Source organism: Anolis sagrei, chromosome 5, assembly GCF_037176765.1.
Source record: "Anolis sagrei isolate rAnoSag1 chromosome 5, rAnoSag1.mat, whole genome shotgun sequence".
Lineage (NCBI taxonomy): Eukaryota > Metazoa > Chordata > Lepidosauria > Squamata > Dactyloidae > Anolis > Anolis sagrei.
In genome coordinates, this window is record NC_090025.1 from 7,935,943 (window position 1) to 8,060,411 (window position 124,469).

Sequence of the window (124,469 nt, forward strand, 5' to 3'; positions counted from 1 at the left end):
CTTTCTCCTTTCAACTTTCACTTCCTCCCTTCCTTCTCTCTTTCCTTCCTCTTTCCCTTCCTCCCTTCCCTCCCCCTTTCTCCTTTCAACTTTCACTTCCTCCCTTCCTTCTCTCTTTCCTTCCTCTTTCCCTTCCTCCCTTCCCTCCCCCTTTCTCCTTTCAACTTTCACTTCCTCCCTTCCTTCTCTCTTTCCTTCCTCTTTCCCTTCCTCCCTTCCCTCCCCCTTTCTCCTTTCAACTTTCACTTCCTCCCTTCCTTCTCTCTTTCCTTCCTCTTTCCCTTCCTCCCTTCCCTCCCCCTTTCTCCTTTCAACTTTCATTTCCTCCCTTTCATCCTTCCTTCTATTTTCTTCCTCGTTACCGCTCTCCTTCTCTTCCTTACCTCCTTCTTTTTTCTTCCCCCCTTCCCCTCCTCTCTTTTTTCCATCTTTCTCTCTTTCCTTCTTCCCTCCCTTCCCTGCTTACCTTGTCTTTCTCCCTCCTTCCTGCCCTTCCACCCTTTTGTCCTTCCTTCCCTCTTTCCTCCTCCTTCCCCCTCTCCCTTGTTCTCCTTCCTTCCTTCCTACTTGTCTTTCCTTCCTTCTCTCTTTCCTCCCTCCCTTCCTCCCTCTTTCTCTCTCCCTACATTCCCTTCCATCTTTTCATCCTTCCTTCTCTCTTTCATTCCTCCTTCCCCTCCTTCCTTCCATCCCTTTCCTCCTCCCTCCCTTCTCTCATTCCTCACACATTCCCCTCCTTCCTTCCATCATTCACTTCCTCGTTTCCTTTCTTCCTCCCTTCCTTCTCTCTTTCCCTTCTCCTTCCCCTTTGTCCTTCCATCCTTCTCTTCCTCCCTTCCTCCCCCCTTCCTTCTCTCTTTCCTTCCTCCTTTTCCTCCTTCCTTCCATCATTCTTTTCCTCCCTTTCTTCCTTTCTTCCCTTTTTCCTTCCTCCTTCCATTCCACCCTTTCAGCCTACCTTCCTTCCCTTTTGTCTTTTCTTCCTTCTCTCTTTCCTTACCTCCCTCCTTCCCTTCATTACCTCTCTCTTTCTTTTTCCATCCTTCCCTTCCTCCCTTTCATCCTTCCTTCTCTCTTTCCTTCCTTCCTCCTTCCCTTCCATCCTTCCATCACAGGACAGCCAGTCCTCTTAACAGAGAGTACTAGCATGTTATAAAGTCTGCACATGTCCGGTGTAGATAGGACCAGGCAAAGTGCATGCAACTGGGATCACAGCATCCGGATATAATGGAAAAGACATGTTTTCCAGAATGGCTCATAACTGGACAGGTAGGAGAACATAAATCCAGAGGGCTAATAGTGAACAACATATCAGACAGCCTCCTTAAGGAAAGCCCCTTGGTGGAACTTTTCTCCTTAGGACCTCCAATTGCACCACCCAATATTTTCTGTCAAAGGCACTTCTTTTAATATATTGCTTTTAAATAGCGCCCACAATGAACTGGGTTATAATTACTGACAGCTTCTAATTCTGGGAAGCTGTTTAAATTCCCGGCGATCTTTGTGTTATTATTCCGGGAATCGTCTTTTATTACTCAGCCCCTGTAGCTTCTTCGGCTCTTGTAAAAAGAGGGGAAAGGAAGCAAGTTGAGAAGGGAAAGCTGCTGCAAGGGCTGAAACGTGGTTAGATTATGAAATGCAAAACCAAACCTTTATCAAGTCTTCAAAGCACATGTTTCAGTATCAATGGGAAAGATACACTGAGCTTTCAAGGAGTTGTTTCAGATGCTGGACCCATTTGGGTTTGAGATCCAGCACCTTGGAGAGCTCCTACAAGTTGGCTGTGAAACTTGGAGAAAATTAGACATCTCATCGACCTGAAAGACGGCCTGCTGGGTGAAATGTAAAGCAGGGCTTCTCTACGTTTTATGGAGGAGCCTCCAGTGGCGCAGTGGGTTAAACCCCTGTGCTGGCAGAACTGAAGACCAACAGGTCACAGGTTCAAATACGGGGAGAGGCGGATGAGCTCCCTCTATCAGCTCCAGCTCCTCATGCGGGGACATGAGAGAAGCCTCCCACAAGGATGATAAAACATCAAAAATCATCTGGACGTCCCCTGGGCAACGTCCTTGCAGACGGCCAATTCTCTCACACCAGAAGTGACTTGCAGTTTCTCAAGTCACTCCTGACACGACCCAAAAAAAAAAATACAGAGCAGGATTCCTATACCTTTAATATAGAGCAGGGCTCTTACATCTTTAACCCAGAGCATTGCACTTGTACCTTTCCTATAGAGTAAGGGCTCCGGTACCTTTACTATAGAGCAAGGAGCCACAGTGGTCCAATGGGTTAAACCCTTGTGCCGGCTGAACTGCTGACCTGAAGGTCGATGGTTTGAATACACAAGGCAGGGTGAGCTTCCATCTGTCAGCCCCATGTGAGAAGTTTTCCACAGAATGGTAACACATCCGGGCATCCCCTGGCCAATGTCTCTCACACCAGAAGCGACTTGCAGTTTCTCAAGTTACTTCTTGCATGATTAAAAAAAAACTATAGAGCAGGGCTTCTGTACCCTTAGTATAATATAGAGTATGGCCCCTGCACCTTTAATACAGATTAGGGTTCCTGGACCTTTAATATACCGTTTTATTTATTTATTTATTTATATCCTGCTTTTCTCCCACAGGTGGGACTGTACCATCAATAGCATGGGGCTCCTATGCCTTTAATATAGAATAGGGTTCCTGTACCTTTAATATACAGTAGAGCTCCTGTATCATCAATATAGAGCAGGGCTCTTGTACCTTTATTATAGAGTAAGGGCTCCTGTACGTTTAACATAGAGCAGGGCTCTTGTCCCCTTGATACAGAGCAGAACTCCTGTACCTTTAATACAGAGTAAGACTCCTGTGTCTTTAATATAAAGCAGGGCTCATGTACCATCAATATAGAGGAAGGACTCCTGTAGCTTTAGCACAGAGTAGGGCTTCTGCACATTTAATATAGAGCAGGGCTCCTGTAACCTTAATATAGAATCGAGCTCCTGTAGCTTTGATATAGAGTTAGGCTCTTGTTCCTTTAATATAGAATAGGGCTCCTGTACCTTTAATATACAGAAGAGCTCCTGTATCATCAATATAGAAGAGGGCTCTTGTACTTTTAATACAGAGTAAGGACTCCTGTACCTTTAATATACAGCAGGGCTCCTGTACCTTTAATACAAAGCAGGACTCTTGTAGTTTTAGTACAGAGCAGGGCTTCTGCACCTTTAATAAATAACAGGGCTCCTGTACCATCAATATAGAGTAGGTACTCCTGTACCTTTAACATAGAGAAGGGCTCTTGTCCTTTTAATAAAAAGCAAGATTCCTGGTACTTTTAATATAGAGTAGGACTTCTGTCCCTTTAATATAGAGCATTCCACTTGTACCTTCAATATAGAGTAGGGGCTCCTGTAACTTTAATATCGAATAGAGCTCCGGTAACTTTAATATAGAGTAAGGCACTTGTTCCTTTATTATAGAACAGGGCTCTTGCACTTTTAATATAGAGTAAGGACTCCTGTATGTTTAACATAGAGCAGGGCTCTTGTCCCTTTAATACAGAGTAGGACTCCTGTATCTTTAATATACAATAGGGCTCCTGTACCTTTAATACAGAGTAGGACTCCTGTAGCTTTAGTACAGAGCAGGGCTTCTGCACCTTTAATATAGAGCAGGGCTCGTGTCCCTTTAATAGAAAGCAAGGCTCCTGGTACTTTTAATAAGGAGTAGGGCTCCTGCCCCTTTAATATAGAGCTTTCCACTTGTACCTTTAATATAGAGTAGGGGCTCCTGTAGCTTTAATATAGAGTAAGGCTCTTGCTTCTTTACTGTAGAATAGGGCTCCTGTACCTTTAATATACAGTGGAGCTCCTGTATCATCACTATAGAAGAGGGCTCTTGTACGTTTAATACAGAGTAAGGACTCCTGTATGTTTAACATAGAGCAGGGCTCTTGTCCCTTTAATATAGAGTAGGACTCCTGTACCTTTAATACAGAGCAGGACTCTTGTAGTTTTAGTACACAGCAGAGCTTCTGCACCATATAGCAGGTTTCCTATACTATCAATATAGAGAAGGTATTCCTATACCTTTAACATAGAGCAGGGCTCTTGTCCCTTTAATAGAAAGCAAGGTTCCTGGTACTTTTAATATAGAGTAGGACTTCTGTCCCTTTAATATGGAGCATTTTACTTGTACCTTTAACATAGAGCAGGGCTCTTGTCCCTTTAATATAGATCAGGGCTCCTGTAACCTTAATCTAGAGCTCTTACCCATTTCATATAGAGTAGGGCTCTTGCACTTTTAACTCCTCATTTTGAAATATCCTTTTCTGAGGTGGAAAAGCCTTGTCCTGTAGGCTAATGGCCATGAATTTATTTAATTTATTTATTTATTTATTTATTAAAAAGTTTTGTATACCGGCCTTCTCACCTCTCTTGAGGGACTCAGACCAGTTTCTAACCATAATATACAGAGTAAGGACAATCAATAAAACATCATAATACATATTACAGTAAAACATTAAAACAGCAATTACAGTCAATAACTACAATGGTCAGTCGTCACACTAAAATCGTTGCTCATCATCCTCCATCCATATTTCACTCGTCGAATGTCTGTCTCCATAGCCACGTCTTCACCTGTTTCCTAAATGTCAGGATAGAAGGGGTGGTTCTGATCTCCAGAGGGAGAGAGTTCCAGAGTCGAGGGGCCACCACCGAGAAGGCCCTGTCCCTCCTCCCCACCAGACGCGCTTGCGAGGCCGGTGGGACCGAGAGCAGGGCCTCTCCAGACGATCTTAATAATCTTGATGGTTCATAGGGGAGAATACGTTCGGAGAGGAAAACAGGGCCGGAGTCGTTTAGGGCTTTATAGGTTAACACCAGCACTTTGAATTGTGCTCGGAAGCTAATTGGCAGCCAGTGGAGCTGGTGTAACAGCGGAGTGGTGTGCTCCCTGTACCCAGCACCCATTAGTAGTCTGGCTGCCGAGCGTTGGACTAGCTGCAGCTTCCGGGCAGTCTTCAGGGGCAACCCCACGTAGAGAGCGTTGCAGTAGTCTAAACAGGATGTAACCAAAGCATGGACCACCGTGGCCAAGTCAGACTTCCCATCCCATGATTTCCCTGGGAAGATACATTCACTTAAGCACTTAAGACACAACCAAACACAAATAAAATCCAATTACTTTGTGCTTGAAAGATTGGGTAGTTTCCCCACCGCTTTCTTTAAATGTTATCTTTCCTTGGGATAATAAAAAAGAAAAGCAAATACTGGGTGGGAAAGCATCTTGGAATCATAAAGAGAGGGCCAGTAGACTTTTTTGCTTCTCTGTTCCCCAAATCTGCACTATTCTCCGTATCCAAACTCTCTTAAAAAGCTCCAGATACTCAGCTTTACAGTGATGGATGGTGGAGGAGGCGGCAAGAATAACTTCGGCAAGAAGAGTTGCGTAGGAAACCAGTTTGCTTCAAAAGCGAGGTGGGCAGGAGCTGGAGGGTTTGTTCAGTAGCTGCGGGCAAAGAGGAACCAAGGAGGCGGCACAGGTGTGCATTGCCAAACTGCAGCAAATGCAAAACCAGAGCCTTTGGCTAGGATCAGACACATGGCTAGTTGGCACAACCGTCAACCCAAGCTGCCTCTTGGTTAAGGGCAACCCAATAGGTTTTTCCTTTGCAAGGAGTGCTTAAGTTTTGCCAGTCCTTGCCTCTAAAATATAGATCAACAACACCTGGTATTTGCTGGTGGCCTCCCATCCAAATGCCAACCAGGGCTGACCCTGCTTAGCACCTGACATCTTGGAAAATTTGCCTCTGAGATCTGTCGCTCATTCTTATTCAGATACTAGTGGTCCCCTGCCACGCGTTGCTGTGGCCCAGTCTGTTGATCTGGAAAATAAAGTAATGAGAAAGTGTTGGTTTCTAATATATGTAATGTCTTTCTGCTTGTGGGTCAACAGTATTTCTTGCTGTTTCTTTGCCAGTTTGGATGTGGAGAGTGTCTGGTTTGCCTACTCCGGGACATGTAACATATCATTGTCCTTCTTTAGGGGTCCCTTTGATGCTGCATCTGTCATATACATGTGTGTGTGTGTGTGTGTGTGAATGGCCGGATGGCCCTTTGTCAGGAGGGCTTTGATTATGTTTTCTGGTGAAGGGAGTTGGACCGGATGGCCTAAAGGCAGCATTTCTCAACCTGGGAAGTCAAGACCCTGGGGGGGGGGGGGGGGTCACCAGGGGGGAGTCAGAAAGGTCAACAAAGACCACCAGAAAACAATTTTCTGTTGGTCATGGGGGTTCTGTGTGGGATGTTTGGCCCAATTCCATCATTGGTGGGGTTTGGAATGCTCTGTGATTGTAGGTGAACTATACATCCTAGTAACTACAACTCCCAAATGTCAAGGTCTATTTCCTCCAAACTCCATCTGTGTTCATATTTGGGCATATTGAGTGTTCCTGACAAGTTTGGTCCAGGTCCATCATTGTTTGAGTCCACAGTGTTCTTTGGATGGATGTGAACTACAATTCCAAAATTCAAGGTCAATGCCCACCAAACCCTATCAGTATTTATTTTCTGTTGGTCATGGGAGTTTTGTGTGCCAAGTTTGGTTCAATTCCATCATTGGTGGAGTTCAGAATGCTCTTTGATTATAAGTGAACTATAAATTCCAGCAACTACAACTCCAAAATGACAACATCATAATTTTTGAGTGATGGTCACTCCTTGTGTTGTGAGACATTTTGTTGCCAAATTTGGTGTGATTTCGTTCATTGGTTCTGTTGTTTTGAAGGTACTCATTATGCACAGAGCATTTTTATATATATAGATTGGAATGGTCACATTATGATTCAAAGTTTGGAAAAGTGACCTTCTGGACTATTAACCTGCTGATGCCAGAACATAGCCCTGTTCTGTCCATTCCTATTCAGACAATGAAAAAGGAATCATTATTATTAGTAGTAGTAGTATTATACTATAGAAGAACGGCCTGCCTCAGAGGAGCGTGCTTGCTCCATCCATGTTCAACATCTACACAAATGACCAGCCACTGCCAGAAGGGACAGAGAGTTTCATCTATGCTGATGATCGTGCCATTACTGCTCAAGCAGGGAGCTTTGAGACGGTAGGACAGAAGCTCTCCGAAGCTCTAGGTGCTCTTACTGCCTATTACAGGGAAAACCAGCTGATCCCTAATCCATCTAAAACACAGACATGTGCTTTCCATCTTAAGAAGAAACAAGCATCCCGAGCTCTGTGGATTACCTGGGAAGGAATCCCACTGGAGCATTGCAGCACACCCAAATACCTGGGAGTCACTCTGGACTGTGCTCTGACCTACAAGAAGCACTGCCTGAACATCAAACAAAAAGTGGGCGCTAGAAACAACATCATACGAAAGCTGACTGGCGCAACCTGGGGATCACAACCAGACACAGTGAAGACATCTGCCCTTGCGCTATGCTACTCTGCTTCTGAGTATGCATGCCCAGTGTGGAACGCATCTCACCACGCTAAAACAGTGGATGTGGCTCTTAATGAGACATGCCGCATTATCACAGGGTGTCTGCACCCCACACCACAGGAGAAATTACACTGCTTAGCCGGTATTGCACCACCTGACATCTGCCGGGAAGTAGCAGCCAATAGTGAAAGGACCAAGGCAGAGACATCTCCAGCTCATCCCCTGTTTGGGTATCAGCCAGCACGTCAACGACTTAAATCAAGACATAGTTTTCTTAGATCTACAGAAACACTCGCTGGAACACCCCAGCAAGCGAGAGTCCAAAAGTGGCAGGCCCAAACCCAGCACCTCAATTCATGGGTGATACCAGATGAGAGACTCCCCCCTGGGCACTCAGAAGGCTGGACGACTTGGAAGGCGCTGAATAGACTGCACTCTGGCACCACGAGATGCAGAGCCAACCTTCAGAAATGGGGCCACAAAGTGGAATCCACGACATGCGAGTGCGGAGAAGAGCAAACCACTGACCACCTGCTGCAATGCACCCTGAGCCCTGCCACATGCACAATGGAGGACCTTCTTGCAGCAAGACCGGAAGCACTCCAAGTGGCCAGATACTGGTCAAAGGACATTTAATCAACTACCAAACTCACACATGTTGTATTTTGTCTGTTTGTTTGCTTTGTTCTGTTAGGAATGTAATATAATGGACTGGTTGCTCTGACACGACAAAATTACTTTATTTTCCAGATCCCCAGACTGGGCCACAACAACGTGCGGTGGGGGACAGCTAGTTATTTGATATACAACAAGATTAGTACACAGCAAACAAGATGACTATGCTGACTTTTGTATTGGGTCACAAGTCAGACACTTCCCAAGTGTCTAGGACTGTGTGATGTATGCATGCAGATCCGAATAGGGTGGCCTTCTGCCCCTAAAAGATGATAATTTTGCCAGCGCTGATTGTCTTTAAGTGCAGGCCAAGGTCTTTAGGCACTGCACCCAGTGTGCCAATCACCACTTGGACCACCTTTACTGGCTTGTACCAGAGTCTTTCCCTGGATTCCATATCATTGAGCCATGGCAGTTTAAATGGTGTCAAACTGCATTCCTTTGACAGTGTAGACACCCTCCTTGTTAGCATCACGGGCCAAACGTTAGCAACCGTATGGACAGGGTTAACTTGTATTAGTCAGTTTTTCTTAGATACTATTTTTACATGGGTTTGGCAGTGTGAAGCTGGAATGTGAAGGCTGGGAAGGGAATGGGGGAGTGAGCTCTGCTCTGTTGCTAAACTGCTTGCACAGTTTTCGTTGCTGTTGGGAGGGGAGATTGATCATATTTCCATACTTTGGTTTCCTTTGTTTGCTTCTACACTGCACAGGTCGACTCTCTCTTATCTAACCTGTGTTTTTCCCTCTAGCAGTGATTCTCAACCTGTGGGTCCCCAGATGTTTTGGTCCACAACAGTGTTTCTTAAACTGCGGGTTGGGACCACTGGGAGGGGGGTCGCAAGGGGGTGTGAGAGGGGTCACTAAAGACCATCAGAAAACACCACATTTTCTGTTCTGTGTGGGAAATTTGGCCCAATTCTGGTGAGGTTCAGGATGCTCTTTGATTGTAGGTGAGCTATAAATCCTAGTAACTTCAACTCCCAAATGCCAAGGTCTATTTTCCCCAAACTCCACCAGTGTTCACATTTGGGCATATGCAGAATATCTGCCAAGTTTGGTCCAGATATATCATTGCTTGAGTCCACAGTGTTTTCTGGATGCAGGTGAACTACAACTCCAAAACTCAAGGTCAAAGTCCACCAAACCATTCCAGTATTTTCTGTTGGTCAGGGGAGATCTGTGAGCCAAGTTTGGTTCAATTCCATCATTGGTGCGGTTCAGAATGCTCTTTGATTGTAAGTGAACTATAAATCCCAGCTACTACAACTCCCAAATATCAAGGTCTATTTCACCAAAACTCCACCAGTGTTAACATTTGGACATATTGAGGAGTCATGCCAAGTTTGGTCCAGATCTATCATTGTTTGAGTCCACAGTGCTGTCTGGATGCAAGTGAACTACAACTCCAAAACCCAATGTCAATGTCCACCAAACCATTCCAGTATTTTCTGTTGATCATGGGAGATCTGTGTGCCAAGTTTGGGTCAATTCCATCATTGGTGCGGTTCAGAATGCTCTTTGATTGTAGGTTAACTATAAATCCCAGAAAGTATAACTCCCAAATGTCAAGGTCTATTTCACCCAAACTCCACCAGTGTTAACATTTGGGCATATGGAGAATATCTGCCAAGTGTGGTCCAGATCTATCATTGCTTGAGTCCACAGTGCTCTCTGGATGTATGTGAACTACAACTCCAAAACCCAATGTCAATGTCCACCAAACCATTCCAGTATTTTCTGTTGGTCAGGGGAGATCTGTGTGCCAAGTTTGGTTCAATTCCACCATTGGTGCGGTTCAGAATGCTCTTTGATTGTAGGTGAACTATAAATCCCAGCTACTACAACTCCCAAATATCAAGGTCTATTTCACCAAAACTCCACCAGTGTTAACATTTGGACATATTGAGGAGTCATGCCAAGTTGGTCCAGAACCATCATTGTTTGAGTCCACAGGTGAACTGGATGCAGGTGAACTACAACTCCAAAACTCAAGGTCAATGCCCATCAAACCCTTTTTTCCTGTTAGTCATGGGAGTATCGTGTGCCAAGTTTGGGTCAATTCCATCATTGGTGCGGTTCAGAATGCTCTTTGATTGTAGGTTAACTATACATCCCAGAAACTATAACTCCCAAATGTCAAGGTCTATTTCACCCAAACTCCACCAGTGTTAACATTTGGGCATATGGAGAATATCTGCCAAGTTTGGTCCAGATCTATCATTGCTTGAGTCCACAGTGCTCTCTGGATGGAGGTGAACTACAACTCCAAAACTAAAGGTCAGTGCCCACCAAACCCCTTTTCCTGTTGGTCATGGGAGTATTGTGTGCCAAGTTTGGGTCAATTCCATCATTGGTGGGGTTCAGAATGCTCTTTGATTGTAGGTTAACTATAAATCCCAGCAGCTGCAACTCCCAAATGACAAAATCAGTCCCCCATCCCAACCCCATCAGTATTCACATGTGGGCGTATTGGGTATTTGTGCCAAATTGGTCCAGTGAATGAAAATACATCCTGCCTATCAGATATTTACATTACACTTCATAAAATTACAGTTATGAAGTAACAACGAAAATAATTTTATGGTTGGGGGTCACCACCACATGAGGAACTGTATGAAGGGGTCGCGGCCTTAGGAAGGCTGAGAAACACTGCCTTATATAATCTGTGCTTTGGAGAACAAGAGAGATGCGCCCACTCGCGCTGAGTAACCACTGTCAGGTTGGATCCTACCACATTGAGGCAATAAATAACATCTCTTTCCACCCAAGTTGCTATCAACTTCATCATGCGTTGTTCGAGTTCTTAATGTTCCTCCTTGCGTTTCCAAAATTCGGGACAATTTATCTTGGAAACAACCCAGTTTCATGTATTGTCGAAGTCTTTCATGGCCGGAATCACTGGGTTGTTGTAGGTTTTTTCAGGCTATAAGGCCATGTCCTAGAGCAGGGGTCTCCAAACTACGGCCCGCGGGCCACTTTTGGCCCGCCAAGGGCACGTATCCGGCCCGTGGAGGAGGAGCGCCCCCCCCCCCACAGTGCTCCTCCCTTGGCTGGCTCACGCTATACGTCAGGCCCGATGGGCAGCGTGAGCTAGCCAAGGGCAGCTGCTCCACGTGGCCTACTCGTGAGGTGCTTTACGTGCGAGTAGGCCGCTCCTCCCTTGGCAGGCTCACGCTGCCCGTCAGGCCCGATGGGCAGCGTGAGCCAGCCAAGGGAGGCTGCCCCGGCGCTCCATGCAGTCATGCTGGCCACATGACCTTGGAGGTGTCTATGGACAACACCGGCTCTTCGACTTAGAAATGCAGATGAGCACCACACCCCAGAGTCAGACACGACTGGACTTCATGTCAGAGAATGTTGGGGTTCAGCCTGAGTTTGAACTTGAACCTGATTCTCTGTTTGTTCCTCCTGATCCTAATGAAAATATATTTACTGATGCTAATGAAAATGTACTTCCTGATGCTAATGAAAATGTACTTCTTGATGTCAATGCTCCTGAAATTAGTGAGGAAGAAACTGCTGTAGGTTTGGAAAATGAAAGTACCAGTGTTCATGAGAATGTTTCAGAGGGAAGCCATGACCTTTCACTCCCTTCTGCACCTGGGAACATTAATGAGAATAGAAGGGGGCAGATCTGGCAAGACAGGAGTAAATCACTCAGCTTGCGAAGGTCTTCCAGATTAAAAGAAATACAAACAACGGCTTCAAAGCAGGGAGGCGTTTCACGAAACCAATTCCTCGGCTTTAAGTGCCTTCCGCCGGGCTGGCTTTCTCAGTTCAGGCATCGTTTTAGATTGATGAGTACCTTGGCAGTTCTCCCGGTTTCCTTGACCATCATCTTGAAAGATTTCTAGGACACCAAGTACGGTTAGTGGATTGCTAACAGGTTCCAGTATTTTACAGTGTGGCTTTGGGTTTTGATCTTGTTCATGGAAATTCATGTTTGCTGATTTTGCTGTGGCTTTTGACTTTGCATTTTTCCTTTATTTTGTAACCATTTTTCTTCAATAAAAAAGGATTGTTTTTTCACAGTCAAGTGTGGTGGATGCTTATCTTAGGGCCTCGTTTCCTGCTCTGGATTGCAACAGAGGAAAACCTTTAACTAGGAAAATTGTGGAAGATCCAGGGTGGGAGAAAGAACTCTTGTCTGTTGGAGACAGATATGAATGTTTCAATTGGCCACCTTGATTACCATTTCATAGCCTGACCGTCTTTAGGGAGAATCCTTTGTTGAGAGGTGATTAGCTGGTCCTGATTGTTTCTTGTCTGGAGTTCCCCTGTGTTTGAGTGTTGTTCTTTATTTACAGTTATAATTTTAGAGTTTTTTTTTTAATACTGGTAGCCAGATTTTGTTCAGACTAGAAATAGGAAAATTTCCCATTCTCTGCTCCTGGAATTACTGCCTAAAGAGGGGCAGAAAGAACCCCCTCTAAGGGCCCTTCCACACAGCAAAATAAGAGATGTGCAATGTGCATAGGAATTTTTTAATTGGTTTTTTTAGTCCGGCCCTCCAATGGTCTGATGGACAGTGAACTGGCCCCCAGTTTAAAAAGTTTAAAAAGTGGCTTTCCAATTTACAACCACAACTCCCCTTATCCCTTATATTATGAGCCATGCTGGACAGTATTTTTGGGGGACGGAAGTCACCAGCTGCCATTGCCTTAGTGTATGTCCATATAGGCATATGTACCCATTGTTCCATATTTAACATCCCACCAGGTCATAAAAAGCTAGAAGGCAAAATCGCGTCTCTGTTTTTGCTTAGCCGCACAGAACGGAATGACTCATGACACAATTAGGATTAATGCTTACATAATTTTGTTGGCTTCTTCTCTCTTAAAAGAAAAAAAAAAGATCTGTCACCGAAACAAATATATTACAATAACAGAAAACATCCTACTGTGTCCCCAACATAAAAAGAGTTTGCTTGGGAGTAATAACACTGAGCATTCGAGGACAAGGTCCTTAAAAGATCCTTGGTGCTTGAAGGTGCCATAGCACTCCGATGAGGTTTCACACACACATAAGTTGCCAAAGTATTCATCAGTGTTGTCGATGCACCCCGTGATTGTGGAAAGAGGAGGCACATTGTTGTTGTGGGGCTTCTAAGTCATTTTTTAACTATTGTCGAAGGCTTTCGTGGCCGGAATCACTGGGTTGTTGTAGGTTTTTTCGGGCTATATGGCCATGTTCTAGAGGCATTTTCTCCTGATGTTTTGCCTGCATCTATGGCAAGCATCCTCAGAGGTAGTGAGGTCTGTTGGAATTAGGACAATGGGTTTATATATCTGTGGAATGACTGGGTGGGGCAAAGGACTCTTGTCTACTGGAGCTAGGTGTTCCTTGTTCCACCCTGGTCTTTCCACAGATAGATAAACCCATTTTCCTAGTTCCAACAGACCTCACTACTCTGAGGATGCTTGCCATAGATGCAGGCGAAACGTCAGGAGAGAATGCCTCTAAAACATGGCCATATAGCCCGAAAAAACCCACAAGAACCCAAGGCAAATATCATTGTGTGTGCCTCATTGTATCTCATTGTGGGCTATGAGTTATCACTACATTTGGGTAAGTGGACAAAGAAGTTGAGATACAGTATGATGTGGTGATTTGTGGTTTGGACTAGGACACTAGGCTTCGAATTGCTGTTTTGTTATGTTAACTCAGAAGACAACTTGGGGTGAGTCGCATTCTCTCAGCCTTATGGAAAGACAATGGCAAATCCCCCTTTAACAAATTTAACCAATAATAGGTTCACCTTAGGGTTGCCATGACTCTGAAATGACATGAAGGCACACAACAACAACAACAACAAGTGCCTTTAAGTTGGAACTAGGTTTATATATCTGTGGAATGACCAGGGTGAGACAAAGGACTCTTCTCTGCTGGGGCTAGGTGTGAATGTTTCAACTGATCACCTTGATTAGCATACAATGGCCTGACTGTGCCTGGGGCAAACCTTTGTTGAGAGGTGATTAGATGTCTTTGTTTGTTTCCTCTCTGTTGTTTTGCTGTTGCAATTTTAGAGTTTTTTTTAAATCTGGTAGCCAGATTTTGTTCATTTTCATGGTTTCCTCCTTTCTGTTGAAATTGTCCACATGCTTGTGTATTTCAGTGGTTTCTCTGTGTAGTCTGACATGGTGGTTGTGAGAGTGGTTAGTTGAAACATTCACACCTAGCTCCAGTGGACAAGAGTTCTTTGTCCCACCCTGGTCATTCCACAGATATATAAACCCTTTTTCCTAGTTCCAACAGACCTCACTACCTCCGAGGATGCTTGCCATAGATGCAGGCGAAATGTCAGGAGAGAATGCCTCTAGAACATGGCCATATAGCCCAAAAAAACCTACAACAACCCATTTTTTAACTTATGGCAAACCTAAGGCAGACATATCTTGAGGTTTCCTTGGTAAGATTTGTTCAGAAGAGCTTTCAGCATTACCTTCCTCTGAGAGTCAGAGCCAAGAAGGTTGGAAGCCTTGCCCTGGAAACGTTGGAGGTCAACCCAAAAGTCCCAACCCCCTGAGGGGTCGGGATCCCGGGGGGGGGGGGGGGTCATAAGGAGGGTTTCAGAGGGGCGCCAAAGACCATCAGAAAACACATATTTATAATGGTCTTAGGAACCCCTTTAGCAGAGAAGGATGAAGATCTCTCCACCTGTCCTTCTCTTCCTTTTTGGAAACACCACAATTCTGGGCACCACCATTGACTCTAAGCTGGAATGTGTCCAGAAGAGGGCAACTAAAATGATCAAGGGTCTGGAGAACAAGCCCTATGAGGAGCGGCTTAAAGAGCTGGGCATGTTTAGCCTGAAGAAGAGAAGGCTGAGAGGAGACATGATAGCCATGTATAAATAGGTGAGAGGAAGTCATTATGGAGGAGGGAGCAAGCTTGTTTTCTGCTGTCCTAGAGACTAGGACGCAATGGAGCAATGGCTTCAAACTACAAGAAAGGAGATTCCACCTGAACGTTAGGAAGAACTTCCTGACTGTGAGAGTTGTTCACAAAATATGCGCTCTGAGACAACAAAAAAGTAACATATCTTGTTTAGTCACAAATATCTCAGAATCATAGCGTTGGAAGTGACCTTATGGGCCATCCAGTCCAACCCCATTCTGCCAAGAAGCAGGACAATTTCGCATTCAAAGCACCCCCAACAGATGGCCACCCACCCTCTGCTTAAAAGCCTCCAAAGAAGGAGCCTCCACCACACTCCAGGGCAGAGAATCCCACTGCTGAACAGCTCTCACAGTTAGGAAGTTCTTCCTAATGTTCAGGTGGACTCTCCTTTCCTGTAGTTTGAAGCTATTGTTCCATTGCGTCCTAGTCTCCAAGGCTGCAGAAAACAAGCTTGCTCCCTCCTGCGCAACTGAACTAAAACATAGATGAACAAATGAAGGGAATCTTTACTGACACTTTCTGAAGTAGTTCTGTGTTATAATGTATAGTGGATGAGTGGGGCATTTGCACCATTGGAGCACAGATTTGCAATCCCAATTTGAGATAGAAAACAGAACTTGGGAAAACCTCTTCTGTGCCTGGTTGCAAAGATGAACTTTTTCCATACGTGAGCCCATCATCTTCCGGGCTCTATAGATATCCCTGCGCTTGATGAAAACAGAGCCAATGCAAAAGCCACATTTGGCAAAATTGCACCAACAAGCAGATTCCCAGCCAGGGCATTGTTCCAAAAGGGTTGATGTTTCTAAAGAACCGCCGGGCCATGTGTTAAATCTGGCGCCGCTCTTGCTCTGGAGCAAGATGTTCTCGCTTTGGGGACACAAAGCATTGATCCTTCGGGATCTCCGGTTTCAGAGCATTGCGGCACACAAGAGATGGAGGGACCGCCGAAAGTGGACCCTGCCTATGTACAAGAGCTATAGCTAGCAATAGGTCTACCCATGGACAGCCTTCTGCACCAGAACACAATGGGTGCATCTACAATCATAGAATCAAAGAGTTGGAAGAGACCTCCTGGGCCATCCAGTCCAACCCCATTCTGCCAAGAAGCAGGAATATTGCATTCAAATCACCCCTGACAGATGGCCATCCAGCCTCTGTTTAAAAGCTTCCAAAGAAGGAGCCTCCACCACACTCCGGGGCAGAGAGTTCCACTGCTGAATGGCTCTCACAGTCAGGAAGTTCTTCCTCATGTTCAGATGGAATCTCCTCTCTTGTAGTTTGAAGCCATTGTTCCGCGTCCTAGTCTCCAAGGAAGCAGAAAACAAGCTTGCTCCCTCCTTCCTGTGGCTTCCTCTCACATATTTATACATGGCTAACATATCCCCTCTCAGCCTTCTCTTCTTCAGGCTAAACATGCCCAGCTCCTTAAGCCGCTCCTCATAGGGCTTGTTCTCCAGACCCTTGATCATTTTAGTTGCCCTCCTCTGGACACATTCCAGCTTAGAGTCAATATCTCTCTTGAATTGTGGTGCCCAGAATTGGACACAATATTCCAGGTGTGGTCTAACCAAGGCGGAATAGAGGGGTAGCATTACTTCCCTGGACCTAGACACTATGCTCCTATTGATGCAGGCCAAAATCCCATTGGCTTTTTTTGTCACCACATCACATTGTTGGCTCATGTTTAACTTGTTGTCCATGAGGACTCCAAGATCTTTTTCACACGTACTGCTCTCAAGCCAGGCATCCCCCATTCTGTATCTTTGCATTTTGTTTTTCCTGCCAAAGTGGAGTATTCGGAAGAGGAAGCGTTCATTTGGCAATTATGATCGTATCTCCATAGAATGGAGTGGGCCTTCGGAAAGCCACACTTTGTCCTAATCTGTCGCCCATTCAACTTTTCTTTCACTAGAGACTTTAGCCAAACTTCCCTCATTGTTCCCATATCTCAGCACTGGAAAAATCCGAATTATGGCAGGTTGCCAGACAATCAACGTTTATTGCAGCCATTCAAGGACAATAGGAATGGTTGGCTCGTAGGCCCTAAGACTCTCTAGCCACTTGGACATTTCCTACCTCCATAATCCTCTCAAGAATCCATTGTTTCTCTCTCGTCCCGCCTCCCTCTCTCCTTATTTGTCAGGATGCCGAGGCAGCAGAAGCCCAGCGATTGGCCCAGGTGCTCAGGAGGTGGCCAAGCCTTCTCCCAGCTGAAGAGCGCCAGCCAATCATCGTCGAACTGGCAGAGGGGCAGGGAATGGGAGATTCAAATCTGGCAACTTTGTTTCTGTATTAAAAAAACTTTTATTTGTACACATGTTATGCTCAGTTTGGCGAAATATTGCTGCTTTGCATCCTTTTCAACTGAATCGCAATAAAATCATCTTGGTGGTGCTTCCTTCAACTTTGGTGAGATTTCTTTTGGGAACTTAGGAAAAACCTTTTAAATTGAGCTTCTCTTTGCTCACCATTGTAGCGAGCCCTTTTTGGTGGGTCCGCAGGGTCTCTCCTTCAGGGCCAGACCCTTTTAAATTCCTCCATGATTTCACCATGGCAAAATGTTTTGGAAGCCTGGGAGTTGTCGTTTGGTGAGCCACTGGACCACTTTGGCAGAGAAGGCTAAAAATTAGTAAAACTACACCTGAAACACCAAGAAATTGGACAAAATCAATGACTATAAGAATCAACCGCACTGAAAACAGAAGCATGTCCTTGAAGTGCATGCAGACAAAACTATGTGATTCAAAACACTGGGTGACCATGGTGCATGCACATTCGATGGACACATTAGTCTGCTCCATCTTATAGTTTATTTTCAATCAACTAAGGGCGACTAAAATGATCAAGGGTCTGGAGAACAAGCCCTATGAGGAGCGGCTTAAGGAGCTGGGCATGTTTAGCTTGAAGAAGAGAAGGCTGAGAGGCGATATGATAGCCATGTATAAATATGTGAGAGGAAGCCACAGGGAGGAGGGAGCCAGCTTGTTTTCTGCTTCCTTGGAGACTAGGACGCAATGGAGCAATCAGGGCCGTAGCCAGAAAAAAATTTCGGGGAGGGTTGACAATTTGGGGGGGGGGGGGCGTTGAAAAATGGGGGGGGTTTGAAAATTTGGGGGGGGGGGTTGAAAATTTCGGGGAGGGTTGAAAATTTGGGGGGGGGGGGTTGAAGCCTGCCTCCTAGCTCACGCTGAAGCAAAGAGCACAGCAGGGGGCAGAGCAACCTTCCATAGCCTGCAGCTCCACCCCTGTCAACCACCTCCACCAAGTCTGGCCTCCTTAATGAGAGCATTCCACACACACACACCCAACTTGGTTGCTTCACTACGTCGGCTATTGCTGCAAGTATTGATATTGTTGATGTTTTTGATGATGATGTTTTTGGTTATTGCTAGATTGATATTTTAGATTGTGTCTTGAATTTTGAACCTTGTTCTTTCTATGTTGTACACCGCTGTGAGTCGCCCCCGGGCTGAGAACAGCAGTATATAAGCAAAGTAAATAAATAAATAAATAAATGACAGTGTGAATAAATTGTCAATATTTGCTTGAGATAGTGCTTACAGTTCTGGAGGGACTCTTAATTTTTTGCATCTCATAGACTTAGCATGGGATTTGGTTAACCAGTTAAAATTCATGATTAAACCAGGTTTTTTTAAAAAAAAATCTGAAACATTTCGGGCGGGGTTTGAACCCCTAAAACCACCCCCTTGCTACAGGCCTGGGAACAATGGCTTCAAACTACAAGAAAGGAGATTCCATCTGAACATGAGGAAGAACTTCCTGACTGTGAGAGCCGTTCAGCAGTGGAACTCTCTGCCCCGGAGTGTGGTGGAGGCTCCTTCTATAGAAGCTTTTAAGCAGAGGCTGGATGGCCATCTGTCAGGGGTGATTGGAATGCAATATTCCTGCTTCTTGGCAGAATGGGGTTGGACTGGATGGCCCATGAGGTCTCTTCCAACTCTTTGATTCTATGATTCTATGATTCTTCAATGTGGCATGCTTTCAAATATTGAAACATGCTTCTTGTATCGCCTCTTTTGCTTCTCTTTTCCAGGCAAAATTCTGCCTCTCATAAGGATTTATAGTTTCATCTAGATCAATGTTTCTCAAATTGGGGGTTGGGACCCCTGAGGGGGTTGTGGGGGTGGGGGTGGGGGGTGAGAGGGGTCGCCAAAGACCATAAGGAAAAAACAGTATTTTCCAATGGTCATGGGGGTTCTGTGTGGTAAGTTTCTATTATATCATTGGTGAGGTTCAGAATGCTCTTTGATTGGGTGAACTATATATCCCAGCAACTACATCTCCCAAATGGCAAGATCTATTTTGTCCAAACTCTACCAGTGTTCACATTTGGACATATTGAGTATATTAAGTTTGGTCCAAATCCATCATTGTTTGAGTCCTCAGTGCTCTCTGGATGTAAGTGAACTACAACTCCCAAAACTCAATGTCAATGCCCACCAAACTGTTCCAGTATTTTCTGTTGGACATGGGAGTTCTGTGTGCCAAGTTTGGTTCAGTTCAATCGTTGGTGGAGTTTAGAATGCTCTTTGATTGGGAGTAAACTATAATTCCCAGCAACTACAACTCCCAAATGACAAAATCAATCTCCCCCGCACACCACCAGTATTCAAATTGGGGCATATCGGGTATTTGTGCCAAATTTGGTCCAGTGAATGAAAATCCATCCTGCATATCAGATATTTACATTATGATTCATCACAGCAGCAAATTACAGTTTTGAAGTAGCAACGAAAATAATGTGATGATTGGGGGTCACCACCACATAAGGAACTGTAAAAAGGGGTCGCAGCATTGGGAAGGTTGAGAAACACTGTTGTAAAACTACAATTCCCAGAAGTCTATGGAATTTAAAGTGGTGCAAAACTGCATTCAGCCTTCAATGTAGATGTACCCCAAATATCTTTCAATGGCGGAGTCTCGAAAGGGAGCCAATTCTTGGCTCTTCAAAGAAGAAAAAGCAAAGATGGGGCTCTTTTCCTGACAGCATGGAAATGTCTAATTATTATCCTTCATATCACTTTGCCCTGCTTTGTGGGTTGCATTTCGTATTGGAAACCTGTCTCTATAGCAGCAACGGCATCGCATTATCCAAGGGAGATAGATGTGGAAGCAGTTAGTTGGAGGGAAGAGAAAAACCAAGACTAAGTGATTCATGCAGAAAGTGGCCATGCAAGGAAGCCAATGCGACCATGGCTCTTGGATATATTCCTGTGCAATGGAAGATGTAGTTTTGTTGTTGTTGACTACTTCAACCAGAGAAGTCAGCCATAGCAGAGCACCTGATGAACCAGCCTGGACACAGGATATTATTTGAGAACACAGAAATGCTGGACCACACCAACAACCACCATGTCAGACTACACAGAGAAGCCATTGAAATCCACAAGAAGCATGTGGACAATTTCAACAGAAAGGAAGAGACCATGGAAATGAACAAAATCTGGCTACCAGTATTAAAAACCTCTAAAATCACACCAGCAAAACAGCAGAGAGGAAACAACCAGGCACATCTTAACACCTCTCAACAAAAGGTTTTCCCAGGCTCAGGCAGGCCTTCAAATGCTAATGAAGGTGATCAGTTGAAACATTCACACCTAGCTCCAGCAGACAAAGAGTCCTTGGCCCCACCCTGGTCATTCCACAGATATATAAACTCATTTTCCTATTTCCAACAAACCTCACTACCTCTGAGGATGCTTGCCATAGATGCAGGCGAAACGTCAGGAGAAATGCCTCTAGAACATGGCCCTATAGCCCGGAAAAACCCACAAGAACCATTATTATTATTATTATTATTATTATTATTATTATTATCTGGTTTGTCATGCAATTATTATTATTATCTGGTTTGTCATGCAATTATTATTACTATTATTATTATCTAGTTTGTCATGCAATTATTATTATTATTATTATTATCTGGTTTGTCATGCAATTATTATTATTATTATTATCTGGTTTGTCATGCGATTATTATTATTATTATTATTATTATTACCTGGTTTGTCGTGCAATTATTATTATTATTATTATTACCTGGTTTGTCGTGCAATTATTATTATTATTATTATTATTATTATCTGGTTTGTCATGCGATTATGATTATTATTATTATTATTACCTGGTTTGTCGTGCAATTATTATTATTATTATTATTATTATTATTATCTGGTTTGTCATGCGATTATGATTATTATTATTATTATTACCTGGTTTGTCGTGCAATTATTATTATTATTATTATTATTATTATCTGGTTTGTCATGCGATTATTATTATTATTATTATTACCTGGTTTGTCGTGCAATTATTATTATTATTATTATTATTATTATTATCTGGTTTGTCATGCGATTATGATTATTATTATTATTATTACCTGGTTTGTCGTGCAATTATTATTATTATTATTATTATTATTATCTGGTTTGTCATGCGATTATGATTATTATTATTATTATTATCTGGTTTGTCGTGCAATTATTATTAGTATTATTATTATTATTATTATCTGGTTTGTCGTGCAATTATTATTATTATCTGGTTTGTCATGCAATTATTATTAGTATTATTATTATTATTATCTGGTTTGTCGTGCAATTTTTTAAATTATTACCTGGTTTGTCGTTCAATTATTATTATTATTATCTGGTTTGTCATGCAATTATTATTATTATTATTATTATTATCTGGTTTGTCATGTAATTATTATTATTATTATGATCTGGTTTGTCGTGCAATTATTATTATTATTATTATTATTATTATCTGGTTTGCTGTGCAATTATTATTACTATTATTATCTGGTTTGTCATGCAATTATTATTATTATTATCTGGTTTGTCGTGCAATTATTATTATTATTATTATTATCTGATTTGCCGTGCAGTTCTTATTATTATTATCTGGTTTGTTGTGCAATTATTATTATTACTATTATTATTATCTGGTTTGTCGTGCAATTATTATTATTACTATTATTATTATCTGGTTTGTCATGCAATTATTGTTATTATTATTATTATTATTATCTGGTTTGTCGTGCAATTATTATTATTACTATTATTATTATCTGGTTTGTCGTGCAATTATTATTATTACTATTATTATTATCTGGTTTGTCATGCAATTATTATTATTATTATTATTATCTGCTTTGTCATGCAATTATTATTATTATTATTATTATTACCTGCTTTGTCATGCAATTATTATTATTATTATCTGGTTTGTCTTGCAATCATTATTATTAAAATTATTACCTGGTTTGTCATGCAATTATTATTATTATTATTATTATTACCTGGTTTGTCATGCAATTATTATTATTAGTATTATTATTATTATCTGGTTTGTCTTGCAATCATTATTATTATAATTATTATCTGGTTTGTCGTGCAATTATTATTATTATTATTATTATTATTATTATCTGGTATGTCGTGCAATTATTATTATATTATTAATTGCACATCAGGGATGCTTTGAATGCAATTTCCCTGCTTCTTGGCACAATGGGGTTGGACTGGATGGCCCAGGAGGTCTCTTCCAACTCTATTATTCTATTATTTTATTAGACACATTCACATAGTATTATTATTATTATTATTATTATTATTATTATTATTTTACACACACACATTTATATATATATGTGTGTGTGTGTGTGTGTATACACACACACACACACACAGAGATATCTCTATATGCACACACACCCATACACACACACAAACACACACACACTCATATGTATATACACAAACAGAGACTAACAGTATTGCCAAGCCATTTGGTCCCATCTCCATCTGGAGGGTGGCGGGAAGCGAAGGGTTAACTGCAAAGTGGGCGTGGCTCCGCGCTACTCCTCTCCAGCCTCGCTCTCCGATTGGCCGGGGCTCTGACAGCGGGGCGTGGCCTCGCGCCTTTGCCGCAAGAAAAGGGACCAGACGCGTGTCGGCGGGGAGGGCGAACGTGTGAACGCGTGACGCCGGGGCCAGAGATGCGAGTCGACCGGGCGCCCAGCCCCGGATCCAGCTTTTGGCCTTTTTGCCTTGAGACATCCTCACCGAGACCCATTTGGTTTGATTTGAATGAGAGGATTGGGACGCCTTCCCAGCTGGAGAGAGAGCTGAGCCTGCAAACAGTAAGTGATGCCTTTGCAAAAAAATATTGGAATAATATGCAAATTGAGTGGGATTCCTGAAGGAAATGGGGAGGGAAGAGTGTGAGTGTGAGTGTGCAATTCAGGTGCAATGCACAGCATGGAGGGTGTGTGTGTGTGTGTGTGTGTGTGTGTGTGTGTGAGGGAGTGTGAAAGAGGCAGGCTGGCAGGGATGCTGCTCCTGGCCATCTTTGAAATATCTCTCTCTCTGTGTGTGTCTGCATGCACACACACACACACATTCACATATGCACACACAGACAGAGACACAAACACATTCACATATGCACTCACACAGATATGTATGTATGCACACACATATGCACACAAACCTATAGACACACATATACAGACACATACACACATTCATATATATATACACACACACAGAGAGACACACATACACAGAGAGAGAGAGAGAGATCTATATGTGCACACACACATGCGCAAATATGCACACACACACATATATACAGACACATACACACATTCATATATGCACACACACAAATATGTATGTATGCACACACACATATGCACAAATATGCACACACACACATATATGCAGACACATACACACATTCATACATATATATATATATATACATACATATATATATACATACATACATAGAGAGATCTATATGTGCGCGCACACATGTGCAAATATGCACACACACCCATAAACACACACATAAACACATACCCACAAATATATATACACACATAGACACATATGCACAAATATGCACACACACCCATACATACACATATATACAGACACATAAACACATTCATATATATATATATATATATACACACACACACACACATACATACACAGAGAGATCTATATGTGCACACACATGTGCAAATATGTACACACACCCATAGAGACACGTATATACAGTCACATACATTCATATATGCACACACAGATATGTATATATGCACACACATGTGCACAAATATACACCCACACACACACATATATACAGACACATGTGCACATTCATATATACACACACACATATTTATAGGTGCACACACACGTGCGCAAATATGCACATACACCCATAGACACACATATATATACAAACACATATACACATTCATATATATATATATATATATATATATATATATATATACACATTCACACACACACACATATATATATACAAACATACACATTCATATATATATATACACATACACACACACATATATATACACACACATACACATATGCACACACACACACACATATATATAGAAACATACAGACTCGCACACATATGCACACACAGATATCTGTATATACACACATTCATATATACACCTAGAGAGATATCTATGTATGCAAACACATATACACACATATATACACACATTAATATATACACACACATTATATATGCATACACACATTTATATATGGATGTATATATAGATATACACACACATATATATATCAATGCACACACACAAATATCTATATATATCAACAAAACACACACTTATATGTGCACATACACATATACACATACACATCTCTATGCATACAGACACACACATACACACATACAATATATATTTTTCACAAATTTACATATATATGTACTTGTCACATGCATATGACACTTTTAAAGTTGCTTCTTGTAATTTCAATATATATGTTTGAGTGCATGCACATAAATAGACACACGTTTATGCACACATACATGCATGTAGGTGCACACTCATTAGGCTTTTAAAGCTACTTCTTGCCATTTCAATATATACATGTACATGCATGTGAGACTTTTACATGCACACTATACATATATGCACACACCGATATATGCATACACATGTGAGACTTTTATTGCAGCTCCTTGCAATTTTTAATATATATTCACACACCCTGAAACATATATGCACCCAGACACGCATACATATATGCATACACATGTGAGATTTTTATTGCAGCTCCTTGCAATTTTTAATATATATGCACTTACACTGATATATGTATATGCACCCAGACACGCACACATACATGCATACACATGTGAGACTCCTTTCAATTTTTAATATATATGCACATACACTGATATATGTATATGCACCCAGGCACACATGTACCCAGACATGCACACACATATGCATTCATATGTGAGAATTTTATTGCTGCTCCTTGCAATTTTTAATATTTATTGCAGCTCCTTGCAATTTTTAATATATATATGCACACACTGTGATACATACATGCACCCAGACACGCATACACGGATATGTATGCATACACATGTGAGACTTTTATTGCAGCTCCTTGCAGTTTTTTTTATATATATATGCACACACTCTGATACAGATATGCACCCAGACATGCATACACATGTGAGACTTTTATTGCAGCTCCTTGCAATACATATATATACACACTTGTGCACACACATACACGCTATCATTTGAAGTTTGCCTCCCTTCGTATTGCATTTCCCATTTCCCCCTTTCTGCTTTGATTTTTCTATGCACATAATTCACACACACACACACACACACACCTTTGCAGACATGTGTGCTTCCATGCATTAGACAGACAGATCTGTGCACAAGTCGGAGCATCCTTCCATCCTAGGCTCTCCGTGGTGGGAACATGGTGAGGATATGATTTTTCTTTTCCGTGACTGGGGTGTTTTATTTGGGGAGGGGGCTGTTGTTGGGGATGATGTCATCAGTGGGGTGTCATCATCCAGGAGAGGTGACGCTGGCTGCATTGGGGTGATCGCTTGGATATGTATTGGTGGGGGGGGGGGGATGCACACACAACATGGCTGCAAATTATGTCATCTAGTTTTCGGAGAGGTTTCTGGCATCACTGACGGTTTGCCATTTCGTTGGGAAGCTGCAAGGAGAGACACCCCCCTTCTCCTCCTTTATAAGGGTTAGGTTCAGCAAAGATGTCCATATATGTCAGGCATATATCATGCTATATATATATATATATATATATATATATATATATATATGACATGACATGACTCCCATATGAGTGGGCACCCAACATCTCATCTCCGTCCCTATTATACCTCATCCAAAAAGAGATATGGTATCTTGCACATCAGGTCTGTGGCCGGGTCTCGTAAAGCATGAAACCTTATAATAAAATCCTATAGCCTCTCTATCTATCTATCTATCTATCTATCTATCTATCTATCTATCCATACATACATACATACATACATACACATGCACATAAATATATACATGGATCTATACATACATACATATATGAAACCTTACAATAAAATCCTATAGCCTCTCTATCTATCTATCTATCTATCTATCTATCTATCTATCTATCTATCCATCCATCCATACATACATACACATGCACATAAATATATACATGGATCTATACATACATACATATATGAAACCTTACAATAAAATCCTATAGCCTCTCTATCTATCTATCTATCTATCTATCTATCCATACATACATACATACACATGCACATAAATATATACATGGATCTATACATACATACATATATGAAACCTTACAATAAAATCCTATAGCCTCTCTATCTATCTATCTATCTATCTATCCATCTATCTATCCATCCATACATACATACGCATGCACATAAATATATACATGGATCTATATATACATACATATATGAAACCTTACAATAAAATCCTATAGCCTCTCTATCTATCTATCTATCTATCTATCTATCCATCCATCCATCCATCCATCCATCCATCCATCCATATACATGCACATACATATTTACATGGATCTATACATACATACATATATATGCACATGCATACATACATGGATCTATCTCATAGGCTCTCCCTTCTGCTGTGCTTTGCTCACCAGCTTCACTCCATATCCATCAATAATAATAATAATAATAATAATAATAATAATAATACTAATAATAGGCTCTCCCTTCTTTTGGCCTTTGCTCACCAGTTTCACTCCATATCAATAATAATACTACTACTAATAATAATAGGCTCTCCCTTCTGTTGTGCTTTGCTCACCAGCTTCACTCCATATCCATCAATAATAATAATAATAATAATAATAATAATAATAGGGAGATAGGGATGGAACACTATGTTCAGGGAAGAGGTATTATGATTATTATTATGATTATTATTATGAAATAAGAATGGAACCCTCTATGCTCAAGGGTAGAGGTATTATTGTTGTTGTTGTTGTTGTTGTTGTTAGATAAGGACAGAACCCTCTATGCTCAGGGGGAAAAGTATTACTCTTCTTCTTCTTCATTATTATGATTATGATTATTATTGGGAGATAGGGTTTATTATTAAACCCTATAGAGTACCCCTCTATTCTGCTTTGGTTAGACCACATCTGGAATATTGTGTCCAATTCTGGGCACCACAATTCAAGAGAGATATTGACAAGCTGGAATGTGTCCAGAGGAGGGCGACTAAAATGATCAAGGGTCTGGAGAACAAGCCCTATGAGGAGCGGCTTAGGGAAGTGGGCATGTTTAGCCTGAAGAAGAGAAGGCTGAGAGGAGATATGATAGCCATGTATAAATATGTGAGAGGAAGCCACAGGGAGGAGGGAGCAAGCTTGTTTTCTGCTTCCTTGCAGACTAGGACGCAATGGAACAATGGCTTCAAACTACAAGAGAGGAGATTCCCTCTGAACATGAGGAAGAACTTCCTGACTGTGAGAGCCGTTCAGCAGTGGAACTCTCTGCCCCGGAATGTGGTGGAGGCTCCTTCTTTGGAAGCTTTTAAGCAGAGGCTGGATGGCCATCTGTCAGGGGTGATTTGAATGCAATATTCCTGCTTCTTGGCAGAATGGGGTTGGACTGGATGGCCCATGAGGTCTCTTCCAACTCTTTGACTCTATGATTCTATGATTATTATTATTATTATTGGGAGATAGGCATGGGCTCCATATCCATCAATTATTATTATTATTATTATGACTACTACTACTACTACTACTACTATTAGGAGATAGGGATGGACTCTATTGTTATTGTTATTGTTATTATTATTATTATTATTATTATTATTGGGAAATAGGGATGGCTTCTATATCCATCAATTATTATTACTACTACTACTACTACTATTAGGAGATAGGGATGGACTCAATTATTATTATTATTATTGGGAGATAGGGATGGGCTCCATATCCATCAATTATTATTATTATTATTATTATTATTATTATTATTACTATTGGGAGATAGGTATGGGCTCCATATCCATCAATTATTATTATTATTATTATTATTATTATTATTATTATTACTATTGGGAGATAGGGATGGGCTCCACATCCATCAATAATAATAATAATAATAATAATAATAATAACAATTATTATTATTATTATTGGAAGATAGGCACGGGCTCCATATCCATCTATTATTATTATTATTATTATTATTATTATTATTATTATTGGGAGATATGGATGGAGCCCTCTATGGTTAGCAGGAGAGGTATTATACATTATTAATTATTATTGTTATTTTTATATATTGTTGAAGGCTATTATTATTATTATTATTATTATTATGAGAGAGGGATAGAACCCTCTATGCTCAGGTGGAGAGGTATTATTATTATTATTATTACTATTACTATTATTATTGGTATTTGAAACACAACAAGATGAGTCCACAGCAGACAAGATCACTCTGCTGGCTGTTTCATTGGATCACACGTTGAACACTTCCCAAGTATCTAGGACTGTGTGATGTATCGGCGAAGAATGTGTGCAGATCCCAGTAAGCTGGCCTTTTGCAGCTGGCAGATGGTAATTTTGTCAGCACCGATTGTGTTTAAGTGCAGGCCAAGGTCTTTCGGCACTGCACCCAGTGTGCCGATCACCACTGGGACCACCTTTACTGGTTTGTGCCAGAGTCTTTGCAGTTCGATCTTTCAATCCTCATATCGTGTCAACTTTTCCAGTTGTTTCTCTTCAATACTGCTGTCACCTGGGATTGCTACATCAACAATCCATACTTTGTTTTTTAACACGATTGTGAGGTAAGGAGTATTGTGCTCCAAAACTCTGTCTGTCTGAATTCGGAAGTCCCAAAGTAGTTTGGCGTGTACATTCTCTGTAACTTTTTCCGGCTTGTGATCCCACCAGTTCTTTGATGCAGGCAGATGGTATTTGTGGCACAAGTTCCAATGAATCATCTCAGCAATGGTGTTGTGCCTCTGCTTGGAGTCTGTCTGCGCCATCTTCTTGCAGCAGCTCAGGATGTGATCTATTGTTTCATCTGCTTATTATTATTATTATTATTATTATTATTATTTATATTAGGAGATAGGGATGAAACCCTCTATGCTCAACAGGAGATGTTGATGGTGATGGTGATGATGATGATGATTATTATTACTACTACTACTATTATTATTATTGGGTGATAGAGATGGAACCCTCTGATCAGGGAGAGAGGTGTTGTTGCTGTAGTTGGGAGATAGGAGTGGAACTCTCTATGCTGGGGGAGAGGTATTATTATTATTACTATTATTAGAAACACAACAAGATACTCTGCTGGCTGTTGAATTGGATCACACGTCGGACACTTCCCAAATGTCTAGGACTGTGTGATTTATCAGCGAATAATGCGTGCAGGTCCCAGTAAGGTGGCCTTCTGCAACTGGCAGATGATAATTTTGTCAGTGCTGATTGTGTTTAAGTGCAGGCCAAGGTCTTTAGGCACTGCACCCAGTGTGCCGATCACCACTGGGACCACCTTGACTAGCTTGTGCCAGTGTCTTTGCAGTTCGATCTTTAAATCCTCATATCGTGTCAGCTTTTCCAGTTGTTTCTCTGCAATCCTGCTGTTGCCTGGGACGACGATGATGATGATGATGATGATGATATTATTATTATTATTATTATTATTATTATTATTATTATATTAGGAGATAGGAGTGAAACCCTCTATGCTCAACAGGAGATGATGATGGTGATTATTATTTATTATTATTATTATTATTATTATTATTATTATTATTATTATTGGGTGATAGAGATGGAACCTCTGCTCAGGGAGAGAGATGTTGTAGTAGTTGGGAGATAGGAGTGGAACTCTCTATGCTGGAGGAGAGGTATTGTTGTTGTTGTTGTTGTTGTTATGTGATAGAGATGGAACCTCTGCTCAGGGAGAGAGATGTTGTAGTAGTTGGGAGATAGGAGTGGAACTCTCTATGCTGGAGGAGAGGTATTGTTGTTGTTGTTGTTGTTGTTGTTGTTATGTGATAGAGATGGAACCCTCTGCTCAGGGAGAGAGGTGTTGTTGTTGTAGTTGGGAGATAGGAGTGGAACTCTCTATGCTGGAGGAGAGGTATTGTTGTTGTTGTTGTTGTGTGATAGAGATGGAACCCTCTGCTCAGGGAGAGAGGTGTTGTTGTTGTAGTTGGGAGATAGGAGTGGAACTCTCTATGCTGGAGGAGAGGTATTGTTGTTGTTGTTGTTGTTGTTGTTGTTGTGTGATAGAGATGGAACCCTCTGCTCAGGGAGAGAGGTGTTGTTGTAGTAGTTGGGAGATAGGAGTGGAACTCTCTATGCTGGGGGAGAGGTATTATTGTTGTTGTTGTTGTTGTGTGATAGAGATGGAACCCTCTGCTCAGGGAGAGAGATGTTGTAGTAGTAGTTGGGAGATAGGAGTGGAACTCTCTATGCTGGGGGAGAGGTATTGTTGTTGTTGTTGTGTGATAGAGATGGAACCCTCTGCTCAGAGAGAGAGGTGTTGTTGTTGTAGTTGGGAGATAGGAGTGGAACTCTCTATGCTGGGGGAGAGGTATTATTGTTGTTGTTGTTGTTGTTGTTGTTGTTGTTGTGTGATAGAGATGGAACCCTCTGCTCAGGGAGAGAGATGTTGTAGTAGTAGTTGGGAGATAGGAGTGGAACTCTCTATGCTGGGGGAGAGGTATTGTTGTTGTTGTTGTGTGATAGAGATGGAACCCTCTGCTCAGAGAGAGAGGTGTTGTTGTCGTAGTTGGGAGATAGGAGTGGAACTCTCTATGCTGGGGGAGAGGTATTATTGTTGTTGTTGTTGTTGTTGTTGTTGTTGTGTGATAGAGATGGAACCCTCTGCTCAGGGAGAGAGATGTTGTAGTAGTAGTTGGGAGATAGGAGTGGAACTCTCTATGCTGGGGGAGAGGTATTGTTGTTGTTGTTGTGTGATAGAGATGGAACCCTCTGCTCAGGGAGAGAGATGTTGTAGTAGTAGTTGGGAGATAGGAGTGGAACTCTCTATGCTGGGGGAGAGGTATTGTTGTTGTTGTTGTGTGATAGAGATGGAACCCTCTGCTCAGGGAGAGAGGTGTTGTTGTTGTAGTTGGGAGATAGGAGTGGAACTCTCTATGCTGGGGGAGAGGTATTATTGTTGTTGTTGTTGTTGTTGTTGTTGTTGTGTGATAGAGATGGAACCCTCTGCTCAGGGAGAGAGATGTTGTAGTAGTAGTTGGGAGATAGGAGTGGAACTCTCTATGCTGGGGGAGAGGTATTGTTGTTGTTGTTGTGTGATAGAGATGGAACCCTCTGCTCAGAGAGAGAGGTGTTGTTGTCGTAGTTGGGAGATAGGAGTGGAACTCTCTATGCTGGGGAGAGGTATTATTATTATTATTATTATTATTATTATTATTTGAAACACAACAAGACACTCTGCTGGCTGTTGAATTGGATCACAAGTCGGACACTTCTGATCCACTTCTGAGTCGGACTATTATTATTATTATTATTATTATTTGAAACACAACAAGACACTCTGCTGGCTGTTGAATTGGATCACACATCGGACACTTCCTGTTATTATTATTATTATTATTATTATTATTATTATTATTATTTGAAACACAACAAGACACTCTGCTGGCTGTTGAATTGGATCACACATCGGACACTTCCTATTATTATTATTATTGTTGTTGTTATTATTATTATTATTTTGAAATGCAACAAGATGAGTTCATAGCAGACACTCTGCTGGCTGTTGCATTGGATCACACGTCGGACACTTCCTATTATTATTATTATTATTATTATTATTAGAAACACAACAAGATGAGTTCACAGCAGACACTCTGCTGGCTGTTGTATTGGATCACACGTCAGACACTTGTGTCTAGGACTGTGTGATGTATCGGCAAATGATGCGTGCAGATCCCAATAAGCTGGCCTTTTGCAGCTGGCAGATGGTAATTTTGTCAGCGCCGATTGTGTTTAAGTGCAGGCCAAGGTCTTTAGGCACTGCACCCAGTGTGCCGATCACCACTGGGACTACCTTTACTGGTTTATTATTATTATTATTGGGTTGTTGTAGGTTTTTCGGGCTATATGGCCATTGTCTAGAGGCATTCTCTCCTGACATTTCGCCTGCATCTATGGCAACCATCCTCAGAGGTAGTGAGGTCTGTTGGAACTAGGAAAAAGGGTTTATATATCTGTGGAATGACCAGGGTGGGACAAAGGCAATGTCAGGCCATCAAATGCTAATCAAGGTGGTCAGTTGAAACATTCACACCTAGCTCCAGCAGACAAGAGTCCTTTGTCTCACCCTGGTCATTCCACAGATATATAAACCCCTTTTCCTAGTTCCAACAGACCTCACTACCTCTGAGGATGCTTGCCATAGATGCAGGCGAAATGTCAGGAGAAATGCCTCTAGAACATGGCCATATAGCCTGAAAAACCTACAACAACCCAGTGATTCTGGCCATGAAAGCCTTCGACAATACATTATTATTATTGTCATTGTTATTATTATTATTAGACATTATATTCTATGTTCTCTCCATGCACTCCAGCTCCTTCTGCAATTGGCCTTTTCCTTTCCCATCTTCTTCCCATCCTCTAATAAAGCCTTATGCAAAATCCTTCTCCATTCTTGCCAAGATATTTTTATATATGGGTTGTTGTGGGTTTTTCCGGGCTATATGGCCATGTTCTAGAGGGATTTTCTCCTGACGTTTCGCCTGCATCTATGGCAAGCATCCTCAGAGGTAGTGAGGTCTGTTGGAACTAGGAAAAAGGGTTTATAATATTTTTACATATTTTATATATGTATTGTCGAAGGCTTTCATGGCTGGAATCACTAGGTTCTTGTGGGTTTTTTCGGGCTATAGGGCCATGTTCTAGAGACATTTCTCCTGACGTTTCACCTGCATCTATGGCAAGCATCCTCAGAGGTAGTGAGGTCTGTTGGAACTAGGAAAATGGGTTTATATATCTGTGGAATGACCAGGGTGAGAGAAAGGACTCTTGTCTGCTTGAGCTAGGTCTGAATGTTTCAACTGACCACCTTGATTAACATATAATGGCCTGACAGTGCCTGGAGCAAACTTTTGTTGAGAGGTGATTAGATGTCCTTGTTTCTTTCCTCTCTGTTGTTGTGCTGTTGTAATTTTAGAGATTTTTTTAAATACTGGTAGGCTTTCATAGCTGGAATCACTAGGTTCTTGTGGGTTTTTTCGGGCTATAGGGCCATGTTCTAGAGGCATTTCTCCTGACGTTTCGCCTGCATCTATGGCAAGCATCCTCAGAGGTAGTGAGGTCTGTTGGAAGTAGGAAAATGGGTTTATAATATTTTTACATATTTTATATATGTATTGTCGAAGGCTTTCATGGCTGGAATCACTCGGTTCTTGTGGGTTTTTTCGGGCTATAGGGCCATGTTCTAGAGGCATTTCTCCTGACGTTTCGCCTGCATCTATGGCAAGCATCCTCAGAGGTATATATGTTTGCATGTGGATTAGAATGAGATGGGGATGGAAGGACTGAAATGTCTGCCTCCAAGCATATATCCAGATATTTCTTTTTAAAATAAATATTAAAAATAGTATTAAGATGACGTTTTACTAAAGCACGATGGAGAGTTTGATTGCCCATGCTTGGAGAGCTCTCCAAGCGAGTAGTAGTGAAAGCCAAGTACGGCAAGGAGGGAGTGAGAACAGATTGGATCCTACGCTTTTGCTTGAAGCCGTGGCTTCGTGGTCGCCTTTGGGCTGGGCCCAGCGCATAATTAGGTCACCGTGCATGGAAAATACATGCATAGACATATGTGTGCATGTTGGGGTTTTTTTCCTGGAGAGAAATCTAAGCTGCTTTAGCAATGTGATTGTTGTTATTATTGCTTTTCTGACTCCCTCTTTCTCTCTGGAAAAGAGCAGGAAAAAGGCAGCAGATGAGCATAACTGCAGTGCAGCAAAGGCAGGAGGGCCGGCTGGCTCCCTTGCGCTCACTCCTGCGCCCTCCTCGCACATTGCACATCTCCGCCGCTTTCCTTCCTTTGCAATCCGGCACCAAGCACTTGTTTTCACTCCGCTGGGCATGATGTCAGCACAAGACAGTCAGTGACAAACACACACACGCATGCATACAACACATACAACACATCCCCCTTTGGCTTGCCAGAGAAAGCCATGCGCCAGGTTTGCAAGCTCTCATTCTCTTCCCATTTGGAGCTCATTTTATTTTATTTTTTACACTATAGAGGGAGAGTTGTCCTCCTTTTCCTGGAGTAAAACCGCTGTCAGAGATGCTCACGGCATCCCATTGGTTGAGGATGCTCTTCCCATTTGATGCGCTTTCTCGGGGAGGGATTCCTGCCGTCCATGCAAGGCGAGGCAGAGCTTTCCTTTGGGAGAAGCCTCTGAGCATGTCTGGAGTCATTCCACAGATATATAAACCCTTTTTCCTAGTTCCAACAGACCTCACTACCTCTGAGGATGCTTGCCATAGATACAGGCAAAACGTCAGGAGAGAATGCCTCTAGACCATGGCCATATAGCTCGAAACAACCTACAACAACCCATGTCTGGAGTGTTTTCCCACTTGCTGGCAGATGCCAACTTGCAGTCAGAGTGCATCTACACTGTCAAATTATTGCAATTTAAGATCGCTTTAAATGCACGGCTCAATGCTATGGAAACACATGGGAAGTGTAGTTTTGAAGGTAGTTAGCATTCTCTGCCAAATATTTCTGGCATCACACCAAGTTACAAATCTCATAATTCCATAGCACTGTCAAATTGCAATGATTCAATATTGTGGATTAGGCATCGGCAAACTTGGGCCCTCCAGGTGTTTTGGACTTCAACTCCCACAATTCCTAACAGCCAATTGGGAGTTGAAGTCCAAAACACCCAGAGGGCCCAAATTTGCCCATGCAACAATGCCTTCTAATCTTGTCTTGTGGAGTATTTAGCTACCTTCAGTTACCTTGTCAACCTATAGCATCCCTATGAATTCCATAAAAGGTGCAACATTAAGGTTGGTTGCCTTCTGGGATTTGGTTTTTGCAGATAGGGAATGTTTTCAAGTGGTGAATGGTTCCATCTATAGAAGCAGAATCTGTGGATACAGAGGGCCAGCTATAAGAGTCCCCTTTGGGGAGATGGTGGCAGGTGTAAATAAAGATTATTATTATTATTATTATTATTATTATTATTATTATTATTATTTGAAACACAACAAGATGAGTCCACAGCAGACAAGGTCGCTCTGCTGGCTGTTGTATTGGATCACACGCTAGACACTTCCCTATCTCTATCAATGTACATATATATACACGCACATGCATATATACATGGATCTATACATACATACATACATACATACATACATACATGGATCTATCTCATAGGCTCTCCCTTCTGTTGTGCTTTGCTCACCGGCTTCACTCCATATCCATCAATAATAATAATAATAATAATAATAATAATAATAATAATATAGGGATGGAAAACTCTATGTTCAGGGAAGAGGATTATTATAGTTATTATTATTATTATTATTATTATTATTATTATTATTACGAGATAAGAATGGAACCCTCTATGCTCAAGGGTAGAGGTATTATTATTATTATTGTCATTATTATTATTAGATAAGAACAGAACCCTCTGTGCTCAGGGGGAAAAGTATTCTTCTTATTCTTATTCTTCTTTGTTGTTGTTATTATTATTATTATTATTATTATTATTGAGAGATAGGGATGGGCTCCATATCCATCAATTATTATTATTATTTGAAACACAACAAGATGAATCCACAGCAGACACTCTGCTTGCTGTTGTTGTTGTTGTTGTTGTTATTATTATTATTATTATTGGGAGATAGGGATGGGCTCCATATCCATCAATTATTATTATTATTTGAAACACAACAAGATGAATCCACAGCAGACACTCTGCTTGCTGTTGTTGTTGTTGTTGTTGTTATTATTATTATTATTGTTATTGGGAGATAGAGATGGGCTCCACATCCATCAATAATAATAATAATAATAATAATAATTATTATTATTATTATTATAGGCATGGACTCCACATCCATCAATTATTATTATTATTATTATTATTATTGGGAGATATGGCTGGAACCCTTTATGGTTAGCAGGAGAGGTATTATGCATTATAATTATTATTGTTATTTTATATATATTGTCGAAGGCTATTATTATTGTTAATAATAATAACAACAACAACAATAATAATAGCCTTCGACTATATATAAAAATAACAATAATAATTAATAATGCATAATACCTCTCCTGCTAACCATAGAGGGTTCCAGCCATATCTCCCAATAATAATAATAATAATAATAATAATAATAATAATAATAATAGGGGAGAGGGATGGAACCCTCTATGCTCAAGCGGAGAGGCATTATTATTATTATTATTATTATTATTATTTGAAACACAAGATGAGTCCACAGCAGACAAGATCACTCGGCTGGCTGTTGTACTGGATCACACGTCGGACACTTCCCAAGTGTCTAGGACTGTGTGATGTATCGGCGAATAATGCGTGCAGATCCCAGTAAGGTGGCCTTCTGCAACTGGCAGATTATTATTATTATTATTATTATTATGCTGTGTAATTTCAAATCTGTGGTTGAATGTATCTGCAAATCTAGCAAGGGGTGCTTGACCCCTACAAAGCCCATATTCGTGCCAGGTCGAGATGTCCCTCTCCTTGTGGATATTTGATGTGATATGTTTGGTTGGTTTTTAAAAATTGGTATGATCCTAACTGATGTTGTTATGGTTTCTTGTTCTTGAAGGAGGGATGGCAATTGAGTTCTTCAGGTCACGGCGGTGGCCGGGAGAGCTTATGCACAATTAAAACTTGTGCACCAGTTGCGCCCATACCTTGGGAAGTCTGATCTGGCCACAGTGGTCCACGCTCTTGTTACATTCCGAATAGACTACTGTAACACACTCTACGTGGGGTTGCCCTTGAAGACTGTTCGGAAACTTCAATTGGTCCAGTGAGCAGCAGCCAGACTACTCACCAGAGCATCATACAGGGAGCACACCACCCCCCTGTTGTGCCAGCTCCACTGGCTGCCGGTTCAGTTCCGAGCACAATTCAAGGTGCTGGTTTTGACCTACAAAACCCTGTACGGTTCCGGTCCAGTGTATCTGTCTGAACGTATCTCCCTCTACGTCCCACCCCGGCATCTGAGATCATCTGGGGAGGCCCTGCTCTCGACCCCACTGCTATCACAAATGAGGTTGGTGGGGACGAGGAGCAGGACCTTCTCAGTGGTGGCCCCTCACCTGTGGAACTCACTCCGGGAGAAATTAGGGCATCAACATCCCTCCTCTCCTTCAGGAGGAAAATAAAGACGTGGCCGTTGGACAATCTGACAACTAGATAAGGACAATCAAACGACTAGGACTGACAGGACTGACAATGTGGAATTGGAATTTGGACTATGAGATAGCGAACGCTGACTGTCTATGAGGAGTAATTGGGTTTGTATTGTTTTATTGGTTTTATTGGTTTTAGGGTTGTAATGCAGGGATTGTTGTTTAACTGTTTAACTGTTTCAACTGTTTAATTGATGTTATTTTGTGTTACTACTGTTATGTGATGCTGGTATCGAATTGTGCCTTTGTAAGCTGCCCTGAGTCCCCTTCGGGGTGAGAAGGGCGGGGTAGAAGAAACCAAAATAAATAAATAAATAAATAAGATGGAGACAAGTTGGAACAGATTAAGTATGAAGGTGACAAGAAGCATGGAGGACAAAATGTATGAAGAAGAGTTGAAGGGGTTGATTATGTTTAACTTGGAGATGGGAGAGAGTAGACAGCAGAAGTCTTCTTGTTCTTGAAGGAGGGATGGGAATTGAGTTCTTCAATGTAGGAAGGATACGAATTGGAGCAGATCAAGAATGGAGGTGGTGAGAAGTATGGAGGACAGGAAGGGTTGAAGGGGTTGATTATGTTTAACTTGGAGATGAGAGAGAGGAGAAAGTAGAAGAGAAGACCAAGGACAATGGTTTGAAGGTATAGGAGGGTAGATTTCAACCAAATATTAGATGGAACGTCTTCTTGTGAAAGGAGGGAGGGGAATTGAGTTCTTCAATGTACGAAGGAGACAAGTTGGAGCATATGAGCTATGGAGGTGATGAGAAGTATGGAGAGGACAAAACTTATGAAGAAGGGTTGAAGGGGTTTAGTATGTTCAACTTGGAAATGAGAAAAAGGAGAAGATAGAAGGGAAGACCAAGTGCAATGGTTTGAAGGCCCAGGAGGAAAATTTTCAACCAGATATTAGAAGGAATGTCTTCTTGTTCTTGAAGGAGGGGTGGGAATTGAGTTCTTCAATGTAAGAAGGAGACAAGTTGGAGCATATGAGCTATGGAGGTGATGAGAAGTATGGAGAGGACAAAACATATAAAGAAGGATTGAAGAGGTTGGGTATGTTCAACTTGAAGATGAGAGAGAGGAGAGGGCAAAAGGTAGAACTGGCTGCAATGGTTTGAAAGTATAGGAGGGGAGATTTCAACCAAATAATAGAAGGAACATCTTCTTGTTCTTGAAGGAGGGATGGGAATTGAGTTCTGCGGTGTAAGAAGGATACAAGTTGGAGCAGGTCAAGTATGGAAGTGGTGAGAAGTATGGATGACAAAACATATGAAGAACAGTTGAAGGAGTTGAGTATGTTCAATTTGGAGACGAGAGAGAGGAAAAGGAAGAAATGAAGACCAAGTGCAATGTTTTGAAAGTATAGGAGGGTAAATTCCAACCAAACATTAGAAGAAATGTCTTCTTGTTATTGAAGGAAGGGTGGAAATTGAGTTCTTCTATGTAAGAAGGATACAAGTTGGAGCAGATCAGTTGGAGCAGATCAAGTATGGAGAGGACAAAACATATGAAGAACAGTTGAAGGAGTTGAGTATATTCAACTTGAAGACGAGAGAGAGGAAAAGGCAGAAAGGAAGACCAAGTGCCATGGTTTGAAAGTATAGGAGGGTAGATTCCAACCAAATATTAGAAGAAATGTCTTCTTGTTCTTGAAGGAGGGATGGAAATTGAGTTCATCAGTGTAAGAAGGAGACAAGTTGAAGCAGATCAAGTATGAAGGTGATGAGAAGTATGGAGAGGACAAAACATATGAAGAATGGTTGAAGGAGTTGAAGTATGTTAAACTTGGAGACGAGAGAGAGGAAAAGGCAGAAGGGAAGACCAAGTGCAATGGTTTGAAAGTATAGGAGGGTAGATTTCAACTGAATAATAGAAGGAACATCTTCTTGTTCTTGAAGGAGGGATGGAAATTGAGTTCTTCGGTGTAAGAAGGAGACAAATTGAAGCAAATCAAGTATGGAGATGGAGAGAAGTATGGAGAGGACAAAACATATGAAGAATGGTTGAAGGAGTATGTTCAACTTGGAGATGAGAGAGAGGAAAAGGCAGAAAAGAAGGCCAACTGCAATGGTTTGAAAGTATAGGAGGGTAGATTCCAATCAAACATTAGAAGAAATGTCTTCTTGTCCTTGGAGGAGGGCTGAAAAATTGAATTCTTTGGTGTAAGAAGGAGACAAGTTGAAGCAGGTGATGAGAAGTATGGAGAGGACAAAACAAATGAAGAAGGGTTGAAAGGGTTGAGTATGTTCAACTTGGAGATGAGACAGAGAGGAGAAGGCAGAAGGGAGGACCAAGTACAATGGTTTGAAGAATAGGAGGGTCCATTTCAACCCAATATTAGAAGGAACCAAGCATGGTTCAGCAATGGAACCAGTTGCATGGAGAGATGGTAAGGTCATCTTCAAAAACAAAGGCCATGAAAGCCTTTGACAGTACAACTCTTGTCTGCTTGACACAGGTATGAATTTGCAATTGGCAAGCTTGATTAGCATTGATTGGCTTTGCAGCTTCAGAGCCTGGGTGCTTCCTGCCTGGGGGGAATCCTTTGTTAGGAGGTGTTAACCGGCCCTGATTGTTTCCTGTCTGGAATTCAAGAGCATCCAACAAATGCTCCATTCAGCAAAGGAAAAGAGGGATCCTCTCACTTCTGCAGGAGTCTACCGTATACGATGCAGCTGTGGACAAGTCTCCATATTTATTTATTTATTTATTTATTTATTTACTATATTTGTATACCACTCTTCTCAGCCCTCGGGTGACTCAGAGCAGTTAACAATAGAAAAATTCAATGCTCAAAAACATCATAAAACAGTTAAAAACAATAGCATAATAAACAGTCAATATAAATCAATTAAACATCTCATTAGCGTCTCATGGTTCAAAACAAGATCCAATCGCATCATCCAATTGTTCCGTATTCCTGTGTTCGTTACACTGCCTATTCAAATGCCTGCTCGAACAACCAGGTCTTCCTCCAAAATGTCAACAGGGAGGGGGCCGATCTAATATCTGTAGGAAGGGTGTTCCACAGCCGAGGGGCCACCACTGAGAAGGCCCTGTCTATCGTCCCCGCCAAAATTACTCGTGACGCAGGCGGGATCGAGAGCAGGGCCTCCCCAGACGATCTTAACGTCCTAGCTGGTTCATAGGAGAAGATGTGTTTGGACAGGTAAGTTGGGCCAGAACCGTTTAGGGCTTTATAGACTAAAGCCAGCACTTTGAATTATACCCGGTTGTTCTGTCGCGCGATGGGCCTGTAATTAATTGACTTTAAAAACAGGACATGCAACCTTTGCCCAGTGGGAAGCCAGGGGCCCAAGGAGAAGTTCTCAGAGGTTTCCACCACAAAGAGTCTTCAGATGGCTTGAGAAGTACAACAAAGTCTTTTATTAATGAACAATCAAACAGGAACTTCTCTTGACTTCAGTAAAGTTAAGCAAATAATTCTAAGCTTTTAGGGAACTGGTGAATTCCTAAACTTGCCCACGAAGGACAGGCAACTATCTTCAATAACTTCTTCTTTAAAGGAAAATCCCCTTTTTAACTTCTCCCAGGCTGACTGAAATCCAACCCTCACTGATGTGGGCTCTGCTACCGGGCCGAACTGCTTCTTGAACGCTGAGTGGACCTACCAGCAAGGCATTGGATGTTCTCCAGCTGGAGTTCTTTAGTCTTTAAGGCTGTTTTCCTGGGAATTCTTAAAGCCGTGGGAATGCTTCCCTGGAGCTCTTAAAGCTGTGGAAATGCTTCCCTGGAGTTCTTAAAGGTTGAAACTTTTGTACACACATCCTATACATAAGCTAACCTGGCTGAGACTAACCAACAAAATGGCTCACTTCCCTTCCCAATTACTCTGAGCAAGGGGCAGGACCAAAACTTAACAATGATAGACAGGTGGCCTGCCCTATGACTGCAGCCAAAAGAAGCCACCTATCTGCAGAGTCCCTGAAACTTAGGACTACAAACAAACATTCAATGCAAAGCAAACAAAATTGGAGCTCCTGGCACAGCTGTTCCAGAACACCAGTAGCAAACTGGCAGCCAGTGGAGCTGGCGCAACAGAGGAGTTGTATGCTCTCTGAGCGCTGCTCCCGTTAGTAACCTGGCTGCTGACTGTTGGACCATTTGAAGCTTCCAGACAGTCTTCAAGGGCAACCCCACATAGAGAGCGTTGCAGTAGTCTATACGGGATGTAACCAGAGCAGGATGTAATCACATAGGGACCACCAAATGCAGCAGCATTGCCCAAACACAAATCAAGGAACATGAAAGGTGCTGTAGATTACTTCAACCAGAGAAGTCAGCCATAGTAGAACACCTGATGACCCAACCTGGACATACCATATTGTTTGGGAACACAGAAATGCTGGACCATTCTAATTACTACCATGACCGACCACACAGAGAAGTAGTTGAAATCCACAAGCATGTGGACTATTTCAACAGAAAGGAGGAAACCATGAAATGGAACACAAAAAACAACACGCAAACACAGTGGAACTCCAGACAAGAAATAATCGGGGACAGCTAATCACCCACCCCCACCCCCAACAAAACCATGAAAAGGAAGAAAATCAAGCTACCACTTTTTTAAAAAAAAAAAACTCTAAAATCAGGACAGTAAATAAAGAGCAATACTCAAAATGCAGGGGGATTCCAGAGAGGAAACAATCAGGGCCAGCTAACACCTTCCAACAAAGGATTCCCCCAGCAGGAAGCAGCTATTATCATTGGACTTATGCTCCAAAGTGTTTCCTTGAATTAAATTAGGGATATAGAAGAAAAGTCGTAACTGGAACACAGAAAAGTGGGGGGGAGAGACTTTCCTAAGCCTGCTTTTTTAATTCTGACCTTCCTTGATTGCACTGAGCTGGCTGGCTGCAAATATGTGTTGCTTTCGGAGTGGAATTTTAGCAGCAGATTAAAAGATTACTACGAAGCCAGCCTGGATTTGGTGCCATACTACCAGGCAAAAACTATTTAGAGAAGGGCTTTTTTTGGTCATTATGAGCTTTCTGGACTGACCTTAGTGGTTGCTTGAAAACGAACGTGACAACGAGAACCCAGAAAGTGCAGGAAGACACAATCCAAGCACTCCCGACAGATGGCCATCAAGATTTCAAATATTGAAACATGCTTCCTGTATCACCTCTTTTGCTTCTCTTTTCCAGGCAAAATTCTGCCTCTCATAGGGATTTATAGTTCCATCTAGACCAATGTTTCTGAACATGGGGGTCAGGACCCCTGAGGGTCCCGACCCCTTCAAGGAGTGTCAGAGGGGTCTCCAAAGACCAAAAGTATTTTCTGTTGGTCATGGGGGTTCTGTGTGGGAAGTTTGGCCCAATTCTGCCGTTGGTGGGGTTCAGAATGCTCTTCGATTGTAGGTGAACTATAAATCCCAGCTACTACAACTCCCAAATGTCAAGATCTATTTTCCCCAAACTCCACCAGTGTTGACATTTGGACATATTGAGTATTCGTGCCAACTTTGGTCCAGATCTATCATTGATTGAGTCCACAGTGCTCTATGGATGTAGGTGAACTACAACTCCAAAACCCAAGGTCAATGTCCATCAAACCCATCCAGTATTTTCTGTTAGCCATGGCAGTTCTGTGTGTCAAGTTTGTTTCAATTCCATCGTTGGTGGGGTTCAGAATGCTCTTTGATTGTAGGTGAACTATAAATCCCAGCAACTACAACTCCCAAATATGAAGGTCTATTTGCCCCAAACTCCACCAGTGTCCATATTTGGGGATATTGAGTATTCATGTCAAGTTCAGTTCAGATCCATCATTGTTTGAGTCCACAATGCTCTCTGGATGTAGGTGAACTGCAACTCCAAAACTCAACGTCAATGGCCACCAAGCACTTCCAGTATTTTCTATTGGTTCTGTGTGCCAAGTTTGGTTCAATTCCCTCGTTGGTGGAGATCAGAATGCTCTTTGATTGTAGGTGAACTATAAATCTCAGCAACTAGAATTCCCAAATGTCAAGGTCTATTTTCCCACCAGTTTTCACACTTGGGCATATGGAGTATTTATGCCAATTATTGTTTGAGTCCACAGTACTCTCTGGATGTAGGTGAACTACAACTCCCTAATGTCAAGGTCTATTTTCCCCAAGCTCCACCAGTGTTCACATTTGGGCATACTAAGTATTTGGGCCAAGTTTGTCCAAATCCATCATTGTTTAAGTCCACAGTGCTCTCTGGATGTAGGCGAACTACAACTCCAAAACTCAAAGTCAATGCCTACCAAACCCTTCCAGTATTTTCTGTTGGTCACGAGAGTTCTCTGTGCCAAGTTTGGTTCAATTCCATCATTGGTGGAGTTCAGAATGCTCTTTGATTGTAGGTGAACTATACATCCAAGCAACTACAACTCCCAATCGGATATTTGTGCCAAATTTGGTCCAGTGAATGAAAATAAATCCTGCATATCAGATATTTACATGACTATTCATAACAGTAGCAAAATTACAGTTGTGAAGTTGCAATGAAAATAATGTTATGGTTGGGGGTCACCACAACATGTGGAACTGAATTAAGGGGTCGCAGCATTGGGAAGGTTGAGAACCACTTATGTCCTTGGGCCACCTTCCAGCTTCTTGAATTGCTTTGATAGGAGAGGACACAGGGTTATTATTCCAGATGAAAAGGTCTGACCAAAGCAGAAGACCATGAGTTCCCTCAATGTAGACACTATTTTGATGCAACTTAGAATCACATTGACTTTTTTAGCTGCCTTATCACACTATTTTGAATGTATGGGAGCTGGTTTTACTCCTCAGATTGAAGCAAATGCTTCTAGTTTTGGGGACTGAAAGGGTTGCTCAGCGAAGGTTGGACATGTGGGTAAAAATCCTGGCGAATGAGGTATCTTTCCATGCCAGGTGTGCACCTGTGCTGCAGGTGATGCAAGGCATGGGGACACCTGTGCCGCATGGCAATGCCAACACCACCATCTGCAACCCCTTGGATCCTGTTTTCGCTCTGCAGGGACTTGGCAAAGAAGGGGGAAATCTGTTGCTCAGTCCTGTAACTTGGAGCTCCTTCACCTTTTTGGGAAGGAAGAGCATCAGAACAAAATAGTCTCCCGAAAAATCTCCATATTTCATATCCAGTATGAATCCATTTGGAAACTGAGCACTGAATCATGTTGGAAGACCTAAACATTCATAGAAATGGGTGCTCCTGGGTAGAAAAAAAATGCAATTTCATTATTATGGACCATTATTATGAACTAGCCATCCCCTGCCATGCATTGCTGTGGCCCAGTCTGTGTATATGTGTTTTGTGTGTGTACATATTTGGTTTTGTGTACGTATTGTAATGTGTGTGTGTGTGTGTTTTGCTTTTTAAGTCTTATCTGCTGTGTGTTTTTTGTTTTTGTTTTTATGAGTGATGGTCACTCGTTGGCCTGATAGGTGTCTTGTGTCCAAATTTGGTGTCAATTCGCCCAATAGTTTTTGAGTTATGTTAACCCCACAAACGAACATTACATTTTTATTTATATAGACTAGCCATCCCCTGCCACACGTTGCTGTGGCCCTCTCTGGTGGTCATGGGGGTTCTGTGGGGGAGGTTTGGCCCAATTCTATCGTTGGTGAGGTTCAGAATGCTCTGTGATTGTACGTGAACTGCAAATCCCAGCAACTACAACTCCCAAATGTCAAGATTCTATTTTCCCCAAACTCCACCAGTGTTCACATTTGGGCATATTGAGTATTCGTATGGAGTTTGGTCCAGATCCATCATTGTTTGAGTCCACAGTGATCTCTGGATGTAGGTGAACCACAACTCCAAAACCAAAGGACACTGCCCACCAAACCCTTCCAGTATTTTCTGTTGCTCATGGGAGAACTGTGTGCCATGTTTGGTTCAATTGCTCCATGGATGGAGAATGTGTGGACACACAGGTTCAACACACACACACACACACATATATATATATACATACATACATACATGCATGCATGCATACATAAATCCATACACACGTCCCCTGCCAAGCATTGCTGTGGCCCACATGGGGGTTCTGTGTGGGACGTTTGGCCCAATTCTATCATTGGTGGGGTTCAAAATGCTCTGTGATTGTAGGTGAACTATAAATCCCAGCAACGATAACTCCCAAATGTCAAGATTCTATTTTCCCGAAACTCCACCAGTGTTCACATTTGGGCATACTGAGTATTTGTATGGAGTTTGGTCCAGATCCATCATTGTTTGAGTGCACAGTGATCTCTGGATGTAGGTGAACTACAACTCCAAAACCAAAGGACACTGCCCACCAAAACCTTCCAGTATTTTCTGTTGCTCATGGGAGAACTGTGTGCCATGTTTGGTTCAATTGCATCGTTGGTGGGGTTCAGAATGCTCTTTGATTGTAGGTGAACTATAAATCCCAGCAAGTACAACTCCCAAATGACAAAATAATTTTTTTGAGTGAAGGGTATACATTGGGTTGTTAGGTGTCTTGTGTCCAAATTTGGTGTCAATTCGCCCAGTGGTTTTTGAGCTCTGTTATCCCACAAACGAACATTACATTTTATTTATATAGATGGATTGGAAAGGGCAATGATAAGCAAAATGCTCAAATCTTGATCAAACAGAGAATTAGCAAAATCACGTAACTTACAAAGAGGAACTAGACAAGGATGCCCACTTTCTCCATTGTTGTTTCTAATGGTGATAGAGCAGGCATGGGCAAACTTGGGCCCTCCAGGTGTTTTGGACTTCAAATCCCACAATTCCTGCCTTTCGTATTTCCTATTCTCAGACTGCAACTCCCAGCAATCCTCCAGATAGATTAGATAGAGATACATATGTAAGTAGATAGATTGATCAGGAGGACTGCTGGAAGTTGCAGTCCAAGAATAGGTAGAGAAGGAAGAACAAGGGAAGGAAGGGAAGAAGAAGAGAAGGAAGGAAGGAAAGAGAGAAGGAAAGAAAAAAAGGGAAGGAAGGAGGGACAGAAAGAAAGAAGGAGAGAAAGAGGAAGGGAAGGTTGGTCACAACAATGCGTGGCGCGTTCAGCTAATCTCACAATAAAAGTTAAAACCAGTTAAAATTATATAATCCATGTCTTCCACTTCAACCTTACTGATATCAAGATATACTACGTCCACCGCATTCCCTTCATCTACTAAAATAATTATCTGCTCCTATATAGGAGCCTTTTGGAGTTCTCGGTCTATCACAGGCATGGGCAAACTGTGGCCCTCCCTCCAGGTGTTTTGGACTTCAAATCCCACAATTCCTGCCTTTCGTATTTCCAGCAATCCTCCAGATAGGTAGATTAGATAGAGATAGGTAGGTAGGTAGGTAGATCAATCAGGAGGACTGCTGGAAGTTGCAGTCCAAGAATAGGTAGAGAAGGAAGATTGGAGAGAAAGAAGAAGGGAAGGAAAAGCGGGGGAAGGAAAGGAAGAAGAAGAGAAGGAAGGAAGGAGAGAAGAAAAATGGAAGTTGAGACAGAAAGAAAGAAGGAGAGAAAGAGGAAGGGAAGGCTGGTCACAGCAACACGTGGCGGGTACAGCTAGTCACACAATAAAAGTTCATATAAAACTAGTTAAAATTATATAGTCCATGTCTTCCAGTTCGACCTTGTCGAAGACCTTACTGATGTCAAGATATGCTACATCCACAGCATTCCCTTCATCTACTAAAATAATGATCTGCTCCTATATAGGAGCTTTTTGGAGTTCTTGGTCTATCACAGGCATGGGCAAACTGTGGCCCTCCCTCTAGATGTTTTGGACTTCAAATTCCACAATTCCTGTCTTTCGTATTTCCTATTCCCAGACTGCAACTCCCAGCAATCCAGATAGATAGATTCGATAGAGATAAGTAGGTAGGTAGGTAGGTAGGTAGGTAGATCAGGAGGACTGCTGGAAGTTGCAATAGGTAGAGAAGGAAGAATGGGGAGAAAAAAGAAGGGAAGGAAAAGTGGGGGAAGGAAGGGAAGAAGAAGAGATGGAAGGAAGGAGAGAAGAAAAAGGGAAGGAAGGAGAGATAGATAGAAAGAAAGAAAGAAAGAAAGAGAGAGAGAGAGAGAGAGGAAGGGAAGGCTGGTCACAGCAACACGTGGCGGGTACAGCTAGTCACACAATAAAAGTTCATATAAAACCAGTTAAAATTATATAGTCCATGCCTTCCAGTTCAACCTTGTCGAAGACCTTACTGATATCAAGATATGCTACATCCACAGCATTCCCTTCATCTACTAAAATAATGATCTGCTCCTATATAGGAGCCTTTTGGAGTTCTCGGTCTATCACAGGCATGGGCAAATTTTGGCCCTCCCTCCAGGTGTTTTGGACTTCAAATCCCACAATTGCTGCATTTCGTATTTCCTATTCCCAGACTGCAACTCCCAGCAATCCAGATAGATAGATTAGATAGAGATAAGTAGGTAGGTAGGTAGGTAGGTAGGTAGATCGATCAGGAGGACTGCTGGAAGTTGCAATAGGTAGAGAAGGAAGAATGGGGAGAAAAAAGAAGGGAAGGAAAAGCAGGGGAAGGAAGGGAAGAAGAAGAGATGGAAGGAAGGAGAGAAGAAAAAGGGAAGGAAGGAGAGATAGATAGAAAGAAAGAAAGAAAGAAAGAGAGAGAGAGAGAGAGAGGAAGGGAAGGCTGGTCACAGCAACACGTGGCGGGTACAGCTAGTCACACAATAAAAGTTCATATAAAACCAGTTAAAATTATATAGTCCATGCCTTCCAGTTCAACCTTGTCGAAGACCTTACTGATATCAAGATATGCTACATCCACAGCATTCCCTTCATCTACTAAAATAATGATCTGCTCCTATATAGGAGCCTTTTGGAGTTCTTGGTCTATCACAGGCATGGGCAAACTTTGGCCCTCCTTCTAGGTGTTTTGGACCTAGAAGAGAAGGAAGGAAGGAGAGAAGGGAAGGAAGTTGAGACATAAAGAAAGAAGGAGAGAAAGAGGAAGGGAAGGCTGGTCACAGTAACGCGTGGCGGGTACAGCTAGTCACACAATAAAAGTTCATATAAAACTAGTTAAAATTATATAGCTCATGTCTTCCAGTTCAACCTTGTCGAAGACCTTACTGATATCAAGATATACTACATTCACCGCATTCCCTTCATCTACTAAAATAATGATCTGCTCCTATATAGGAGCTTTTTGGAGTTCTCGGTCTATCACAGGCATGGGCAAATTTTGGCCCTCCCTCTAGGTGTTTTGGACTTCAACTCCCACAATTCCTAACAGCCAGTAGGCTGTTAGGAATTGTGGGAGATGAAGTCCAAAACACCTGGAGGAAGGACCAAAGTTTGCCCATGCCTGGTCTAGCATTTCTGGAGTGTTGTACCATAGAAAGTCTTTTCTGGATAGATCCACCTGTCTTTTTGTTATTTCTGTGTATCCTTGCTCGGCCTCCGCTCCCTGCTATCCTCATTTGCTCAGTTTCTCCCCCCTGCCTTTCAAGCTGCCTGAGGACTGACTGTGTTTGGAGGAATCTGGAGCAGAGGGGGGGACGCTGTGCAATGCGAGGGAGGAAGGGATGAGGTTAAAGCAACCTGACATCTTGGCGGCTGTGCCTTGGAAGCCTTGCCTTTGACACAGCTCTTGAGCTGGAGCTCTTGGCCTGGGAGAACGATATGTGTGCGAGTGCATGTGTGTGCGCACACGCATGGAGAAAAGGCCGTTTCCCCGAGATGTCGGCTCCTTCCATAGAAGAGCGCACTTTTGTGCAGCCAAATTGAGACGTCGGGCAGAGCGCCAGTTCGGCTGCCAACGGCAGCAAAGAGAGAGTTTCACTGTTTATGATTAGATTTCAATTACACTCTACTTAGAAAATACAGAAGGAGACGAGGAGGGATTCTGTGGTCTCCGCCTTGGCCTGACAGCTTCCATTGAGACCTTTGGCATGGAAAGCGTAACAGGCAGGTACAAAGGTATGTAGGATACCAGATCATCCATGAGAGAAAGATCCAATGCTGATGAATATATATGTGTGGGTTGAACATCCGTTACCCTACTCCAAAATTGTGTAACTGGGTGGTTGGGATAGCACCATACTTTGCTTTCTGATGCATATACAAAGATAATACAAGTTGAGCACCCCTTACCTTTACCCTGACTGGCACAACCTGGGGATCACAACCAGACACAGTGAAGCTATGCTTTGCAGCGCACCCAAATACCTGGGAGTCACTCTGGACCGTGCTCTGACCTACAAGAAGCACTGCCTGAACATCAAGCAAAAAGTGGGTGCTAGAAACAATATCATACGAAAGCTGACTGGCACAACCTGGGGATCACAACCAGACACAGTGAAGACATCTGCCCTTGCGCTATGCTACTCTGCTGCTGAGTACACATGCCCAGTGTGGAACACATGTCACCACACTAAAACAGTGGATGTGGATCTTAATGAGACATGCCGCATCATCACAGGATGCCTGTGTCCTACACCACTGGAGAAATTACACTGTTTAGCTGGTATTGCACCACCTGACATCCACCGGGAAGTAGCAACCAATAGTGAAAGGACCAAGGCAGTGGCATCTCCGGCCCACTCCCTGTTTGGGTATCAGCCAGCACGTCAACGACTTAAATCAAGAAATAGTTTTCTAAGATATACTGGAACACCTCAGCAAGCGAGAGTCCAAAAGTGGCAGGCTCAAACCCGGAACCTCAATCAATGGCTGATACCAAATGAGAGACTCTCCCCTGGGCACACAGAAGACTGGGCGACTTGGAAGGCGCTGAACAGACTGCGCTCTGGCACCACGAGATGCAGAGCCAACCTTCAGAAATGGGGCCACAAAGTGGAATCCACCACATGCGAGTGTGGAGGAGAGCAAACCACTGACCACCTGCTGCAATGCAACTTGAGCCCTGCCACATGCACAATGGAGGACCTTTGTATAGCAACACCAGAGGCACTCCAAGCAGCCAGATACTGGTCAAAGGACGTTTAATCAACTACCAAGTTTGCAAACTTTGTGTTTTGTTTGTTTGCTTGTTTGTTTTTTAATGCAATACAACTGTTTGGTTCGCTCCTGACATGATAAATAAATAAATAAACACGAAATTCCAAGATATTCCAAAATACAACATATTCCAAGATTGTGCACATTAGTGGCTGAGATAGCACCACTCTTTGCTTTTCTGATGGTTCTGTATATACAAAGATAATACAAGTTGAGCTTTCCTTTCCTGGAATTCCAAAATCCAACATATTCCAAAATTTGTGTTGTTGAAGGCTTTCATGACCACAATCACTGGGTTGCTGTGAGTCTTCCGGGCTGTCTAGCCATGTTCCAGAAGCATTCTCTTCTGATGTTTTGTCCACATCTATGGCAGGCATCATCAGAGGTTGTGAGCTCTGTTGGAAACTAGGCAAGTGAGATTTCTATATATCTGTGGAATAATGTCCAGGGTGAGAGAAAGAACTTTTGTCTATTTGAGGCAATTGTGAAGTTTGGGCTGCTTACCTCCAGCTTATCGTTGCCATGGACCTTTCTTTCCAAACTATAACTCCATCTCTTCTTCTCAACGTGTTGATTTTCAGCTTCTCTGCAGGCTGGGAATTGCTTTTCTGGGGTGCATTACAGGCCTGTGATGATTCCATGTTGTCCAACATTGCCGTCTGTTCTTCTGGAGCAGATTTCGAAGGGGGCGGCTTCACGGCACATGTTCAGCAGAGCTGCTCAGAATCAGGCCAACGCTTTCCGTTCCTTTACAACATTATTCCTTGGACCAGAGGCCTAAATCCATCTTATGTCGGGATCTCTCTTGCAAGAACAAGAGACTGCAAGATTTTCTTTCCTCGTCTTCTATGACAAGAGTTTGTTGTTCATTCGTTCAGTCGTCTCTGACTCTTCGTGACCTCATGGACCAGCCCACGCCATAGCTCCCTGTCGGCCGTCACCACCCCCAGCTCCTTCAAGGTCAGTCCAGTCACTTCAAGGATGCCATCCATCCATCTTGCCCTTGGTCGGCCCCTCTTCCTTTTACCTTCCACTTTCCCCAGCATAATTGTCTTCTCTAGGCTTTGCTGTCTCCTCATGATGTGGCCAAAGGAGTTCAACTTTGACAAGAGTATCAGACTCATTTTCATGGAGGGAAACATCTGCCTTATTATGGTTGCCTTCAAAGGGCAGTTGAATCCATGGATGGAGAATGTGTGGACACAGAGGTTCAACATATATATATACACACACACACACACACATATATACACACACACACATATACATACATACATCCATACACACTAGCCGTCCCCTGCCACACATTGCTGTGGCCCACATTGGGGGTCCTGTGCGGGAGGTTTGGCCCAATTCTATCATTGGTGCGGTTCAAAATGCTCTGTGATTGTAGGTGAACTATAAATCCCAGCAACTACAACTCCCAAATGTCGATTCTATTTTCCCCAAACTCCCCCAGTGTTCAGATTTGGGCATATTGTGTATTCATGTAGAGTTTGGTCCAGATCCATCATTGATTGAGTCCACAGTGATCTCTGGATGTAGGTGAACTACAACTCCAAAACCAAAGGATACTGCCCAACAAACCCTTCCAGTATTTTCCATTGGTCATGGGAGTCCTGTGTGCCAAGTTTGGTTCAATTCCATCGTTGGTAGGGTTCAGAGTGCTCTTTGATTGTAGATGAACCATAAATCCCAGTAACTACAACTCCCAAATGACAAAATCAATTTTTTTGAGTGAAGGACATACATTAGCTTGTCAGGTGTCTTGTGTCCAAATTTGGTGTCAATTCCTCCAGTCGTTTTTGAGTTCTGTTACTCCCACATACGAACATTACATTTTTATTTATATAGATACCCACATACATACACACACACACATACACATAGTAATCGATGCTCTTTAGTTTTGACCCAGTTTGGTCCCCAGATATTACTGAACAGCAACAAGTCCTGTTGGGTTGCAATTCCCACCAACTCCATTCGGAGTGGGGTTGATGGGAATTGCAACCCAACAGTACTTGTGGCTCTGAAGTTTGGGAAAGTTTAAATGACATATTAAAGTCAGATCTCTTATGCACAAGCCTTGTATCTCAATCCAAATACCACCTTTCTTACTAAATAAGAAACTGCAGCCTTCCAGATGTGCCTGTATCCTAACTCCCATCAATTCTAGTCATGATGTCTAATGATTTATTTATTTATCATATCAGTAGTGCACCAAGAATGCCCTTGCGATGTATTTAAATACACAGAGTTTAAGAACTTGGCATTACAGTATACTAAGTGTCTTTTGACCAGAAACTGACCACTTGGAGTGCCTCTGGTCTCGCTGTGAGAAGGCTCTCCACTGTGCATGTGACAGGGCTAAGGCTGCATTCTAGTAGGTGGTCTATGGTTTGCTCTTCTCTAGACTCGCATGTTGAGGACTCCACTTTGTGGCCCCATTTCTTAAGGTTGGCTCTTCATCTCGTGGTGCCAGAGTGCAGTCTGTTCAGCGCCTTCCAAGTTGGCCAGTCTTTTGTGTGCCTGGGAGGAGTCTCTCATTCTGTATTAGCCATGACTTGAGGTTCCGGGATTTAACCTGCCACTTTTGGACTCTCGCTTGCTGAAGTGTTCCTGTGCGCATCTCTGTAGATCTTAGAAAGCTATTTCTTGATTTAAGATGTTGGCATACTGGGTGATATCTGAACAGCGGATGGGCTGGAGATGTCACTGCCTTGGTCACTGCCTTGGCTGCTACTTCCCGGCAGATGTCAGGTGGTGAAATACTTGCTAAATAGTATAATTTATCCAGGGGTGTAGGGCATAGACATCCTGTGATAATGCAGTATGTCTCATTAAGAGCCACATCTACTGTTTTCGTGTGGTGAAATGTGTGAGATGTGTTCCGCACTAGGCATGCATACTCAGTAGCAGATTAGCAAAGCGCAAGGGCAGATGTCTTCACTGTGTCTGGTTGTGATCCCCAGGTTGTGCTAGTCAGCTTTCGTATAATATTGTTTCTAGCGCCCACTTTTTGCTTGGTATTCAGGCAAGGTCAGAGAATGGTCCAGGGTAACTCCCAGGTATTTGGCTGTGCTGCAATACTACGGTGGGATTCCTTCCCAGGTAATAGAAGCAACTTGCAGCAAGTCTAATGGTGAGGAACATAGTATTTGCAGCACAGCATCTAGATCAGACATGGACAAACTTGGACCCTCCAGGTGTTTTGGACTTCAACTCCCACAATTCCTAACAGCCTCAGGCCCTTTTCTTTTCCCCCTCACCTGCTTAAGCGACTGAAAAGGAAAGGGCCTGAGGCTGTTAGGAATTGTGGGAGTTGAAGTCCAGGGTCTCCTCCGTCACTCTGTTCCGCCGTTGCACTCTCTGGCTGTTGCTCCGAACCGCTCTTGAGTGCTGCCCGGTCTGTTGACAGAGTCACTTCATTGGAGTTGATCTTGTTTGCTCATTAGCTGATTGCAGTAATTTTCGAACGAATTACCCCAGGATGACAGAAAGTTCAAGCAAATCTCCGGCGGCCGGTGACTCATGTGAATGAGCGCAGAGGGAAATCCCTCTTTGTGTTTCCAGCTTGGGAGAAAGACACAAAAGAAACGAGAAAACGTTCTATGTATCATAAGAATCCCTGGTACTCTTGTGGAGAGGCATCCCCAGAAAACACATTTTGCAGAAAATAAACAATACAAAGAGATATCATGGTCCCATGGTGTCCATTCTGCTTTGTTCAGACCTCACCTGGAATAATAATCCTCTGTCCAGTTGTGGATGGCCATCTGTCTGGAGAGCTTTGATTGTATCTTCCTGCATGGCAAGGGATGGCTCTTGTGGTCTCTTCCAATGTTATGATTCTATGCTCAAGGCCCATTATATACAATGGTGTAGATAAATGAAGGGTCCAAGTTTGCCCATCTGAACATTAGGAAGAACTTCCTGACTGTGAGAGCCGTTAAGCAGTGGAACTCTCTGCCCCAGAGTGTGGTGGAGGCTCCTTCTTTGGAAGCTTTTAAACAGAGGCTGGATGGCCATCTGTCAGGGGTGCTTTGAATGCAATATTCCTGCTTCTTGGCAGGGGGTTGGACTGGATGGCCCATGAGGTCTCTTCCAACTCTAGGATTCTACGATGTCTCATGTTTTAGTGCAGCCTGAGACTGATGGGTTCACTGATGATTTAGAGGAGATTGTGAGATTTCCTATGAGAATTCCTTGGGCACAAAGTGGTGAAGATTCAAGTCAGGGACATGATGGTTCTCTCTGGGAGAAACCTGACTCAGAAAGTGCAGGGTTTCAAGGTCAGTCAGGGGAGCCAGAAACTGCAACATTAGATAAGAAGTTGGGCGAAGAGTTAAGTGATATGGAAAGCTCCCAGGGAAAAACACCTGGAGCTATGCAGATCAATAAAAGTCTTTGTTTACAAATTAGAGCAGAAAATAGGTAGCACTGGTCAGAGCGATTATGTGGGAAAGCTGGAGAGAAAATTCATGGGGAAAGGAATGACTTCATGGGTGCCTATTAATTAGCAAGTTTTTTTTTTTACCTAAGAGTTAGTTCAAACAATATAGTGTTCAAGTGAGAAGCTATGCCTGAGTTCTCGTTCTTGTTTCAAATCTAGCCTTGGGTTTGGACTTTAACTGCACTGAACTGCATTATAGAAGTCTACATTGACCATATAATGCAGATTCAAATTGCATTAGATGGCAATGTAGACCGGGCCTATGTTCCCAGCAACTTGGGTTGAGCTTTCAGTTTCCATAGACTTTGATAGATTTCTGCTGCCAACATTTTTAAAAATGTTTTTAGATAATTTTGCATGCATTTTAAGCTGCGAAATCACTGTTTCCCAAAGAACAGAAAACATGACTCATACAATTCTATAAATAATGCATATGCAAAAGGGTGCTTGGTCTATAGCAGGTATGGGCAAACCCAGGCCCGTGGGCTGGATGCGGCCCCTTGGGCTCTTTTCTCAGGTCCCTCTCGTTCTCACCTTCCTATCCTTCCTTCCTTCCTTCTCTCTTTCCTTCCTCCTTCCCTCCCTCCCTATTTCTCCTTCCCTTTCACCCTTTCGTCGTTCCTTCTTTCCGTCCTTCCTTATTTCTTTCTTTCCTCCTTCCCTCTCTCCTTCCCTTCCACTCTTTCATTTTTCCTTCCTTCCCTCTCTCCCTCTTTCTCTTTCCGTCCTTCTTTTCCTTTTGTCTTTCCTTCCTTCTCTCTTTCGTCCCTCCCTATCCTTCCTCTTTCTACCATTCCATCCTTCCTTCCTTCTCTCTTTCCTTTCGCCTTTCCTCCCTCCCTATTTCTCCTTTCCTTTCAACCTTTCGTCGTTCCTTCCTTCCGTCCTTCCTTATTTCTTTCTTTCCTCCTTCCCTCTCTCCTTCCCTTCCACTCTTTCATTTTTCCTTCCTTCCCTCTCTCCCTCTTTCTCTTTCCGTCCTTCTTTTCCTTTTGTCTTTCCTTCCTTCTCTCTTTCGTCCCTCCCTATCCTTCCTCTTTCTACCATTCCATCCTTCCTTCCTTCTCTCTTTCCTTTCGCCTTTCCTCCCTCCCTATTTCTCCTTTCCTTTCAACCTTTCGTCGTTCCTTCCTTCCGTCCTTCCTTATTTCTTTCTTTCCTCCTTCCCTCTCTCCTTCCCTTCCACTCTTTCATTTTTCCTTCCTTCCCTCTCTCCCTCTTTCTCTTTCCGTCCTTCTTTTCCTTTTGTCTTTCCTTCCTTCTCTCTTTCGTCCCTCCCTATCCTTCCTCTTTCTACCATTCCATCCTTCCTTCCTTCTCTCTTTCCTTTCGCCTTTCCTCCCTCCCTATTTCTCCTTTCCTTTCAACCTTTCGTCGTTCCTTCCTTCCGTCCTTCCTTATTTCTTTCTTTCCTCCTTCCCTCTCTCCTTCCCTTCCACTCTTTCATTTTTCCTTCCTTCCCTCTCTCCCTCTTTCTCTTTCCGTCCTTCTTTTCCTTTTGTCTTTCCTTCCTTCTCTCTTTCGTCCCTCCCTATCCTTCCTCTTTCTACCATTCCATCCTTCCTTCCTTCTCTCTTTCCTTTCGCCTTTCCTCCCTCCCTATTTCTCCTTTCCTTTCAACCTTTCGTCGTTCCTTCCTTCCGTCCTTCCTTATTTCTTTCTTTCCTCCTTCCCTCTCTCCTTCCCTTCCACTCTTTCATTTTTCCTTCCTTCCCTCTCTCCCTCTTTCTCTTTCCGTCCTTCTTTTCCTTTTGTCTTTCCTTCCTTCTCTCTTTCGTTCCTCCCTATCCTTCCTCTTTCTACCATTCCCATCTACCATTTCATCCTTCCTTCCTTCTCTCTTTCCTTTCGCCTTTCCTCCCTCCCTATTTCTCCTTTCCTTTCAACCTTTCGTCGTTCCTTCCTTCCGTCCTTCCTTATTTCTTTCTTTCCTCCTTCCCTCTCTCCTTCCCTTCCACTCTTTCATTTTTCCTTCCTTCCCTCTCTCCCTCTTTCTCTTTCCGTCCTTCTTTTCCTTTTGTCTTTCCTTCCTTCTCTCTTTCGTCCCTCCCTATCCTTCCTCTTTCTACCATTCCCATCTACCATTTCATCCTTCCTTCCTTCTCTTTTTCCTTTCGCCTTTCCTCCCTCCCTATTTCTCCTTTCCTTTCAACCTTTCGTCATTCCTTCCTTCCGTCCTTCCTTATTTCTTTCTTTCCTCCTTCCCTCTCTCCTTCCCTTCCACTCTTTCATTTTTCCTTCCTTCCCTCTCTCCCTCTTTCTCTTTCCGTCCTTCTTTTCCTTTTGTCTTTCCTTCCTTCTCTCTTTCGTCCCTCCCTATCCTTCCTCTTTCTACCATTCCCATCTACCATTTCATCCTTCCTTCCTTCTCTCTTTCCTTCCTCCTTCCCTCCCTCCCTATTTCTCCTTCCCTTTCACCCTTTCGTCGTTCCTTCCTTCCTTCCGTCCTTCCTTATTTCTTTCTTTCCTCCTTTCCTCTCTCCTTCCCTTCCACTCTTTTACTTTTCCTTCCTTCCCTCTCTCCCTCTTTCTCTTTCCGTCCTTCTTTTCCTTTTGTCTTTCCTTCCTTCTCTCTTTTCCCTGTCCTTCCTCTTTCTCCCTCCATTCCCATCTACCATTTCATCCTTCCTTCTCTCTTTCCCTCCCTTCTCCCCCTTTGTCTTTCCCTCCCACCCTTTCCTCCTTCCTTCCTTCCTTCAGCCCCCCGCCCCGAAATTCTCAGGGTGGTCCACGAGAAGGCCTTATTGGTGCATTATTTAAACTGTTGTGTTTATTCATATCATGATCTGATCACCATGCTCAATATATCCCATATGCATGGGGGTGTTGGGGTAACAATACAAAAGGTTTGCTAGGGTAGACCCTCTTTCACTCAGACTCAGCCCCCCCCCCCCCCCGAATCAAACTCAGCCCCTCGTGAATTCAAATCCTGGCTACGGGCCTGGCTGAACCATAGGGAAGGCTGAGCGAAGGGAGAGAGGTGCTTTTGAACTGTTGTGCTGGAGGAAAATTCTGAGAGTGCCTTGGATTGCGAGAAGATCCATCCAAGGAAAACATCTTTATCATGTTAATGTGCATGGCTGCAAATGGAACCGGATGGAGTGGAATTCTGTTAAGGATCCAATCTAGAGCAAATGTAAAAAGGGGATTTTGGAATGTATTAACAGCTAATGCCAGCTGACAATAACAATATTTTGTCTAGGATGGTCATTTGTAGGGGTTGCAGTGTTCTGTTGAAGTTGGATCCAAAGCACGTGAAAGTACTGCAGATCCCATCATCCGTGGTCAAGAAGGCAGAATGGGGTTGAACGAGGGGGGCATTAAAGAAGCAACCCCCCTTTCCCTCAGATGAGGATTTCCACAAATTGGGTAAACGTATCATTTTAAACCTGAAAACAACTAATGCCATCACATTACAGAATTGGCCATTTTGCCCATCTGTCTCTGGATCATTCCCTAAAAATCCACTTCCCAACCAGCTCCTGAAATGTATGAAAAGATGGCTGTTCTCAACGCTTTAGACATGGAAAGAATGCTCTACCCTACACTTGAACCCAACGTAGTGTGATGAACCACATTTTAAGTGTAGAACTCAGTAGAATTTAATTTTTTTTTGTCGTGTCAGGAGCGACTTGAGAAACTTCAAGTCGCTTCTGGCGTGAGAGAATTGGCCGTCTGCAAGGATGTTGCCCAGGGGACGCCCAGATGTTTTGATGTTTTATCATACTTGTGGGAGGCTTCTCTCATGTCCCTGCATGAGGAGCTGGAGCTGACAGAGGGAGCTCATCCACACTCTCCCTGGATTCGAACCTGCGACCTGTCGGTCTTCAGTCCTGCCGGTACAGGGGTTTAATGTGACGAAGTGTATACCCTCATTGTGGTGCAGCTGGCTGAGTGTCAGCTGCATTAAGATCACTCTGACCAAAAGGTCATGAGTTCGAAGCCAGCCTGGGTTGGAGTGGGTTTCTAGCCAATTGTGTAGCCTGTTGTCGACCTTTGCAACCCGAAAGACAGTTGCATCTGTCAAGTAGGAAAATTAGGTACCACCTTAAAGTGTGGGGAGGCTAAAATTAACTGATTTATGAGGCCATAAAGAAGACTCCAGCAAAGCATTCCAGCGGGGAAGCATGCGGGGAATGCGGAAGTGCTTCATCAGTGTCGCAGATGGACGATGAAAGCGACAGCTCCCCTGGCGGCCAGAAAAAGTTAAATAGCCTCTGTGTATGTCTGTATATGTTTGTATGTCAAAAAATTGGCATTGAATGTTTGCCATATATGTGTAGTGTACACTGTAATCCTCCCTGAGTCCCCTGTGGGGTGAGAAGGGTGGAATATAAAAGCTGTAAATAAATAAATAAATATAAATTCTCTTGAGGTTTTAAAACAGAGACGCCTCTGTCAGGAGGGCTTGGATTGTGCCTCCCTGCATGGCAGTAAGGGTTGGACTAGACGGCCTTTGGGGGTTTTCATCCAATTCTAGGATTCTGTGCAATGATTATTACAAAAGTAAACAGCTGTTTGCTCTTTCACAAAATCCTATGCGTGTCCCCACCCCAGTACTTGTCTTTGTCCCATTTCCAAATCTGTGCTGCATTAAACAAGAGAGAAAAGCAGGCTTTGGGAGTGACACCGTGTTCGGAAACGGGTGTTCAGGTGGCAGGCCATTTTGGTGACGGCTCCAAAGTAGGTCACACCCTGCCCTTCAGGTGGATTGTACCTATAATGCAGCCTCCATCTTCTTCTAACACAAACGAAGAGCATGTTTTGCAACTGGGTGCCCTCCGTGCTTGATGGCAGGTCTAGCAGAAAGCCTGAAAGCGACAAATCTACCTGCTTGCCACAGGTTGCGTGGAACATTTGCCTACCTTTCCGTTCTTTGCATTTCTAATCCACCCTCTGCTTCCTGAGCTGTCGCTGTTTGGAGTTGGGAGAAAGAGAGAGTATGTGCACAAGCGTGTTTTTAAAGGAGTTTATTTTTGTTCCCACCTGTCTCCCTCCGCAAGCATCTGCATTTTGACATGCAGTCTGCAATCCTGAATTATTCACAGCCCCGGCATCTATATTTCAAAAGTGCGCACTCGTATTTGGGTGCTGTGTTCTCTCTTAACGTCTCTGCACCTGAGCGCAGAAGCGTTTGGTATAAAGATCGGATTGATTGGTTTGGGGGGTGGAGGAAAAAATAGGGATGCAGCCTTGGGGATGTGGTCCCTTTTTGGAACCAGCTAGGGCAGGTATAGGCAAACTTGGGCCCTCCAGGTGTTTTGGATTCCAATTCCCACAATTCCTAACAGCCGGTAGGCTGTTAGGAATTGTGGGAGTTGGAGTCCAAAACACCTGGAGGGCCCAAGTTTGCCTGTGCCTGAGCTAGGGTGTTAAGATTGGCTGGGGAGGCCCTGCTCTTGGTCCCGCCTGCATCACAAGCACGTTTGGCGGGGACGATAAACAGGGCCTTCTCAGTGGTGGCCCCTTGGCTGTGGAACGCCCTTCCTACAGATATTAGATCGGCCCCCTCCCTGTTGACATTTTGGAGGAAAGTGAAGACCTGGTTGTTCGAGCAGGCATTTGAATAGGCAGTGTAACGAACATAGGAATACGGAACAATTGGATGATGAGACTGGATTTCAATCTTAACATGTTTGTGATATTTTATTGATTTATATTGACTGTATGCTACTGTTTTAATTGTTGTGCAGGTACAGCTGTGCCAGGAGCTCCAATTTTGTTTGCTTTGCATTGAATGTTTGTTGTAGTCCTAAGTTTCAGGGACTCTACAGATAGGTGGCTTCTTTTGGCTGCAATCATAGGGCAAGCCACCTGTCAATTATAGTTAGGTTCCCTGGTCCCGCTCCTTTTTGGGTTTTTGGAGGGTATAGGAGCCTCTTTGGGTCCAGTCCACACAGAGAAGGCTTTCATGCAGGACATAATACCAAGAGCTCCTGTAGCAAGCTTCGTCTTGTACAGCTTGGCTGGGGAGATATACAGCCCACAGCTTGGCCGGGGTTACACAGCCCTACAGTTCCTTCACGGAAACCTGAATTCATTTCCCCCTGGAAGTCTACAAAGCTCTGCTTGGTAAGGGTCACTCGTGGAAGCCAGAGCAGTTGGTACCGGGTGCAGGGGCTCCACGCCAACAGAGGCAAAGACAGACTGCCCAGATTAGAAGTTGAGGATTTCCCCATTAGTTACAGTTATGAAGATAATGCCTGTTCCCTGTGGACAAGATTGAGAGAGAGCCAATAGACTGTTAAGAAAGCCTTAAAGTACCTGTTTGTTTTCATTAATAAAGAACTTCGTTGAACCTTTAAGCAATCTAAAGACTCTGTTTAAGGAAATCCAAGGGCCTTTAATCTGAGGCAGCCCCGGCGTCCCGTTGGGCACACAGAATTTATGTCCTGTCTACAGTCTTATGCACAGGCCCAGCGTGCGACAGCATAATTGTTTTAACAGTTTTATGATAGAATCATAGAATCAAAGAGTTGGAAGAGACCTCCTGGGCCATCCAGTCCAACCCCTTTCTGCCCAGAAGCAGGAATATTGCATTTAAATCACCCCTGACAGATGGCCATCCAGCCTCTGTTTAAAAGCTTCCAAAGAAGGAGCCTTTGGGTGTTTTTGAGCATTGAATCTTGCTGTTGTTAACCGCTCTGAGTCGCCCAAGGACTGAGAAGAGCGATATACTAATATAGTAAATAAATAAATAGTTTCTTACCTAAGTGTAAGCAGGTGGATATGTTCACAGAAGCGGATAGACAGTTTTGTCCAATGTGGAAGTCATAGAATCATCGAATCCTAGAGTTGGAAGAGACCTGGTGGGCCGTCCAGTCCAACTCCATTCTGCCAAGAAGCAGGAAAATTGCATTCAAAGCACCCCTGACAGATGGCCATCCAGCCTCTGTTTAAAAGCTTCCAAAGAAGGCACCTCCACCACACTCCAGGGCAGAGAGTTCCACTGCTGAACGGCTCTCACAGTCAGGAAGTTCTTCCTCATGTTCAGATGGAATCTCCTCTCTTGTAGTTTGAAGCCATTGTTCCACATCCTAGTCTCCAAGGAAGCAGAAAACAAGCTTGCTCCCTCCTCCCTGTGGCTTCCTCTCACATATTTATACATGGCTATCATATCTCCTCTCAGCCTTCTCTTCTTCAGGTTAAACATGCCCAGCTCTTTAAGTCGCTCCTCATAGGGCTTGTTCTCCAGACCCTTAAGTTGCCCTTCTCTGGACACATTCCAGCTTGTCAATCTCTCTCTTGAATTGTGGTGCCCAGAATTGGACACAGTATTCCAGTTGTGGTCTAACCAAAGTAGAATAGAGCATGGGGAGCATGACTTCCCTAGATCTTAACACTAGACTCCTATTGCTGCAGGCCAAAATCCCGTTGGCTTTTTTTTGCCGCCGCATCACATTGTTGGCTCATGTTTAACTTGCTGTCCACGAGGACTCCAAGATCTTTTTCACTTGCAACATTGCATAGTTGTGCATTTTCACTCTGCCTTGGTCCTTTCACTATTGGCTGCTACTTCCCGGCGGATGTCAGGTGGTGCAATACCGGCTAAGCAGTGTAATTTCTCCAGTGGTGTGGGGCGCAGACACCCCGTGATAATGTGGCATGTCTCATTAAGAGCCACATCCACTTGTTTTAGTGTGGTGAGATGTGTTCCACACTGGGCATGCATACTCAGCAGCAGAGTAGCATAGCGCAAGGGCAGATGTCTTCACTGTGTCTGGTTGTGATCCCCAGGTTGTGCCAGTCAGCTTTCGTATGATGTTGTTTCTAGCACCCACTTTTTGCTTGATGTTCAGGCAGTGCTTCTTGTAGGTCAGAGCACGGTCCAGAGTGACTCCCAGGTATCCGGGTGTGCTGCAATGCTCCAGTGGGATTCCTTCCCAGGTAATCCTCAGAGCTCGGGATGCTTGTCTGTTCTTAAGGTGAAAAGCACATGTCTGTGTTTTAGATGGATTAGGGATCAGCCGGTTTTCCCTGTCATAGGCAGTAAGAGCACCTAGAGCTTCGGAGAGCTTCTGTTCAACCATCTCAAAGCTCCCTGCTTGAGTGGTGATGGCACGATCATCAGCATAGATGAAACTCTCTGTCCCTTCTGGTAGTGGCTGGTCATTTGTGTAGATGTTGAACATGGATGGAGCAAACACGCTCCGCTGAGGCAGGCCGTTCTTCTGTTTCCGCCATCTGCTTCTCTGGCCCTGGAACTCAACAAAGAAGCTCCTGTTTTGTAGCAGGTTTCCTATGAGGCGGGTGAGGTGGTAGTCCTTTGTGATATTATACATTTTTCTCAGGAGGAGGCGGTGGTTTACGGTATCATAAGCCGCTGACAGGTCTATGAAGACAGCTCCGGTGATCGGCTGCCTTTCAAAGCCATTTTCTATGTGCTGAGTCAGGTTCAGCGCTTGCGATGTGCAGCTTTTGCCTTTCCTGAAGCCAGCTTGCTGTGGGATCAGACATGGGTCTATTTTTTCCATAATTCTATGCAAAATAAGTCTCTCCAGAATTTTGTAGAGGTGGCACAACAGGGAGATTGGTCTGTAGCTTTTTGGGTCATTACGGTCTTTGCCTGGCTTTAAGATGGCGATGACTCTTCCTTTCCTCCAGATTTTGGGGATCTGAGTTGTTCAATGGTGGAATGCCTTCTGCCTTCTGTGGAGGCTTTTAAACAGGCTGGATGGCCATCTGTAGGGAGGGATTGGGTTATGGTAGAATGAAGTTGGATTGGATGTCTTTTGGAGTCACCTCTAAACCTAGAATTCCATGATCCTGTGCCTCCTCAGCTAGAAGGATCAGGAAATGATATGTCTTCCTGCAGAGACTTTGGAAAGGGGCTGCTGGTCATGATAGGCATTAATGGGCAAAGCATTGGACTTGGCATAATGTAGCTTCGCCTTCTCTGCTTCCATCTGCCAGCCTAGAAGTGGGCCAGAGAGAGAAGAGGGAGGAAAGTCTGCTCCCAAGTTCCCCTGCGGTGTGTAAGAAAAGAGTAGAAGAGAAAGCAGAGGGACTCGGAGAGTTCAAAAGTTTGCGTCTTGAAGCTCAGAATGTCACAGGGAGGGGAAAGGGGTTTTCCAGGGAGGTTGCGCTCTCTCCGAAGCAGATTCCACAATGACTTATTCATGCGCAGAGGGTGCCAAGGCAGAACAACCAGCCAAATGCGCGGCGGCATTGAGAGAACGGTCGGGAAGCCGCTCGGCTAAGTGGGCAGCGCTCACAAACACACCTGAGCCAGAAACCCTTCTGCAAATATATTCATTCCTCTTCCCCGGTCCCAATGGCTTGGATCCCAAAAGATGGATGAGGCCACATGGGCCATCTAGTCCAACCCCATCCCACCAAGCAGGAACATAGAATCTTAGAATCAAAGCGTTGGAAGAGACCTCATGGGCCATCCAGTCCAGCCCCATTCTGCCAAGAAGCAGGAATATTGCATTCAAATCACCCCTGACAGATGGCCATCCAGCCTCTGTTTAAAAGCCTCCAAAGAAGGAGCCTCCACCACACTCTGGGGCAGAGAGTTCCACTGCTGAACGGCTCTCACAGTCAGGAAGTTCTTCCTCATGTTCACATGGAATCTCCTCTCTTGTAGTTTGAAGCCATTGTTCCGCGTCCTAGTCTCCAGGGAAGGAGAACTAAAGCACTCCAAAATATGGTTTGAAGACCTCCAATCCATCTTTGGAGGTCTTCAAACCAAGATTGGATGGGCATCCTTTGAGAGTGCTTTAGTTGTGTGTTCCTGGAGTTCCCCATCTACTGTTGAAGTTCCTTCTAAAGTTTAGGTGGAATCTCTTTCTTTGTGCATTGAATCCATTGATACTCATTCTAATTTCTGGAGCAGCAAGAAAATAAGCACGACATCTCTTAGGTATTGAAAGAGGAGTAACATCTCTCCTCTCTGAAGCTAAAAGATGTACCCAGATCCAGAGAAGGGCAACTAAAATGATCAAGGATCTTGGGAACAAGCCCTATGAGGAGCGGCTGAAAGAGCTGGGCATGTTGAGCCTGTAGAAGAGAAGGCTGAGAGGAGACGTGATGAGGGCCATGGATGAAGTTGGGAGGGGGAGTCATAGGGAGGAGGGAGCAAGCTTGTTTTTTGCTGCCCTGGAGACTAGGACACAATGGAGCAATGGCTTCTTTAGTTCAGAGTAGAATAACTGCTTTGGGAGACGGTGATCAGGCGTTGGACTGCAAGAAGAGCCAACCAGTCCATACTTCAGGAAATAAAGCCTGACTGCTCACTGGAGGGAAGGCTAGTAGACACAAAGATGAAGACCTTTGGCCACATCATGAGAAGAAAGGAGAGCTTAGAAAAGACAATGATGCTGGGGGAAATGGAAGGGAAAAGGAAGAGGGGCCAACCAAGGGCAAGATGGATGGATGGGATCCTTGGAGTGACTGGCTTGACCTTGAAGGAGCTGGGGGTGGTGACGGCCGACAGGGAGCTCTGGCCTGGGATGGTCCAGGAGGACACAAAGAGTTGGGAGCGACTGAACAAATAAACAACAAAGGAAAAAGGAAAAGGGGCCAACCAAGGGAAAGATGGATGGATGGGACCCTTGAAGTGACTGGATTGACCTTGAAGGAGCTGGGGGTGGTGACGGCCAACAGGGAGCTCTGGCCTGGGATGGTCCAGGAGGACACAAAGAGTTGGGAGCGACTGAACAAATAAACAACAAAGGAAAAAGGAAGAGGGGCCGACCAAGGGAAAAATGGATGGATGGCATCCTCGAAGTGACTAGCTTGACCTTGAAGGAGCTGGGGGTGGTGACGGCCGACAGGGAGCTCTGGCCTGGGATGGTCCAGGGGCTCACAAAGAGTTGAAAGCGACTGAACAAATAAACAATAAATAAGTAAGGTTAATAATAATTTCAAACTCCATTAATTCTACGTTGTAGATGCACTAAACGACTACTTTTTTAAAAAGGAAAGCAACTGATTGCACTTAAAGGGTTACACATAAAATTGCATTTTTTTTCTTTTTCTTTTATGGTTTTCTGGTTAAAAAGATCTTTCAAGTGCTTTGTCCTTTTGCATTTCTCCATTAACATGCCCATTTTCCCAATTGTTCCCAGAAGTTGTTTTTTTTTCTGGAGGGCAACTAGATGGACAATAGTAGTAGAGAGAGCTATTTTCTTCCCTGTCTTTGCATATAAATGGTCATTTCAGGAATAGTTTGCATGAAAAAGGAGGAAGGAAGGAAGGAAGGAAGGAAGGAAGGAAGGAAGGAAGGAAGGAAGGAAGGGGGGAAGGAAGGAAGGAAGGAAGGAAGGAAGGAAGGAAGGAAGGAAGGAAGGAAGGAAGGGGGGAAGGAAGGAAGGAAGGGAGGGAGGGAGGGAGGGAGGGAGGGAGGGGGAAGGAAGGAAGGAAGGGAGGGAGGGAGGGAGGAAGGAAGGAAGGAAGGAAGGAAGGGGGAAGGAAGGAAGGAAGGAAGGAAGGAAGGAAGGAAGGAAGGGGGGAAGGAAGGAAGGAAGGAAGGAAGGGAGGGAGGGAGGGAGGGAGGGAGGGAGGGGAAGGAAGGAAGGAAGGAAGGAAGGAAGGAAGGGGGGAAGGGGGGAAGGAAGGAAGGAAGGAAGGAAGGAAGGAAGGAAGGAAGGAAGGGAGGAAGGAAGGAAGGAAGGGGGAAGGAAGGAAGGAAGGAAGGAAGGAAGGAAGGAAGGAAGGAAGGAAGGAAGGAAGGGGGGAAGGAAGGAAGGAAGGAAGGGGGGAAGGAAGGAAGAGGGAAGGAAGGAAGGAAGGGAGGGAGGGAGGGAGGGAGGGAGGGGAAGGAAGGAAGGAAGGGAGGGAGGGAGGGAGGGGGAAGGAAGGAAGGAAGGAAGGAAGGAAGGGGGGAAGGAAGGAAGGAAGGAAGGAAGGAAGGAAGGAAGGAAGGAAGGAAGGGGGAGGGAAGGAAGGGAGGGAGGGAGGGAGGGGGAAGGAAGGAAGGAAGGGGGGAAGGAAGGAAGGAAGGAAGGAAGGAAGGAAGGAAGGGGGAAGGAAGGAAGGAAGGAAGGGGGGAAGGAAGGAAGGAAGGAAGGAAGGAAGGAAGGAAGGAAGGAAGGAAGGGGGAAGGAAGGGAGGGAGGGAGGGAGGGAGGGGGAAGGAAGGAAGGAAGGAAGGAAGGAAGGAAGGAAGGAAGGGGGAAGGAAGGAAGGAAGGAAGGAAGGAAGGAAGGAAGGAAGGGGGGAAGGAAGGAAGGAAGGAAGGAAGGAAGGAAGAGCAGCTGCCCAAAATCAGTCTTTACATAGGCACCACCAAACACAGCATTGCCCAAACACAAATCAAGGAACATGAAAGGCTCTGCAGACTAATTCAACCTGAGAAGTCTGCCATAGAAGAGCATTTGATGAACCAACCTGGACACAGCATATTATTTGAGAGCACAGAAATGCTGGACCACTCCCACAACCACCATGTCAAACTACACAGAGAAACCATTGAAATCCACAAACAGGTGGAGAATTTCAGCAAAAAGCAGGAAAACATGAAAATGAACAAAATCTGGCTACCAGTATTAAAAAACCTCTAAATCATAATTGTAAATAAAGAACAACTCTCAAAAACAGAGGAATTCCAGACAAGAAACAATCAGGGCCAGCTAAGCAACTCCCAACAAAGGATTCACCCAGGCACTAAGAAGCCAGACCTTGAAACTGCTGGACCATTAAATGCTAATCAAGGTGGTCAATTGAAACATTGACACCTACCTCCAACAGACAATTTTAAGAGTTCTTTCTCCCGCCCTGGACTTTCCATCTATGTTTGTTTGTGGGATTAACAGAACTCAAAAACCACTGGACGAATTGACATCAAATTTGGACACAAGACACCTAACAACCCAATATATGTCCTTCACTCAAAAAAAAATTGATTTTGTCGTTTGGGAGTTGTAGTTGCTGGGATTTATGGTTCACCTACAATCAAAGAGCATTCTGAAACCCACCAATGATGGAATTGAACCAAACTTGGCACACAGTTCTCCCATGACCAACAGAAAATACTGGAAGGGTTTGGTGGGCAGTGTCCTTTGGTTTTGGAGTTGTAGTTCACCTACATCCAGAGATCACTGTGGACTCAAACAATGATGGATCCGGACCAAACGCTACACAAATACTCAATATGCCCAAATGTGAACACTGGTGGAATTTGGGGGAAATAGAATCTTGACATTTGGGAGTTGTAGTTGCTGGGATTTATAGTTCACCTACAATCACAGAGCACTCTGAACCCTACCAATGATAGAATTGGGCCAAACCTCCCTCACAGAACCCCCATGAGGGCCACAGCAATGCGTGGCAGGGGACAGCTAGTTGATATATAAACGCCCTTTTCCATGTTTCCAACAGACCTCACAACCTCTTAGGATGCCTGCCATAGATGTGGGAGAAACATCAGGAGAGCATGCTTCTGGAACATGGCCATACAACCCAGAAACCTCGCAACAACTCAAAATCTCTTATTTGTTGCTTTGGGGTGTGGATTCTAATGCAATATCAGACCCAAGTTCACATTATTGCTCAGTAAAGAAGTGCACTGAGTTGACTTTGGGTGCATCTACACTGATGATATAATGCAGTTTTGCAGCACTTTAAAGTGCCAAGACTCAATTCAAGGGGATCTTGGGAGTTGTAGTTGAGTGTGTCACCAGCATTCTGTGGCCAAGAAGGCTAAAGAACACGTACAACTTCCAGAATGTCATTGCAATGAACTATTGCAGTTAAAATGGTGTCGAACTGCTTTAATTCTACAGTGTAGATGCACTCATAAAGAGAGAGAGAGAGGATCCGGGTCTACTCTATCTCATCTTGAATAATTTTATGCACTTGTTTCTAGCAGGTGCTGTTCTGGAGGGAGAGTAAAAAAAAATGGGGGGGGGGGGTTTGCCACATTTTAAAATGTGTGCTGTATTGCCACCTCAAAATGTAGTCAAAGGAGACGCCCACCAGGGAGGTCTGGTTATAACCAGGGAATTCATAGTTTTGCCAAGAACACCAGGCTGGAATGATATAATAGGAGTTAAATCTTTACCAATCTGCCAAGGGACCATTAACTGCAAGTGTGATGTGTGTGTGTGTATGTATGTGTATGTGTGCATATATGTATGTATGTGTGTATATATATAGAGAGAGAGAGCTATGTGTGAATGTTTCAACTGACCACATTGATTAGCATTTAATGGCTGGGCAGTGCCTGGAGCAATCCTTTGTTGAGAGGTAATTAGATGTCTGGGTTGTTGTAGGTTTTTTGGTCTATATGGCCATGGTCTAGAGGCATTTCTCCTGACGTTTCACCTGCATCTATGGCAAGCATCCTCAGAGGCAGTGAGGTCTGTTGGAACTAGGAAAAAGGGTTTATATATCTGTGGAAAGACCAGGGTGGGACAAAGGACTCTTGTCTGCTGGAACTAGGTGTGAATGTTTCAACTGACCACCTTGATTAGCATTTAATAGCCTGGCAGTGCCTGGAGCAATCCTTTGTTGAGAAGTAATTAGATGTCTGGGTTGTTGTATATGGCCATGGTCTAGAGGCATTTTCTCCTGATGTTTCACCTGCATCTATGGCAAGCATCCTCAGAGGTAGTGAGGATGCTTGCCATAGATGCAGGCGAAATGTCAGGAGAAAATGCCTCTAGACCAGGGGTCCTCACACTTTTTAAACAGAGGGCCAGGTCACAGTCCCTCAAACTGTTGGAGGGCCGGATTATAATTTGAAAAAAACATGAATGAATTCCTATGCACACTGCACATATCTTATTTGTAGTGCAAAAACCACAAACAAATACAAACTTATTAGTATTTCAATGGGAAGTGTGGGCCTGCTTTTGGCTGAGATAGGATTGTTGTTGTTGTTGTTATTGTGTGCTTTCAAGTCATTTCAGACTTAGGTTGATCCTGAGTGAGGGCCGGATAAATGACCTTGGGGGGCCGCATTCGGCCCTTGGGCCTTAGTTTGAGGACCCCTGCTCTAGACCATGGCCATATAGCCCAAAAAAACCTACAACAACCCAGTGATTCCGGCCATGAAAGCCTTCGACAATACATAATTAGATGTCCTTGATGTCCTTGATGTATAGAGGCTGTTGTTGCCTGGAGGCACCCTCTGTTTGGAAGGTGTTAACTGGCCCTTGATTTTTTCTTGTCTGGAGTTCTCCTGTTTCTGGCCGGTGCTCCTTATTTTGTTCATTTCCATGGTTTCCTCCTTTCTGTTGACATTGTTCACCTGCTTGTGGTGTTTTTTTAAAATAGCACTTTGAACAGGTGTGCCAAGCTTTCTTTGTATTGTCGAAGGCTTTCATGGCTGGAATCACGGGGTTGTTGTAGGTTTTTCTGGGCTATATGGCCATGTTCTAGAGGCATTATTTCCTGACATTTTGCCTGCATCTATGGCAAGCATCCTCAGAGCTACCCCTGAGGATGCTTGCCATACAAGTCTGACTTGGCCACGGTAGTCCACGCTTTGGTTACATCCCACTTAGATTACTGCAACGCTCTCTACGTGGGGTTGCCTCTGAAGACTGCCCGGAAGCTGCAGCAAGTCCAATGCTCGGCAGCCAGACTACTAACGGTTGCTGGGTACAGGGAGCACACCACTCCACTGTTACACCAGCTCCACTGGCTGCCAATTAGCTTCCGAGCACAATTCAAAGTGCTGGTGTTAACCTATAAAGCCCTAAACCACTCCGGCCCTGTTTACCTCTCCGAACGTATTCTCCCCTGCGTACCATCAAGATTACTAAGATCGCCTGGAGAGGCCCTGCTCTCGGTCCCACCGGCCTCACAAGCGCGCCTGGTGGGGACGAGGGACAGGGCCTTCTCGGTGGTGGCCCCGCGACTCTGGAACTCTCTCCCACCGGAGGTCAGAACCGCCCCGTCTATCCTGACATTCAGGAAACGGGTGAAGACGTGGTTGTGGAGACAGGCTTTCGATGAATGAGACAGCACCCTAGGATTGTGGATGGAAGATGAGGTATATTTGTTTTTAATATGACGACTGACCACCGTAGTTTTAAATATAGTTGTTATTTTAAATGTGTTATTGTAATTATGAACTACGATATTTTACTGATTGTATGTTTTTATGGTTGTAAACTGGGCTGAGTCCCTCTAAGAGGTGAGAAGCTCGGTATAGAAAACTTTGAAATAAATAATTTGAAATATTGACGTTTCGCCTGCATCTATGGCAAGCATCCTCAGAGGTAGTGAGTCTGAGGTAGTGAGTCCTCACTACCTCTGAGGATGCTTGCCATAGATGCAGGTGAAACATCAGGAGAGAATGCCTCTAGAACATGGCCATATAGACAAAAAACCTACAACAACCCAAGCTTTCTTTGCTGTCCCTTCCAGGGAAGGGTTAACAGTGGCACCGAGCTCCTTGGCAGCCACTGTGTTTCCTGGTCTCAGCCAATCAGGAGAGGCGCCAGGTGAGCCAAGCCTGGACTCCAGGTAGCCTTTCCCCAGTGCTTTTCTCCTCAACAGGTGAGGAAGCAGCCAACGCCCACCTGGGGCAAACAACATGGGCCTGAGATCTCCCCCAAAGTAGAGGTAACCCCAGAATCTTTGGTACTACTATCTTCCAAAGCTCTCTCTTTCCTCCTTTCCCTCCCTCCTGCTATCTATCTATCTATCTCTGTCCTCTCTGTTTTCTCTTTCCTGGGTAATATGAAACTCTCCTCCCTTTGGAAAGAGGAGCTCCCTTTCCCAGGCTGCAGCAAAGACACCAGATGCATTGAAAATATAGGTGCAAATGGCAGGGAGAAAAAGGTCTTTGCACTCAGAAATTTTTGTCCAGGTGGGTTGCTATTCGAAATCTCTATATATTACACTATACAACACTGTTTTTGTTACTGGCTTATATCGCTAATTGGCTCTATTATTAAAAAAAAACATGGGGAAAGTTGATTCAACTGCCAAAACTTTCGTTTTCGTGGAACATATCGCACATTTTGCAATAGTTTTTCCATTGCTATCTCATGGAGTCTTACCCAATTCAACCTAGTTTATGACCACCACAAAAATGAAGTTTCTGGAGTCGAAAAACTACTTTCAAAGTCAGGGCTGCACAATCAAACAGGAAATAACACTTCCAAACCAGGATGAGAAAATGTTTCAAACTTTGTTACATAGTGTTGTTGTTATTTCTTCAGTGATACAGTACTAAGCCCATCCGTCACCACTCTATAAATTCTGTATTATTATTATTATTATTATTATTATTATTATTATTATTATTTGTCGTGCCAGGAGCGACTTGAGAAACTGCAAGTCGCTTCTGGTGTGAGAGAATTGGCCGTCTGCAAGGACGTTGCCCAGGGGACGCCTGGATGTTTTGATGTTTTATCATCCTTGTGGGAGGCTTCTCTCATGTCCCCGCTTGGGGAGCTGGAGCTGACAGAGGGAGCTCATCCGCCTCTCCCCAGATTCGAACCTTCAACCTGTCGGTCTTCGGTCTTGCCGGCACAGGGGTTTAACCCACTGCGCCATGAAACAAAGTAATTAAAAGCCAATTAAGACAAATAAGCACAAATTTAAGGCAACACAAATTTACTGTATTATTTAAAAATGCAATATTTTATATATTTTTTGCCAGTTTCTTTCTTGAGAGTGTTGATTGCGTGAGTTCTGGTTAATTGAGAGTCTATTTTTATAAGTATGCAACTTGTAATTACATCTCTTTTTTGTAGCAATGTTTGTTGTTTTTGCCGGTTTCTCAAGAGTACGGATTGCTTGAGTTGCGGTTAATTGAGAGTCTATTTTTATAAGTATGCAACTTTTAATTACATCTATTTTTGTAGCACTGTTTGTTGTTTTTGCCGGTTTCTTGAGAGTACGGATTGCTTGAGTTGCGGTTAATTGAGAGTCTATTTTTATAAGTATGCAACTTGTAATTACATCTCGTTTTTTGTAGCACTGTTGTTTTTGCCGGTTTCTCGAGAGTACGGATTGCTTGAGTTGCGGTTAATTGAGAGTCTATTTTTATAAGTATGCAACTTGTAATTACATCTCGTTTTTTGTAGCACTGTTGTTTTTGCCGGTTTCTCGAGAGTATGTATTGCTTGAGTTGCGGTTAATTGAGAGTCTATTTTTATAAGTACATCTGTACTCTATTTTTATAAGCCTGCATCGATGGCAAGCATCCTCAGAGGTAGTGAGGTCTGTTGGAACTAGGAAAATGGGTTCATATATCTGTGGAATGACTAGGGTGGGACAAAGAACTCTTGTCTGTTGGAGCTAGGTGTGAATGTTTCAACTGACCACCTTGATTAGCATTTGATTGCCTGGCAGTGCCTGGAGCAATCTTTTGTTGAGAGGTGATTAGATGTCCTTGTTTGTTTCCTCTCTATTGTTGTGCTGTTCTAATTTTAGAGTTATACTATTTATATTTATTTATTTATTTATTGTGTCATCAGCAACCATTGTATATACTAATTATACTAATAACACTAATTATATTAGTTATACTAATAACGCTAATAATAATAATCACATATGCACCTGTTAAAAATGAATTTCCTTTGCTACCTGAAAACAATGAAGTTGAAAACGTAAAAAGGGACTTCCAACGTCCCACCTTAAAGGCATGTGATTAAAATATTATTGCCCCTTGCTAAGACAACTTCTTCATTCTATCTTACTACCTCTGTTTGTTTATGTATTCAGTAGTTTGCACTCTGCAAATGCTCAGAGATGATGATGATGATGATGATTATTATTATTAGAAACATAACAAGATGAGACCACAGCAAACACTCTGCTGGCTGTTGAATTGGATCACAAATCGGACACTTCCCAAGTGTCTAGGACTGTGTGATGTATTGGCAAATAATGTGTGCAGATCACAGTAAGATGGCCTTTTGCAGCTGGCCGATGGTAATCTTGTCAGCGCCAATTGTGCTTAAGTGCAGGCCAAGGTCTTTAGGCACTGCACCCAGTGTGCCGATCCCCACTGGGACCACCTTGACTGGCTTGTGCCAGAGTCTTTGCAGTTCGATCTTAAAACCTCATATCGTGTCATCTTTTCCAGTTGTTTCTCTTCAATCCTGCTGTCACCAGGTATTGCAACGTCGACAATTCATACTTTGTTTTTTAACACGATTGTGAGGTCAGGAGTATTATGCTCCAGAACTCTGTCTGTCTGAATCCGGAAGTTCCAGAGGAGTTTGGCGTGTTCATTCTCTGTAACTTTTTCCAGCTTGTGATCCCATCAGTTCTTTGTGGCGGGCAGATGGTATTTGTGGCACAAGTTCCAGTGAATCATCTGAGCAACGGAATTGTGCCTCTGCTTGTAATCTGTCCGCGATCTTCTTGCAGCAGCTGAGAATGCGATCTATTGTTTCACCTGCTTATTATTATTATTATTATTATTATGATTATTATTATATTAGGAGATCGGGATGAAACCCTCTATGCTTTGTTTTTAACACAATTGTGAGATCAGGATTATTATTATTATTATTATTATTATTATTATTATTATGTGCCTTCAAGTCATTTCCAACTTACGGTGCCCCAAAGGTAATTCAATCACTAGGTTCTCTGAGGCTGAGAGTATGTGACTCTCCAACAATTACCCAGTGGTTATTCATGGCTGAGGGGGAATTCGAACCCAGGTCTCCAGAATCGCAGTCCAGCATTCAGACCACTTTGCAATGCTGGTGCAGCTTATTCTCACAACAAATGTTGAGGTCATAGAATCATAGAATCAAAGAGTTGGAAGAGACCTCATGGGCCATCCAGTCCAACCCCATTCTGCCAAGAAGCAGGAATATTGCATTCAAAGCACCCCTGACAGATGGCCATCCAGCCTCTGTTTAAAAGCTTCCAAAGAAGGAGTCTCCACCACACTCCAGGGCAGAGAGTTCCACTGCTGAACGGCTCTCACAGTCAGGAAGTTCTTCCTCATGTTCAGATGGAATCTCCTCTCTAAGGTCAGATTTCATCTTGGTTGTAAATTCAATCATGGTCCATAATTTCAGGGCACAATCGAACAGGTGATTGTCTCCACTTGGAAAGAAAGGCTGTTGGGTTTGTTTTCCAGCATGTGCCTCTGCCTTTCAGTTTTGTACAGATAGGTGGCAATTAAGTGGGCGAACCCATTAATTGCCAGGGCTGCATTGTTCCTTGTTATGCAGGACTTAAAGGCACAGAGTCCATGCCAGGAAAGAGGCTGGCCAGTGGCCACCATAGCTATGTGGAGTGGACTAACGGGAAGGAACCGAGGGATCTCTTTTGCTTTTCAGGGTTTAACTGAATTAGCCTTTTGCAATAGATTTGTGGCCTCACTTTTATTTATTTATTTATTTACTATATTTGTATATTGCTCTTCTCAGCCCTTGGACGACTCAGAGCAGTTATCAATAGCAAAATTCAATGCTCAAAAACATCATAAAACAGTTAAAAACAATTAAAAACAGTAGCAAAATAAACAGTCAATATAAATCAATAAAACATATCATTATGTTTTATTGGAAATGAACAAAATCTGGCTACCAGTATTAGAAAAACTCTAAAATTACAACAGCACAACAACAGAGAGGAAACAAACAAGGACATCTAATCACCTCTCAGCAAAAGTTTGCTCCAGGCACTGTCAGGCCATTATATGCTAACCAAGGTTGTCAGTTGAAACATTCACACCTAGCTCCAGCAGACAAGAGTCCTTTGTCCCACCCTGGTCATTCCATAGATATATAAACCCTTTTTCCTAGTTCCAACAGACCTCACTACCTCTGAGGATGTTTGCCATAGATGCAGGCGAAACGTCAGGAAAGAATGCCTCTAGAACATGGCCATATAGCCCGAAAAAAAATTACTACAACCCAACCAATATATATTCGATACTTTGACTTTTAGAGAGAGAGATGCTGCATAAGGAGTTATCCAGTACTTCCTTGCATTGGGTTTTTTTGTTAGGCTTCCCAATGGCAGGGAGGTGGCTATTGGGTGTGGATTTATCCTCTGAGCCAAACATCCATGGATTGATCTCTAGGAAAATGTTTTCCATGTTGTCTCCTAATTACTCCATCTTATTTAATTCCTTTAGTTCACTTAGAATCATAGAATCATAGAATCAAAGAGTTGGAAGAGACCTCATGAGCCATCCAGTTCAACCCCCTGCCAAGAAGCAGGAATATTGCATTCAAATCACCCCTGACAGATGGCCATCCAGCCTCTGTTTAAAAGCTTCCAAAGAAGGAGCCTCCACCACACTCCGGGGCAGAGAGTTCCACTGCTGAACGGCTCTCACACTGAGGAAGTTCTTCCTAATGTTCAGATGGAATCTCCTCTCTTGTAGTTTGAAGCCATTGTTCCACGTCCTAGTCTCCAAGGAAGCAGAAAACAAGCTTGCTCCCTCCTCCTCCCTGTGGCTTCCTCTCACACAGGGAGGAGGGAGCAAGCTTGTTTTCTGCTTCCTTGGAGACTAGGACGCGGAACAATGGCTTCAAACTTAATCCAACCAGTCCATCCTCCAGGAAATAAAGCCTGACTGCTCATTGAAGGGAAGGATACTAGAGACAAAGTTGAAGTACTTTGGCCACATCATGAGGAGACAGCAAAGCCTAGAGAAGACAATGATGCTGGGGAAAGTGGAAGGAAAAAGGAAGAGGGGCCGACCAAGGGCAAGATGGATGGATGGCATCCTTGAAGTGACTGGACTGACCTTGAAGGAGCTGGGGGTGGTGACGGCCGACAGGGAGCTCTGGCGTGGGCTGGTCCATGAGGTCACGAAGAGTCGGAGACGACTGAACGAATGAACAACAACAACAAGTTCACTTAAACCATTGGTTTAACTTTGTCATTATAGCCGACTGTCTGTGTCCATGGATTTGTATCCAAGGATTCCACCATCCACAACAAAGATTCCCAAAAGCAAACCTTAGTTTTGTCATTTTATATAAGGGACAGAATGTTATTACGCCATTGTGTATCATGGGACTTGGATATCCACAGATTTTGGTATTTACAAGGCTCCCTAGGCCAAACCAAAGGTCTACTGGACACCCAAAGAATGCAAAATAAGATCTCAGATCCGTATTTTTCTTACTCCGTTGTTATTGTTTTGGAACAAAGAGTCTTGTGACATCTCCAAGATGAACAAGTTTTCTTTGGCACGAGGTCTAGCTGGACCGCAGCCTACTTTATCAGATTTATAAATAAAGTGCGCTTCATTGGGCGCTTCTGTTGGGTGTTATGTTTCGAGCCGTTTGAAGATTATGATGATAGTTGGACAGTTCTGGAACTTAAAAGACTACTGAAGCAGAATAATTGCTCGGCTCTGCCTAAACCCAAAACAACAAACTGTGCAAGAAAGCTATTCCTGGTAGAAAAGTTGAAATAAGGTGGTAAACAATTCTTTTTGGAGCTGTGTGGCCTGTTTGTGTTCAAAACAGAACGAAAACAATTGACGGGAATAGACCGGAGGAAGGAAAGAGCCACTGAGAAGGTGGCAGGGCATTTAGAACAGTGTTTATCAACCTTCCTAATGCCGCGACCCCTTAATACAGTTCCTCATGTTGTGGTGACCCCCAACCATAACATTCTTTTGCTACTTCATAACTGTAATTTTGCTCCTGTTATGAAACAATTTGGGAGTTGTAGTTGTTGGGATTTATTTAGAATACAATCAAAGAGTATTCTGAACTCCACCAACGATTGAATTGAACTGACCTCACTACCTTTGAGGATGCTTGCCATAGATGCAGGCGAAACGTCAGGAGAGAATGCCTCTAGAACATGGCCATATAGCCTGAAAAAACCTACAACAACCCAGTGATTCCAGCCATGAAAGCCTTCGACAATCCATTGAACCAAACTTGGCACACAGAATGCCCACAAGCAACAGAAAACACTGGAAGGGTTTGGTGGGCATTGACCTTGAGCTTGGGAGTTGTAGTTCACCTACAGAGAGCACTATGGACTCAAACAATTATGGATCTGGACCAGACTTGGTACAAATACTCAGTATGCTAAATGTGAACACTGGTGGAGTTTGGGGGAAATAGTTCTTGACATTTGGGAGTTGTGGTTGCTGGGATTTTTAGTTCACCTACAATAAAAAAGCATTGTGAACCCACCAATGATAGAATTGGGCCAAACTTACCACACAGAACCCCCATGACCAAAAAAATAAAATAATACTGTGTTTTCTGATTGTCTTTGGTGACCCCTCTGGCGACCCCTCCAGGGGTCCCGACCCCCAGGTTGAGAAACACTGATTTAGAAGAACCCGGTTGTTGTTGTTGTTATTCATCACAGTCTATCAGCTCTAGAGTTTGGGACCTACGTAAGATTCTGGGAATTAGTGAGATAAGCTCATGCAAAAAATGCATACATAATGAGATCTCTCAGAGATGGGACCCAGGTTTAAATCTGCTTTATTTATAACTTATACACCTAGCCATAATAATAATAATAATAATAATAATAATAATAATAATAATAGTAATAATAATAATCCCAAATGTAGACTCAGCAAGGAAGCAGATGAAACAATACATCACATCCTGAGCTGCTGCGAGAAGATCGGGCAGACAGACTACAAGCAGCGGCACAACACAGTTGTTTAGATGATTCATTGGAACTTGTGCCACAAATACCATTTGCCTGCGACAACTAACTGGTGGGATCACAAGCCAGAAAAAGTTACAGAAAATGAGCACGTCAAACTCCTCTGGGATTTCAGAATTCAGACAGACAGAGTTTTGGAGCATAATACTCCAAAAAACAAAGTATGGATTGTTGATGTCGCAAGCCCAGGTGAGAGCAGGATTGAAGAGAAACAACTGGAAAAGCTGACACGATATGAGGATTTAAAGATCGAACTGCAAAGACTCTGGCACAAGCCAGTCAAGGTAGTCCCAGTGGTGATTGGCACACTGGGTGCAGTGCCTAAAGACTTTGTCCTGCACTTAAACACAATCAGCGCTGACAAAATAACCACCTGCCAGCTGCAGAAAGCCACCTTACTGGGATCTGCACACATTATTTGCCGATACAACACACAGTCGTAGACACTTGAGAAGTGTCCGACGTGTTATCCAATACAACAGCCAGCAGTGTCTGCTGTGGACTCATCTTGTGTTTCTAATAATAATAATAATAATAATAATAATAATAATAATACTCAACTTTTCAATTCTGGCTTTGATGGCATTTGTTCTAATTGCTTGTTCTTGGGCTGCAAGAATCTGGAACTTGGAAAAGGAGACGGAGGGCTTGATTCTTGCAGCCCAAGAACAAACATATAGAATAAATGCCATCAAAGCCAGAACTGAAAAGTTGACAACAGATCCTAAGTGTAGACTAATAATAATAATAATAATAATAATAATAATAATAATAATAATAGACTCTGCAAGGAAGCAGACAAAACGATGGATCGCATCCTCAGCTGCTGCAAGAAGATCGTGAAGATGGACTGCAAGCAGAGGCATAACACTGTTGCTCAGATGATTCATTGGAACTTGTGCCACAAATACCATTTGCCTGTGACAACTAACTGGTGGGATCACAAGCCGGAAAAAGTTACAGAAAATGAGCATGCCAAACTCCTCTTAGATTTCTGAATTGAGACAAACAGAGTTCTGGAGCGGAAGACTCCTGACCTCACAATCGTTTTAATACACAGTGTATTTCTGCATGGTAGGAAGGGGTTGGACTTGATGACCTTTGGGGTCCCTTCCAACTCTGATCTAGTCTCTCCTTCTTTGGCTTGAGGTTGGGAAAGAGGGGTGATAAAAGCAATGAAAGTATGGACAGCTATCTCTAATTAACGTCCACTGCCCTCCATTCATGGTTCCAGGCTGGTTTTGGAGCCTCTCTTGCCTTAACTGCAAACAATGAATAACTAGTTCCCTGCTCCCTTCTCCCATTTGTCTATCACTGCCCTTGAAATTCTTTATGCCGAGTTAATAACAAATCTGAAATACCGTTTGCAGTGCGAGGGGGTTTCTGAAAGTATGCTTTGCATATTTGCTGCTTTCCACGGCAAAACATTCATATCTGAGACTTGGAAGTTTTCCTTTTCATTCCCTTTATATTTCTGCTACTTCCACCGGCCATCTGCAACACAGAACCAAAGATGAAATCTTCCATTTTTAGGAATTGTGTTGTCAAAGCTTAGGGTACCTCTACACTGTAGAATTAACACAGTTTGACACCACTTAAGAGACGTAGCTCAATGCTTTGGAGCCATTGATTTGCATTTTGGTGAGGTATCATCTCTCTTTGTCAGAGAAGGCTAAATACTTTCTAGAACGTCAACTCCCAGGATTTCATAACACAAGCCATTGGCGAAGGCTCTCATGGCCAGAATCACTGGGTTGTTGTAGGTTTTTTCGGGATATATGGCCATGTTCCAGAGGCATTCTCTCCTGACATTTTGCTTGCATCTATGGCAAGCATCCTCAGAGGTTGTGAGACTGGTTCAAGATTGGGAAAGGCGTGCGGCAAGGCTGCATCCTCTCACCCAACCTCTTTAACGTGTATGCGGAACATATCATGCGAGGATGTGCGGGGCTTGATGAATGCAAAGCTGGGGTGAAAATTGCTGGAAGAAACATTAACAACCTCAGATATGCAGATGACACCACTCTGATGGCCGAAAGCGAGGAGGAGCTGAGGAGCCTTCTAATCAAGGTGAAAGAAGAAAGCGCAAAAGCTGGGTTGCAGCTAAACATAAAAAAACCCCAAGATTATGGCAACAAGAATGATTGAAAACTGGAAAATAGAGGGAGCAAATGTGGAGGCCGTGACAGACTTTGTATTTCTAGGTGCAAAGATTACTGCAGATGCAGACTGTGGCCGGGAAATCAGAAGACGCTTCCTTCTTGGGAGGAGAGCAATGTCCAGTCTCGATAAAATAGTGAAGAGTAGAGACATCAGACTGGCAACAAAGATCCATTGCCTAGTCAAAGCCATGGTATTCCCTGTAGTCACCTACGGATGTGAGAGCTGGACCTTAGGGAAGGCTGAGCGAAGGAAGATCGATGCTTTTGAGCTGTGGTGTTGGAGGAAAGTTCTGAGAGTGCCTTGGACTGCGAGAAGATCCAACCAGTCCATCCTCCAGGAAATAAAGCCCGGCTGCTCACTGGAGGGAAGGAGACTAGAGACAAAGTTGAAGTACTTTGGCCACATCATGAGGAGACAGCAAAGCCTAGAGAAGACAATTATGCTGGGGAAAGTGGAAGGCAAAAGGAAGAGGGGCCAACCAAGGGCAAGATGGATGGATGGCATCCTTGAAGTGACTGGACTGACCTTGAAGGAGCTGGGGGTGGTGACGGCCGACAGGGAGCTCTGGCGTGGGCTGGTCCATGAGGTCACAAAGAGTTGGAGACGACTGAACGAATGAACAACAACAACACTACAATTCCCAAGTTCACATGGCATTGAGCCATGGCAGTTCAAGTGGTGTCAAACTGTGTTAATTCTACAGTGTGGATAATGTTACCAAGCTGTTGGTACCAGACACACTCAAAAGCTTTCCAATACTGATTGTGTGCATGGTGTGTGTACTCTTCTGACTGTGATGGTTGACAAATGAATAGACTTTTGGACAACAGAATAATGTCACTGTCCTCCTTGTGTCCACTTGCTCTGAGCAGGAGCGGCCTTTCATTTGTCTTTTGTGTAGTGATTATGCCTGCAAAATAGATGTTGTGGCCCTTAATAATGGAGCTGTTGTTTGCCCAAACAGAAAAGCCTGCAATTGGCTTATTGCTGGGATGAAAGGGGGCTGGGGAGGAAAATATAAACCTCTTTCCTATGTTTGGCTTTGCGCTCTGCTAGCATCAGAGTTGTTGATGCCGTAGTTATTAGCTGGTGCATTCGAGAAACAAATATAATAGCTGGATGTATTGTTGAAGGCTTTAATGGCCAGAATCATTGGGTTGTTGTAGGTTTTTTCGGGCTATATGGCCATGTTCTAGAGGCATTCTCTCGTGACGTTTCGCCTGCATCTATGACAAGCATCCTCAGAGGTAGTGAGGTCTGTTGGAACTAGGAAAATGGGTTTATATATCTGTGGAAAGACCAGGGTGGGACAAAGGACGCTTGTCTGCTGGAGCTAGTTGTGAATGTTTCAACTGACCACCTTGATTAGCATTTGATAGCCTGGCAGTGCCTGGAGCAATCTTTTGAGAGGCGATTAGATGTCCCTGATTGTTTTCCCTCTGCTGTTTTGCAGTTTTAATTTTAGAGTTTTTTAATACTGGTAGCCAGTAATACTGGTAGCCAAGGTGGTCAGTTGAAACATTCACACCTAGCTCCAGCACAAAATTGGAGATGAAGCTTCAGTGGAGACCACCTTTTCCCCATTTTATTTATCGTGTCAGGAGCAACCAGACAGTTGTATTACATTTTTAACAAAACAAACAGGCAGACAGACAGACAAAACACAAAGTTTGCAAGCTTGGTAGTTGATTAAATGTCCTTTGACCAGTAGCTGGCCACTTGGAGTGCCTCTGGTGTTGCTGCAAGAAGGTCCTCCATTGTGCATGTGGCGGGGCTCAGGTTGCATCGCAGCAGATGGTTAGTGGTTTGCTCTTCTCCACACTCGCATGTTGTGGATTCCTCTTTGTAGCCCAATTTCTTAAGGTTGGCTCTGCATCTCGTGGTGCCAGAGCGCAGTCTGTTCAGCGCCTTCGAAGTCGCCCAGTTTTCTGTGTGCCCAGGGGGGAGTCTCTCATTTGGTATCAGCCATTGGTTGAGGTTCTGGGTTTGAGCCTGCCACTTTTGGACTCTCGCTTGCTGGAGTGTTCCAGCGAGTGTCTCTGTAGATCTTAGAAAACTATTTCTAGATCTAAGTCGTTGACGTGCTGGCTGATACCCAAACAAGGGATGAGCTGGAGATGTCTCTGCCTTGGTCCTTTCACTATTAACTGCTACTTCCCGGCGGATGTTAGGTGGTGCAATACTGGCTAAACAGTGCTGTTCTGTCGCGCACTGGGCCTGTAAATAATTGTCTTTGGAACAGGACGTACAACCTTTGCCCAGCTGGAAGCCAGGGAGCCCAAGGAGAAGTTCTCAGAGGTTTTCCACCACAAATGACCTTTAGATGGCTTGTGAAGTATTTTATTAATGAACAATCAAACAGAAACTTCTCTTGTCTTCAGTAAAGATAAGCAAATGATTCTAGGCTTTTATGCAACTGGTAACTCCCTAAACTTGCCCACGAAGGTCAGGCAACTGTCTTCAATAACTTCTTCTTCACTTTAAAGGAAAGTCCCCTTTTTAACTTCTCCCAGGCTGACTGTAATCTAACCCTAGCTGAAGTGGGCTCTGCTACCGGGTCAAACTGCTTCTCGTACGCCGAGTGGACCTACCAGTAAAGGCTTAGATATTCTCCAGCTGGAGTTCTTTGGTTTTTTTGTTTGTTTGTTTTTTGTCGTGTCTGGATCTTAAGTCACTTTTGTTGTGAGAGAACTGTCCGTCTGCAAGGACGTTACCCAGGGGACGCCCAGATGATTTGATGTTTTATCATCCTTGTGGGAGGCTTCTCTCATGTCCCCGCATGAGGAGCTGGAACTGATAGAGGGAGCTCATCCACCTCTTCCCGGATTTGAACCTGCGACCTGTCGGTCTTCAGTCCTACTAGCATAAGGGTTTAACCCACTGCGCCACCGGGGGCCCTTTTGGTCTTTAGGGCTGTTTTCCTGGAAATCTTTGGAGACTCTTAAGACTGTTCACCCCCGGAAGGTTTTAAGGGTTGAAGCTTTTGTACAGAGGAAGCTTGCACATGTCCTGTAAATTAGCTTTCCTTGCTGAGACTAACTAAAAATGGCTCCCTTCCCTTCCCAATTGCCCTGAGCAAGGGGCGGGACCAAAACGTAATGATGATGGACAGATAACTTGCCCTATGACTGCAACCAAAGGAAGCCACCTATCTGCAGAATCCCTGAAACCCAGGGCTGCAAGCAAACATTTAATACAAACCAAATAAATTTGGAGCTCCTGGTACAGCTGTACCAGCACAAGTGCAATTTTTCCAGTGGTGTAGAGCGCAGACACCCCTTTTCCCCATGATAATATCTCTTTCAGGAGTGGATTTCCTTTCCAAGGGGTAGATTTCTCTCACTTCTTATTATTTCAGCCCCTTTCTAAACTATGAATTGTTTGTAAGTCAGATGTTTGTAACTCAGGGTCTGTCTGTATTGTGCATCGCCATTGGAACGATGCCTGGGGATTTCTCACTCTGCTACTTACCAACCAAACATTAATGATTAACCCACCAGACCCAAAATAGGGCTACTGCCTGCTCTTATCAGGAGAGAGATTTACTTTCTAATAGTTAACAGATTTTTGTGGCTGGGAGTTGGTTTTTGCAAAACATTTATTTACATGTTTTCACTTTTATAGGAGTCCTATGCTTCTGGATGTGGCACAGGATTTGGAGGGCTGGCTTTATGAATTATTTTTAACTTTCACCTTTAAATCCTTACACATACACACATGTATCTGCTATCTATCTAGATCTGTATACTTTGTGCAAATTCAAGAAGACCCACCATTGTCAAGATACATCAGTATGGATGTGCTGGTACGGCTGTGCCAGGAGCTCCAACTTTATTTGCTTTGTATTAAATGTTTGCTTGCAGTCCAAGGTTCCTGGGATTCTGCAGATAGGTGGCTTCCTTTGGTTGCAGTCGTAGGGCAAGTCACCTGTCCATCATCGTTAAGCTTTGGTTCCACCCCTTGTTCAGGGCAATTGGGAAGGGAAGGGAGCCATTTTTAGTTAGTCTCAGTAAGGAAAACTAATTTAGAGGACGTGTACAAGCTTCTCCTGTACAAAAGCTTCAACCCTTAAGACTTTCCGGGGGAGAACAGTCTTAAGAGCATCCAAAGATTTCCAGGGAAACAGCCCTAAAGCTTTGAGGAATTTCAGAGGGTAAACAGTTTGGAAGACCAAAGAACTCCAGCTGGAGAATCTACTGGCCTTACTGGTAGGTCCACTTGGTGCTCGAGACACAGTTCGACCCGGTCGTGGAGGCTTAGATTACAGTCAGCCTGGGAGAAGTTAAAAAGGGATTTTCCTTTAAAGTAAAGAAACAGTTATTGAAGACAATTGCCTGTCCCTCGTGGACAAGATTAGGAAGCCACCATTTGCATAAAGCCTGGAAGCATTTGTTTAACTTTATTGAAGACAAGAGAAGTTTCTGTTTGATTGTTCATTGATAAAGGACTTTGTTATACTTCACAAGCCCTCTAAAGACCATTTGTGGTGGAAAATCCTTGAAAACTTTTCTTTGGGGGCCCCTGGCTTCCCACTGGGCTCAAGTTGCGTGTCCTATTTTAAAGGCAATTCTTTACAGGCCCAACGTGTGACAGAACAATGGATGCAGTGCATAAAGATGTCAACAAGATAGAATGTAAATAAAAATCATTAAGTATCAAAGTGAGATGCACCCATGCCATATTATTTCTGGCTTCTCCATATGGGTGGAGAAAAGTGACAGAAAGGAAATCAGTGCAATCATGCTGTAAAAAAAGAAAGCTAGATAAGAAAAGAGGAAGATTGCATTGCAGAGGGATTATCACAGCCAAGGCTGCGAGGCTGTTCATATCCGGCGTCCTTAGAAGTCTCCCATTCATAAGTTGGCCAGTGTCAAAGCTGACTTGATGGCACATAAGAATGACCACAGAAAAATTGAGCCAAGGATGTGATATCACTTTTCTCATAGTGTTGGAAGAGAACCCTTCTCTCCTTCTGCCATTTTTTTTTTTTTGGTCGTGTCAGGAGCGACTTGAGAAACTGCAAGTTGCTTCTGGTGTGAGAGAATTGGCTGTCTGCAAGGATGTTGCCCAGGGGACACCTGGATGATTTGATGTTTTATCATCCTTGTGGGAGGCTGTTCTCATGTCCCCGTATGAGGAGCTGGAGCTGATAGAGGGAGCTCATCCGCCTCTCCCGGATTCGAACCTGCAACCTGTCAATCTTCAGAGGGTTTAACCCGCTGCGCCACTGGGGGCTCCTTCCTTCTGCCATGCAGGAACACAATCCGATCCCTCTTATCAGATGGCCATTCAGCCTCTGCTTAAAGAATTCGACTGGACTCCAATACAGCAAAGATTCCACTGTTGAACATTTCTTTATATATTTATTTTATTTACATTATTTCTGTCCCGCCCATTTCAGCTCGAAGGCAACTCAGGGCGGTATACACAGTCAGCACAATTCAATGCCGAAACAAAATACATACATTAATAAAGCAAAAACATTAGGTGCAAATTAAACATAAACGACAGTGCATAATAAACAATTTAAAAAAGAACGATGTCCTCTCTTTCAAATCTTCATCCGTTACATTGTCTTGGCTGTTCCTGGGTCAATTTCCAACTCTAGTTTATCTGTTTACTCCAGGGTTCTGAATGCCAAGTTTTTACTCTTTTTCGGAAAGTCAGGAGGGAGATGGCTGATCTAATATCCCTAGGGAGGGAGTTCCACAGCCGGGGGGCCACCACAGAGAAGGTCCTGTCTCTCGTCCTGGCCAGACGTGCCTGCAAAGCAGCCGGGATCGAGAGCAGGGTCTCTCCAGACGATCTTAAGTTCCTGGGGGGTTTGTAGGGAGAGATGCGTTCAGATAAATAGACTGGGCCAGAACCGATTAGGGCAGTGGTTCTTAACCTTCCTAATGCCGTGACCCCTTAATACAGTCCCTCATGTTGTGGTGATCCCCAACCATAACATTGTTTTTGTTGCTACTTCATAACTGTCATTTTCCTACTGTTATAAATCATAATATAAATATCAGATATGCAAGATGTATTTTCATTCACTGGACCAAACTGGGCACAAATACCCAATGCACCCACATGTAAATGCTAGTGGGGTTGGGGGAGGATTGATTTTGTAATTTGGGAGTTGTAGTTGCTGGGATTTATAGTTCACCTATAATCAAAGAGCATTCTCAACTCCACCAGCGATGATTTTGAACCTAATTTGCCACACAGAACTGCCATGACCAATGGAAAACACTGGAAGGGTTTGGTGGGCATTGACCTTGAGTTTGGGAGTTGTAGTTCACCTATATTCAGTGAGCACTGTGGATTCACGCAATGGTGGATCTGTACCAAACTTGGCCCAAATACTCAATATGCCCAAATGTGAGCACTAGTGGAGTCTGGGGAAAATAGACCTTGACTTTTGGGAATTGTAGTTGCTGGGATTTATAGTTCACTACAATCAAAGAACATTCTGAACTCCACCAACGATAGAATTGGCTCAAACTTCCCATATGGAATCCCCATGACAATCAGAAAATACTGTGTTTTCTGATGGTCTTTGGCAACCCCTCCGACACCCCTTCGCGACCCCCTCAGGAGTCCCGACCCCCAGGTTGAGAAACACTGGGTTAGGGCTTTATAGGCTAAAGCCAGCACTTTGAATTGAGCCCGGTAGCAGACTGGCAGCTAGTGGAGTTGATTCAACAGAGGAGTTGTATGCTCTATGTTAGCAACCTGGCTGCCGCACGCTGGACCATTTGAAACTTCCGGGCCATCTTCAAAGGCAACCCCACATAGAGCATGTTGCAGTAATCTATACGGGATCTCAAGAAGTTCATCATAAGCTTTATGTGGAAATTCTTTTCTGGAGATTTGAATCCGTGGCCTAGATTTCTACTGTGGAACAGTAGAAGACAAACTTGTCCCCTCCGCAATATTACATCCTTTCGAATATTTAAACATGGCTAATAAACCAGTCCTTAGAGCACTTAGCTTCCAGACTTTTGACCATTTAGGTTGTCCTTCTCTGGGCTCCTTCCAGTTTATCCATGTCATTTGTGGGATTAACAGAACTCAAAAACCACTGGACGAATTGACACCAAATTTGGACACAAGATACCTAACAACCCAATGTATGTCCTTCACTCAAAAAAAATGATTTTGTCATTTGGGAGTTGTAGTTGCTGGGATTTATAGTTCACTTACAATCAAAGAGCATTCTGAACCCCACCAACGATGGAATTGAACCAAACTTGGCACACAGTTCTCCCATGACCAACAGAAAATACTGGAAGGGTTTGGTGGGCAGTGTCCTTTGGTTTGGGAGTTGTAGATCACCTACATCCAGAGATCCCTGTGGACTCAAACAATGATGAATCTGGACCAAACTCTACACCAGTGGTTCTCAATCTTCCTAATACCGCGACCCCTTAGTACAGGTCCTCATGTTGTGGTGACCCCCAACCATAACGTTATTTTCATTGCTACTTCATAATTGTAATTTTGCTACTGTTATGAATCGTATTGTAAATATCTGATATGCAGGATGTATTTTCAGTCACTGGACCAAATTTGGCACAAATACCCGATATGCCCAAATGTGAATACTGGTGGGGTTGGGGGTGATTGATTTTGTCATTTGGTAATGCTGGAGTTGCTGGGATTTATAGTTCACCTAAAATCAAATGCTGGTGGTCTTTGCTTCTGAACTCCACCAATGATGGAATTGAATCAAACTTGGCACACAGAACTCCCATGACCAAAAGAAAAATACTGGGAAGGTCTGGTGGACATTGACCTTGAGTTTTTGGAGTTGTAGTTCACCTATATCCAGAGAACACCGTGGACTCAAGCAATGGATCTGGATCAAACTTGGCACTAATACTCAATATGCCCAAATGTGAACACTGGTAAAGTTTGGAGAAAATAGGCCTTACCATTTGGGAGTTGTAATTGTTGGGATTTATAGTTCACCCACAGTGAAATAGCATTCTGCACCCCACCGGTAGAATTGGACCAAACTTTCCACACAGAACCCCCATGACCAACAGAAAATACTATGTTTTCTGATGGTCTTTGGCGACCCCTATGACACCCCCTCGTGACCCCCACAGGGGTCCTGTCCCTCAGGTTGAGAAACACTGCTCTACACGAAGACTCAATATGCCCAAATGTGAACACTGGTGTAGTTTGGGGAAAATAGAATCTTGACATGTGGGAGTTGTAGTTGCTGGGATTTATAGTTCACCTACAATCACAGAGCATTCTGAACCCCACCAACGATAGAAATGGGCCAAACCTTCCACACAGAAACCCCATGTGGGTCACAGCAACACGTGGCAAGGGATGGCTAGTGTATGTGTTTGGGTGTGTGGGTATGTGTGTGGGTGTATACACACACACACATACACACTAGCCGTTCCCTGCCATGTATTGCTGTGGCCCAGTCTGTGTATATGTGTTTTGTGTGTGTGTATATATGGGTATATTTGTGTGTGTGTGTGTGTGTGTATATGAACCCCCGGTGGCGCAGTGGGTTAAAGCACTGAGCTGCTGAGTTTGTTGATCGAAAGGTCACAGGTTCGATTCCGGGGAGCGGCGTGAGCTTCCGCTGTCAGCCCTAGCTTCTGCCAACCTAGCAGTTCGAAAACATGCAAATGTGAGTAGATCAATAGGTACCGCTCCGGCGGGAAGGTAACAACGCTCCATGCAGTCATGCCGGCCACATGACCTTGGAGGTGTCTACGGACAACGTTGGCTCTTCGGCTTAGAAATGGAGATGAGCACCACACCCCAGAGTCAGACATGACTGGACTTAATGTCAGGGGACTACCTTTACCTTTTATATACGGGTATATGTGTGTGTATATATTTGTGTATATGTATATATGTGTGTTTGCAGAACTTCTGGAGTAGGACTTGATGTTTGCCTCAGGTGATTGAGATGATCATCAAAGTTTGTAGTGCTCTTCGTAGAAAAATATATATTGCAAAGGAGATCTCCCTTTATTATAATCCTGCTGAAACAGGGATTCTTTTCAAAGTTGTTTGAATGGGGAAGGGGCGAACTAGACAAACAAATAACTCCGACTCAGCTCCCTGGAAACAGAAAACCGGACCGGTTCCAATGATGGAAAAGTTTTCTTTGTGTTTCTTTGGTGGTGGGTGCCCGGAATCTCTTAATGCAGGTTTTCAGCTGAGGAAATCAAATACCTTTGGAGCAGCGAGGGAGGAGCTGGTTAAATATTGACTGTTGGCTTAGTTAAGTTTTGTGGGCTAAATCCTTCCGACGTTCAGCCAAACATAACAAGCGCATTCCGGATGAGGCTCGTAATAAAGATGGAAAACTTTCTATCTCTCTCCTGCGAGAGCCGGCTGGAAAGTGCCACATCGAATCTGTTCCGCTCAAACTGTGATTCGGAAAGCAATATTTTATCATTCGGGATTTAAGAGTCGGAATAGAATCCAGACAATTTGACTGCACATTTTTGAGAGAAAGCAAGAAATGCTTGTCTTCTGGTGCTGCTAAATCCCTCGGTTTATCTGCATTGAAGCTGCTGTTGACTTATGGCAACCTCATTAATTTCATTGGATTTTCTTAGGCAAGGAACTCTCCGAGGAGGTTTTGCCAGTGTCTTCTTCTGAAATAATAATAGTTTCATACCTGACTCTCCTCATGACTCGAGACAGGGCTTACGTACTTACTTACTTAGGCAATCCCTCGTTGGACGAGTAAGATGGTCTTCCATGATGGGTTTCCTTGTGGATTCGTAGGTGGCTGTGGAGCCCTATTCTTGACCCGCATCTTCTCCCACAGTGAAGGCATTGGTTTCCAGGTGGAAGGCGGTCCCAGTCGGGGTTGGCTTGACGTGCCTTCCTCCTGGCACGTTTCTCTCTTTCACCCTTCACTCGTGCCTCCCCGAATTCTGCAGCACTGCTGGTCACAGCTGGCCTCCAACTGGAGCGCTCAAGGGCCAGGGCTTCCCAGTTCTCAGTGTCTATGCCAGAGATTTTAAGGTTGGCTTTGAGGCCATCTTTAAATCTCTTTTTCTGTCCCCAACGTTACGTTTTCCGTTCTTACGTTCGGAGTAGAGCAACTGCTTTGGGAGGCGGTGGTCAGGCATCCGGACAACGTGGCCGGCCCAGCGGAGTTGATGACAGAGGACCATCGCTTCAATGCTGGTGGTCTTTGATTCTTCTCCTTGTGACTTGAGACAGGGCACAACATAGTTAAAAACACATCATTCTACATACATATATTTAAATGTCTTTCCATGAAATATGTATATTAAAACTAGGATTTGTCAGTAATCTCCCATTCAAGTAGTCGCCAAGGCTGACCCTGGTTGGCATCCAAGATCAGATAGTATCCGGTGAGTTTAAGGCAGGCATGGGCAAACTTTCTAAATTGGGAGCCACATGGTGGGCTGGAATAAGGTGGGCAAGCCAGGAGGAGGAGGGGGTTCTCCCCAAGGCCTCCCTCCTGTCCTTTCTTCCCCTTCCTCTTCTTTTCCGGAGACAGAAAGTGAAGGAAAGATGGGAAATGTTTGTATCCCAAAAGAGTTGGTCTTGGTCAGGATGAGATGGTGGACAGGAGAGAAAAAGTGTATCCATGAGACCCCGTATTGCCTACTCCTGAGATAGAATCCTAGAGCTGGAAGAGACCCCAAGGGCCATCCAGTCTAACCCCCTTCCATGCAGGAAGGCACAATCAAAGCACTTCCAACAGAAAGCACTCCCAACAGAGAGACTCCACCACACTCTAAGGCAGCCTATGCCACTCTCCAACAGCTCTTACTCTCAGGAAGTTCTTCCTAATCATGTCAGTCTAATATCTTTCCCTACCTTTTGAGCGCATTGTTGTCTTGTGCCCTGCTCTCTGGAGCAGGAGAAAGTTTCCCCTTCCCCCTCCTCCTCCTCAATGGGACACCCTTTGAGATCTTGAAATATGGTTCTCATGTTCCCCCTCTAGCTTCTCTTCTCCCAGCTAAACATTCTCCAGGAGGAAAGGAGGAAGGAAAAAGACAAGGAAGGAAAAAAAAAAAAAGAAGGATGGAAGGGGAAAAAAGAGAAAGAGGGAAATGAGAGGAAAGGATGGAGGGAGGGAGCAAAGAGGGAAGGAAGAAAAGACAAAAGGGAGGGAAGGAAGGAAGGAAGGAAGGAAGGAGAAAGAGAAGGGAGGAGGGAGGAAAGATGGAAGGAAGGAAAGATGGAAGGAAGGAGAAAGAGAGGGAAGGAGGGAGGAAAGAGGGAATGAAGGAAAGACAAGAAGGAAGGAAGGAGGGAAGAAGAAAGAGAAGGGAGGAGGGAGGAAAGAGGGAAGGAAAGGAAAGATGGAAGGAAGGAGAAAGAGAGGGAAGGGGGGAGGAAAGAGGGAAGGAAGGAAGGAAGGAGAAAGCAAGGGGGAAAAGAGGGAGAAAAGAGGGAAAGAAGGAGAAAATGCTTCTGGAACATGGCCATACAGCCCAGAAAACTCAAAGCAACCCAGTGATTCCGGCCCTGAAAGCCTTCGACAAAACATTTTTGCGGACTCATCCTTTATCTTTTTTTAGTCTTCCCTTATAGTTTGTATTCTGACCCAAATATCCACATTCTCCATTCCTTTGTTTGTAATGTGTTACCTTAACAGGTGGGGCCAAGTTCGTGATAAGGTTATGGAAATACTAGGATTTCTGCACTTGGCATCTTTCAGGTGTTTTTAACTACAACTCCCATCACTCCACAGTCAGTATGGCTTCGCTAAAGGAATATGGGAGTTGTGGTCCAGTACATATGAAAAGCACACGTTGGGGAATGTTCTGCCTTGTTTGCATCCTTCCAGAAGGCGCGTTGTTTGGTGAATAACTGGGGAAGAGCCATCTTGTTTTCCGATGAATGTTGTGGCTGCAATGTGTTAAAAAAAAAAAGACAAAATGCAATGAAAAAGAACTATATTTTAAATGTCTTCCAAATGAGGGGGGTCTTGTTTTAACCTATCTTCTTCCATTCCTGTTTTTCCAGCATCAATAACCAGGCCTTTGAATGAACGGGGAACATTTGAGAAACTAGGAGCTGCCGGGTCGCAGCCGGGATTTTAGGCTTGAACCGGCTCATTCAAGTAAATAAAACTGTTATCCTGTCTTGTTTCCAAGTGGGAGAATGCACTGATGTTCCAGGTTCAGAAGGGAAAGATATGGTCACCCACTTCCTTTGTCCTTCCATTGTCCCCTTCCAGAATTTCAGTAGGGTGGTGAACCTACTCCAGGTCTTAATGCAGGCTGCAAAGGAGCTTTCCAAGGTGCTGAACCTTATTGCTAACAATGCTCAGCATCATGGACAGTTCCTCACATCCTGAAGTGGATTCACCACTCCATTTGCATGGAAGTTGTTGGCCAACGCTATATATGGAAAGTCCCCACTTTCATGACTTATTCATCTCCTTAAAGCAGGCATGGGCAAACTAGCATTCCTTGCTAAGAGGACTGACTGCCCAGTGATGGAAGGAAGGAAAGAGTGAAGGAAGAAAGGACGAAAGGGAGGTAGGGAGTGATGGAAGGAAAAAGAGGGAGAGAGGAATGAGGGAGGGAGGGAGGGAGGGAGGGAGGGAGGGAGGGAGGGAAGGAAGGAAGGAAGGAAGGAAGGAAGGAAGGAAGGAAAAACAAAAGTGAAGTAAGGATGAAAGGGTGGAAGGAACAAAAAAGGGAAGGAGGGAGAGAAAGGAGGAAAGGATGGAAGAAGAAAGAGGGAGAGGGAGAGGTAAGAAGGCAGGAAAGAGAAAAGGAAAAAGACAAAAGGGAAGGAAGGAAGGAAAAACCAAAGGGTGGAAGGTAGTGGAGAGAGGGAGAAAGAGGGAGGGATGAAAGATAGAAGGGAAAAAAGACAGGGAAAGAATGAGAAAGAAGGAGGAAAGAGGGAAGGGAGGATGAAATGGTGGAAGGGAGTGGAGAGAGGGAGAAAGAGGGAGGGATGAAAGATAGAAGGAAAGAAAGACAAAGAAGGAGGGAGGATGAAAGGGTAGAAGGGAGTGGAGAGAGGGAGAAAGAGGGAGGGACGAAAGATAGAAGGAAAGAAAGACAGAAAGAAGGAGAAAGAAGGAGGAAAGAGGGAAGGGAGGATGAAATGGTGGAAGGGAGTGGAGAGAGGGAGAAAGAGGGAGGGGTGAAAGATAGAAGGAAGGAAAGACAGGGAAAGAATGAGAAAGGAGGAAAGAGGGAAGGGAGGATGGAAGGATGGAAGGAAGTGGAGAGAGGGAGAAAGAGGGAGGGACGAAAGATAGAAGGAAAGAAAGACAGAGAAAGAAGGAGGAAAGATGAAAGGGAGGATGAAAGGGTGGAAGGGAGTGGAGAGAGGGAGAAAGAGGGAGGGAGGAAAGATAGAAGGAAAGAAAGACAGAAAGAATGAGAAAGAAGGAGGACAGAGGGAAGGGAGGATGAAATGGTGGAAGGGAGTGGAGAGAGGGAGAAAGAGGGAGGGATGAAAGATAGAAGGAAGCTAGGAAAAAGAGGGAGGAAAGAGGGAAGGAAGGATGAAAGGTTGAAGGGGAGATGGAAGGAAGGAAAAAGAGAAGGAAGAAAAGGAAGAAGGCTGGATGAAAGGAAGGAAGGATGAAAAGGAGGAAGGGAGGAAGAAAGAGGAAGAGAAGGGAGAAGGAAGGAAAGACAAAATGGAAGGAAGGAATGAGAAAGAGGGATGGACGAAAGCATGGAAAGGAAGGAAGGACAGAGGGAGAAAGAGGGAGTTAAGGGAGGGAAGGAGAAAGGAAAGAGGAAAGGGAGGATGAAAGGGTGAAAGAGTGTGGAGAGAGGGAGAAAGAGGGAGGAATGCTAGAAGGAAGGAAGGAGAAAGAGGGAAGGAAAGATGAAAGGTTGAAGGGGAGGATGGAAGGAAGGAAAAAGAGAAGGAAGAAAGGGAAGAATGTTGGATGAAAGGAAAGAAGGATGAAAAGGAGGAAGAAAGAGGGAGAGAAGGGAGAAGGAAGGAAAGACAAAAGGGAGGGAAGGAAGGAGAAAGAGGGAAGAAGAAAGGAAAGGGGGAAGGACGAAAGCATGGAAAGGAAGGACAGAAGGAGAAAGAGGGAGTTAAGGGAGGAAAGGAGAAAGAAAAGAGGGAAGGAAGGATAGTAGGTTGAGAGAGAGGAAGGCCCGAGAAAAGAGCCCAAGGGGCCACATCCGGCCCTTGGTTTGCCCATACCTGCTTTAAAGGATGAAGGAATGAGTAGTTTAAACTATTCTGGTATTTTATCTGTGCAAAGGACACAATAGATCTGTGCAAAGGTCCCAAACTGACCAGTCTGACCATCATCCTTTTATGTCCTATACCCAAAATGCCAAAATGCCAAAAAGAGACATTTCTTTCACCCAGTTGTTCCATATCTTGCAAAACAAACAAGTTTTGACCCATTATTTCCTTATTTTTCTGCCTTTATCTCCAATCAGAGAGAGATAAAAGCTGTTTGAAGGCTTTGCGGCAAAATAAGCTCTTGTTTGTAGCCTAGAGAGGTTTTGCATGGGGCAAGAAGTCTTGTTTGTGGGGTTTTGCATGGGTTTGCAGATTGGAATGGGCTTGCATGCATTGGGAATTAATTATTTTTGACTGAGTGGCAAGCTTTTGCATGGAATGGGACGCCTAATGTGCAGACTTGCAAGGTTTTGCATGGGACAGGTGTGCTGTTTGCTGCTGTTTCCTTCTGAAAAGCAACGGTTTGCCAGCTAACGATGCTAAGCTGTTTACAAAATCACACAGAACATATGTGATGTAAATCTACATTCCTGAAGTTGTGCTGCTTCTGCTGAAAACTAACGTATCTGCAAATTCGCTTGCTGCAATTCCAGCTAATCAAGTAGTTCACTAAAAGCGCTGGTGCATAGTCGCGCAATATCCAAAAATGTGCAACTGCATGCCTAACGGTTGCACTTTCAGAGCTCCACCTATGCCACTCTGAATTATGGATATTAAACTATGTAATATATGGATATAAACATACATGTAATGAACTTAGATGTTCATAAAACGCCAACAAGATGCCAGCTACTATCATTCCAAGCTTTGAAGCTAGTTTCCTTTCCTTCTTCATCTCCTGCTATATTCCTTTCTGCTTTCAGTCAAAGCTTGACAGAGTTTCCAAGGCAAGGGACCATGGCACTGGTGATTCCACCAATGGGGTGAGCTCCCGATGTTAGCCTCAGCATCTGCCAACCTAGCAGTGCAAACACATGCAAATGTGTTTTGGAAATCCTTAGATGTCCTTATTTATTTAGGAAAGGCATGGCAAACTTTGGCCCTCCAGGTGTTTTGGACTTCAACTCCCACAATTCCTAACAGCCTACCGGCTGTTAGGAATTGTGGGAGTTGCAGTCCAAAACACCTGGAGGGCCAAAGTTTGCTCGTGCCTGATTTAGGATAAGACATCATCATTCAACCGCAAAGAAACAAGGCTATGGCTTCACCCTTCGCCAGAGTGGAAGGCGACACTCACTTGGGGAGGCATCCAGCAATTAAACAATCAGGCACATCAAATCACTCTCAACAAAAGATTCCCCCCAGGCACTTCCAAGCCATTAAATGCTAATCAAGGTGATCAGTTGAAACATTCACACCTAGTTCCAGCAGACAAAAGTTCTTTGTCCCACCCTGGTCATTCCACAGATATATAAACCCATTTTCCTACTCCCAACAGACTTCACTACCTCTGAGGATGCTTGCCATAGATGCAGGCGAAACATCAGGAGAAAATGCCACTAGAACATGGCCATATAGCCCAGAAAAACCTACAACAACCTAATTAGCTGTAAATTTAGGGTTGTCCTCCCCAAAGTCTCCACTTTGTTTACAGCTAAATGAAACTGGGCCGATGGAAGCGACATCTAGAACTTGAAAGATCATAGAATCAGAAGAGACTCCAAGATCCCTCCAGTCCAATCACATCCTGCCATGCAGGAATATACAATTTGCAGGAATATACAATTTGCAGGAATATACAATTTGCAGGAATATACAATTTGCAGGAATATACAATTTGCAGGAATATACAATTTGCAGGAATATACAATTTGGCCACATTTTGGTGACATCATTTTTAGACTTGCATCATTTTGGGACACAGTAATTCAGTTTTTCTAGCAAATCAGATACATACATGAGAGATACGGCCTCATACATTGATTGTAATGATGACATCTATGGGGACACAACATATCTCACAAAAGCTTTCATTGACAAGCCCCCGGTAGCGCAGCGGGTTAAACTGCTGAGCTGCTATACTTGTCGGTGGTTTGAATCTGGGGTGAGCTCCTGATGTTAGCCCCAGCTTCTGCCAACCTAACAGTTTGAAAACATGCAAATGTTAGTAGATCAATAGGTACCGTTTCAGTGGGAAGGTAATGGCGCTCCATGCAGTCATGCCGGCCACGTGACCTTGGAGGTGTCTATGGACAATGCCGACTCTTTGGTTTAGAAATGGAGATGAGCACCACCCCCAAGAGGGCTAACAGCGGGAGCTCACCCCGCTCTCCGGATTAGAACCACTGAGCTTTCGGTCCGCAAATACAATATAATACAATAGTTATAAACTTACTTACTTACTTAGGCGATCCCTCATTGGCTGAGTAGGATATTCTTCCAGGATCAGTATTCTGATGGATCTGCATAGTTAGAAAACATACAATAGTTATAAAATATACAATAGTTATAAAGCATTATCCAGATGCTGTTTATGTTTAATCCTGTTTTAATGTTTGCACATTGGTCTATTTCAAATGATAGGCTAATGCTTTTATACTAAGCTGCTTTGAGTCTTCTTCAGGGGAGAATAATAATAATAATAATAATAATAATAATAATAATAATAATAATATACAGAAAACAATTCAAGTAAAACCAAATACACCAAACCATACAAGATAAGAAAACAATATTAAATTAAAACTCTGAAAACTGTATAAAACAAGAAAGTGTTCTATTGGGATTTAAAACGGACCATGTTATACTTTTTTTTGGCAATATTAGTACTACTAAGATAGTACTAATATTGCAATGACAAATTGCAAAGGAAGGGCAACATATAGAATGTGTATTTATTTCTCTTTCCTCACTCAGCCACCCTTTTTTTCATGTCAGGAGTGACTTGAGAAACCGCAAGTCACTTCTGGTGCGAGAGAATTGGCTGTCTATGAGGACATTGTCCAGGGGACGCCCGGATATTTTGATGTTTTACTATCCTTGTGGGAGCCTTCGCTCATGTCATCGCACAGGGATCTGGAGCTGACAGAGGGAGCTCACCCGCGCTTTTCCCGGATTTGAACCTCTGACCTGTCGGTCTTCAGTCCTGCTGGCACAAGGGTTTAACCCATTGCTCCACCCTTTGTGATGATCAGATAACAGAAAGTGCCTCGGGGAAAGGCGGTTAACCGTCTTTGGGCCAAATTAGACTTTTGCATTTATTGCAGATGGTTTTTCCTGAAATGCAGTAAGGAAGGCTGATAAGACAGCAGTCAGTGGAGGGGAACGTAATTAACCCTTTCTCACCTACTATTGGTGTCCTTTCACGCTGCTATCTTTATTGGTTCTATGAGGGTTGAATGAAAAATAATGCCTCCTCCTTCGTAACTCCTCAACAGATGGCAGTCATGCCGGCCACATGACCTTGGAGGTGTCTATGGACAACGCCAGCTCTTCGGCTTAGAAATGGAGATGAGCACCAACCCCCAGAGTCAGACATGACTGGACTTAATGTCAGGGGACAACCTTTACCTAACATTTTCTACAGCCTTAACCTTGTTTGTATTGTGATAGTTTGTATAGGGTATCTTCGGATACTCCTGGTTTTTTTCTTCTTTTGTGCACATTTCATACAAACAAAGGTTATAGGCACAGTAAGAAGGAGGGAACGATGCTAACATAACCGTTGTGATGTCATTTGGTATGCGTACTCAGAAGTGGCAATGGTTTATTGTGCATATAGTAGTGCACTTACATATGCATTGAACTATTACAGTGAGAGCTTTCCGTTCTGCAAAGTCTGTGTTTGTACATACGTCTGAATTTGTAGTTGCCTGGAAGATGCATCCTTGTCGTCATGCGATGTGAGTGTGTTGCATGGGGAAATGGTTGTTCTGCTGTATGCGTGACTTCGTAGTTGTGTGCTCGTTGTGACATGCGACCGTACGTGAAGACTAGCCAGGGTTTTAATGGCACATTGCGTAGCAGAGATAGATACCAATGCCATGATGGTGGTTGGGAGCATGAGAAAAATGCATGAGAAATAAGTGAGATAGGGGCACTGCAGGGCAAATGTGTCCCCATAGGCCACCATAATTGAACAAGAGCTTGCAGAGAAACATTTAGGAGTATCTCCAAACTGGGCAGACACTGCTACCATTTTGGATGACTGGAAATGATGTGTTGTCACTACTTGTTGCTTCGTGGAGGGGCATTTCTGGAACCTTTTGGTTGTTTTTGGTGTCTCCAATAACCTAAACTACACCTGGGAAATTTCAGATGAAAGATTTGGGGGAAGCAATGGTTGCATGGAATCTTCTCAAAAGTTGCTTGCCAACTCTGAGTTTTCACCTCTGGCTTATAGTTTTCAAGACTAACAGAAATGAGAAAAAGCCAAAATGTTTAGAACAGTGGTTCCCAACCTATGGGTCCCCAGATGTTTTGGCCTTCAACTTCCAGAAATCCTAACAGCTGGTAAACTGACTGGGATTTCTGGGAGTTATAGGCCAAAGCACCTGGGAACCCACAGGTTGAGAACCATTGGTTTAGAACCGTGATGGTGAACCTATGACATGCATGTCAGCACTGACACACATGGCTATTTTTGATGACACGCGGCCACATGCGGCCACATACAGAGAAATACACCTTATAAGAGCCAATCTAATTCCGTCCTTACATTTGTAAAAGGCTCTGCAAATTTAACATCTGCACGTTCGAGCACTGTTCACTCCATAACTCAGCATGGATTATACATTTTCTCATTTAAACTACAAATATTGCAAAATTATGGGTTTTTTCTCGAAGTGACACTCTACCCAAGTTATGCTCAGGTTTTTGGCAAATTTTGACACGCCAAGCTCAAAAGATTGCTCATCACTGGTTTAGAATAACCTGAGAAGCTTTACCCTCTGCAAATCCTCCTCTTCTTCCTTTTAATAAAAAGATACTATGTGCTAATTGCCTTAAAGACCAATTGGTGATTCCAGCCTCCATCGTAAAACTTGGGTGAAGATGATGGAGGTCTTTTGTCCAGTTTGAGGAGAAGACGTGAGGTTGTTGTAAGTTTTTTGGGCTGTATGGCCATATTCCAGACATATTCCTGACAATGCACCTGGATTTGTGAGATCTCACAACCTCTGAGGATACCTGCCATAGATGCAGATGAAAGGTCAGGAGATAATGCTTCTGGAACATGGCCATACAGCCCGAAAAATCTACAACAACCCAGTGATTCCAGCCATGAAAGCCTTCGACAATACATCGAAGACTTGAGTGTTGGATCCTGTGTTCTCTTTGAAGAATAAAGGACATGTCTCATTGATCTTTTCCAATTGGAACAAATGGACATGGTGGCAACCATCTCTTTTGAAGGATAATACAACCAGCATGATTTAAGAAGGACATTCCATGTGGATGCTGAATGGGGTTGGGGAAAAGAGACAATGGGCACCAGCTAGTAGGAGGATTAGGTCTGCTAAGGCTCCCCGTTCCCCCTGAAAATCACCAAAATCCCACTCATAAATTTGAGGAATAATAAATGGTGAGAAGACTGTGGTTGCACATGAGTTGTAGGCAACAGAGCACACAAAGAGTTCAACTGCGAATGCTTAGATATATCAGATAGGAAACCCATCAACCCAGTTCTGGGGTTCTTTTACACCACACTACTCTAGTGCTGTGATTCCACTTTAACCGCCATGGCAACATTATATGGACTCATGGGATTTGTAGTTTGGGTTATGGTTTTTGGTCTTCCATAGTACCTCACCAAACAGTCCTAGGATTCCATATGATGGTGTCGTGTCAGTTCAAAGTGGAATCATAGCCGCAGAACTATAGTGTGAAAGGGAACCCTGGAGTGGACCAAAGTATGAGAAACTCAACTAATGTAGGGCTGAAATGAAGCAAATGAGTAAAATGCTAATGGATAGTAGCAATGTAACCATCTGGCCTAAGTAGGGTTACCAGGATGGAAACTAGAGAGGGTCCAAGTACCTGTGTAGAAGGGGGCATGTTCAGAAGCTGTTGCTTGCAATGCATCCAGATCACAAATTTCACTTGCTGAAATTCCCTCTTGTGCACAACTATTAGAGATACAAAAGCCCTCCCCAGTTTCCACTCTGACAACCATATGACTGGGTTGTTGTAAGTTTTCTGGACTGTATGGCCATGTTCCAGAAGCATTCTCTCCTGATGTTTCACCTGCATCTATGGCAGGCATCCTCAGAGATTGTGAGGACCTCACAAGCTCTGAGGATTCCTGCCATAGATGCAGGTGAAACATCAGAAGAGAATGCTTTTGGAACATGGCCATACAGCAGTGGTTCTCAACCTGGGGTCCCCAGATGTTTTTGGCCTACAATTCCCAAAAATCCTAACAGCTGGTAAACTGGCTGAGATTTCAGGGAGTTGTAGGCCAAAAACATCTGGGGACCCAAGGTTGAGAAGCACTGCCACACAGCCTGAAAAACTTACAACAACCTAGTGATTCTGGCCATGAAAGCCTTTGACAGTACACTAAACCATATGACTTGTTTACTCGTGTTCTTCATTCTTCAACTCTGGTGCCACTATGCTTCTCTAGGGCTGCATCTGCACTCCAATTAATATAGTTTGGCACCACTGGAACAGCCATGGCTCAGTGCTATGCAATGATGGAAGTTGTAGTTCTATCCTTCTTTGCCAAGGGTATATGGGACTACAAATCCCATATCAATGAACCATGGCCATTCAAAATGGTGTCAAACTGCAATAATTTGGTAGTGTAAATGCAACATAAGGCTGAGGAATTAGCCACGTGCAAGCACCTTAGAAATGCTTCATTTACTCATTTGTTTCTCTTTCTTTCCCCTCCTCCTCCTCCTCCTCTTCCAGTGCCACTGACTCGTGCCTCAACTTCCAGACCTTGCCATGGCCAAACTAGAGGCCCTCTCTGTCCTTAGTGACCCCAGCTACCGCGGCCAGGAAGCGTTCCGCCCCTTCGAGCCCAGGCTCTCCGAATCCGCCTCCCAAAGCAGCATGGGAAGCGTGGGCAGCGGCGTCGCCAGCGAGCAAGAGTTTGCCATGAAGAGCGTAGGGACCAGGACTCAGAACGGCGGGCGACAGGTGGACGGGTCCCGGAACAGCTTCGTTCCGCGGGAGATCTCCAACCGCTACTCCGGGGAGGAGAAGACCTACAAGTCGGAGAAGATCTACATCAACGGGGACCTGCGCAAGAGCGAGAAAGTGAAGGCGGATCTCTGCGGGAACGTGGCAGCCAACAACGAGAAGAACATCCCACCTCCTCCGCAGTACAGAGAGCCCAATAACCCACCAAAGATATTGCCAATCTCTGGGAAACTAGACCAGGTGAGGAGGTGCCGTTGATCTCCCCAAAAAGAAAGGGGATTCTCCTGTCTTGGTTAGTGAACGTCCCACCAAATTTGTGTTGCAGTTTTGCCACAATGAAGGAAGGATAAAGGACATGGTGTTGGCCCCATTTCCCTCTCCTTGACACAAAGCTGGTGTTTATTTTTGCATTTGTTTATTTCAGAACACCTTTCTATTGCATTTCAGTTCTAGGAAAGCTAGCAGTAAGGCCTGATACTATGAAGCTACACATAATAATAATAACACTATGTAACAAAATCTGAAACATTTTCTGTCTCTGTTTTGAAAGTCTTATTTCCTGTTTCATTGTTTGGTAGTTACTTTGAAAGTAGTTGTTATACCCCAGAAACGTTGTTTTTGTGACACAAACTATGTTGAATTTTCGTCCCAGAGGACCCAGCAAGCATTGCAGCTTCAGATCTTGAAGTTGAGCAAGAGAGGATTTTTTGTGGCTTCCACAAACTATGTTGAATTGGTTGAGACTCCATAAGATATACATTGAAAAACTATAGTAAAATGTGTTTTTTCCATGTTTCTATAATAGAACCAATTTGGAAATGGCATTTATAACCAAGGAAAAATATTGTGTTATGTAGTGAAATAGAATCGTAGAAACCCAGATCCGTCTTGTCCAACCCCATTGTGTCACAGAGCAGCATTGTGTCACAGAGCAGACACAAGTCCCATGCTGAATTCCCTCCAACAACAACAACAACAATATTTCATTTTGGGCATGTTTAGCCTGAAGAAGAGAAGGCTGAGAGGAGATATGATAGCCATGTATAAATATGTGAGAGGAAGCCACAGGGAGGAGGAGGGAGAAAGCTTGTTTTCTGCTTCCTTGGAGACTAGGACACGAAACAATGGCTTCAAACTACAAGAAAGGAGATTCCATCTGAACATGAGGAAGAACTTCCTGACTGTGAGAGCCGTTCAGCAGTGGAACTCTCTGCCCCGGAGTGTGGTGGAGGCTCCTTCTTTGGAAGCTTTTAAGCAGATGGCCATCTGTCAGGGGTGCTTTGAATGCAATATTCCTGCTTCTTGGCAGAATGGGGTTGGACTGGATGGCCCATGAGGACTCTTCCAACTCTATGATTCTATGTTTCATTTGTCTATTTTTTTCCTTGCAGAGCAACGAGCCCTTAGTTAGACCTTCAGCCTTTAAACCCGTCGTTCCTAAGAACTTCCACTCCATGCAGAATCTGTGCCCACCGCAGAGCAATGGGATATCCGAGAACCGAAAGACCTTGAACCACACCAACAGCAATAGCCCTTCCACTGTCAAAAGCGGCCTGGAGAAGCCCAGCCTTAACAGGACTACCAACCCAGCGGGCGGACTCTCCGATTCGGGCCGCAACTCTTTGACGAGCCTGCCCACGTACGGCACAGGCTACAGCCAGCACGTCGGCCCGATGAGTGCGTCGACCAGCCACATCAACCGCATCGGGACGAGCTATGGGGACAAGAACATTGTGGGATACAATGGGATATCTACCTCAGACAGCGGGCGGTCTTCCAGCAAGAGCACCTCTTCCTTCAGCCGGCTCAACCATCTCAACGAAACGATGCCTTTCCACTCTCCTTCCACGGACGACATCATCCAGGACTTGGAGGACCGGCTGTGGGAGAAGGAGCAGGAGGTCCTCCAGATGAGGAGGAACCTGGACAAGAGCGAGGCGGCCATTTACCAGGTCTTTGAGGAGAAGCAGAAGATCTGGGAGCGGGAGATGGACGACCTCCGGCAGAACTACGCCAACAAACTGCAACAGGTCTCCAAGAAGGCTCAGAGGGCACAGCAGGCGTTGCAGCTCCAGATCTTCAAGCTCCAGCAAGAGAAGAAGAAGTTGCAAGACGACGTGGCTCAGCTCCTGCAGCAGCGGGAAGAGCTGGAGAAGAAGTTTGTCGCCTTCAAGAAAGAACAGGCTGAGTTTCTTCCCAAAATTGAAGAGACCAAGTGGGAGGTAAGAGGCAAATGCCATTGAGATGGAGAATATGAAGTCCTCCAGAGATTTGGAGAACAACTCCTGCAACTCCTTATTATTAGCTTTGCTAGCTTGGGACCCATGGGAGTTGCAATCCAGATCAATCTGGACAGCTGTGTGTTTCCTATCCTAATGGATGATATATAGTAGCTATTCCATTTCTGTGGATGATTGTGCGCTTATTTATTTGTTGTGTCAGGCCAACCAGTCAATTGTATTACATTTCTAACAGAACAAAACAAACAAACAGACAGACAAAATACAAAATTTGCGAGTTTGGTAGTTGATTAAATGTCCTTTGACCAGTATCTGACCACTTGGAGTGCTTCTGGTGTTGCCGCAAGAAGGTCCTCCTTTGTGCATGTGGCAGGGCTCAGGTTGCATTGCAGCAGGTGGTCAGTGGTTTGCTCTTCTCCACACTCGCATGTTGTGGATTCCACTTTGTGGCCCCATTTCTTGATGTTGGCTCTGCATCTCGTGGTGCTAGAGCACAGTCTGTTCAGCGCCTTCCAAGTCGCCCAGTCTTCTGTGTGCCCAGGGAGGAGTCACTCATTTGGTATCAGCCATTGGTTGAGGTTCTGGGTTTGAGCCTGCCACTTTTGGACTCTCGCTTGCTGAGGTGTTCCAGAGAGTGTCTCTGTAGATCTTAGAAAACTATTTCCTGATTTAAGTCGTTGACGTGCTGGCTGATACCCAAACAAGGGATGAGCTGGAGATGTCTCTGCCTTGGTCCTTTCACTATTGGCTGCTACTTCCCAGCGGATGTCAGGTGGTGCAATACTGGCTAAACAGTGTAATTTCTCCAGGGCGCAGACACCCCGTGATAATGCGGCATGTCTCATTAAGAGCCACACCCACTGTTTATTGTGGTGAGATGTGTTCCACACTGGGCATGCATGTTGTTGTTGTTCATTCGTTCAGTCGTCTCCGACTCTTCGTGACCTCATGGACCAGCCCACGCCAGAGCTCCCTGTTGGCCGTTACCACCCCCAGCTCCTTCAAGGTCAGTCCAGTCACTTCAAGGATGCCATCCATCCATCTTGCCCTTGGTCGGCCCCTCTTCCTTTTGCCTTCCACTTTCCCCAGCATAATTGTCTTCTCCAGGCTTTGCTGTCTCCTCATGATGTGGCCAAAGGACTTCAACTTTGTCTCTAGTATCTTTCCCTCCAGTGAACAGTCGGGCTTTATTTCCTGGAGGATGGACTGGTTGGATCTTCTCGCAGTCCAAGGCACTCTCAGCACTTTCCTCCAACACCACTGCTCAAAAGCATCGATCTTCCTTCGCTCAGCCTTCCCTAAGGTCCAGCTCTCACATCCGTAGGTTACTACAGGGAATACCATGGCTTTGACTAGGCAATGGATCTTTGTTGCCAGTCTGCTGTCTCTACTCTTTACTATTTTATCGAGATTGGACATTGCTCTCCTCCCAAGAGGAGAGGGCATGCATACGCAGCAGATTAGCATAGCGCAAGGGCAGATGTCTTCACTGTGTCTGGTTGTGATCCCCAGGTTGTGCCAGTCAGCTTTCGTATGATATTGTTTCTAGCACTCACCTTTTGCTTGATATTCAGGCAGTGCTTCTTGTAGGTCAGAGCACAGTCCAGAGTGACTTTCAGGGATTTGGGTGCGCTGCAATGCTCCAGTGGGATTCCTTCCCAGGTAATCCTTAGAGCTCGGGATGCTTGTCTGTTCTTAAGGTGAAAAGCACATGTCTGTGTTTTAGGTGGGTTAGGGATCAGCTGGTTTCCCCTGTAATAGGCAGTAAGAGCACATAGAGTTTCGGAGAGCTTCTGTTCAACCATCTCAAAGTTCCCTGCTTGAGTGGTGATGGCACAATCATCAGCATAGATGAAACTCTCTGTCCCTTCTGGCAGTGGCTGGTCATTTGTGTAAATGTTGAACATGGATGGGGCAAGCACACTTCCCTGAGGCAGGCCATTCTTCTGTTTCCGCCATCTGCTTCTCTGGCCCTGGAACTCAACAAAGAAGCTCCTGTTTTGTAGCAGGTTTCCTATGAGGTATGGTGATTCCCTTACATTTCATAGGGTTTTCCTAGGCAAAGAATATTTAGAGATGGTTTACTATTGTCTTCCTTTGAAACGTACCTCATGGCAACTGGTTTTCTTTGGCAATTTTTCATCTAAGGGTTAAGCAGGCTTGACCCAACCTAGCTTCCAAAATAGAATAACTTTATTGTCATTGTACAATCTAAACGGTTTGAACCCTGTCTTTCTTTGTGACTACATCCCACCCATATAGCTTCTTGAGCGTTAAGATCTGCTGGGGAAGCCCTCCTCTTAGTCCCACCACTGTTACAAGCGTAGTTGATGGGGATGAGAGAGGAGGGCCTTCTCAGTGGTGGCCCCCTGGCTTTGGAACACCCTCCCCAGGGAGATTAGGCAGGCCTCCACAATGTCCTCCTTCCATAGGGACTTGGAAGACTTGGATGTGTAAACAAACCTTTGAGAACGTCTAGCCCTTAGTGGTCCACAAGCAATGCACTTTCATCCTGTGCCTGGTTGGTTAGCTACAATTTGTAGTATCTCATTATCTTGTCTTGTTTACAGTTTGGTCGTGCCTTATGGTAGTTGTCACCATAGGTCATTGGGTGTTGTTCTGAGTTTTAAACAGTTGATTTTATATGCTATAGTTTTTACTTTATTGTATTGTAGTGTGTGTTTATTTTATACTTCGTCTTGGCATGTTGTGCCATATGTAAGCTGCCACGTGTCCCTTCGGGGAGATAGAGGGGGTACAAAAATAAAATTGTTGTTGTTGATGTTGTTAAAAACACAACAAGATTGTTGTTGTTCATTCGTTCAGTCGCTTCCGACTCTTCATGGCCTCATGGACCAGCCCACACCAAAGCTCCCTGTTGGCCGTCACCACCCCCAGCTCCTTCAGAGTCAAACCAATCGGTGCAAGGATATCATCCATCCATCCCCTGTGGATGGAGCCCCCGGTGATGCAGTGGGTTAAACCCCTGCGCCGACAGGACTGAAGACCGACAGGTCACAGGTTCGAATCCGGAGAGAGCGTGGATGAGCTCCCTCTATCAGCTCCAGCTCCCCATGCGGGGACATGAGAGAAGCCTCCCACAAGGATGGTGAAAGATCAAAACATCTGGCCGTCCCCTGGTCAACGTCCTTGCAGACGGCCAATTCTCTCACACCAGAAGCGACTTGCAGTTTCTCAAGTCACTCCTGACACTACAAAAAAAAATCCATCCATCCATCTTGTACAACAAGATTAGTACACAGCAAACAAGAACACTCTGTTGACTGTTGTATTGGATCACACGTCAAACACTTCCAAAGTGTCTAGGACTGTGTAATGTATCAGCGAATGATGCGTACAGATCCCAGTAAGGTGGCCTTTTGCAGCTGACAGATAGTAATTTTGTCAGCGCCAATTGTGTTTAAGTGCAGACCAAGGTCTTGAGTCCCAGTGCCGATCACCATTGGGACCACCTTGACTGGCTTGTGCCAGAGTCTTTACAGTTCGATCTTTAAATCCTCATATCGTGTCAGCTTTTTTCCAGTTGTTTCTCTTCAGTCTTGCTTCTCCTGGGATTGCAACACCGACAATCCATACTTGGGTTTTTAACACGATCATGAGGTCAGGACTATTATTATTATTATTATTATTATTTATTTATTTATTTATTATTAACTTTATTTGTACCCCGCTAGCATCTCCTGTAGGACTCGATGCGGCTCACATAGGCCGAAGCCTCAAACACAATACAACAAAACATAATACACCAAAACAATACCAGAAGCAAATCAAAACAGTTAAGCAAAATACACAACAACAATAACAATACATCGGGACACTTTAAAAACTGGGCCGGCCAGAGCAGTGGGTACAGGATTAAAAGTGCTGAAGTGGCAGGAGGAATGTAGGATTATAAAGTGAATGCAGTGTGTGGTGTGCGATCTTAATTCTACTAAAGTGCTTCTAGGACTTGGTATTGGGGTTCCTAATCTGAAAAGGCACATTGGAACAGCCAGGTTTTCAAATTCTTTCTGAAGACTGCCAATGTAGGGGCCTGTCTAAGATCTTTTGGGAGAGCGTTCCAAAGTCAGGGGGCCGCCACAGAGAAGGCCCTGTCTCGCGTCCCCACCAAGCGCGCTTGCGACGCGGGTGGAATCACGAGCAGGGCCTCTCCAGATGACCGAAGTGAACGTGTGGGTTCGTAGACGGAGATGTGCTCTAAAACTCTGTCTGTCTGAATTCAGAAGTCCCAGAGGAGTTTGGCGTGTTCATTTTCTGTAACCTTTTCTGGTTTGTGATCCCATTATTTGTTGTCATTCCCATCATCCATATCCAGCACAGCCAATTGACCTGCTAGTTGAAGCTGAGATTTGATAGCGTGGGTATGAAGTTGGGAAAGCCTGGTCTGGCACTTTAGTAAGAATAAACAAATTCAAAAAAATGCTCTATATTTTCAGGGTAATGTTTATATGCTTTAGGTTTTAATTTATTATTGTTTTTATTTTAGTGTTAAGCGCTTGGAGTCTTTTTTAGGAGAAAATAAAGTGGGATACAAACACTACTACTAGTATTGTTGAAGGCTTTCATGGCCGGAATCACTGGGTTGTTGTAGGTTTTTTTGGGCTATATGGCCATGGTCTAGAAGCATTCTCTCCTGACGTTTTGCCTGCATCTATGGCAAGCATCCTCAGAGGTAGTGAGGTCCGTTGGAACTAGGCAAAAGGGTTTATATATCTGTTGAAACATTCACACCTAGCTGCCAGTCAGCTTCCGAGCACAATTCAAAGTGCTGGTCTTAACCTATAAAGCCCTAAACGACTCCAGCCCAATTTACCTGTCCGAACGTATCCTCCCCTATGAACCATCAAGATTGCTAAGATCATCTGGAGGGGCCCTGCTCTCGATCCCACCGGCCTCACAGGCACGCCTGGTGGGGACGAGAGACAGGGCCTTCTCGGTGGTGGCCCCTCGACTCTGGAACTCCCTTCCACTGGAGATCAGAACTGCCCCTTCTATCTTAACATTCAGGAAACAGGTGAAAACTTGGCTTTGGGGATTGCCATTCGACGAATGAGCCATGATCCTGTGATATCGATGGATGACGATGAATAATGATTTTTGATGACGACTGACCACTGTAATTATATGATTGTATTTTGCTATTTTAATGTTTTAGTGTGATTTAGAATATGATGTTTTAATGACTGTCCGTAATATTGATGTTGGAAACCGGCCTGAGTCCCTCGAACGGAGTTGAAAAGACCGGTATACAAAACTGCGAAATAAATAAATAAAATAAATAGCTCCAGCAGACAAGAGTCCTTTGTCCTACCCTGGTCATTCCACAGATATATAAACCCTTTTTCCTAGTTCCAACAGACCTCACTACCTCTGAAGATGCCTGCCATAGATGCAGGTGAAACGTCAGGAGAGAATGCCTCTAGAACATGGCCATATAGCCCGAAAAAACCTACAACAACCCACTACTACTACTATTACTAATCCTTCTTCTTGAGGCAGCATGCCATGTGTAGTAGCCATTATCCATTGCCAGTTCTTGGTAGGAACGACTTGCTTTGATTTTACAATTGCTTGTAGTGTTGCGTGTGGCTTAATCAAAATTCAGACAGTGGGTTAAAAAGGAAAAATAGCAGGTGGACTTAACACAAAGGTACGTTTCCGACATCACATTATTTTCCTCTGTGTCTTTAAAGCTCCAAAGCATCCAGAAAGACAAGTGTTGCAGGCAGAGGTGCATGATGCCACAATGCCACTATTGTCCCACTTCGAAACATACTGCAAAGAAGATTTTTTTCTCGTAACAAGCGCTGGTTGGCGCTGCTTTTGCATCCTCTTGCAGGTTTCTGCATCCCTGCAAAAACTTGGGGAGGGGGCAGTGGTGGATGAAGGATGCTTTGTGGCATGATCAGAAATCTGGCCAATCGTCACCCAGATCTCGTGACGCTGAAGGCTGTTTTAGCAAATCCTCGCTCAGAATCCTTCGGTGCCCTTCGCTCATTGCTGGCTGTTGTTAGACCAATGCGGGCTCGGCTTCCGTTTTTAAAGGGACAGTGCTCTCAAACCCTCAAAGTGCCATAAGGGACCATTTGCGCTTCGCTCCTCCCAAGGACGAGGGATAGCTGAGGAATGCCATACGAATCGCAAGAGCTGAATTGTACAAGTCCTTGGGGATTTTATTTTATTTTTTTCTGTACCATGGCCTGGATTTTTTTTAAAAAAGCACCTCCAAATGTCACTGCTGGTGCTCAGAATTGCCACTGAATGATCCAAGGCATCAGAAACATGGCCTGGCATCTTCTATTGCAGTTGGGATTTCATATATTGGAGCAGCAGTTGCAGATTTGATTATTCACAATATATTTTGTCTTGGAATCTTTATGTTTAAGCTCCAGCAGAAGTTAACTGCAGAGTTGTGCTGCAGGATTTAAGCCCCCATCTACGCTGCCATATAATGCAGTTTAAAACTGCAGTATATAATACAGTTCAATGCAGCTAAACTGCATTATCAGAGTCAACACTGACCATATAATGTGGTTTCAAACTGGATTATATGGCTGTGTAGATGGGGCCTTAGAAAGAACACAATAAGAAGTAAGAAGGCAGTAAGAAGCCAGACCTTGAAACTGTTGGGCCTTTGAATGCTAATCAAGGTGGCCAGTTAAAACATTCACACTTACCTCGACCAGACAAGAGTTTTTGCTCCCACCCTGGACATTCCACAGATATATAAACCCAATTTTCCTAGTTTCCAACAGACCTCACAACCTCTGAGGATGCCTGCCATAGATGCAGGTGAAACATCAGGAGACAATGCTTCTAGAACATGGCCATACAGCCTGGAAAATTCACAACAACCCAGTGATTCTAACCATGAAACTTTGGACCTCCAGGTGTTTTGGACTTCAGCTCCCACAATTCCTAACAGCTGGTTGGCTTTTAAGAATAGTGGGAATTGAAGCTCAATTCCCACAAGCTCAATTGGAGAGCTGAAGTTTGCCCATGCCTGCATTAGCCTCAACTGGAGGAACTCTTACACTAATCTGGCCAAAACAGGGTCCAAGATGGTCATCCAAACATATTTTTATTTATTGTGTCAGAAGCGAACCAATAGTGGAGTTGTAATATATTTAAAAACACGTCCTTTGACCAGTAGCTGGTCACTTGGAGTGCCTCTTGTGTTGCTGTAAGAAGGTCCTCCATTGTGCATGTGGCAGGGCTCACATAGTGTGTGATTTGCTCTTCTCCACACTCGCATGTCACGGACTCCACTTTGTGGCCCCATTTCTTAAGGTCGGCGCTCATTTGTGGTGCCAGAATACAGTCTCTTCTGCACCTTCAAGGTCGCCCAGCCTTCTGTCCACCCAAGAGGAAGTCTCTCATTCGGTATCAGCCATGGCTTGAGGTTCCGAGTTTTAGCCTGCCACTCCTGGCGGATGTCAGGTGGTGCAATACCAGCTAAACAGTATAATTTCTCCAGTGGTGTGGGGTGTAGACATCCTGTGATAATCCTGTCGAATTAAGAGCCACACCCACTGTTTTAACATGGTGAGATGTATTCCACACTGGGCATGCGTATTCAGTAGCAGAGTAGCAAGGGCAGATGTCTTCACTGCATCTGGTTGTGATCTCCAGGTTGTGCCAGTTAGTTTTCGAATGATATTATTTCTAGCGCCCACTTTTTGCTTGCAAAAAAGCAAAGCACAAGGGCAGATGTCTTCACTGCATCTGGTTGTGATCTCCAGGTTATGCCAGTCATTTTTCGTATGATATTATTTCTAGCGCCCACTTTTTGCTTGCAAAAAAGCAAAACACAAGGGCAGATGTCTTCACCATGTCTGGTTGTGATCCCCAGAGATATCTGGACACATCTCTCTTTCTCTTTGTTTCTCCCAGGTGTGCCAAAAGGCAGGTGAGATCTCCCTGCTGAAGCAGCAGCTGAAGGACTCCCAATCCGACGTCTCCCAGAAGCTGAACGAGATCGTGGGCCTGCGGACACAGCTCAAGGAAGGCAAGAGCTTCCTCCGGGAGAAGGAAGAGCAGATGCTGACCCTGAAGGACTCCTACAGCAACAAGAGCGTCAGCCTGGATATCTGTGAGAACGAGCTGCAGCGGAAGATGACCGAGGTGCAGATGCTGAGGGAGAAGCTCAGCCAGTGCGAGGCGGAGGTGTCCAGCCTGAAGCAGGCCTTGGCCAGCTTGGGCAGCCCCCACGGCCACGCCGACCCCTCCGAGCTGGCGGAGAAGCTGGTGCGGGGGGACCCCTTGGCCTGCGAGAGCGACGAGGCCAAGATGAAGCGGCAGAGCGAGGAGAACCTCGGCGCCCTCAAGAAGGAGGTGGAGCGGCTCCAGGCGGAGCTGAAGGCGGAGCGCCAGCAGCGGGAGCAGCAGGTGGCGGACTTCGAAGGGGAGCGCCGCACTTGGCAGGAGGAGAAGGAGAAGGTCATCAAGTACCAGAAGCAGCTGCAGCTGAACTATGTGGAGATGTACCAGAAGAACCAAATCTTGGAGCACAAGGTGAACGAAATGACCAGCAAAGTCGCCAGCTCGCCGCACACCGACGAGAAGAAAACGTGGACTCCGTCCAGGTTGGAGAGGATAGAGTCCACCGAGATTTAAGGAAAGGACCGAGGTGTTTAAAGTACGTTTGTTTTGGGTTTTCTTCCCCTTCGCCCTAATTACTGTGCATGTACTTCAGCCGGTGATCTTCCTAAAGAGAATAGGCTATGTAACCAGCAGCAGCATAGGTTCGTTTGCACTGGGTTCCCTCCAATCTGGTATGGTGCTCTACAGGTTACTCAAAATAGGGGAGAAAAACTATGAAGGTGTGCTTTCATGTTGGATGGATGATCTGACGTGAGGAGTGAATGCGGTTTGTGTGGCGTGTTTTCTTATTATTATTTTACTAATTCCATTGAAAAATGCATTGCCAATTTATCTAAAGCAGAGATGGGCAAAGAGCTGGCTGTGGGTTTCATCCAGGATTGTCTTTGTGGCTCCAAGGTTCCCCAAAAATATTTTTCAAAGGGTACTTTTTTTCCTCCTCAAATGCCTTCCAGGGCATATGTGGGGAGGGATTTTGCATTGTTTGCCTCTCCAGGTTATTTAAAGTCCAAAAGAGACTTTAAAAAAACAGCAACTGAATAGGAATTGATTTTGGGGCACTTTGATTATTAAAATGACCTAAGACATGACAAAACATGATGGGAGCAACCCTTCAAGGTCACATATGTGTGTGGGGCAATGTGGCCCCTTAAACGGTAGCCTCTCTTGCTCTAGAGCAGTGGTTCTCAACCTGTGGGTCCCCAGATGTTTTGGCCTTCCAGAAATCCTAACAGTTGGTAAACTGGCTGGGATTTCTGGAAATTGTAGGCCAAAACACTTAGGTACCCACATGTTGAGAACCACTAATCTATAGTATGCATTATCGTCATCCTCGGCCACCTTGTTATATTCTGCTCATGGAGGCAGTCCTAGATACATAAATTAAAAAATATAACCGTCTTCATTTGCCATGACATTTTAGGTGCATTGGTCAGGGATCTTGAAACCAATGCACTTGCGGCACTTGCAGGTTTGCCATTCTTCCCCGTTAACATATCAGGATAGGGAGGCAGGGAGCATAATGCAACCCTATGATCTCCAAAACATGCATCAACATAGCTGTTTTTGGAACTCTTTTTTCTAACATATTCTTTCCTTGTCCTGCCCCTCCTTTCCCAAAATGCTCTAAAATAAGAAATATATTTGGGTTTCTGTGAGCCCCTCGGGCTGCCTGGCTATGCCCCAACAAGCACTCTCTCCTCAAGCCATTATCTCCTCCTGTTCTGCCCACTCTCTACCCAGTGGTTCTCAATCTGTGGGTCCCCAGGTATTTTGGCCTACAACTCCCAGAAATCCCAGCCAATTTACCAGCTGTTAGGATTTCTGGAAGTTGAAGGCCAAAACATCTGGGGACTCATAGATTGAGAACTGCGTCTAGCCTGTTTCACTTTGCAAAAGCGCTCTTTGTGCTTCCGCTTCTACTCTTGTCGTCTCTTCTCCACTTCCAGTTTCCACTTGTGAAATTTTGCAACCTCTTCTTTTTTCTTACAATGTTCCAAAAGTTGCCTCTCCTTTTCCCCAGGAAAAGGAGATTTCCTCGTCATATATTCCATATCTCACTGTCTTCAAAGGATGGAGGACCTTGTTGACAGGATAAGGAGGTAGTACCTTTCAGTTTGGTGTACAGAAGTTATCTTGTTGGCACTCGTATGTCACCAAGCGCTGTTGTGTAGTTTCCTTATCCCCCAATGTTTGGGTATGGTTCTTGCAGGTCTTCATTATTTTCAGGGCTGTTCATCTTGTGTTGTTCTCCTTCCTACTGATCTTGAGCCTGGAGATTTGCAGTCATGTTGGTCTTGACCAGGCATGGGCAAACTTTGGCCCTTCAGGTGTTTTGGATTCCTAACAACTCCAAATGCCAAGATCTTCCTCAAAGTGACATTGCAACCTAGATGCTTTGTGTACTTCTAGTGCAGAAAAGGAAAGGGCCTGAGGCTGTTAGGAATTGTGGGAGTTGAAGTCCAAAATACCTGGAGGGCCCAAGTTGGTCCATGCCTAGTGTATACATTGTGCATTGCATATGAGTGCCTATCCTCCTTTGTTTGCACATTGGGTTTCCCATTTGCTTTTTTAATTCAGTTGAAATCCAAAATACCTGAAAGGCAAAAATTTGCCCATGCGTACCTTCTGTGCAGAAAAGGAAAGAGCCTGAAGCTGTTAGGAATTGTGGGAGTTGAATTTCAAAACACCTGGAGGGTCCAAGTTGGGCCATATCTGGTATATACATTGTGCATTGCACATGGGTGCATGTCCTCCTATGCACATTGGGTTTCCCATTTGCTTTCTTAATTCAGTTGAAGTCCAAAACACCTGAAGGGGCAAAGTTTGCCCATGCCAGGACAAGACCCATACAGACTCCCTGAATCGCCTCTTTATCTGGTCTCCAAAAAAGGGTGAACCACCTCTCCTAAAGGCACCCAGGAGAGGGAATCCATCTTTTAAATACGATTCAGAAAAACCCCACCCTGGCTTCTTAACCATTCTTCTGCAAAACCTAAAATGGACTTTTAGCCACTCCTGCCCAATGCGCAAAATCTATGTTCAGGTATTGCGTATGTCATGCTACTGCCAACATTTCACATTGGGGAATGTACAAGATGAAAACTGGGACATGTGTGGTCAGGGAACACCAGAGAGTGATCAAGCTGGCCACAGTTATCCATGAGGAACAACAAACTGGGAGAGGCTGTAGCAGTTTGTGGTTTTGCTGTAAGCTACTGGGAACAGTAAGATCCCTCACCTTCCTTTCTTCTCCCCCCTGCTAAGTTAATGGAGTACAAACTATTTTTTGCAGTTTGTAATAATTTAAGTGAATTGAGGACAAAGGGGGTGAACTGAGAGGAGGAGATGGCAACTGGGCATTTAAATGCAGCTGGAAAGATGGGATGACAGAGGACTAATCAGGACTGTTTCTGCCATATCAGGACAGTTGGGGGTGTATACCTGGCATGGTCAAACTTTGGTCCTTGAGGTGTTTTAGACTTCAATTCCCACAATTCCTAACAGCCTCAGGCCCTTTCCTTTTCCCCCTCAGCCGCTTAAGCGGCTGAGGGGGGGAAGGAAGGGGCCTGAGGCTGTTAGGAATTGTGGGAATAGAAGTCCAAAACACCTCGAGGACCAAAGTTTCCCTATGCCTGGTGCATACATTGTACATTGCACATGGGTGCATGTCCTCCTCTGTTTGCACATTGGGTTTCCTATTTTCTTTCTTGGTTCAGTCACACAGCCTTGCTGCTCAAGACATGGAACAACTAATGTGTTCTTCTGTGTGGAGAGATTTAAGCAATACAACCCAAGTTAGGCTCTCACATCCACCTTGGCTATTGTTTTCTTCATTTATTTTATTTTACAGTGCGTAAAAAAGCATCTCTAAGAATGGATTACATGGCAGAACTATGGAAGTTATATAGGATGAGCATCCATACCTCTGAAATTAGAAGTACAGTAGAGTCTTGCTTATCCGACATAAACGGGCCGGCAGAACATCAGACAAACAAAAATGTCGGATAATACGGAGTCTCCTATTGTTACTCATCTGACACGACGGACAAACAAAAATGTCGGATAATACGGAGTCTCCTATTGTTACTCGTCCGACACGCAGGATAAACAAAAATGTCGGATAATACGGAGTCTCCTATTGTTACTCATCCGACATGTCGGATAAACAAAAATGTCGGATAATACGGAGTCTCCTACTGTTACCCATCCAACGAGGTGCTAGACACCTAGAATACTAGCAACATTGACTCAAAGGGTTAAGGCCAAGGCAATGTATTGAGACTAGAGCAGCCTAGCAGGGTTAAGGCAAGGCAACGCTTCGGGGCTAAAGCAGCCTAGCAGGAAGTGCCCGGATGTGGAAGAGGAGCGTGGAAATCACAGAGGGAAGGAGGGAAGACGCTTCCGCTTCCGGTCCTGTGTCTTTCCCCCCTTTTGTGCCTCCTCCTTGTCTTGCCTTTTTCACTTATTGGGAATTGAGAGAGTTGGAAATTGCTCCTTAAATTAAAGGGTAAATGCTGGAGGAAAAGGGGGTGTTAGATAAGAGCGTCGGATAAGATGGAATGTCAGATAAGCGAAGGTCGGATCAGCGAGACTCTACTGTACTCCAAAACTGTCCAAATAATAATGTTTCAATGTATATAAAGGTTGTTTCAGGCACAAAATTACTAAAAATGTTGTATACTTTCAGGCTAGGTTGGTGTCTCTGACACATCAATGAATTTCATGTTTTGACTTGGCTCCTTTCTCCGATATCGCATAATGTACATAATTGCAAATATTGGTATTCCAAAATCCAAATGAATCCACAATATTATTGGCCCCACATTTTTGGATAAGGGAGACTCAACCTGTATTGTTGCACTGTCTGTTCTGCAGAAACCGATGTCAAAATTTCCTTCTCATTTTTTTTCTCCATGGGTTGGTTTAACAGGCTGGAATCGGAGATGAAATATCTGTAGAAATGGCTATGTTGTTTTTGTTGCTTCCTGGCAGTGCTTTTGTTTTGCATACAAATGCAGTTCATGGTTGGATACATGAGTGAGTTGGGAGCCAACTATAATATAGACAGGAGGAAAATGCTCAGCCGGATATGTTGCAATTGCACTGTGAAAGGCATGTAAAGGGATTCAGGCATATTAACTCAGTCTGGATCAGACCCATTGGGATTTTGGAGGGTGATAGATAAAGGACTTTATCACACAAGGTAGGCAATATGGTGGTGGTTCTCAACCTGGGGTCCCCAGATGTTTTTGTCCTTCAATTCCCAGAAATCCTAACAGCTGGTTAACTGGCTGGGATTTCTTGGAGTTGTAGGCAAAAAACATCTGGGGACCCCAGGTTGAGAACCACTGCAATATGGCGTTGCAGCTGGACCTTTGGTGACAGTTCATATCAAACAATGTGCATCCTATTGCAGGTTGGGCTCCTCCCAATAATTATTCTGCCCTCTGCTATTGATGCACATCAAAACACATCAATAGCTCACAATCACCCACATTGGTGCTATCAGTTCCTTGTGATTCTGTACCAGAATGCTGACGGTAAAGTGATATCAGGGGTGGGATTCTCTTCCACTTTCTCCCCTCATTATTCCCAAAGTTGCCATTTTTCTATTTCATATTTTATCACAATTAGACTTGCTTCTTAATTTTTAAAAGCTGGAATTGTGCAATTGCACTAGAAATAAATAAACAACGAGGAGTAGTGGGAAGACAGGTTACAAGGATATGCAGAAGGACGATCGCAGGACCATGAACGGGAAAATTGGTGCAATTTCGCAATGGAAGGGAGGTGCAGTATTGAAGGCGCTCAACTCAGTGTGTATCTGGTATGAATGATAGCATGTCTGTAGTGGAATAGCAAGTTCGTGTGATAAAGTTCCAAGGATTTAGAAGTCCCAGCCATACCTGCAAGAGGAGTGGGATTAAAAGAACGGCCTCTCCTGAGAACCTTTAGGCAAATGGTTCTCAACTTGTGGGTCCCCAGATGTTTTGGCCTTCAACTTCCAGAAATCCTAACAGCTGGTAAACTGGCTGGGATTTCTGGTAGTTGTAGGCCAAAACACCTGGGGACCCACAGGTTGAGAACCACTCGTCTAGGCAAACTTGACTTAGAGGATATTAGAAGGCGCGATCTCCCACATATTTGCGAATATTTTCAATTGGTGCTCTGAAAGGTTAGGTAGCCTTCAGACCAGAATTTCAGGTGCTGGTGAGAACTCGTTTTGGAGTGAAAGGAAATATTCCTTGCAGAAAGGAGGAAACTACATCTTCCTTTGACTTTTGATGGAAATCCGTTCATCTCTATTACATCCTGACTTCTGTTCTTAAGGCTGCAATGCGTTGCTAGAATGGATTGCCTTGGTTGTATTGTTGCTACTTTTTACACACTCATAACAGGACTACTTACCTTAGGTTAGAAAGGGAATTATTGCTATTCAATCTAATTTTTAACCCTATTCCTTGCAATGAGGCAGAATTTAGATCATTTGGTCTGCACTAGGGGTACACAAAGAATCTAGGTTGCAATGCCACTTTGAGAAAGATTTTGGCAGGAGGCTTGCAACACTAATGCTGACTGCTGTTAAAATAAATTTTCCAATGGGTTGTTGTAGGCTTTTTCGGGCTATATGGCTATGTTCTAGAGGCATTCTCTCCTGACGTTTTGCCTGCATCTGTGGCAAGCATCCACCTCACTATCTCTGAGGATGCTTGCCATAGATGCAGGCGAAACGTCAGGAGAGAATTCCTCTAGAACATGGCCATATAGCCCGAAAAAACCTACAACAACCCAGTGATTCCGGCCACGAAAGCCTTCGACAATAAATTTTCCAATGTTTGGTCCATGTAATCTGCCATCTTGCTTTTCCCAGTAGCCAGGAAAGTACCACCAGGAAGTCTGTAACTAATGTTTAAGAGCAACAGTAATCTTCATCTCTCACTTCAGTCTTGGGGAAGTTACTTTTTGGAATATAGTTCTCAGAATTTCCAAGACAGCATGGGCACAAGCCATGATAGCTGGGATATTCTGGGAACTGTGATCCAAACAAAAAATATTTTTCCTGCCTCTGTCTTGCTGTTCCCTGAAGCTGGTATTAAGTGGCACTTCACTTCTTCATACAGAAATTCCAAAAGTAATGGCAGCTAAGTGTTGATTTATTTTCTTTTTTTAAGGTTGTTTAAGCCAATGGTTATTGCAGTGTATTTAGATAGCAAATTGTGTTAGTTAGGTAATGATCCCCTTTTGAATGAACTGCCCTGCTTCTATTGCCAGCCAGTTTTATTGGGCCAAACAATATTCTGTGACATGCAAGGGTGACTGAAGGAGACACAAATTCTCTCCATGTTTTGGAGTATAAATGTATGATAAACACACACAGAATGCTTAGTACATTCCTAAGATTTGACTACAGGTGTTGGCTGTGAGGTTCTGGACCCATAGTCCAAAAAGCTACTTTTTCCAAGGCCTGAAAGGGATCTCTGATGTCTACCCAATTTCAGGCTGGTAGGTAATCTCAGTGTGGATTTGCCTTTGGATCCATCACAGCCAAACTATTGTGCAAGCCATGGTTTAAGTTTTTTTAGAAAACAAGGTTCATAATGCCTTCATTCCATTCGTTTTTGGTTTAATTGTGCTTTCTTGCACCTCAGTCAATCTTTTACCGTCTTCCTTTCCCACTTGTAGCCACCACAGCAAGATCCATGGCCATTCCTGTGCCATATTGGTGCATGAGGCTAAAGCTACAAACCACATGCGCAGAAACACACACACAGCACCTGTGCCACTTGTGAACAGTGCCCAAAAATGAGCGTTCGAGATGGTCCCCTTCTTCCACCTCGGGGCAGGATGACCGTTGCAAACAAACCTTGCTGTTGATAGTAGCGCCAGACCGCAGGAAACTCCCTGCTGGGTTGTCAGTATGTGAAAGTGCTTATTAACTGAAATAGGAAAGCAAACCGTTTACTTATATGCTGCTACGTTATACAGAGACAAGTGTACTTGGATGTAAATAACTGTTCTGTATATGTATATATGATTATTAAAGCAAAATGTGTACAAAAAAAAGAGAGAGGATGAAGGAGGACTCTCTTAGCAACTGGGTTTTACAGTAAGAGCAGATCTTTGCTGTCAAGAACTGTGTTTTGGAGACTGTCTTAGGGCTTCCGGAAAAGCCCCTTGGATTTCATACAGCATCAAGGTCATGGTGTACCTCCTTGAGGATATGACATGGGGGTCTTGTTTGGGTGTCTGTTTTGTCAACCTGTTGACAGTCTTATGGGGGAACCTCTGGGTTTTTGTTTGTTTTGGACCATTTTGGTGTGTTTTTTGATTTGTGGTTGAAACCAAGCTCACTTCAGCGGGGCCACAGGGTGCCTTCATCCTGCGTCCGAGGCTTCGGTAAAGTTCCTGACGAAAGTCAGCCATTTCCTCCCTGCAAATGGGTGGCTGACCGAATATGGCCACGAAAAATATGACCCCAGAGGACTTGGCAATTCCCTCTGTCGAAATAGCACTTTATAATCTTTGCTTCCGCTTCCTGGCCAATATGACCAAAGAACTGACGAGAGAATGCAGGTTGCGGTAAGAAAACAATGTCTTTAGCACAGATCTGAAACTTAAAATTAAGACACTGTAATTAAAGGAGCAGGTGCGCACACACACTATTCTGGTGTACAATGTGATGGGATTCCTGGGCTGAGTAACCCCTTATCGATCAAGAGAACCGGTTCTGAAATGTGCACATTTAAGAAGAGTTACCAGGTGAGGATGAATGGCTTCCTTTGTTTTTAGTCTCTGTTTTGCCAGCTTCCTTGGATCTATGAGATGCAGTCTGCACCTTTTTAGATGTTTCTATTAACGCCCATGAGGATTATATCCTCATTCATTCCTTTTCCAAGCAAAAGCACAGATTCTCAGGTAAACAGGTGCTGTGTCGAAACTGATCTCTCCTAATCCATTGGGCATGGGCACACCAAAATGTGGAAACACTGATCTGAATCTGGGTACTTTGTGTCGTGCAATAGTCTTATTCAGTTCATGTTTGCACAGGCAGAGTTCTGCTAGTGTAACTATTGCCCGTGCAATTGCACAATCATTGAAGGTGCATAACTGTTGCTAGTGTCTTCCATGTACTGGGATTGCCTATTTCCTCCCTTTTAAAATGGGACAACCAAGGAGGCATATTGGCAAATACTGAGTCAGTTGTACAAGTTGGATATTCAGCGAAACTGTGGATTAGGGCATCACCACTTAGATGTGTCTGTAATTTTGTGCACAATGTAGGACCTGAGTTGGTACGTACGATTTTGAATGAATGCTCCCAGAATCCTATGTCCTGTGAACATGTAAGTTGAGCAGATGCAGTTCAAATGATTTACTTTTCCGGGCTCTGCTGCCTACTCAAGTATTTTTGATGTTTGTAGTGAGTTTCATGCACAAGAAAGGCCTGATTTGGATTACCCTTTTTGCCTAAACTCCGGGCTAAAAGAAAACCCGAAATAGCCAGCTTTTTACCAGTGCCATGCGAGTATAGTAAGCTCATTCTTCCTACATTAAACAACAAGAAGAAATAGCGAGGCCTGGGTGCTCACTCACAAGTTTGGTGCTGTTATAAAATGCATTTCTGGGCAAATAACCACTGTGATTTTGGATAAACAGTAAGCCTTTTAAAAACTCACCCCACACAAGTTCTGTGGTCATAGGAGAGATCTGTGTTGCTTTCGATCGCGGGATATAAGATAATTATATTTTATATAAATTTAACTTTTTGGTTGTCTTTGAAGTGCTTTTCCCTAAGGAGTCAGTGTTGTCATGTTCAGGAAAAGTTGAATCATTCTTTTTCCTCCTGACCTGGGGAACGTTCATCCAGAAAGTGCTAAGAAATGAGAAGAAACTAGAAAGAGGAATAAAATGCCTGCAATTTGCCTTTCTCCCTTTATCACACACTTACATGTGTTGGGTTGGAACACATATACGTGTGCTTCAGGTTGGAACCGCTTCACAACCTAGAATCTCTGGGGCCAAATACAATTCATGTCATGATCACAAGCACTTCCATTTCCAACAGAAGCAGGGATGAAGTGGTATCTCTCAGGTTAGGGTCACCCAGTGTTGAGGAAAGGAGGCAGCCCCTCGTAGACAGGAGCAAACATAGCTCTGGGCTCCACGAATTCAGTCCATTCACAGTCCCAGAGGTCCCGGTTGGCAGATTGATGCTTTTAATTAGCATCAGAGCTGCCCCATTCCAAATCAGGCAGGTATTTATTTATCGTGTCAGGGGCAAGCAGACCATTGTATTACATTTCTAACAGAACAAAACAAACGAACAAAGATAAAGAAACACAAAGTTTGCAAGCTTGGTAGTTGATTAAATGTCCTTTGACAGGTAGCATGACACTTGGCATGCCTCTGGTGTTGCCACAAGAAGGTCCTCCATTGTGCATGTAGCAAGGCTCAGATTGCATTGCAGCAGGTGGTCAGTGGTTCGCTCTTCTCCCCACTCGCATGTCGTGGATTCCACTTTGTAGCCCCATTTCTGAAGGTTGGCTATGCATCTTGTGGTGCCAGAGCACAATCTGTTCAGCGCCGTCCAAGTCACTCAGTCTTCTGTGTGCCCAGGGGGGAGTTTCTCATTTGGTATCAGCCATTGGTTGAGGTTCTGGGTTTGAGCCTGCCACTTTTGGACTCTCGCTTGCTGAGGGTTTTCCAGGGAGTGTCTCTGTAGATCTTAGAAAACTATTTCTTGATTTAAGTCGTTGACATGCTGGCTGATACCCAAACAAGGGATGAGCTGGAGATGTCTCTGCCATGGTCCTTTCACTATTGGCTGCTACTTCTCGGCGGATGTCAGGTGGTGCAATACCAACTAAACAGTGTAATTTCTCCAGTGGTGTAGGGCGCAAACACCCCGTAATAATGCAGCATGTCTCATTAAGAGCCACATCCACTGTTTTAGTACCTGTCATGGAAGGATGTCCTGTTTCATTATCTGTCATTATCCCTGTTACAGGTGATCTTCCAGTAGTAGCACTTGAAAAACACTCCAGCCTTGAGGCAGTGTTGTATAGTGCTGGAGCAATCAAGAGAGAAAGGACACCATGGCTGGAAGGGTTGAGAGGAGACATGACAGCCATGTTTAAATACTTGAAGGCTGTCATAAGGAAAAAGGAGCAGGCTTGTTTTCTACTGCCCTGGAAACTAGGACTTGGAGACATGGGTTTAAATTACAAGAGAGCAGATTCCACCTGAACATTAGGAAGAACTTCCTGACCACAAGAGATGTCCAAGAATGGAACTTACTGCCTCAGAGTGTGGTGGAAACTCCTTCTTTGGAGGCTCTGTTGGGGGTGATTGTGCTTTTCCTGCATGGCAGTGGGTTGGACTAGATGGCCCATGTGGTTTCTTCCAACTCTAGGGTTTTAGGAGAGAATGGAGACCCACCACCACCACTAGCTCTTGCCATTTGGGGCATGTGAAAGGCCAGGAAGATAGCCATTTTGATGTTACTTCCTCTTATGGTGTCACCTAGTGTTATCCAAATCCAATGCACACCCCTAGCAACATAGTACATATGTCAAGATAACTCTTGCTCCTATGAGCCTCTCCAGCAGATCCTTTTGAAAAGAGGGGTGAGACCCTAGTTCACCATCCAAAGCCCTTTCTCTTCACGGTGCTGCCCCGGTTAAAATAATTAAATGGCCAGGCCGACTTTGCGAAACCTCTCTTTCAGCCCAAGTCATCTTTTCATTAGAATTTCTTCAAAGAGCCAGCCTATGTAGGTGTAGTAAGCAGA

General features: G+C 43.9%; 1 protein-coding gene across 4 annotated transcripts; it reads left to right on the forward strand.

Moving 5' to 3' along the window:
* Positions 1–22,972: 22,972 nt before the first annotated feature.
* Positions 22,973–117,955, forward strand: LZTS3 (leucine zipper tumor suppressor family member 3). 4 transcript variants are annotated; one of them, XM_060779436.2, is made up of 5 exons: positions 22,973–23,195; positions 93,009–93,105; positions 102,081–102,554; positions 103,706–104,536; positions 112,469–117,955. In XM_060779436.2, exons 3-5 carry the CDS (start codon positions 102,117–102,119, stop codon positions 113,189–113,191), a joined length of 1,992 nt encoding a protein of 663 aa, XP_060635419.2. In that variant the 5' UTR covers positions 22,973–23,195; positions 93,009–93,105; positions 102,081–102,116; the 3' UTR covers positions 113,192–117,955. The 4 variants fall into 4 exon arrangements, with proteins under 4 accessions (XP_060635419.2, XP_060635422.2, XP_060635420.2 ...); XM_060779437.2 differs by lacking the exon at positions 22,973–23,195 and adding an exon at positions 25,676–25,857; XM_060779439.2 differs by lacking the exon at positions 93,009–93,105.
* The last annotated feature ends 6,514 nt before the right edge of the window (positions 117,956–124,469 follow it).

What these genes read in the sequence shown, in the direction of transcription:
- LZTS3 (XM_060779436.2), top strand. Translation starts at nt 102,117, where the DNA reads ATGGCCAAACTAGAGGCCCTCTCTGTCCTTAGTGACCCCAGCTACCGC. An exon ending in TCTCTGGGAAACTAGACCAG is followed by an intron (nt 102,555 to 103,705) that starts GTGAGGAGGTGC and finishes TTTTCCTTGCAG; the next exon opens with AGCAACGAGCCCTTAGTTAG. An exon ending in TTGAAGAGACCAAGTGGGAG is followed by an intron (nt 104,537 to 112,468) that starts GTAAGAGGCAAA and finishes TGTTTCTCCCAG; the next exon opens with GTGTGCCAAAAGGCAGGTGA.